The 144179-nt window shown below is 31.1% G+C and overlaps 6 protein-coding genes and 1 long non-coding RNA gene across 16 annotated transcripts; 5 read left to right on the top strand and 2 right to left on the bottom strand.

Annotated features, from left to right (window-relative positions):
- Window positions 1–20116: 20116 nt before the first annotated feature.
- Window positions 20117–22803, top strand: LOC125071121 (zinc finger protein 200-like; the record flags this gene model as incomplete). Its single annotated transcript, XM_047681211.1, has 4 exons — window positions 20117–20782; window positions 21237–21431; window positions 22102–22353; window positions 22624–22803. Coding segments are annotated over 4 exons (1293 nt in total), but the record flags the coding sequence as incomplete, so codon positions are not given.
- A 5339-nt stretch (window positions 22804–28142) lies between these two features.
- On the top strand, window positions 28143–36566 carry LOC125071156 (nose resistant to fluoxetine protein 6-like). The gene is made up of 13 exons (XM_047681256.1): window positions 28143–28473; window positions 28734–28957; window positions 29858–30072; window positions 30515–30600; window positions 31265–31446; window positions 31660–31811; window positions 31972–32140; window positions 32507–32700; window positions 34213–34360; window positions 34822–35005; window positions 35474–35616; window positions 35712–35821; window positions 36134–36566. The coding sequence occupies exons 1-13, from the start codon at window positions 28152–28154 to the stop codon at window positions 36264–36266; spliced, it is 2262 nt and encodes a 753-aa protein (XP_047537212.1). The 5' UTR covers window positions 28143–28151; the 3' UTR covers window positions 36267–36566.
- A 2601-nt stretch (window positions 36567–39167) lies between these two features.
- On the top strand, window positions 39168–106377 carry LOC125071195. Its single transcript, XR_007119906.1, has 4 exons — window positions 39168–39295; window positions 58854–58995; window positions 68477–68507; window positions 103759–106377. It is a non-coding gene; the product is annotated as an uncharacterized LOC125071195 (long non-coding RNA).
- A 5430-nt stretch (window positions 106378–111807) lies between these two features.
- On the bottom strand, window positions 111808–118563 carry LOC125071161. 4 transcript variants are annotated; one of them, XM_047681263.1, is made up of 12 exons: window positions 118523–118563; window positions 117991–118105; window positions 117153–117907; window positions 116507–116728; window positions 116001–116167; window positions 115611–115726; window positions 114784–115024; window positions 114398–114569; window positions 114000–114107; window positions 113020–113109; window positions 112538–112668; window positions 111808–112286 (listed from the first exon to the last, which is right to left on the bottom strand). In XM_047681263.1, exons 2-12 carry the CDS (start codon window positions 118020–118022, stop codon window positions 112233–112235), a joined length of 2088 nt encoding a protein of 695 aa, XP_047537219.1. In that variant the 5' UTR covers window positions 118023–118105; window positions 118523–118563; the 3' UTR covers window positions 111808–112232. The 4 variants fall into 4 exon arrangements, with proteins under 4 accessions (XP_047537219.1, XP_047537217.1, XP_047537218.1 ...); XM_047681261.1 differs by having other exon boundaries at window positions 118405–118551; XM_047681262.1 differs by lacking the exon at window positions 118523–118563 and adding an exon at window positions 118299–118402.
- Window positions 118564–119459: 896 nt separating this feature from the next.
- On the top strand, window positions 119460–130898 carry LOC125071154 (serine/threonine-protein phosphatase 4 regulatory subunit 3). Of its 6 annotated transcripts, none has more exons than XM_047681251.1 (10): window positions 119460–119503; window positions 119903–120317; window positions 120484–121419; window positions 121907–122099; window positions 122287–122429; window positions 122767–122942; window positions 123446–123636; window positions 124190–124390; window positions 124778–124914; window positions 125651–130898. In XM_047681251.1, exons 2-10 carry the CDS (start codon window positions 120021–120023, stop codon window positions 125750–125752), a joined length of 2376 nt encoding a protein of 791 aa, XP_047537207.1. In that variant the 5' UTR covers window positions 119460–119503; window positions 119903–120020; the 3' UTR covers window positions 125753–130898. The 6 variants fall into 6 exon arrangements, with proteins under 6 accessions (XP_047537207.1, XP_047537206.1, XP_047537205.1 ...); XM_047681250.1 differs by having other exon boundaries at window positions 119474–119539; XM_047681249.1 differs by lacking the exon at window positions 119460–119503 and adding an exon at window positions 119629–119812.
- Window positions 130899–131397: 499 nt separating this feature from the next.
- On the bottom strand, window positions 131398–133334 carry LOC125071176 (cilia- and flagella-associated protein 36). Its single transcript, XM_047681281.1, has 7 exons — window positions 133186–133334; window positions 132942–133018; window positions 132469–132672; window positions 132255–132391; window positions 131995–132178; window positions 131720–131852; window positions 131398–131556 (listed from the first exon to the last, which is right to left on the bottom strand). The coding sequence occupies exons 1-7, from the start codon at window positions 133292–133294 to the stop codon at window positions 131399–131401; spliced, it is 1002 nt and encodes a 333-aa protein (XP_047537237.1). The 5' UTR covers window positions 133295–133334; the 3' UTR covers window position 131398.
- A 1169-nt stretch (window positions 133335–134503) lies between these two features.
- Window positions 134504–136891, top strand: LOC125071185 (phosphatidylinositol N-acetylglucosaminyltransferase subunit H-like). Of its 2 annotated transcripts, none has more exons than XM_047681292.1 (4): window positions 134504–134872; window positions 135201–135325; window positions 135912–136001; window positions 136699–136881. In XM_047681292.1, exons 1-4 carry the CDS (start codon window positions 134590–134592, stop codon window positions 136780–136782), a joined length of 582 nt encoding a protein of 193 aa, XP_047537248.1. In that variant the 5' UTR covers window positions 134504–134589; the 3' UTR covers window positions 136783–136881. The 2 variants fall into 2 exon arrangements, with proteins under 2 accessions (XP_047537248.1, XP_047537249.1); XM_047681293.1 differs by lacking the exon at window positions 134504–134872 and adding an exon at window positions 134956–135102 and having other exon boundaries at window positions 136699–136891.
- The last annotated feature ends 7288 nt before the right edge of the window (window positions 136892–144179 follow it).

Below are 144179 nucleotides of genomic sequence, written 5' to 3'. Positions count from 1 at the left end.
TAAAAATAAAACTACTCATTGAAATAATAAGAAGTTTTAGAAATATTGCGGTATAGAACACTTAGATCTATATCAAAGTAGCGAATATTGGCTTTTTAATAGTTATATTTACCTTTTTTGTTTAAAATTTATTTGAACCTCTAAAATTGTCACGGGTGCTTGAAAAAATCACACTTAAAATGTGTAGATTAGACGAAGTTAAATGTATACATTTGCGGGAATATTTATACTAATCGTTCCTTTTAAAATATATATTTATTTAAATATTAATAAGCTTAATTTAAGTTTAAGTCATCTCGAGCTCCGAGGTTAAAATTCTGCTAAATGTTTGGAGGAATAAGCTCTAAACCATCTCCTCTAGAAAAGACTTTTGCCCAATCTTCCCTTAATTGTCACAATGACAAGCGACTACTTTTACTTTCTTAATGAGCATAATTAGGTATCCTTCAAACTTGAAGCCTCTATGTCTTTTTTGTTCTGTGTCTGTTGTCTTTACCGCTCTCTAAAATTAATTCTATTTTGAAAATAGCAATCAAGAATCCCCCTTATTTTTCTGCACATTTTCGACTGGAGCTGTGCAAAATGAGATAATTTTATATATGTGCAGCTATCGTCCCATTATCACTGGGACAAAAATCGGCTTATGCTATTAATATATAAGATTTACCCGCACAACGTCGGAACGGGTAGATATTTTATATTTCAAAATAATAAACGTAATTCATTGTGTTTATTGGATTCAAATAAATTATTGTTTCATTAACGGCAGATGTTCCAAGTTGATGTAAGAGTTAATCACGAGTTAATTCACCGAGTTTTTTGTGGTTAATTTGTAATCGAATTCGATTTTATAGAATACACAGAGATCGAAATGATGTTTGGGTTACCATATGTTTTATTTGTGAACATGCTCGTAATAGTTATAAATACTTTCATTAAAAATAATCTAATTTGTAATAGGTTTTGGATTCAAAGTCATGCTGATTTTTTGTCAAGTTCAGACAATAAAATTGAGTATTATATTGTATTACATTTTTCTTATTTTATATTAGTGACAAATAAAAAGTGAATTTATATGAGTAGTTGTAAAAATATAGAAAAGAAATTATCGAATAAAAGTTGCATAAATTGTAAAGTTATTAATAAAGTTTATGTTATTATATTCATATAAATTAAAATACAGAAATACAGAATTAAATAAATACATAAAATTAAACAACAATATTCACACGAGGACAATTATGAGAAATGTCTCGTATGGAACATGCGAACAGGTAATGTGTGTGGAATGCCAGGCTTATTACCGCACGTGTTCAGTCCGGACCGGCGCGGCGTCCGGGCCCCGAATACCGGCCTTCATTTGCTTTTACTCAATTAAAGATAATTATTGTCACCCCCTACTATGCTTTGTGGTTGTCAAATTAAAATCAAAGCTATCAGCGTAGTATGTTGTAATATAAAGTTCTGTTATCATTCTTATGTTAAAAAATATAAAGTAGAATAACATACGGGATTATACAAGTACTTATGTAGAAATATTTTTGTGACTTTGAAAGGTTAACATAATAAGTTTTTTTATTTTTATTTTGTGTTGATGACATAGGTATGTGTATTTATTATAGCTTTCTAGAGAATTATTCAGAAAACTTAAAGTAATAAGTTAAAAAAAATCTATTACAAAAATCCAAAAGCCTAAAGGTTTGATGTCTCAGATAATTCAAAACATTATGCAACAAGATAAAGTTTGACTTCTTCTTAATAGTTTCTTGTTCAATCTACACAAGTAGGTATATTTGTGTAGATTGAACAATTTTATCAAACATTTTTATCTAATACGTGAAAATTCCAATAAACTTATTGCTAATTCTGAATTAGTATTATTACTGACAGCGGACATAAGGCGGTGTCCACGCGAGCGGTACGGCACGCGCGCGCGCAGATTTATCAGCGTATAATTAAAAAGCGGTACATTAGTCCGCGGCGGGTGTGTGCCGGAGCGTCGATGCAGCTGTCGCCTTACGAGTACTGCGAATGACTGCCCTTGATATTAGTTCTATTAAAATATAAATATATAGTATGAAACATCTACTTAATTAATGTTGTATTATTCATATTTAAATATTAATATGTATTTACATTTTTTTTATTAAATTATAATACCATTGCCCAAACGGAAGTTAAGGCTCTTATAGAAAATAATAACATTACCTACATTTCAAATTAAAGGAAACCCACTTTACACTATTTTAGCTCAATTATGTAATACATTTCCAGCAATAGTTTTATATTTTGAGTGTATTAAAAAAAAAAGTATCAAAATGATTCAGATCGCGTGACGTATCGTGATTGTCTAAGCCCTGACAGATGTGTGGCGGAATGTAATTGTTTGCTAGTAACTTTACATTTTATATCAGTCGGTACGCACCCTAATGTTAAGGATTCATTCACCTCGTCAGATGTTCAATGGGCCGATTTCGGGGGTCGGAAGTAGGTTTCTTTTTTGCAGTGAAAGTACAGCTTTTTCGAATTTGATTTAGAATAGTAACGGTGAAACGATTGTTTCGTCGTGGCTCGAATTTTATGACCTACTTTATTTATAGTGAAAACGAACAATTGAGATTGTGGTTTTTTTTGTGTTCAATATATCCCGACTCGTATATCCTGGTGAGGATACAATCATGCATGGATTTTCTTCTACGGTATCCTACAAAATGTACTTTACTATTGGGAAATATTTAGACTAATAATATAGCAATAGTAACTCTGTCTGTCTGTTGCTCTTTTACGGCCTAACTCACTGAACCCAATAAAATGAAATCAAAGTCAAAGTCAAAAATCTTTATTCAATATAGAAGTGTTTACACTTGCTTATTGTTAGTCAAAAATCTACCATCGGTTCGGAATTTAGATCCTCGGACCTGAGAAGAACCGGCGAAAGAAACTCAGCGAGATATTTTTTTTTGTAGTGTTAATGAAACTTGATCTCCAAGCTAGGACATACAAAATGTTTTATGCCTTACAGCTGACGACCTATCCTTACACTACGAAGGTGCGGCTGACAACTAGTACACATATAAATTGGTTAGGTAATCACTTATTATATAAGAATAACAAAAACTAAAGCTATCAAGTTTCATTATAAACCTTAAGTATTAATTATTCTTGGACGTTTTAATAACAATTAGCGTTCGAAGTTCATTAAGTTCTCGTCCGAGAAGTCCTTCAAAGTTTCTGATCTGTTTCGCTTCTCTCGCCCGCTTTTGTGCCTTCTATTTTTAAATCACTTTTAATAAAAAGGATTTATGCTAAGCATAATTAATATAATAAATGTAATAAAGCGAGCGAAAATAGTCAACAGATATATTTAGATATGTATTATAACACTTAAATTATTTTCAAGACACCCTGTAACTTGAAAATAGCAAATACATGGTATAATAATAATAATAATTTATCAATTAAATTAAAAAAAACTACGTTTCAATTGAACGTGAATATGATCGCAACTTAAACCACTAATACCACATGATAAACGTATAAAAAAAACAGCCAAAAAAATCTATGTATGCCTACTTAGCTATATTCTAAGTAATATCACCAAATGTTATAATTAATTTCCATAAAACGATAAGATCTGATGGTGTAGATAATTGTACAACACTATTAATTAGACCCTTAAAGGGTGACGATTGACAGATGCCGTGTAATTTAGTTAAAAGTAGAAATAAGTCGTATTATTTCAACAAAATCGTATAGAGTTCTAAATATTAAGTGTTAATAATTATTAAATCTAATGAAAATATATAAAAATAGGTATATATCGATACCATTGTATTAATATAACTATAAATGTATTGTCTTATTTAAGTACTTATCATTTTAGTATTATTGTATAGATTATAGCTTACATAGATCGTACTCTAACACAGCCGTCTGGCGCTCCGTAAAAAATATCAAATGTACTACTCAAAGACATTGACATTTAAACATACGCAATCTTAATACTCCTTACTTATCTAAAAATTCCTAACAACGATGTTTAAACATCAACGGCTTTACCAGCAAATGTTGTATAGGAACAGTTAAATAACACTGTCTCCTTCGAATGTCTAATTAAAATTGTTAGAAAGAGAGAAATCAGTGTTTAATTAAGAAATATTTAAAATACGTTTATAGATGAATCATATGATCTTTGTCATCTATGTCACAATTATTATTATCGATGTAAGTAAGAGACTGTAAATACTACTGAACAAATACTTCTGTTCTTAAGCATTCTTTTTTTTATAAAACATGTATGTATTAAAATATCTTTCATTCTAAGTTGGTTATACAATAACTGTTAGAATTTGGTCTTGATTGGTTTTCTTCAGCAGCGGAAAAAATAAAATTAATATTAAAAGACTTACAAACTTATCAAATACCTCTAATGTCTATTAACATAAATACATAATTAAAAATGTAATGTGAGTGAAATATTACCATCAATTAAGTAAACTACATTACCTATTTATATGACAAAAATGTTACATGCCATGAAAAACATTAAACAAGAAAAATAAGCAAAGTATCAAATAATCGTCTGATGAAAACTAGAAACAAACCAATTTATTTCAAACATAAAAACGCGTTTTTCGAACATCCTTAAATGTGACGCGCTTAATAATTGAAATATCTATCAATCATTTAACACGGCATGCGTTTCATTCACTCATTCACCCATTCACAAGTGTAAGACATGTGATATCGCACCCTTAAAGAAACAGGGAAACAGGTCAAGGCGTCACCTGTTGCACCCTCCTTACAACAAACTTAGGGTAAGAAATTAGGATACGTGTATGATTAACTTTACACTTGACTAACTTGTCGATAACAAGTGGAACATGAACATTAAATGATTTATGGTATAATTAATAAAAAATCAATATACATATCTTTACTGAAATATAATTACCTGAAAAAAGTATTATTTTTAATAATAATAATAATAGTGCAAAACCCTTAATAAAATATACATATTTTATAAATAAATATAAAACGTTTTTTTTTAATACTAAGAGTACCCCGAAATATTAGCCAAGCTCTTATGAAAATTATGTAACTTTAAGCTTTGATTTCTAAGTGAGATAAATTTTTGATTGACGTAGATGAAACATTTCAAAATATATTATTAAAAAAAAACAGTATGTAGCGAGAAAATTTGCAAAGCTATTTATAATAAAAATTAACATATGTTTTTATTACCTGTATTTTTCTAGCTCTCAATAAATAACACTTATCTGTATCCCTTTAGACTCATTAGCACTTCAATTAAAAAGGCACGTGAAATAACACAAACGAAAACAAACTTATTTTCAAAACGAATAGAGGTTATAATAGCGTTACACCTAAATTACTTTCCTAGTTGTATTCAGGTAGGAACAATGAGGAAACAAAACAGTCTTTAGGCTATTACTATAGGTATTCCGTGCTGATAAGTGCACTCGTATGTATTCATCAAAGCGAGTGGAATGCGGGTGCTTAGTATTATTCTTTGCCATTCAATTCGTACTTATGTTTAAAACCAAAGAGCTCTTGTAATGAAACTCGTTGCGATGCTATTTTGTAAAACTATGCGATAGGGGAAGCAGCAGACTTCATTGAAATGTACCATATTCAATTTTGTACCACTGTGTATTTTGTCTTATAAGAATTATAAAGAAGCTGATTAACAAATATTTTCAACTACACAGGTTATGATCTTAATACGAAGAATATATATATATATGGAATTAGGAAAAAAGATAAACAAACCTTAGATTTACGTTTTTCATGCGATTTGCTAATAACTTAGCTTGCAGTTTATGATTAATATATATTTATTTATACCTACGTACTTTTTTTTGCAAATTCATAGATTAACCAAGCTCTCACCAACCAACCAATGATATCGCGTCAATTTGCTGTCAAAAGTTGTTTATCTGGCTTTTTTCCTGTTATAGCTTGAATAGAGTATATAAATAAATCTAATTATAGGCCGTTTTTAATACCCTATATTGAAATATACATATATCTGACAAAAATGCATCGACTGAATGTTTGCTGGATCTCTTGTAAACAAGTATACTATTTAGTAACTACTGAGTTTCGTGCCGGTTCTTCTCGAAACGGTAGTAACGCTTGACGATTCAAAATAACGTGTTAAAGTCTGTTTAAATTAATAGAATTTGATTCGTAAATATATTCACGAAATATTTATATTCATGCAGCCTGTAGTTACCATTTAATCCATCCGCAATATAGAGAGGCTTTGACAAGTATTCCGTTGACGAAACATAATACTGCTGTGGTGCATCCCCTTTGCCATTACTCCATCCGATTGTGTTATCAGATTGCAGTATTGACAATCATTATTAAACAAAGCTGTACACAGTGCTGTCCATCATTAATTTTGAAATCAATGCGTTTCGCACGATTTCATTATTAACAACTACTCTAAATACAATGTTAATAATCCATCATTCTATAAATTAATTTGGCTTTTGTAGAACGATGGATTTTTTATGACAATTAATTTTCTACATTTTTTCTCTTTATGTGGCATTACTTATATATTTTTTGTCTTCTAGAGTCTAGCAACAAAGAAACAAGAATTAAAAAATAATAAAACTTACGTCTTATGTGACAGCCGTATCGTCTCTAACAATATTTTTAACCTAATTGGAAGACAATGTAATAATATATAAGTCGAAATGTAAAGCAAAGCAACAAAAAAAAGCCTAAAAATTTCAAAAACATCCCTTAGAGCTTAAGTAAGCATGGCTGGGCACCCACAGCCGTACACGGGCCACACACCTGCCCGTATCACGGCGCGCGCGCAGCTGCCCTGCCGCGCTATCTGCAACCCGTTTATACGGGCATACATGCAGATACGCTTCATTACAAGATAATGCACCCGGGGATTTAAGAATTAAGTACCTATTTGAATATTATAACTTCACAAAAAAATGTAAAAAGATCAGATAGCCTGATAAAACAGGATAAGTCTTGATAAAAAGATTTGTTTTTAATTGTCGAATAAAATAAAATCGAAGAAAATTGCACATAATAAAAGTGTTATGTAATATTAGAACAGAAGATCTCAAATTAATTTAGAACAGATTAAAATTAAATTTTTCATAGCACTAGAAAGTTATTACAGCAAAATATATTTTTTATTTAAATTAAAAGTACGTACAATCTTAACAACTTTAAATATAAGTAATAAATTAATTTTACTCTAAATTTATAAGTATTTCCTAGCGAACCTGCTATCTGAGATACGGATTTAATAATATTATAAATATTATAAAAAATTTATACTAATATTAAAAAAATATAACTATTGTATTGTTTCAAGTGCATTAACGGTTTTTTAAAATAAACCCATGCCATAATAAGCTTTTATTTCTCTGTCTAGAAAAAAATAATATTTATAATATTCGACTTTGGTGGGTTGGGTTTTTTAAATAATGTACCTCTATTTAGGTTTTCCTTTATGACTTCATTAAATAATTACAATGAGTAATTTTAAGAGATGGTTTTTTAAATGTTATGTTATTATATAAAAAAGAAAACATCATTTTTTTTTTTTTATAATCATTATGTCAGTGTACAGCATACACTAGTGAAAATTTTCTATCTTTCCAACCTTAAAGATCTTAAGGAAGCAACCTTTAATATTTATTCTATTTGCTTTAATCGGTTGAAAATCGACGAAGATATCGTGTAACCGATTACTTATATTTTTTATTTTTGATATAATACTCATGTTAATAGATTTTTTGACATAAGATAAAATAAAGACACAAATCTTTTATAACTCAAACTTTCACAGTCAAAGTTCGTTAAGCATTATTTGAGAACAACTACCTTTTTGTATATTTAAATTAAGTAAATTTTTTATAGTAATATGTTACTATTTCATACTTCACTTATCAACTATTTACGTTGAAATGTTAAAGTTCACGCTCGACTTTGAAGTTTCAAAAGGAGATTTACATCAAATCTTTACTATACATATTATATATGTATATAAATCTCAAAATAACGGTCGGTGGATTAGAAGGGCAGGCACACATACATACTCGGTCCCCTTGAAGCGTGCGCCGAAAAACACAATAAAATAATCCAACGCTTTGTACGAATTTTTTAGTATAGTACCGTCAACAACATACTTACTGAAATTAACAATATTTTTTTTTTGTAAATCTTTTCTAAGTTTATCTTATATTGCTGAAATATGTATTATTGTTAATAAATATAATCATTTTCATACGCCTCATATAATATAGGTATTTTAAAAATGTTTTTTAAAAAATATTACATTTACTGCTCTCAAATATAACCTACAAACATATTTATATATACAGTCGAATAATAATCTATGGATTTATCTATTCTTTAGGTAGCGGTAAAGTCAGTCTAAATGCTATAGTATTATCGAGTTATTTATTATTTATGTATATATTGTTTTGTTGACCGTAGCAAGGTGCATAGCGGGAGACGCGTGCGGCGCGTGGCAGGCGCGTGCGCGGCTCACAGTTCTGCACTGTCATGGCCGACGTTTTCAGGTGCTCTTTATTTTTTTATTTAATTTTCTACGATCAATCGACTATGGATTCTCTAAACTGCATCACTATTATGCCTCACCGAGGGGACCTATGAAAGAATTCGTTCATGTTTACATGAAATATTTGTACGGCTTACTTAGGGTCGTTGTTAGATTTTTATTAGAACGGTATTATTAGCTAAGTCAATTATTTACAGCGAAAACTTTCTATACTAGTGTTTAGTATGATATACGATCACTATTATCTAAAATGACTGTTAATAATTATACGCATTTTATCATTAAATACTTGTTGTTGATAAAAATACTTAACGTTGTCTTTTAGGCAAGGGGATGATTAAAGAAACAGTACGAGTTTTCCATAATTAAACCCCATTATATATATATAAAATATCATAATTCCATATTATATAGCATTACATAGTATGTAAGTAAAAAAAAAACAATTCTATTAGCATATAGAAAGATTTGAGGTTTGTGTGTGTTAATTTTTTTTTGTGTTTGTGTTAATATAACCTAGATGGTAATTTTTTTTATTCAAATAATTGACTTATATAAACCATTTTAACTTGACACATAGAATTAGTTTCGAAAATTCGTTAGTTACAATCCAATGGTTGGAAGACGTGAAACTTAATTGATGATTTCGGGTTCAAATCAGGACAAGCATCACTTTTGATGTGCTTATAATTCGTCACGTATGCGGCGCTGTCGAACGAAAATCTGATACACGTTTATCCACCAACCCGCATTGTAGCAGCATGCTGGAATTAGCTCCAAACCTCGAAAGTACAAGAGGCATTAGCCCAGCTGAGGAACATTTACAGGATAACTTTTATTCGTTAATTGGACCACATTGTTGTACCTACTATTAGTACATGCGTTATTTCAATGATGCAATGGGGGTGCGATCCTGTCAGTTGCAATCAGTTGATAAAATCCCAACACACCTGCAGGACGGCGAAGGGTGCGTCGTCACGGCAACACCATTGATAAACAATTTTACCGTAAATTGGATGGCCCTTGTTAATAAGATGTACTCGCTGGATATTAAATATCTTCAATATTTTATAAATAAATAACAGCTGTGCTACTTATTATTTACTATTTTAATTATTTATTTATTTTATTAATTAAATAGTAAGTATTTTATTATTTCCAATACTTTATTGTGGTTTAATTAATTTGGTTTATCATAATGTACTTACTCGTTTTACTTATTCATACGTATAGATCATATATTTTTACAGGCGTTGCATTGTTATTAAATTCTTAACTATGAGTCTGCTATGATTCAAAATTTATGATCATATATTTTATGTAAAATATTAATACAATATGTATTTATGTTCGCCTCGATGCCGTAATACCAACAGCAATAGAATCATCCTATCAAGAGTAAATAAATTATCAAATATATATATAACTATTTATGTATTAGTTTCCATATCTATTAAGCAAATGCAAAAAGAAAAAAAAAAAACAAATAATAATTTTCGGCAACTGCCTTTTTTTCACATCTTCATCAAATTATAAAAGGGACATTGTAGCACAGGAAAAGAGTAACGACCATCGATATTTCACCTTTTTTTACCATCAAACTCACATGTTAGCTCTCACGGGCCACCCTAGCTTTTATCCCGAACAAAGGCGTCGAGTACAATAGTTGCGCACGCGCATCTGTCACATGGGGCCACGGGATTGGTCGCCGGTGTAACGCACCCTCGCCACTGATTTCCACGATACACTCCAATCGATACCGAATTTCGATGTAACGGCGAAATCTATCGTTCAAATAGTGATCTAGGATATTTGTTTTCACTTCTAATGTAAGGTTAAGTATTGTTTATTATACATTCCTCGTTAACACATCAATGGTATTTGTATAGAATCAGGCCGTATGAATTAAAAGTATTTTAAAATCTAAGAAAGTGTTATTAATATGCATCTTTGCTATCATTGGCAAATGTGATGTATAATTTGTGTTATACATACCTTGGACTGCGTAGGCAGATCAAACTACGGGCCTGTAGTTCAAAGTTTGTTCGTCAATTAAGGTTCAAATACAGATTTGTATTTATTTTATGATTTTCTAAATCAATGTTTTCCGAACAAAGATATTCGAGTGGGTTATACACATGAGTAAATGTAGATTGCTGTTGCAAGTCTGGGTACATTGAATTATCAGGTGCCAAAGTTATGTTTAAAATTAATTTCGTTCTCGGCGGCAAATGAAAAAAACACGAGAACTTGCATGTGTTGTATAATAAGTTAGCAAAATATGTATTCACAAAGATTTATGAAAGCAAAGTGACGGAATCCTCTTAGAAAAGAAAACCAGTTGTTGGCCAAACAGTGGATTGTTTAAAGGGCCTTTATTTTTTTTGCAAATCTATATATTGAAGCAGCTATATCGTAATTACGATTCATGTGCACTGGGTCATCTCCACTCTATACAAATAATATATAAACAAATGAAAAGTGTCCATTATGTATGAGAAGTTCACGTAATTAATATTTATAATTAACTTTCATTAATTAATTTATTTTAATTTTATTGTTTTTATCGTTGGTCAAACTAACCTTACTCACTAGATCTTACTAAAAAAGATTAAATTTAGAAGTATTAATTAGTTTGATCGCAATATGAAAATATAATACATAATAAAATCGCTTTCACAAACATCCATGAAGCATCGTACGAAACAGCTACCATCGAACGTTATGTGGCAATTAACTACCCCGCTAACACTTGGACGTGTCAATAGCACACATCCTTCCGACCGGTCGAGTTCCCACGACCGCCGTGCAATGACACGTGGGAGTTCCGTATCTAGTCGTTACCTGTTTATTTGCTGCTATAAACACAGGAGACAATTTAAGATTTATCCGTTAATTATTTTATGCATCGTATAATCAACTGGCTTACGTCTTAGGTGCAATGCACTTTGCAGATTGAGGCTCGTTAAGTAATGTTATCGTTGTAATCGTTGATCGGGTTGAATCTTTGCGCGGTTGTTGATTGCTGTTGGCGTTTTGGTGAAGGTTTCGTTATAGTATTATTAACATACAATGCAAGTTTGATAATTAATTGTTTACAAATTTATAGAAATATTTCATGACACGCGGTGCATTATTTAGTTTGAAATATTGTTTTCATTCAATGTGGACAAAAATTTGATACCACAATGGTGATACTTGAAAATGTTATTTTTTATTTGATTTCGTTACGGAAAATCATTGAAAATTCATATTTAAGTCGCGAATGCACAATATAGATTACAGTTCCGAATTATAATCGTGTGAAGTCGAGACTGGTAGCTAGTAAATAAATAAATCACACGACCAAATTTGATCCAAACATTTTCACTCTAAGATTTTCTATACAAGTGAGTTATATTGCCATACGAAATATCTTTTATATAAGAATTTTTTATCATTGTCATATACACTTTCTAAACAATTAATAATCGCCTTAATATTACAGAAAAGGAGTTTGTAGTTTCTATTCCTTAAATATTAAAATATGATTGTGTGATTATGTTTGAAGTTACTTCCTGTGACGGAAGTAAAATACTTATTCTCTATTTTTGTTATTTTTGATGGTTTTTCCACTTACATCGATCCCTCAGCGTAACGAATCCACCTTTAGTTCCCACGAGTTAAGCGTCCATCAACTATGTACTCATTTGTCGTATTGCGTAATTAATCTCTGGAAGTTGTATTAAAGTGATTACCTATAATATAAAGTCGCAGCGTGGTAAGGTCCGACAGCTGGGCTAAGTCCTCCTTTTGAGATGGGTCATTGAACCACGCTTGTCCAGTGATGGTACGTTGATGTGAATGTCGATGGGATTTTTAAAGTCGCCATGAAAGAGCAACTGACAAACGGACAGACATTCTTACTCTCGCATTTATATTATTAGTATAGATTATTTATCAGTCATTTTTCTTATTTAAAAATAACTTTGATTATAATTAAAAAGATACTCAGAAATGTACTTGTGTACGTAGTCATGTTCAAGTATTCAAGCTTGGATTAGCCGGTAGGTAATGTAACCGATACAAAGCAAGTACTTCAATTACGCGCACTTACCGGTAAGTGACACCGGAGTAGGATGCGCGGGCGCAGAGCTTCCGGCGCGTGCGCGAGTGGGGCTTCCCTGTTCCGTCGGGCATGCGCCGTGGTGATACGATACCGGACTCAAGGAAAGGTGGAAATGGTTTAATTATATTAATTTGAACAGTAGATTGAATATATTATACCTATTTCTTTCATTTCTTATGATATAAATACCTCACGGTATCATTACTTAGTTACTCATAACGGCAAAATGCTTAAAGCACTTAGTCAAATATGTTCGCTATAATAATGTCATAACGATATAACAATTACATACACCGCTAAGTTATAATATATGCAATCTATTCCTTGCGCTCAGGTATCTGATGAGGTTGTTTAACTGTCGAAATGTGTAAGTGTACAATGTATGTACCACACGATGTATCTTTAAATATGGTTTTTTAAAATATTATTAAATTATTTATTAGTCCAGATTTAGATTCAAGTTACCTCAACTATTAAAAGTAAAAGGTAAGGTACAGCCTTTTTAATATCCAGGCCTTAGTAGCATATTTAGACGGATTGGTGAATACACGAGTGGCAACTTTTTTTATTATACAGCGTATACATATTTTCCTTATACAGCGTAATTTATGTACACATATTACGAAAACCAGTGGCGAATTCCGAATTTGAATCCGATATCTTTGGTTAAGATTCACATGTTCTAGCTACTGGGCCATCTCGGCTCCATTGCCGTAATAAATTACTTTAGTGACATACTATGTAATTAAAAGCCCACGATCTCATATTTTGAAGTTTATATTATGTTAATATTCGCAGGCGAATACATTTATGTTCTTTAGGTAGGATTCGTTTGAGTGTTATCGTAGGTAGAGGTAAATATTCAGTGAGGCAGCCGGCGTTAGCGCCGCGCCGTACATCCTAACAATCGCAGCAATTAGTCGAGTCAGATAATTGAATACAGAGATGATTCGATTACATTCAATTATTTTGTCTGTGGGCGGGCGGAGGGCGGAGCGAGGGCTGGGCGGCGCCAGGGCGGAACGATCCGCCCAAGCTATATCTCGGTCTTTTTGTTTTAAATTTCGACGTTCCATACTTGCATTTTATATTTTTCAAGCTCATATTCATTTTTATTGATTTTTTACATCATTCTTAACAGCTAAGTTCATGTTAAAAAGTCCCTATGCTACAAAATTTTATTCAAATATAATTAAGCCTTAGTTATCTTTTATCAATTGTATAATATGTATTTATTCACACAAAATACAAAAAACACTTTGAAATATACCAAGTTCATGGGAATCAACTCATTCACTCGTTCGTCTCACTTGCTCTGATGTATACCTTCAGATAGAGATAGAATATGTCAAGCGATTTGTTAACAAGTAGGTGATGTAAGATGCGGGTGTTATCTTAGGCGAGGTGGTTAAAAAACTTAGTAAACACAATGAATTTATGAGGGTTCACACATTGTTGGCTCGTGCGATACGTTTCGCCTCAGTCGACTCTACAGGATGAAGTGCCCGAGCTCTTCCAAGCCATTCAATATTTTGTGTTATTTTATTAGTTTATTTAATCTATTATTTCTATCTTAAAAATAACGGTAGTACAGAAGGTACTACTTATATTTCGATTAAAACATTTAATTAATAAGTAATTATATATATCGAACTTAATAATGTTAACGTATAAGAAACGAAATTAATATGTTCATCTTTAGTTTAACTCATCTTAAACAAACGTATATTAACACCTCTTTGTTATAATCCAACATTGATAAAAATAAGAAATAAAATATCTCCCCACTATTTATAGCAGCCTGTAGGAGGGTTGAAACAGCGGCCCGTGGCACGCGCCAGGGTACGCACCCCAGCTTTGACAGCCAGTCCTGTTCCGACCGCCCTGCAGAGCGGACCGCGCACCCCTAACCACGACAAACTCTAAAACTATCACATTCTAAATTCAAATAGACGTCAAACAGTTATCTTTTTAATTTTTTTTTAAATATCCAGCCAGTACAGAAGTGAGCCCAGGGGTGTCGCCGGCTGAGTCAGCAGGAGCACAGGTATGACTCATATGTTCTCTCGCCATAGTAACACCCTAAACTTAATTCGCAAAAGTATACAAAGGTGAAACGTCCAGTAATAAAAGGATTTTCGGTGTTCAATTTTATTTTGTATATCGTGATGAGTTTTGTGTTTTGGTTAAATATATTTTATACTTCTTTCAAATATTTCTTTTGTTTTTAAAATATGTATAATCGTTAATTCGCGTTTTGCGTGTTAAATTAAAAATAAAAATTAAAAATTCGAATTATTTATTTTAATTATTATCATTTTATTCGTTATAATGAAATAACGTTAAGGTACTTAATAATGTAATTAAATAATATACCTTTGCTTGAACTACGAGTAAGTTTGATAACAATTCGCGATGCGCTTGTAAATCTCCTTCGCGGATGTGATGAGGTATATAGATTACATTTTTGTGTTATTGCTCATGTTTTAACGTTAAGATAAACGTTATTTTTTTAATATATCATTCTTTTTATAATACTTGTACCGTTAAAATAGTCCTCTGTATATTGTTGTAAAAAGTTAAATATTTTACATTTTGATACCTGGTGATTCAATAAGCCCTCCTATAATTAATATATAAAATAATTAATATTTAATTTAAAAGTTATTAGCAAATAATTAAGAAGTGCCGGGCCGGTAGTAATATTTTGTGTGTAGCAGTATATGTGAATAAGTCTTATTCGAAAGGCGTAAGATACCTAATTAATACGTACGCGAAAAATCATTGAAGGGTAAAATAATAGTCACGATGTAATTTAAAAATAGAATTACATTTCTTTGGAATACGTACTTATTTTAAATATTATCTATCTTCTATTTTTTTCTTTATAAAAATTTATCTGATTTGGGTTACTTTTGCTACAGGTACTGCGTAAATAATATGACACATATTTAAAAAAATTAAAAGAGTATTCTAAATTATTTGTGTATCCAGAATGTGCATATTCCAAGAACATTGTTAAGTTAAAAGTATCGGTTTTCCAGGAGTCATATGGCTCTTTCGTACAATTTACAGGTCGAAGTTAGCAAGAAACCTGTATAGAGCGGAAATAATATATCCCAAAAGTTTCTCAGTTATTAGTTCGACCAAACTCGTGAAACAAAGTTTCTTATGTAGAAATTTAAACATTTATTGTATTACTTTTAATAAATAATTATTTTATTTGGGATTAATATATTATATCTGTGCCGCATTAGATTTTTATGGTAGTATTTTTTTTTAATTTAATATCCTAAACTTTAACAGCTTAAAAAACTGGCCATCTTGCTTTTTAGAATATTTAAACACAATTTCGCCAAATTGTCTAATTAACTGAACCATACTTATTTTGATATGATAGAATAGAAATTTCTACTACAGGTTTTGCTTGTCTTGTACTAGTCTTGTATTGTAATTTGTAATTTAGTACATGACAGAATTATTTTTAATTTGTCATAATAATAATATTGTTAAATTTTTAATATAAATATAAACTAAGCGGCTTACTATTTGGAAGTAAATGTAAAAAAAGGAGTAACAGAAAAAAAACTAAATTTCATTCAATCAAGTTGCATTAAATCGATGATATATTTATTTTTAAATAGACACGAAAATGACGCGTCTACCATTTAAAACCGGGGCTTGACATAAAAATGTTTCTTCAATAAATAGGCTAGTTTCACCCCTTTTATTACATGCTACCGCTGACCATTTAATGAAGGGTTGGCTGATTTTAAAATAAATTTTAACCCTAGGCCAAGTAACGCGACTAGGCAGGAATGTCGCGTGCCTGTTGATTATCGTATCATTAATAAAGATAATGTATTACTACTTAATTTGGTAAACATATAATTATGACGGGTTTAGTCGCGCGGCTTCGTATTTAAGTATAATTCCATGAAATTTAGAATAATATTTTATAATACATACATGTAAATATTACGTTATGATTAGTCCTTTAGGATCCATCTTACCGTTGGCATACTTTCTAAAGCGATCGGTTAATAGTTCTGACTGTAATATTTAACCACTTTGTCATCTGATTAGTTGACATCATTGGGAGAAGGACCATATTAAAAATATACCTACATTTCCTTTCTACGATCTTCAAGAGATATTCGTAGATATAGATAATCTTTTATACATTTCTTAAATTATATTACCTTTAACAATAATATAAATAAATCAGATTTAGATAAAAAAAAAAACAGAATCAGATTTCGTCTTATTGCTATTATTATATTTTTTATAAAACAATTTTTTTATGATAAGCGGTTAACAATTTTTTTAAAGTAAGTATTAGTGTTTATAATTTCGTGTAATTGTCGATTGAAGTCTCAAACAGTATTTGGTATACAGGCGGACAATTTTCCACTATATTCCATGCATAGATAATTAAATTAGGCGTCATAGTTGATTAGTTACCTTCTGTATTGTATGAAGTAGTTTGCATTGAATATTGAATTTCTCTGATAGTTAACGGAAATAGTGAAACTTAAGATTTCACGGGTGCAAGGCGTGAATCCTTACTACTCAGTTGTGGGTTAAATTCCAGTAGCGAAGTTTACCTTTAACAGATGATTAAATAATTATCAACGAGAATAAAGATTCAATTAAACAATATAACACCTTTAGTGTTTTGGAAAATAAGTGTTTATTTATTAAGTAATATGAACTTTTATAAGTTTTTTTCTAATTGATGCATATAGTATTTACTCATGATGAATGCTTCCTCTGCTTTGAGAATTGGAGCTTATTCGACCGTGTTGCTACAATGCGGATTGGTGGATAAACATGTGGCAGAATTTCGTTGAAATTAGATCGGCAGGTATATTCACACCTTAATACGATATCAATTATAAACACAAATTAAGTACATAAAAATACAGTGGTGCTTGGTTACTTGCCTGGGTTTGAATCCTGAATCATCGTCGATGCACGTGTTCTTACCATTGAGCCATCTCTATGAATATTACATTTATAACTAAAATATTAAAACATTTCGACTAAAAATATTTTACCGTATTAACGTTACGTACGTTACAAATGAAATATACCGCTATCATTTATAAATAATTCCACCATGAATTCGTCATTAGCACGAAACGTTTCAATAACTAACTATCTATTAACACCTTATATTACGATAATTATAGTACGGTGTACACGACGCGACGCCTGAATATTACGTTCAAAAATTAAATAATCATTGATATCTTTGGTGTGTTATTAAATATATAACACATCGCATTAGAAGGATTATATTAATAATCAGTGTCTACTTTTCAAATGTTATTAAACACCTCGAACTACTAGCGCGAAGGATCCATGACAACTTTTTAATATTAACTCGTCAAATTTTAATAAAACACGATTTTTGCCCACTATGTCATATATGTACATAAACAGGCATACGAGTTGGTACTTAAAAAAAAACTCTATAATGTTTTAGGATAAAAGATTTTTTTTTAATACATTAGTTATCGTTTGAAACTAAAACTTTTGAAACAGTTTTGTTTTTTAAGTCAAAATTAAGGTACATAAATGTATTTATTAATATTAATAGTTTGAAAAGCAGGATTGTAAAGAGAGAACGATGAAAACGAATGAGAATATTCGTTTTAATCTTCTTGAAGTGTGATTATTTAATATTTCTTAAACATTTGTGTAGAAGGTAACATAAATTATTTTCATGATAAATATGTACAATATACATATATTTATATAAGAACCGATTTATGAGTAGAATAAGAAATGTTAAACTTAACAGGATAAAAAGATCAAGCCCCGCCCACTGACGCTATCCGCCTACTGCTTAAATAGAGCAGAACACGCCCAATCATTTGAAGCTATTTTCCAAAGCGATTTTTACACGATGAGATTAATCAAGAATATTTTTTTAAAATCAAAATTATATTGATTTTGACAGTATCGTAATAAAAGTACCTATCGGTTTATCATTCATGTAGAATTTTAGAAGCACTTTGAAATTTTTATGATTAAATTAAATGTACAGCAGTCATCGACCTATTTAGCAGACGAGTGAGCTAGTGTAGAGGCACAATTGATATAAAATCTTAGTTCCCAAGGTTGAAGACGCTTTGGTGATGTAAGAGATGATTAATATTTCTTGCAGTGTCAATAACTCAGAGACTAATTGTGGTGGTGACCAATTATGATAAGGTGGCGCATAATAATAATCTAATCTTATCTGCCAATATTTTAAATTAAAAAAATGCTAAAAAAGATGTTTCGAGTAAATGTGTTTTAATATATTGTATCCGTTTTCTTAAATATTGATAAGTTTTGTTTAATCAATCAAAACGAGCTATATATTTTGATATAAAATCATGCATATTAGTAGTTATTTTTTAGTTAGTTTCGAGTTACGAAAACGACCTCGTCTTAAAAGTAATTAATGTTATTTAAAAATGGCTTTCATGTTAACTAAACTAAACTTCATGTAGATAAACAAACAATACATAAATCAAAAAATAGGTAGAGTTACGTTAAAGTTGGTTATTGCATTTTTTGTACCAGCAACGCCCCCCAGTACAAATATAATATAAGCAGTATTTGCATTTTAAATAATTGCGCTATCAAACCTAACCATAATACCGCCATTAAGGCATAACTTATTCATGCTATTTGCTTTAAGTCAAAATACACAAAAAGTATTAAGTAAAAAGGGTCCTGTGCTCGTTCGTTCTAGTCCGCTTTGGTCCCAGTAGGGTAGCGCACAATAGGGAGAGCGTGGGAGCCATCTCGACGACAGTAATTAGACAACATGGTTTAAGTAGCCCCATTCCACCCTACTCTATCAATATTCGAAGCTTCCCAAATGTAATCTCCCGAAAATAATTGTTTTTATCGGAAGGAAATTAGTGAGGAAGATTTTTGTTTCAATTATTAATTGTCATTAACAACTACGAGTGTTTAATTAAGGAAACTATGTATTTAAAGAAACAGATAAAATAAAAAAAAATCGTATGTATTTTTACTCGAATATTTTATTTGATCAGTAATGAAAAACCACAACATAAGTCACATAGGTATATTAAGTCATTTATTATCGTCGGGAAAGTTGCGTCCTTTGTGCGAAATATCAATTTGAAGAAAAGTGCAATTTCGTTAGTTGTAGCACGTTGTTACAATCAACAAAATGGACGCTCTTAACACAAACGAGAGGAGGTGTTACTTTTTTTCGTCTACTCAATTTAATGATATTATTTGTCTCCATTTTAGATATTGTGGAGATATCTTTTATTTGAAGTTTTACTATATATTTTTATTTTTGTTACAGGTAAACAAAAGGAATTTCAATGAAAATATAAAATAATGAACATCTTTATTTATGCGGAATTATTTCTGATTTGTGTGTGAAAATGGAAGCAGCATTACCACATTTCCATCGACTTGCAACTTCTCGATTTTATCAGCAGTACGCTGCACCACCCGTTCGCATTTCGAGCAATTACCTTCATGATTTAATACCGCAACAACATCCAACCCTCCTCCAACAATATTTGGCTTACTACAATGAACCTTTAGTGCCGCTTGACTTATCACTCAAGTCTACCACTCCAATCACTCCACCTTGCACTCCACCGCCATCGCAGAAAAGAAAATCACCCGACGTCAATAAAAATGACAAACCAATAAAGATATTCAGACACTTCGAAGAAACTGACATCAATGTTAATGAGGAGTCACAGGAAAAAACACAAAAGAGAAAGACCGACGACGAAATTTCAAACGACAGCGATAGTCCCGAAGCTAAAAAACTTAAATTTACAAAACAATTTTTCGAGGAACTTCGAAGTTGTCTACCCAATAAAGGCGGCGCTGAGAGCGAAAGAAGTTCACCCGATGTCGTTGAAATTAAAGATGTTGAAGAACGACCGAAAAAGTCACCGAAACCACAACAACCACTGAAAAAGAGTAAAGTAGTTAGGCGTTTAATGTTTGACGAGGATAAAACGTCACCAGTGTCTGGAACAATTATACGTGATCTAGCTGAAGATGAAACTCTAGTGGTTCGTAAGGTAAAACCTATTTATATTTTATTATTTGCTAAAACTATCAAATACAAATCGTTGTAAAGGAACAAAACTTCATCATTTATTCGCATTAAAATAAGTGGAAAAGCTGCACTGAACTGTTAATTAAACGTTCTAACCATAGCATTACTATGGGCCGCGGGTGACTTTCCTTATCGCGTCGGCAATTAAACGCTATGAAATCGCTTACTGTGTTGTGTTTTTGTGCTAATAACAGTTTTAAGGGCGAGCCGCGACGTTTAGAAGGGGTGGGTCTTAAGGACATTAGAAATGTAGTAAATCTTATATTAGAATCTTTTATTTCATACTTACCTGCAATTTAGAAAAATAGGTTTTTTTTGTTATAAAATAAATTGATTTAACAATTATTTTGGCATACTTTTGAACACGTTTCATCAATCATCATTCTCACAACATTTATTTATTACTCATCTTTTAGGGTGATATAGATCCAGCTTTCAATGTTGTTGAAGTAACTGAAGAAGCGAAAGCCCTAATTGCAACAATCGATAATAAACTTGGAAGATATATCTGCAGACTATGCCGACGACTTTATAGCGACGCTTTTGCGTTAGCACAACACCGATGTTCCAGGATCGTCCATATTGAATATCGTTGTCCAGAATGCGATAAGGTAAATATAATTTATGATAATATCACACAAATGTTGGAGAATAATTTAAACTGTTGAGATAGATAACATAACTAGTTCGTAAATTGGTAGATATTGTTTTGTAAAAAATTATAGAGTATACCTATATTATTGATTAATTACTATCAGTTTCGACGATATATTTATGACACACTCATTGAAAAGTGTATTCATGTTGTGTGGGAACGAATTAAACGAGGGTGCCGTTTGTAAACACTTGGCACAATTCCATGGGAATCGCATCGCTCTAACGCTAGCGAAATGTTTGTGCACCTTAATTGATACTTCACGTGGTGCGTGACGGTTGATTGTTAGCATTTATCTCGATGATGGAGCAACGATTAATTATATAAACAATAACAAAGACTTCATTGTGTACGCTACAAAATAAAACTATTTAATATGAATAAAATTAACCTCAATACCGATGCAACTGAGAATATACCGTCGTTATGTACCCTTGCTTCATTAAATATTAATTTTTAAATTCATAATTCGCGTTTATTATTTACATGCATTTTTTGGCATATAATAATTATAAAATCCGGTAAAAATTTTCTTACCACGAAATTTTGGAGTATTTCGAGTATCGTTTTTAATATTGATTTTCTAAGAAATGCCTATTCGAATACCCATCTTTTTATTGCTATAGGTATTCAACTGTCCAGCAAATTTGGCATCCCATCGTCGTTGGCATAAACCACGCGTTCCTGGGGGGAGTAAGCGACGGGAGCCTTCTACTTCTGACGCTGGTCGCTTTCCTTGTCAGAAATGTGGCAAACTATTTAGGCGACAAGCTTATTTGAGAAAACATCTTCTTGCGCATGAACAACCCGACACTGAATCTGAGAAAGAACCGTCGGCATTCCGACAAGTCCACGTGGACTATTCCACTTACCAATCTGTAAGTTAATAGCATAATTCCTCTCTTGAGAACAATTTTTACTTTAGCTACAAAATAATTCAGCCGCATTTGCAATAAAAAAGTATTTATTTAAATTTGTTAACCATAAATATTTATATGGTACAAAAAATAAGACTTTACATCTCCGAGGTATTCTTAGTCTGGTGGTCAAGGTGCTAATGCTTAAAAATATTTGAACAAATCAGCAATAGAACCAATAAAAACGCTAAAAAAAGGTTAATATTTTTTTGTCCTTTTGCCCTTTAGCAGGAACCAACACGTGACAGTAACTTCAATACATTTTGGAACAAAATGCCTTTGGTGGAACCTACATGGGAAGAGTCTCGGAATCGTTGCCCTTCAAATTGTTCCTCAGAAGATTCTCGAAGCTTGGATGTCACGGGGTCGGAGGATGAAGGCGGTGGGATTCAGGAAGGTAGGGACGGGTGACGTCATGTTCTGCGGCCGGTGCCGCGGTTCCCTTACAACATTTCGAACACGCTGTATCCGTATTCGTCGTATGGACACGATAGCGCGGTTTACTTCTCGTAGATAAAGTGAATTCGTTTCTTCGTTACATTTCATTGAAAACAAATATTACATTAAATTATTATTTAGTTTTAGATACTTAAAGTAATTGTAAATGTGTGTGTTTGATCTTTAACTATTCGTAGATTGTAAAACTTTAATAGCGTTAAATAGTAGCGTAGATTATGATATTGTACATATGAAAGATCTCCTACAGCAACATTCCAAATTTGTGTCACACACAGATGTCAAACATCTCTCGTGATTTTAGTATAGATTAATTTCCGTTGCTAATATGTGTATATAGATATCGTAGTTTAGTTATAATTTATAATATATCAATCACAGAAAAAATTATACTATAAATATGTAAGCACTATAGTTAAATTCTTTAACTCGGTCTGAATACAATTTCAAATAATTAAAAAAGTTAAAACATTCTATATCTACAATGATCGAATTGCAACATGAAATATTATTAAAATCACATATTTTCCTTTGTCTATAATTTTTTCTTTTGCTTTTCTTTCAAAATATATTACGTAATATTCTCGTGAGCAAATTGTGTGGCATTGGTTTTCTTAGAGGCAATTTTCCTACCATATTGCATTTCGATCGGCGAGTTACGAAGGGTCACCGCCATCGATCGTCGGTTTGAGCATATTTTTAGATGCACCGGCCCGGTATCTCATAATTTTTTCACCGCTTACCGTACATCGGAATTGAGCTAGGTCGCTGCAAGTAGGCTGTTGATACGTCTACAATACGTACATATACTTGATTTTATTTTATTAGAACAAATCTACAGAAATTATTAAAATTAAACTGAGGCAATTATAACAACTGTCATAGCAGCATAGAGACATAATTTCGTTTAATTTGATTTTAGTTAGTTTTCGTTTTCATTTTGACCTTATCTATTGGTAAGTTTACAAATTTAAAAAATATTTTATAATAGATCTCAATAATAAATCTACTTATTTTTATTAAGTCTTTATGCATTTAAGAAAACGAAAAAAAATTTAGCATCTTTTTTGTATTCAAAAAAAATCTAGTCATTTATTTATTAGTTTAACCAAAGTTCTAGTCATATATTTAAATATATGTTCTGTGTTTGTATTAAACATTATATGTACAAAACACGTCAAATAAAAATCGGTCGAATGAGTTTTATATAACTGCTTACGACTCGATTTCATCTAGTCAAATGTATTTATGTCTAGTCAAGATTATATTTCTATAAAAAAAGATTTTATTTTAACTGATGTTAGTAAGATCTCATTAAAGTCTAGTCAAATAAAAGACTATATTCATTTTAAAATAAATTATTCTTATATTATTTTTTAATTTAATTTTAGTCAAAATGACCTGCTAGTCAATAAATCTGGTCAAGTTAAATATCTTAAAATATATCTTAGAAGCGTGTTCTAGTCATTACGTATAGTATATAAAGTCAATTTATGGATCTCAAAGTCATTACGTCTAGTCATACCAAATATTATATAAATCTAGTCATCGGTTAAAGATCTCAGTCATTACGTCTAGTCATACAATTTTTTTTTTACAATTTAGTCATTCGTTGAAGATCTCAGTCATTAAGTCTAGTCACACCAAATTTTATACAAGTCGATCGTTGATCTCAAAGATTTTCTAGTCATGTCAATTGAAAAAAAAGTTGCTTATAAAATTAATTTAAACGGTTTAAGGTCATATGATAACGTTCTCGAAAACTAATTATATTCCGCACGCAGAAACTTACAGCGACCTATGCCTCCATTGTCTTATTACAAAATTACAAACTTGTGTACACTAATTTTACACGTATAATTAATATTACTTTTTAACTAAATAAATCTAACAAAAAAAAACTTTACATTGAGGTAACATTAAATGATTATAGTATAAAACATATCATTTTAAACTAGACTTATAAAAACGATGTATATATAAATGTATTTTATCTTAAAACGTTTAATATATTATTATTATTATAATTAGAACATAAAGATGTAATATTCTTTAAGAAGGTATCGAGTGGAATCTAGTCAGTGTGTTCTTTGCAACGCGTTCCAAAGATATGTAAATAAAAAAAAACGCAATTAATTTATTTAAGAGTTTCTATTATTAATATTAGATACATATTTATTTTTTTATTTTACTTTTCTATTTTCAACAAAACGACAAATCGAATCATTTTATTTTTTATTTATAAAACACATATTCAATCTTATTTTTAAGAATTGCGAATTTATATACAGATAATAATGGTTTTTTTTTAAATGAAAAAGTAATCATTTTTTTTATTCAATTATAATAGTAGAGAAATTATTTATAGGTAAATAGAAAATTAAATTTATGTATAGAATATTTAACATAGATCAAGTGGTTATAATATTTTAATGTTTAATTAAAGTACAATTCCAAGCCAAAATGTATCATCCAACTCTTAAATATATATCTGTAATTTATATTTGTATATGTAAGTTTTGTATGATATGCACTTCAGGCATGAAATCCACATATCTCTCGTCAATATTATGTATGAATACCGTATAAAATAGATATATACCGTATAGAATAGATTAAACCTGAATATATCACTGATATCTTGACATGTATAATTAAATAACAATATATATTAAAATTTACATACTTATAACATTATGTATTATATAACTACGTAATCTCTCATCGTATCATTGAAATTGCTAACACCACCGTAGTTGTAAAATAATCAAATCTTTAAATAACAAATTAAAAATCAACATTAGATTAAAAATTATATTTTATTTAGGTCATTTTAGTTTCTGTTTCTATTTTTAAGCCAGAAATAGTTTCATGTTCATTTCAGTTCTAAAATCTTAATTAAAAATACAAAATTTATTTAATAATGGCAATACTATTATTGTTTTCGTAAGTGCGACATAATTATTTTATTTTAAATAATTATAGTTATTCTTTTTATGGATAAATTTAATATGATTTAATTTCTGTATTTTTTATAGAATTAAGTTTAAAATAGAAACCTTAAGTAATTATTATTAAATGATTCTAATCTTAAGTTAGTATATAACTAATTAATTGTATTAAATGCAATTATAACACGATGTTAAAGCGTTGTGGCGATGTAGAATATAGTGTGCACTTATTTATTAAAAATGTAAGTAGTTCTTAATAATATTTGTGAATGTAGTTTAATGTATATATTTATTAGTAAAAGTATGAATTATTAAAATATTAAAAAATGTCTTTTACTTTCATTTAAACTTAGTTCCTTGAATGATTATGTATCAGAGTTTTATTACAAAAAATAAACAAAATATGAAGCAGTAACTATCGAAAATTTTGTAATTAGTCTTTATGAAACTTTTATGAGTAAAAATTTAAAATTTTCTTTTCTAGGTATATACATTTGTACCATGTCAATACTCTTAATAAGAATAATATACAATATACCGATTTATTTTCCAACTAACACGATCGAAAGAAATTAGCCTCAAGACAGTAAGATCAACAGCATTTAGTGGTCTTGAAAGCACAATTACACGTGTAACACTATCAACTTATTAAATCGAGCTACAAATTTTTAGAATATCTTGCCAGAAATCCGAATAACTACTACCGCCCTCTTCCTGGTTCGAATCTCGGGACTTCGTGATATCAAGTCGTGAAAAAAAGAGAAAGTAATAATTATGTACATACAAATAAGTACGAACTTTCCAAAACAATACTCAACAGCTTGTTTTGGGTATACATATTTGAGCACCATCTATTGTGGAACGATTGTACCTCTAACGAGGGGTGGGCTTTGTTATGGGGGTGAGTTTATCATAGGGGATGCCATGTTGAACAAACTAGGTTTGAAACTTTTCGATAGATGGCTCTATTCAAATAAATAAAAAATGTAATGTTTAAAAAAAGTTAAATTTAATGTCAAAAATCTTTACATATTGAATATTATTATTTAATTATCTTTACTATTAAAGTGTACATTACACTTACCACCGATTCGGAAAGAGACACCTTAGACAAGAGGACGGCCGGTGAAAGTAATTCAGCGGTTTATCTTGAGATGCCCAAAAAAAAATACCTTACCAATATTTATAAAATTTATGAAACAGAAGATTTATCGAAAAACGTTTCCCAATTTATTAATATAGTTGTATAATCCCCTAGATCTGCTATGTGTATATTTAGAAATAGTACGGCTCTAGGCATATCTCGCGAAACGTATTTGAAGGTGTATTGGAAGGTGTTTTTATTGACATTGTGTATGTAAACAAGTTAGTAAACAAGGAGAATATAAGAATATAAACATCTAAAAACAATAAGTTTATTATAACTGAGTCAAACATTACTTAAAATAAGAACAAATAATTTACTATGCAAACAATATTATCAAAAAAACAAGTAAAAATATCCATGATGTTAACGAATAAAGAGTCAACATGTCAAAACCATTCCTTTATTGGGAAAACTAGTAATGTTACTGCAGCAGAAGGACATAAAAGATTTCAAAAATAATTCAAGTAGATATTATATAAAATTATATAAATATCGATAATTAACGTCAGAAATTCTAAGCTATTTAAAATAAAATAAATAAATAACTAGAAAAATATTTTATATGTTATAATTTAACTTTACGATATGTGTTACTATGTATTTAATTTAATAATAACTAGATATATAACCGGTTAAAATGTGTTGTTTTGCGTGAACAACCCGTTAGGAAATTAATATCTATGAGAAGTTGATGGTGTAACTTTAGAAATAGTAAATAAATATCAATAAATAAATAAATAAATATAAATAAATAACTAGAAGTATTTTTAAAAACAGCGAAAAAGTTCAAAAGTTCAATTACAAGTCGTTAAAAATTGCACATTGCGAAAAAAAGTCGCCCAATTTGTCGTCCACCACGGTCCATACAATTCTGTCTAAATATCGACTTATAGAGAAGTACAAAGAAATATGTTAAAAAAAGAAAGAATTTTGACGAAATTAATTCAAAAAATAAATAAAAAGCATTTCGGTATATATTATTTCTTTTCACATACAAATACATTTATTATAATACGTCTGTTTATGAAGATTATAATACAACAAACTAGTCAGGTTGCGATATAATTAAAAATTACAATAGATATGTTAATTAATAATGTTTCTTAAGATTGCCTGACTTGATCATGCAATTTTTTTCCTGTTATAATGAAAGATCTTCTCAGTTAAACTTTAGTTTACTAACAAACCATTCTCGAAAGAACACCATGCGACATATAACCGTAGCTATTATTAGTTCAATCCATATAGTATTAACATGTGGTAATGTAACTTCTTCAACAAAAAATGGTGACATCACAACAAGTATACCCTTGGATAATCATGCACAGAATGTGTCATATATTAAATCCAGTGAAAAGAAAAAGGAATCGGTGAAAACGTTTAATTTGAACGACAGTCCGGTGTATCTCGATGATGTACTATTCGTTTTGAAGCATCAAAATTGGACGGAAGAGGAACAGCCTTGCTTACGTACGACGTTGTTGCTGTTACACAATCTTCAGAATTTTACTCTATGGGCTGTTTGGAGTAAGTTTCATTTTTTTAAAACTGTACTCTAATATCGAAATATTTCCAAGATAACTTTAATCACCGGAACATAGTCATATAGCATATAGAAATAGCTTAGTAATTAGCATATATGTATATGATAGACTTGCAAGAACCTACCTCAATAAATTGTATGATAAATAGTTTTTATATTGACATTATTTTTCATCATGATGAAGTGTATTTAAATATATTATTGAACTTATACGAGTTACCTATTTATTTAACTTTTAATATAGACTGGGATGCGATATCATCAGAACCTCAGGGTCTTCTTTTTGGAAGTAGATTCCATTTGGGAAATTTTGACGAGTGTATGAGCGCACCATGGTACAAAACACAACCAGAGCTTCGGACTCAGTACTGCTTAGCTGATATTGTTCTGGAGAGAACTGATAAACCCGTGAAGAAACGGATATCTGACCCGTACGATCCATATCAGTCTGCTTTAAATCTTCTTGAAGTAAGTACAAGTTCTGACTTTTATTTATTATGCACTAAAAACTCCGAAACGCCCATAATTATCTGGTAGATATTTTAAGTATATTGACTTTCAATTATTTATTTTGAGATAGGTATTACAAGAAAAGGCACCTCATTTATTCGGAGAGCAATATTTACGTCGTATTATATGCATATATACAATATAATATCTGCTCAAATAATAAAGTATAATTTATGATCCTATATTGCAAATATTATACTTAAGAATTGTTTACATAGAGGTCTTAAGTATTTACAAATAAATTAAAAATAGCTAGTATACATGTAATGTTGGCTCTTGCCTTAGTTTGTTTTCTTGTGGTTTTATTAGTAATGGGTTCGCGAGGAAGAACCTACTGCAAAAGATACATATATAATACAATCATACATTATTATACAATCTTTCTATACCTTAATAGATTATTAAAATCGACGTATAAAATATGATGGTGATATCCTGAGCGATTTCATAATTCTCATATTCCGACATACACTACCGGAAAGAGTTTGGATGCCGGATCAACGGCTTTGCGTGCTTGCTAGGCAAGAAAGACAGACACAGATACAAATAATTTTTCGTTAGAAAAACCTATTATTACACAGTGTTTTTTAATGAGAAGAGTAGCAAAGCCCCAAATTAATTAAGAATTTACTAATATTCCTACATTTACCCCCTTCCTTTAAGCTTATCACTTGTGTTAGGAGTGGGTACGACAATAGCCCAAACGGTCAGGATCGATCCTGAGTCCGTAAACCATTGCGCAATTGACGCTGCAAAATATAGATGTTTATAGAGTTAAGAATATGTCAAAGCTCTTATTACTTATATACTAGTAATGGTTTATGGAGGTCAAAATGTCGCCATGATTTTCAATTTTAGCACCGATCTGTGTTCCGTCGACCATTGAACGAGCTAACTTGGGGAGTATGTGTGCCTGCAGTGTGCCAACCTAAATCTGTGGAGCGATTGATGGGGATCCTCCTTGCACACAGTCACCTCGGTACAGCGGGACTGCGAGCGCACATCTCCGTCACCGAACCATGTCAGAAAGTTGATGAACCTCTACCGTTCGACGCGTTGTTTTTTGCTTTTATGTATGTGTTCACAAAGTTTTTAAAATCACACACACACAAACACAACAATATATAATGCAAACAATATTATACGTATAAATACATTTATAAAAAAAATGGCATAATAAAAGATGGCGGAAAAGATTTGCAAAAATTTAAAAAGTAAAGTAATTCTCTGTAAATGTTCCATAGACTAATTCCTTCTCCTCTTAAGTGGAAGGTTTCGAGATCATACTAATCTGCTTTAAAGCGGGTTGGTGGATTTAAATAGACGATTTTTATCCGACGTACGCAAGTTATGTCACGAGATGATTGCGAGGACATGACGAAAATGCTTGTGACTTGAACCCGCAACCTTCATCTACGATTAACATTTTCTAACATCTGAGCCATCTATGCTCGTTAAATTGCAAGCGATTACTGATATTGAAACAATTACTTATATAATATTTTAAAATTCCAGAGGAGTGATGGGGTCTTTAACAATTTTGGCACTCGCTTGTACATTTATAAAGTATAAGAAAAAGGACTTAAATTATAACAAAATTCGTAAGTATATTGTATGTTATGTTTCTCTCTCTTTTTAAATATTGAACATTTATACTCGAAGGAACCTGACGGTGACTCAATTCTTATGCGCATTATATTATACTGAGTCACTGTTAGGTTATTGTAAGATAATATATAATTTAAATTTATGTAATAATATATATTTTTTGTTGTTTGTGTCAATCGTGTTATAAATAGTTTTTTTATTACTACAAGTATTTAATACGGGATATTTACCATGCTTTTTATTTTTATTTGGAGGAGCTCGATGTTTCGACATTATCTACGAATGTCTTGTTCAAGAGACTTTTTTTATTGATTGTAACCATATTTTTTTGTATCATATGTGTAGGTAATGGATTGGCAAATGAGCCACCTGATGATAAGGGGCTACCAATACTCATAGAAATAGGTACTTTGAGAAATATTAATCATTCCTAATAAATACCAATTGCACCATCAATATTGGGAACTAAGTTTTATGTGCCTTGTGCATGTATTTACACTGGCTCTCTCACCATTTACACTCGGCAATACTAAGCATTTCTATTTGGCGGCTGAATATATGATGACTAGCTGGTGACAAACAATCCGGACGGACTTGCTCAAAGCCCCACCACCGCCATATGTATTATAATTATAAAAAAAAATTTCACCTTTTTAGAAGACAGCATTATTATTGCATTCGATATTAATACGAATGCGAAGAATTTGTTAAAAACATCGGGGAAAGGACTTGAAGTGTTATATGGTATCAAGTTTCTTACGATGTGTGTGATCGTCTCCGCTCACCAGTATGGTATATTCAATGGAGGTCCGGTGAGCAATGGCTCCAAATTGGACGAGGTAAAGTAACGTCACATAATATGTTTTGATAATATCCAACGTTTAATAAATGAGTTTCTTGCCAGTTCTTCCCGGTAGAATGCACTTCCAACCAGTTACATTAAATATATTTTTGTTCAAATAATACGATTCCAAAAAGTATGAATTTACTTAAATAAAGATTATTTTTAATGAGATTTTGACAGACTACTTTTTTATGTTTTACGTTTTCAGGATGCTCTAACCATACTAGGTATGATGTTTCTGCACGAAGATGTCGTAGTAGACTCTTTCTTCCTGCTTTCCGGTTTCCTTATGGCCACTTTACTAATTAAAGCGAAGAAACTACCCAATCTATTTTACTTTTTTATAAAGAGATACGTCAGGTATGAAATCAATTTTATACATTTTCTTTCTCTCTACAGATACTACAATTACTGAATGGTCATGACTAAGAGTTTACACAAAAAGAGGGTTCCCTGGTGACAGATTTATATATCAATGAGTTTTCATTATTAAAAGTTGTTTTTCTAATTTCTGCAACAGGTTAGTGGTCGCATATGCCGTAGTTATATTTTACGTCTGCGCGATCTTTCCGTACACTGGTTCCGGTCCTTTGTGGCACAGGGCCATAGCAGCTGACACAGAGCCATGCAGGAAGAACTGGTGGCTCAGTCTCCTCATGCTGAGCAACTATATAGACAGCCAAAACATAGTAAGTAATATTTATGACTGTAATTTTTATATATAAGTATACCATGTTTCAAACGAGTTCTAGAGATTAGCAAAAACTGCTTCGCTTAAGAAATAAATGAGTGCGTTGTAAACGATAGCAATTCTATACTCTGAATTTAAATATTTTTTTTGACATAATAACTTTCTTCAGTTCTTGTTTGTGATATGGATTGAGGGAGCGAAACGTACAAGAGCTTACTAGACTAGAACTTATTAGACCTTTTCTTTCACCATCCAGACATTCGCCTAAGAACTTAATTGATAGCATTTGAATAAGATATATTTTAATTCAATTCTAACTACCCTGTTAAAGACCACGTGGTGTAATTTTCATTTTATTCAACAGTGCCTCGTCGTCAGCTGGTACATTCCTTGCGACTTCCACTTTTGTATATTTACGATGGCATTGTACTGCTTCTACAAGAAATTTCCTGTAGCCGGTAAAATAATAGCAACCGTTGTCACCATAGCTGCAATCCTCGCGCCAGGGATCATCAACTACATTTACGAACTACCGGCGATACAATTGTTTACGTATGAGTAAGTATAATACATCGTTGCGAAACTCAATTCAAGAATACTTGATGTAATATCTCAAGAATACTTCACTGATCAATCGAACCACCTCGTCGGCTTAGTATTATATGTTGAGAAAGAGTAACTACTGAGTTTCTTGCCGGTTCTTCTCGGTAGAATCGACATTCCGAACCAGTGGTAGCTTTACTTAATATAGTTTGTTAAATGACGATTCAATATATATAAATATATATGTATATATTGTTATAATATCAATCATTATGCGCTATGACCTACGCTCGTTTCATTATTTATAAAAATAAAAATATAGTTGCGACAATTACAAACTTAAAGCAATTAATTATTGGAAATGAAAATACTATACCTAAAGATTAAAGATTTATGGGCGTAACAGGAACTCAAGAAATATTTAAATTGATCATGTAAAAACATTAAAAACCTAAATATATATAACAAGAATGCTAAGAGCATTTCCCTATCGAATCAGAATTCCATTGATCCTTCAAAAATCAATTATTAAGTAGGCTCTAAGGCCTTTTACGTTTTTAACCACTTGAGAACCGGCATTTCACAGGATTAAATTAATTGCTTCCTACCCGCGTAATATATTTAATGAAAATATATGCAAAACTAATTCTCATCGCGTATTATCATCGAGTTTTTTATATTGTACTTCTATTTACCTAATATTTATGTAATACATATTTAATGATAGCGTGCGAAAACGTTTTTTTTTTAATGTTAATACAATAATGGAAAATTCTAATCTGCTTAGCGCATTGTTTACGCTTGAATCAATCCAATTATTGCACTACGCCATTACGCATCCCTCATTGCTATACGATTATCTACGATTATTGATAAGTCAGATTATAAAAATTCCACTCTAAAAGGGCTAAGGTTATAATTATAAATCCTCTGCTGTTTTGCATGATTACCATCACTTTGCTTCTTTAATAACTTATTGTCTAATATAATTTATATCTCATTACTAACACGATATTAAATTATCGCTTAGTAAATTATGAAATTGAAATATACACATAGTGTTTCTCAGTCGAATTATTTTATTCAATTTTGTATTGAATGCTAAATGCTGATATACTATATTATTACTGAACGATGCCACGTTATTTTTTTTTAATCTTAATTGCAGATATGTTGTTATCCATTTATGGTAGGGCTTTATACAAGCCCGTACCACCCAGGCATCAGATATTCTACCGCCAAACTCATTATTGTAGTGTTTCAGTTTAAATAATGTGTGAGCCAATGGTCTTGAGCATGTAGTTAACAACTACATGCTCAAGAGACATAACATCTTAGCTCCACCATTCACCATTCCGTGCTATAAAAATTAAAAAGAGATCAAACCATCTCTTTAAAATTAATGGAAACATCTACAGAAAAAGTAATGTTTTACGGGACATTTTTAGATAAACTAACAAAAATCATGTGTATTTTTTGATAGTTGAATTGAATTGTATGTCTAATACTATGTCTCCTTTTGTACAGCTTCATAACAAACCCTCGAGGACCGTTGCAGTTCCATATGACGTACATCAAGAGCCACACGCGATACGCTGCGTATCTCATCGGCTTCCTGAGTGGTATCCTGTACTCCTATTGCGCCGCATCCGACAACTTCAATAAGATATCCAAAGTAAGTAAAACGAAATGTACTTTATTCGTTGAATGGAACATGTAATTATTCTTATAGAAATAGTTATTTCAGGTTACTTTCGCAAGATTCAAATTACAGAGATTGTATGTTTACTTGATAGTAGGCCTTTGTACAAGCCCGCCTGTCACTATTTACTCATCATATATTTTCCACCAAACAGCAATACTTAGGATTGTCATCTTTCAGCTATAAGGATTTAAAGGGTCACTGAACTGGCTCACTACCAATGTAACTTCAGGCACAAGGGACATAACATGATAGTTTGGTTAATGGTTCACAAGGTTAATGGCGTATTGACAATCGATGGATATATAAATAGTACATATCTCATACAATGGCAATTTATATGAGTGGTCAACACTTGCCAGTGGCAATAATGGTGGTCCATTATTCTACATATTTTAAAAGAGCAAAAATAAATTTATTTATTCAATTTTCAGAAATGGGCAATCCTAGGTGCATGTCTAAGTATATTCACTATGGGTGTAGTGATGTTTACTGGTCCCATGTTCCTGTGGCGAAGCTACGACGTGCTTGAAAGCGCTATATACGCGGCCCTTAATCGACCGGTGTGGGCCAGCTGTGTCGCGTTGCTCGTTATATGCTTGTCACTTGGACACGTTCGTGAGTATTAATTGGCAAAATGTACTTATTATGTAATTAAGTTTCTTGGTTAATTATTGGAGCACTATTTCTAGCCCGTGGTAATGTAGATAATCTTTGCTAACTAAAGATACGCAACTATTCAAATGGCACAACGTAAAGACGAAGGTCATAAGCACCTATAGCAAGATTTGAATTTTGCGTCTCCATTCATAAAATGTGTGTGACAAAGTATTATAGTATAATTTAGAGTTCGGTATGTATAATGTGTGAGTGAGAGATGTTGTTTGTAATGTCCTTATTAAGTTAAAATATTTAAATTGTGTGTGCATGTGTCTCTATAGTAAGGCTTTTGAATGTTGCATACCGGCCTGGCCGTATCGACAACACTAATACGGCATATTGTTTGAAATAAACAGCTCATTTATAACAAGATATGTAAACTATTTTCAATAATTATAAACTTTTAAATTAAAATTTTATTTTCAGCTCTCATCAAGGGCTTCCTGAGCTGGTACCCGTGGGTGCCGCTGAGCCGCCTCTCGTATGGCCTCTATCTCATTCACACCGTGTTCATAGCTCGCAATGTATATGTCACTCGAAATCCGCAACATCACGACTACATAAACATAGTAAGTATTTCAATTTACTACATATGTATTCAATGTAATGAGTAGTATTAAAAATATATCAGTAAGTCATAATTATATAAATTATGTCTTTTCAGATGACATACTGTCTCGGTATCATTTTCGAAGGAAGTCTGGCGGCATTGCTAATTTGGCTCATCGCTGAAGCACCTATCAACAACCTTCTTAACGTTATCTTCAAATTCAGGTAACTATTCAAATAAACTTTACAATACAAAACATTGAATTTTAAAAAAAAGATTAATTAAAGTTCACATTCTATTTAAAACAAGTAACTTAATTTAAATATAACAATGATGATTGGTGTAGATGTCGGTTGTATTCCAGCCGACTGCGAAGCCGGAATTTTTTTTCATAATATATTTATTTTAAAAATAAGTTTTAAACTAACAGATTCTAATATCTGCATGATTTTAAAATGGATTTTAAAGTATGTTTTCTCTCGAAAAACTTTTCATCTAAATAGGTAAATAAAAATAACATGTTTTATTTTATTTAGTAACAATGAGAAAAAAGAAACGATTACAGAAGGACAATCATCCACAAATGACGGAAACGATAAAAAAACAAACAGTGGCCACTTACAAGAAAATATGCCTACGTCGGTACAGATTATTTCTTCGAAGATATAAAATGAGATTTAGATATTTTTGTTTGACATATAATTTATGTATCAAGTTTTATACAAAAAAGTCATAATATGTAAAATTCAAACACAAAAACAAGCATTTATTTTATCAATGTTAAACATTAATGTAAGTAAAGGTTTGTGTAATAATTATTAACGACAACAAAACTGTTCACAAATTCAATATAATGATACTGGTGTATAAATCAGATTTGCTAAAGAAATAAGTGTAGATAATAATATCTTGTACCTTCAGTTAAAAGCAGGAGTCAAAATGGGGATAAATATGAATTATTTAAGGTAATCAAAGAACATTTATAAGTAAAATAAAATACATAATTTAAAAAAAAAAATGTCTCTTATTTATCCTGTTACTAGGCGATGCACTTAACGCCTGCAGAATTTTGCCAGGAAATTTAAACTATAAGCTACGATTGCATATATATATAATATATGGTCAACGTTTTTAATAACATCTTTTATCCGTGTCATCCTCAATTCATTTAGTACTTTATGTTTTAGTGAAATCAAGTGTATAGATACTCTACCTCTTCTCTACCTCTTCCAATCGAAAAAGGTAGATAAGATTATTGAAGATAAAAAAATTCCTTGCGTTTTGCTTATAGCTCTAATACATAGGTACCTACTACAGATAGTTTTCGATAAACATATGTATCTTTAGATATAATACAATGCTATTCCACTTCGCTTCTCGTACACTTTACTTTTATTTTTTTATCTGCTAGGTGATTCTGAAACTCATATTTCGATTGCACATGTGGAATTTTTAATGAAAACTATGTTTGGTATTCAGAAACTCGAATTAAATATATACTAGCGCCACTTTGTGAGATTGTAAGTAATACGAACTAATTTTCAACGAGACCTGTATTATATGACATAAATTGGGATTCTCAAACACGATTTCGATTTTTCAGTTCCGATAACAACTTCGCCGTCATTCAAAACGCCATTTATTCACCAATCTATAATTAATTACCATTGTCTAAGTTTATTCAGATCTCGACCAATTGCATCGCGTCAATAAACTCAAACCAAAAAGACTTTATTCAAGTATGTAGTACCTATTACGAACACTTTTGAATTGTGATTTTACAGAATTTTATTAAATCATCAAAAATTTTTAAAAAGCCGAGGATGCCGACAATTCTGTCCAGTATCCTAGTTCAGTATTGAACTTCGCTCGTTCCAACCTGGATAAGCACCGTTGAGTTTTCATGTGTGTTCATAATTCATTTCGTACAAAAGCATTGTGCTAAAATCTGCGCTCAAATATTCTTAAAAAGCCACCCCCACCAACCCATTGCTGAAAAGTTTAAACATTTATAAATCAATTCAATTCTTAGTTTAATGGCTTTTAGTTGTGCCAACAGGACACAGATTATTTCGCCTAAGCATTTATATTTTTTTAAACTATTTTTTTTGAAGATTTCGACTGAAATTCAAGAGAGTTTATAATAGCGCCATCTATATTTGACAAGTAGAATTACTAGGCCCGAATGTTTTAAGAAGACTAGAAGCCTTTGCCTAGCATTTACTTACTAAGCACTAAGCACTAGGTATTTAAACATTGTATATAACATATATATTTTTTTAACTATTTTGTTTGGAATTTAAGAAAGTTAATAATAGCGCCATCTATTTTTCATGAGTAAAATTACTGAGCTCGAATGATTTAAACTTCGAAGACAATCGCTCTTATTGTACCTTGTTTTCATAGATGGCGCTAATAGTCTAATTGAACAACTTCTATTAAAGATTAAATTTAAATAAATTAAAATTGTTTCTCTTGATTTATTTTAGTATAAGATGGTGATATTAAGTTTTATTTTTATTTTTTTGTATATATATTGATACGAACAATCAATGTTGAAATTCATCTATCATACAAAATATTTAGTCTCTTGTTAATAATATTAAATGACCTGAATGAATTACACACATCAGCAAGCAAATGAGTTTGCAAATTAATTTACCTACGTGCATCTTGCAGGTAAATCAACAGGCATTACGTCACTTAAACAAGCCGCGTGATGTTAGAATTATTATTAGAATTCATTAGGTTATGGATAGAATATTACATAGATACAATCTTACTTATGTTCACACTTATTATATGGACCGTTCTCTATATAATATAAAATAATACCTTACAGATAAAAAATAACTTATCTAATATCTATATTTAATTAATAAAATGAGTTAACAAGAAAAAAGCTGTTAGTTCTTATAATAAAAATGATTTTGTACCAAGTTCGTTTTCTATTTGTAAAATGTATTTCTTTAACAATCTCAAAGCTCTCTTAATTCTGTGTTTCTGGTTGTATCCGTTTAAGAAAATTTAAAACATGATCAAGTACTGAAAACATAAAAGATATATTAATACTTATTTTAATAAACATTAAGTATTACAATCGATAATGACAGTATAATTTAGCTGAGATATTTAGGTACCTATAGTTAGGTAGGTCGAGGCCAACAAAAATAATAGTGGCTCAACATCTAGTATAGAGCTTATAGTTAATCCTTTCTCGATAGTGGCAAAGATGATATACATTTAGGTAGAATATCGACTAGGCAACATTATACACCTTGGAACTTGTTTAGTATTTATATAAAAACGCTTGTGTAGTTTTGGATGTCTCATTATTATATTAGAGCGTGGCGTAAGTTGTAAGTGTATAAGTATAATAATATGAGGAGATGGAAGCTAGCAATGTTAAATATGAAACATGCTAGGAATCTGTATCCAGCGTCCAGCGGAGCGCGACTCTGTTTGGCAACATAACAGCAGCAAACATAATGACATAATTGCCGGAGGAGCGACGGGGGGCGACGCGGGGCGCATGCGCCGGTTTGACGGCCAAGGTCGAGGCCGCGCGATTCTGCCGCGCGCCGCCGCGTCGGCAAGTCTCTTGCGTGCCCTCTTTCTCGAAACTATTTCTATGAAGGGGTAATGCGCATTATACGTCGCGAGTGAACCCTCAACGCCACCCTGCTTCTGCTACGCAGGTAAATTTATCCCTAAATGCAATCCCTTCGTCACAAAAATCCATACTTCATAACACAACACTAACATCGATTGGATAATGTTTGTAATCATGAAGTATTCATAGAGAGGTAGGTATGGACGAATGCGCCTTCGCGGCTTAATCATTGATGAACTTCGTTATGTGATTGCGGATATAAATAATGAGACGCCATAGGTTGTTTGGTTTTATACATTTGAGAATAATTTTAGCATAAACGTAGATAATTGGTAAAAATGGACATGTTTTGTATAAAATTGGTCACCTCACCTTGCATAGTTCTTACGTGCCTCACGTCATCGCGGTGAGCGCTAATCGCCTAAACAAACTGCTAGCTATATTTCGGAACAATGTTAGTGCTGAGTTTAACTAGACCTAAGGTTCTGAAACAAAGGTGGGCTGTTACGTAATTTATTTTAAAACGACCCTGACGAACAGCTGCGGATTATTTCGATGTTTGGTATTTTTCTAGTAATGTAATTAAGAATTTAATAGAATAAATATGAAATGGCGGTTCGTGTAAACATTTGTCAATGAAGTTCAATAACAATGGTTGTAGCGTGTTTAATAAATGTGAAATAGCTTATAGGTATGTATGTTAAATAAAATGATTCATGCCAACAGACTTATGAACACTAAATAATGTTTATTATTTATCTGTTGAATGACGAAAATGACGCTTAAATTACGTAAATATCAGAAAATTTATGTTATGCGGTAATCGGTAGATGAATATTTATTGCTATTTCTCGAATCCTTTGATATAGTTTTCGACGATAAATTTAATCCTTTACGAATTATGTACAGATAGATACATTTATGATAAAGGGGATCCAGTTAATAGTGGCACTTTTTGTGATATAGTTTCAGCAAAGACTTAATAAGTTATTTATTGTTAAATATATACCTACATTTCCCCGCTTCGCACGGATAGATTTTCGGTCTTTTGGGTCTACATAAAACTTTCTTCTAAGTTTCATCGTGCTTAGGCTTAAGAATGCAATATTCGGGGGGCAAATATACAAAATTTTATTTATGTATAATAAGCTATGTTTTTCAATATACATAACATATCTAACACTTAATTGAGATCAGATCTTGTACTGTCTTGTAAGCCAAATTATAATTATTATTTGTTTTTGTTATGATGGAACATTAAACGAAGCTATTACTATGATTATAGTAATAAACCTATGACTTCTGTGGCCGTGATTCCTTTGTCGCGGAAACTGACAAAAGGCTCTAATTCTTATGTGTATTTTCTATAATTTATTCTTATTAACTAGTTGTCGCCCGTAGCTTCGCTCGGGTTATAAGTGGTGGTCGTTAGCTGTTAGGTATAAAAAGTTTCATAACAAATATCATCAAATTCGATTCAATGGTTTGATCGTGAGAGAGCAACAGACAGACATACAGAGCTACCTTCACGTTTATAATATTAGTATAGATTGTTTTTTGTTGTTATATAGAAATAAATAAATGAATTCTAAAAATATAAATCAGGTAGACAGAGTTACTTTCGCATTTATGATATAAGATAGATAGATATGAAATAACTTTAAGATTATTATTTTGATCATATACACTATTCTATTATATTTTTTTCTAATTTATAGTCTTTTTTTAATTGATAAAGAAATTATATTTTCAATTAAACATTGGTTTGAAATGTATAACTACAAAAAAACAATTTAAATTTTAATTTATTTTCTCTGGTTAATACGATAAGACACTAAGTAAGTTATTATTTTTATCATCATCATGAACTTCTTAGTTTAGTAAACCTATGTGGTTTGCTTGTTAGTGTTCAAATAAATAAATAATAATATATAAGAACAAACGTAAGTGTTCGATTTATCTAACTTGCGTTGTTGTTATATTATTTACAACTGGCTTCCGCCCTCAACTCTGCCTGCAATTGGTGTCGGTAGTCTATGTGTTAAGAGGGGAGAATCTACATATATTCCAAATAACATCCAAAACCGTACAGCCGTTTTTGCTAAAGAATAGACAAATCAATGGACGGACGGAGCAATTCTTTTAATTCGAAAGATTTAGTAAAGCCAATAGAGAGGGAATAGAGAGAAAAGATTTTCTCTGTATTGGTTTTGACAGCGCCACAGAGTGGGATGGTGAGTACTGAAACTCAACCTAGAAGTTAGGTTCTGTTAACCTCTGAACACATCCTAAAGTTCCATCCTGTTCATCCTCTCGTAGGCTCTCGCCGTGAAACGTCAAGGTCGGGATATTGATGGAGTAACAATTGATTACTTATATCATTGTCTATACTCAGGTGTTTAACCACTTACCATCAAGTTACCGATTTCGTCTGCCTTCCGCAAAACAAACCTTTAAAAAAGCATGATAAAACTTTTTAAAGAATACTTTTTTAAAATACTTAAAAAGATATCAAAGATTTTAAACTGCGAATTAAATTTTGAAATTTTGACACTTGTTACTTAACTCCTCCTCCAGTGGACCTCCTTATATACATTTCACTCAAGGTTTTGTTAAAGCACCTGTTCGTTGAAAGGCGATAAAAGCTTTATAACTAATGAAATTATTTAACTGGGGAGGATTTTTTTTAAATTATTATTAAAGATTTACTAAACTACAGCTGTCTTTTTGCCTTGTTTTTAAATATATAAATGATTACGAAAAAAAGTGATAAATATATACTCTCGCCTACTTCTAAGATATTTAAAATTTCATTCGACCCATTACCATTAGTTTATCTCGCCATGTTCACCTTCTCAGCGGAGCATGAGATATATTATAATCACTAATCAGTGAACCCGTACTGGGTTTCAAATCCAACTGAGTTCGTTTTACGTTAATTTTAGTTCATCTAGACTGATTTTTCTTGTAACGTAAGATGACGATTAAGACTATACTATGATCATGGATTGGAAAAAGTTACAACTACTCTTATTACGGTAGCGTTGTCTTATCTGTGGTGGTGACCACCTATCGGATGGCCCAGTTCGCCGTCGTGTTTTAAATAAATAAAAAATTACAAGCATAGCGAGTAATTACTAGTGTCTTCATTACGCAGACCGGTTTGCCTTCTTAAACGATTACGAGGGGCTTCTGTCAACTAAGTTGTTGCAAATCTTATGGGACAAATTATTATTCAAGGATCAATACAATACGCTATTCAATTTTATTTTTAAATTGAATTACATGACTGAGTAGAATACAATGTAATTTTTCATATAACTATTTATTTTTTTTGTATTTCCCAATGCTGGGCTATGTCTGAGACTGTAACGCTACACTGAGAAAAAGGATTGGATTATTCAGATATACATTCACTGTATGTTGTGTGATGATGTATTTTATATTTAAGCACATGAAATATAAAGTACATGATCTTGTCCGGATTTGAACTGTGCACTCTTCGATATAAGTTCACGTGTTTTATTCACTGAGTCGAAGCTCATTTTTATTATTAACCTCTGGGAGTTATGAAATTAGATTTAAATTTAAATAAGAATAATAAAAAATTATAATACATATAAAGGAAGCCTGACTTTTGACCATGTATCGAGGTCCCTAGAGTTCTGTACATTGTGCGTCGTGTACAGAAACATACAGACTAATATGTGAACGTGTATGTTTCTATCGCGTTTTACTTAACCATAAATGATAATTTACTCTTTTTATAAAATTCAATCCTGCAGTTTTTTTAATAAAACTTCATAATAGGATATAAACATTGAACATTGTCTCTAAGGGCGATATACGGTAAATTAATGTAGACTCGCATTCATTATTTTTAGGATTCCATGTGTACCCAAACATAAAGCCTACGTCGCCTCAAAGTGAAACTCAAATTAATTAGACTTTTATTTAACCTCATAAAAATATTAATTACTAAGCTATTATTCAATAATAAAATTGGAGCGTCTGTTTGTAATATTAAAACAACCGCTTTTAAATAAATGCATATGTATACAAGGTACATTTTTTTTTTCAAATTTTGTCCGTCTGACCAATTTCTGGAACGGCTGGACAAATTTTGACGGGACTTTCACTGGCAGAAAGCTGATGTAATAAGAAGTAACTTAGGCTACAACAATAACTTTTTTGTTAAATTCAAACGCGCACAAAGTCGCGGGCACAGCTAGTTATTAATATAGGAGACTGACTGAAAACAACTTCGATAAAGCAATCAGTTGAATTGACAATTCACAAAACAATCAGTTGAGCTCAGTCCTCGGATTAACCCGCGGATTCAGCTCGTAAATTGTAAATTCTATATTCGCTATAACGGATTATATCATGTTTTAAGTGTTTAAATCAAAAAGAAGTAAGAAATAAATAAATATATATATAAAAGAAGAATTGAATGAGAACTTAGAAAACATATTCAAGCATTTATATAATTACAAGACCCTTAAAAACAGTAAAATTGTGTTGATTCTTGCGTTCTACACATGTCAAGTTGTTATTAAATGACCGTGTGCTAGTTCTTAAACTTTCTAACAATCAAAATGCCATTAAATTCAGCTTAGTCAGTTTTCAGTAAAGAAAATTTCTAAACTTACATTTCCATTATAGAATAATGATATAAAACAAATATAGTATAATTAAGTTCTCGTAGATTGACATTTCAAATCATACGAATATGGTAGTCTTTCCGTCGCTCATTTTTTAATATTTATAAGGAACAGGAGGAGATTTGTCTGTCTGTCAGATGTTTATGGTCAACTCTACCCATAGACATTGATATAGGAGAAATGCACTTTGTAGCCAAGATATAATGTTTTCAGCTTGTTGTGTTTGAATAATTGTTTAAAGGGTGGTTCCTACCCAAACGAGCTTGCAAAAACCCCTGCTCAAGTTCGTTTGTTCACAAGCTCTTCATTCCATTGGGATCTGTTTACATGACTCAATACAACTTCATTGGACGGGATTCAAAATATCAGTTATTCATAAATATGTCATATATAATTCCATATTATAGCAATTATTTAATATAGATAAATAATACGGTAAAATAATAATTTATGAGCATAATAAATCTCATCATTGCTTTTAACAATAAAAAAAGAAGCTAATATTTCCAAAGAGATTATACATAATTTATCTTAATTATAATAAATTTTATTGTCAATTAATAATGTTTAATCTGTGATTATGTTTTATAATGTGCGAGCCGCAACAGATAATAACACATGATATCCGGAAGCGGTTACAGGTACGAGATGAAGGTCGTAATTTAATATCGGTAAAGGCATCGCTAAAGATTCTGTTTCAAGGTTATTCAGCTCTATACTGAAACTAGGTGATTAGGTTAATAGGCTTATCAAAAAATAAAAATAAATGTTATATGTATAATCAATAGAATGGTTCGCAAATATTGTTAATAAATATATGTATAACATAAGTCCACGGAGCCGAGATGGCCCAATGGTTAGAACGCGTGCATCTTAACTGATGATTTCGGGTTCAAACCCAGGCAGGCACCACTGAAATTTCATGTGCTTAATTTGTGTTTATAATTCATCTCGTGCTCGGCGGTGAAGGAAAACAACGTGAGGAAATCTGCATGTCTCTAATTTCAACGAAATTCTGCCACATGTGTATTCCGCCAACCAGCATTGGAGCAGCGTGGTGGAATATGCACCAAACCTTCTCCTCAAAGGGAGAGGAGGCCTTTATCCCAGCAGTGGGACATTTACAGGCTGCTATTGATAATAATATAGTAATTACAAATTCAGTAAAGAGGCAAGTTTGTAAAGGTTATTAAAACAACAACAAATTATATGTAAAATCTATCTTAATCTATATAATCGACTACATAGTTTATTATGATTTCCATTTGTTACATATAATTAGGAAATTACTTATAAAAAGATATATAGGAAATTCTTTATTTAAATTGTTTTTGAATTCAAATAAACTTCTCGATTTGACGATCACTAACGACTATCAATAGCTTTATTTAATAGTGGTCGTGAAGATGTCTGAGCATAGAAAACCAAGACCTCGTCTATCGTGCGATTTTATTCTATAAACCAAACATATAATGTTCAAACATTTTCGTTCAATATCATCTGTGAATGTAAGTATTATAATAGCAGCTGTCGATGTCCCACTGTTGAATAAAGCAGGCGTAGCAGCAGTGCATGCTTGTACGATATGAATCACACAAATCAAGCGCAAGAAAACTCAACGAGACCCGGCCTTGAACTTGCAATCATCGGTTAAGGTTTCCGTGTTCTCGCCTGCTTTTGAAAAACATACTAATTTTTATCAAATTTGATATCGTCCAGTACATTGGAAGAAAATAGCCAATGAATGTGAAATCGCTATGGAGTGATGAACACACAAATAATAGATATAATTTATATTTATTTCAACTGGATCATGAATTATTTATAATAATTAATATTTTGTTTAGGATTAAACAAAGATTATATTTAATAATTTACTAATTCCTATTACGCTACCTACTTGCAAGCAAAGTTCACAGGTCAAGGTTTTTATTTAGTTCCATGATACAATTAGTCAAGATTGACTGATACTGATAGTCTGGGATAGGGAGTACTAAGGTAACAATTACGGCGTTGATAAAGTATAAGGACAAAGGAGAACCGAATGGACAATAGATCATCCTTATACGATTTTATCTAAGCATACGAGTATGAATACAATAGAAGCATAGGTACTTAACAATTATCCGTATTACAAATGAGAACAAAGAAATTATTTTATGTACACATTTATTATTATACTAGCTGAACCTGTGGCTCTAGACGCGCGAAATTTGTAAAACTATTTTATCCCTCAAGTGGTAAATTTAAAAAGTAGAATATATCCTTCCTGGGGACTCAAACTATTTCTATACCAAATTTCATCTAAATCGGCTTAGGTTAAGCGTGAAAAGGTGAAAAAAACCAGAGAATGTTTATAAAGTTTTAATAAGTACAGTAGAACCTCTATAAGTCGAACATCAAGGGAGACGCCAAAAAATTCGACTTATAGAGTTTTCGACTTATAGAGAATTTCGCCTTAGGCAAATTTTGATTCGACATAAAGAGGGTCATTCTTATAAATTATGAGTTAGAGAGGTAAAATAAATAAAAATTTAAGTTGCAGAGGTGACACATATTATTATGTATTATTGGTTTGAAATATCTATTTGCGTATGACTAAGGCAGGCTCGTATGCCGTGACGACAAACGACGACGGCATGTCGCTCTATGCCGTCAGGCCCCCTCCGCCACCCCTCTCCACCCCCTTGGGAGTCTGTGGCGCGTACTACATACTCATTTACTATTATATACTTATATGAAAATTAATATTTATTTTATTAACTATATGTTTTTTATATATTAACTGCATAATTATAATATTTCAATAAACATCAATAATACTTATCGATGTTACACATCTGCCGGACAACCCGTGACGACCACATTTTTATTAACACAAATATTAATAAATGGTTTATATACGTTGAATAAATTAAACGATTTTTAGGTCAAACAGCAATAGGTTATTAAATTTAATATTGTAAACATAATGTTAATTATAATAATAATTTCCGTTTTGAATGAAGCAGTATTCGACAAAATAATAAAAAAAAAACCTGACATACTTTTATATATATGTATATACATTTTATATTTCATATCGCTCTCAATTCGTTTATCTCGTTAGTAGTTAGTGCTCTGTACGTACATCACTATCCGAGTACGTATAACTATTCCCCGATAACACATGTACCTCCAGCGTTCTCGGATTAACCTCTAACCCGAGTTATAATTCATCGTTTGTTTCATAATCTGTATTTCTCTGTGTGCGTAATACGCGTGCGTACTCCCAACCCTATGTAGGTCAGGGGAAGCTGGGTAAGGGGGTGGAGGGTGCGAGGCGTTAGTCGCCTCTATCGACCGTCCCCAACTTCCCCAAATCCGCCCACAGATAAAAAAATTGTTTATTGACGCTTCACGCTAAATGCGAATTGAAAATGTATACGGGCGGACGAGCAGCCATCTTGTTTTTAGTGTTAACAGATACTTCCAGGTAGCCGTGAAACATAAGTCGCGGTCTTTAATTTTTGAGGAATATTTGTATACCAAATTGAGTTTAATTCTTGTAATTAACGTTATCCCGTATATATTTACAAATTAATGTATATAATCAATTACTGATTTTTATTGTTACTGTAGCTTATATACATAAATACTAGAAAATAATATAATATATATTTAATTATAGATGATTATGACTTCATTCAAACGAATTTGGACATGGAATAATTATAGTCAAGCTGTTTTATTTATTAAGATAAAAAATCCTTTATAAAATACATTAACATTGATGTTGAACTTCTGTACTAAGGTTTCTCTCCTTTTGAATGTATAGTTAGTATAGTTCGGAGTATATTCTATGAGGCCAAATGTGGATGGATGGAAACACATATAGCCGATTTTCCAGACGAAACATGAGGAAACCCTCACGAAGATTACCTTCGCAACCGTTTGAGAACATGAAAGGTCAGTTGTGCTAGTCCGGGGTTGAACCTACAGTCTTTAGTTTAGATTATCGTGTTCTAACAACTGGGCACTTTGGTTCGGCTGTTTATTTTGGGTTTTGTCAATGTTTACCCGTAACACCTCCCACTTGCCAGTTATTCTATCGCCAAACAACAATACTTAGTGTAATTAGTCTTATCTGTACTAAAGGTGAAACTTTGTATGAATGGATATTTGTTACTTTTTAACGCAAAAACTACTGAACGGATTTTAATGAAACTGCATAATAATATAGCTTATACATAATATTACCTGACAACCGTGCCTTAAAACGCGAGCGAAGCCGCGGTCGCTAGTTTTCGACCGTAGAACATAATATCTTAGGTATCATTCATGCGGTTACCGCATTGACGGCGTGAGTGTTTTATGTTATTTTTAAATTATATTTTTGTTACTATTTAATATGACAACCAAACGCTAATAATAATTCGAAATTATATTGTGAATCAAAATGAAAGTAAGTGTAATCATAGAGTCCAGTTATATTTGGATATAACTCACTTCGTATTTCACTTAAAAACCTGACTAAGTTGATGTGATCTTTTGATGCTTGTTTTCTTCAAAAGTTATATTTATTTGAGTTAGTATCGCGAATCAATTTCGGTCGATTTCTGAGATGAATTTCGACTTTATTTCTTTTTTTCGTATGAACAGTACAGAGTAGTTCCACAAATGTGGTAATGTGTGAATATGGAGCATCGTGACTCGCAGCTAGAAGTTGAACGGTAATGTATATTACTTTAAAACATGAATCAGTTTGTTGACAATGAGCGCATTTCTTCAGTTTGCCGTTTAACATTACTTCTTAGAATTCTTATCGGCCGACACTATCAGCTATATTACATATATTTATTTTCATAGTCTACGGCTTCAATACGTGAAGATATATCATGATATATGTTTCAGACAATTTTAACTTTGCCGTTTCATAAATTCAAACCATTTGTAAAAAATACATTGGTAAAGAAGGCATATTATTCGACACAAGATTATATATATGATAAAAAAGCGTGGAGTTAATGCTTGTTGACTTCCAGGCAGGAATAATGAAAATTAGCTCCTCCGCGACTCTTTAGAATATTTTTTGAATAATTTATAGTTTCGTTTTCACCACTAATGCACTCTTGAAATATTTCCGATTAAGTAACTTACCTATCCAAAAAATCGAGGTATCGTGAGACACCGAAGTTGATGTCGCTATATATTGTGTGTTGAATGAAATAAAAAAACAACGTTGAATAATTAAATGATATTGACAATATTGATAACTTTAATAATAAGATCCCGTATGAATTAAACAAATAATAAAAAATATGTTTAAATAATGCTAAGTATAATAGACACAGCAGGAGAGGGAAATGTCGTCTGGAGGCATAACGCACAACTTGTCACTAAAGAAGTAACCTTTAGTGAAAATTTGTGCCAGTTCTTTCTACCAGAACTCTAAAGTAAGTCGCGTTAAAGAACTTCGTTTCAAAATTGTTTTTCCTATTGAATGTATACTAGTTTAAGTTATAAATATTTTTAAAAATTATTAAACTTTTTCTGACAGTCCAGTTACAATTGAATCGATTGAAAATTGTTCATAGAAAATAGAATGTTACTTGAATACCTCGGTGAATATTTGTTTTGGGAATTTGACCCCGTTCTATGAAAACGAAAACTGTGTTAATCTTTAAATATTTCTCGTGTTGATTGATTGACTACAGCTATTTTTATTATAAGAAACAATTGAATACTTCACCATCTATACGAGTCATGGAAATATTTAAAAAAAACCTTTTTCGATCTAATTGTTAGTGCTGCTAATACTCGTAGCCGTTCATGATAACGTTCAGTATCATTATTTTTATTTGTATATACTTTTTTTAAGTCTTTAAAGTAAATAATAATTATTTATATTAATTAATAATCATGCTACGATATTCATTTTAAATAAATTAATTGTTATTTAAGAGTCATTATAACCGGTGTTTAAAGGAAAGTTTAAAAAAAATATATTAAATTTAAATTATGTTAATGAAATTACAGTAGTTTATTTTGTAGAAAAGATTAAGGCTGTAGCGATAGATCTGTTTATAGTAAAGGCTTACAAGGCGAGGAAAAAACCAATAAAGCGCATTGCAGTGGCTAAAAATAGCTTTGCTTATAAAAGAAATAATCTATCTTCATTCCGACAATATATAAAAAATACAGTGACTATTACTGTCAATGTACTCACTTATTGAATTAAATTTAAAAATAAGTTTTTGTAGAATAAAAATACATCATAATATATATTATGTAATTCTTTGTATTTATTTTACTAAGCAGTTTTTGGGGTCGGTAGTAAAATTACCCACTGGAACTATAAAGTTTTATTTTTTATTTATGTATGGATAATAGAAAAAGTTCGGTACGAAATATAGCCTCCTGATTATTTCTTTATTTTATTGAATCATCCATCAATCCTCCTGCCCTTATGCCAATTTATTTGGGGTCGGCCCAGCATGTCTTCTTCTTCCATACTTCTTTGTTGGGCGTCATCTCACACGTAACATTTTTTCTAACCATATCGTCTGTCACACGAATTATTATTATTATTTATTTTCATCTTTATTTTATTAAATATTGTAGAAAATTATAAATTTAGACAAATATGACTGAATATCATAATATAAGTGGGATGTTTCGTTATTTAATTTATTTATCAAATCTTTCATATTATAATTAATCTTTTTTATCTCACAAATATTATTGTACCTGTATGTATCAAGTTTCATTATTAATTATATTATTTAAATGATAAAATATCTGTATTTCGATCAATATTGAATGCATTCTACATGAAATATTAAACACAAACTAATTCCGAGACCGATTATAATAATAAAGGACTAGTAATGTATGTATGTATGTATGTATATTACAAATGTAAGTATGAAAGTATGTCCATATTATATGTTCACCGATTACTCGAACACGACTAGATCAATTTCAATGATTATTATTATTTTGTTAACTCAGATAGTCCCATATATCTCTTTTTATACTCAATATACGTACCGTATTTTAGAAAATCGCGAAAACTGTTCATTAATCTGTTTTACATTGATGACAAATTTAGTTGTTTTACTTGATATAGAGCTTTGTTAAAGCCCGACTGGGTAGGAGCCTCAATTCTCCTTCCAACCAACGCTACTTAGTATTGGTATGTTCCGGTTTGAAGGGTGATTGAGCATGTGTGATTACAGTCACAAGTGACATAATTTCATGGTGGGGAGGTGGCGCATAGTGGATGTAAGGAAGGTCAAGGTTACAGCGCCAATGTATAAGATTGGGAGTGATCTTTTACCATTTGATGGCATGTTTGCCAGCTCGTCTTACTATTGTAAATAAATAAATAGTATTATTTTTATTTCTCAATAACGTGAAAACGGATTTTTGTCAATCAACGTATTTTTCAAAATCAGTTCAATATTCGTTTCTCAATGATCAATGATATATTGCTTATATTAATGGAAATATGCCAAACGTTAAGTGATTTTATTTTTTGACGCAGAAGCTAATCCTTATAAAAATTACACTTTACTTTCAGATATATTATACTTACGATGTTTAAAAAAACATTTAAGAACAAAGAATATGGTACCGGAATATGGACCGATCGATTGTATGTTTGATGCTGACATATATTAGTATTATATATAGATCGCTAGATATTTTAATAAACATATTAGAAGTTTACCAAGATTATTTTATTATGATTATTATATCACGGATGACACTGCTAACTTACCTCAACGAAAGACTCGCTTTTATGCTACAGTAAAAATGAAATAATTATAACTTCAAGTAGATATTTATTTATTTAAATAAGCATTTTTTTCATTAAGGCCTTAAGCAGATACAAAAAACTCATTAACATAAATAAAAAATACACCAAAAAAGGTAAATTGCATATTGAACAACCAGCATAATTAATAATAAAAATATTCAGACACTTTGAACTCCATTAGTGTACTTTAGTGTCCATTAGTGTAGTGTACTAGATGAACTTTAAATACCCACTTGTCACCCGGCCGGCCGGGACTGCTCTATATAATGAGTCTGCTCTATATAAAATTGAGGGATGGGATCCTCAATGCAATTTTGACTGCCTCTTTGCTCTTGTAGGTAGAGTAAAGGGTTCTCGGGCCAAAAAATAAATTCGGTTTTTGTGTCCAAAAATCTGAAGAACCAGCTTCGTGTTTGATAATTGAGTGTTTACATTCATTTACTGAACTATCAGGCAATTAATGTGCACATGTGTAATAGAAAGTGCACTTGTGTTGCACACACACACACACTTGTACGCTATAATTAGTCCTGTGTAGTTGGATAGTTTCCCTTGAAAAGGACCGCGCCCGGAATCGATTAGTAAGACATAAATTTCTGAATTTGTGTTTATAATTCATGTGCTCGTTGATGAAGGAAAACTATGTGGGTTGGATGAAAATCTTCCACGTATGGATTTACCAATACGTATTGAAGCAGCGTGATGGACCCCCAAACTTCTACTCAAAAAGATCAGGGAGAGCCTAGAAGTGGCCAGAGATTTACTTATTACATTACCTTTGAATTCACAAATAGCACAATAATAAAAATCATAAAACAAAACGGACGGGATAGTCTGTTTAGATACAAATAACACTACGAAAAAAAAAACGTACAAGTGTTGTTAATATTTCAACGAATAATTTAATTTTTTAAATCGCATAACTACGCTTAAGTTCTAAACTAGTAGAGTGTCACTTGAAACAGTCCGCATAACAACCGAGCATTGATTCATTGTACAAATAACTCAGTGTCCTCCAAATTCTGAATTCATGCTTTGTCCGCATGTGTCCGTTTTTTGCTATTGCTTCTCGTTACCGACTAGAACATCGAGGTTTTATGTTAGAACAAAAATTTTTATGGAAAATCCACACGTGGCAACATTCAAATCAAATCATTTGAGTCTACGTTATTATACCATATATATAACCATATTATTATACTTGCGTATAATAATATGGATTAAAAATATATATATGATATTAATAATCTTCAAATGAAATATTATCTTACGTTGATATAATCGTAAAAACAAATGCATTCATCTTTGGAATTGGCATTGTATTGCAATTTTGAAAGTATATTTTTTATATAGTTTATGGTTTAGGTAGAAGACACTTCTGTGATAGTTCTATGTTCTAAGGTATCTATGTTTCATATGTAGTTAGAGGAACCAATGTTACGTAAGGAGCAACTATTATACACTTGCTTCGCTCGGCGTCTATAATCTCATAAACAACGTCACATTAAAGAGATTTAAAATGTAATACTGGGTTTAATGAAAATGTGTATAATTAGAGAAGAGAATAAAAAAAGGACACGCGACAATTTAACATCGTTGCGAAATTGCCATTTTTAATTATTTAATAATTATGTCCTTAAGGACACCGATATAATTATTAAATTTAATTATTTAACTATTTGATCGCATTGTTATTCAATTCTATTAGGTTGTTCTTAAAATAATATGATTATATAATTTGCTTAATTATTATAGCATACTTTTTACGTACACAAATCGAAGGATGTATGTTTGCATAGAATCGTAAATAGACTATTACCGATTAAAAAATAAAATGTCACGGTGTGAAAGGAAAATGCAGCACGTGGTGTTCAGAACACGTCAGACACTATTTCTCATTTTCATTCTCATACCAATTCAAAGTAACGATGTGTTTGATATAACATGGCTCTGCAAATCTGAAAGAAGTTTTATTTAAAAAGAAAAAAAAAAACTTTTCAGTAGATTATGTTGTTATATTTAAAATGAATTAAATTCTTTCACTGTGTCAGTATTTATATTCGCTCTAATCTCAAAAACTATTATGAAGATTTTATGCTGTTTTTACTTTCGCAATTGATCGTACTGATAGGTTAAAGTTAGTATATTCAATTAAATTACTTATTATAATAATATTTTATGCAATTTATCTAAGGTTAAGAAATAAGTCTGGGTCTCGACAGTTTCCTTGAAGAACGCTGTGAAATCCATAATGAACATGTATGCAGGAATGATTCCTTTCAATCAGTTCTAAAGAAGACTCCGCGACACTATGCGTATGTCTATTCGTATCTAGGTACTTATTGTTAATGCTACCCGTTCGAGGCCGGACGATTCGCTTGTTAGCATTATAAATCTTTGTTTTGAACTATAACATGGGTTTTTCTATGAGACTTCTTTGCTTAATGTTCATGACTTGGCAAACTGACGTCACATTGAGGTAACATAAACTTGTTTTCAAATTGAAATATCAATGATTATAACAACATTTAAATATAGAGGTACATGTTTAAAGCATTTTCTTGTAAAGTTTATTAAATCGGATTACAAGAATCTTTACTAAGATTAAGTAATGAAATAAAGTCAAATTTGATTTGTTCCGTTTCCGTTCGATAAATGAAACAAGTGCATTTTAACCTTAAAGTTTAATAGTTTATTTTGTCCCAATGATTTCGGTTACGACGTTAAATTTTTTTACAACTATGGACCTCCTGATCTACAACCTAATAAACCATGTGTACAGCCTGTAAATTTCCCACTGCAGGGCTAAGGCCTCCACTCCATTTGAGGAGCACCACGTTGCTCTAATGCGGGTTGGTGGATACTAATAAGCGAGGACCAGATTAAAGAAGCAGAGAAGTTTTAAAGACATTAAAATTAAGATCTATTAGATAGTAATATAGAAGTTAAAAGTCGATGAATTCTAATGTTTTTGTTCATATAACTTAAGTGATGTTGATGTCGTCCAGGCGATATCATTCACGGCAGCTAATGGGATACGACCACCTACGCAGGACCTATTAGAATGCACAAGTGTATGCAAACACAGGTGTATTCTCTAGTCCATCCTAAGCAAGTCGGACTGCCTCGTTGGTCTAGTGGTATACGTGGTTATAAGACGGTTGATCGTAGAATATGCAAGTATGATTAATACTAGTTCATACTAGTTTATAAGTGCTTTTTATATTAGAAGTTAGTTTTATAAATAAATCTCCTTTTCCCCAGACGAATTATCCGTGCCTTCGGTGTATCTTATCTATAATTTAGATTTACGATATTTTAATGTTCCTATATGGGTTACAAATGCTCGTAAAAGCCAACTTATATTATGGAATTTTGTATTAAGAATATATTTAAAGAGTATAAATTATATTTTCGGTTTAAAAGGCAAATTTAATTTATTTTTGGAAAGTCGACGCGGTTTTATTGTAATATTACTACATCTTAATGTATTGTAGTAGAAGTAGTATTTAATTGTAAATTAGACAACGATAAGGAATACGACGATCAACACTTTAAATTGAATATCTCAATTCAAATTTTCATTCATTCATTCATTATAGTGATTTTTAAACCGATAATTTATTATGGCTAGATAAGTAATAAATTTAAACTTCACCCAACTTGGTTTTCCGTCGAGTAATTAGGAAATCATAAGTACTGCTTCAATGGGGATCGATTGATCCACATAGTAAATATTATACAACCGTGCTGATTTCTTTGCGCTATCCAAGTTAAGCATATGAAAATTCAATGGAGTCTACCAGCAGTCAGTGGGTTATTTATTACGTTTCAAGTTATTCTTTTTTGGTGGAACTTCATTTATAACTACTAAACATGCGAATATTTTACTGTCCCAGTATTTATATATTTTAATAATATTCTTTGAGAAAATTGAATAATCTCAATGACCTAGTCTTCTTAAAATAGCGATAGCTAGCTAACTTAGTATATGCTTGAAGTCTGACAAAATATTTTTCTTGAATGAGAGCCAAATAAGCTGTCTGAAATCGCTGTCATAAAGTTAACCTGGTTTTCGGTGTTTAAGTTATTAGTTGTACATGTTTAGAATATATTTAAGTTTGAAAAAAATATTTCTTACGGCGCCAATGTTTTTTAGGCTGTGGTACCTACTTAACATCAGGTGGCCCATATACCAGCCCAGCTATCTATGAATAAAATAAAAAAAAAAAAGCACAAATCATATCATTACTAAGGGTTTGACTTTAACTTTATGATTGATGAGATGAAGTTAAGAAACATAAAGACCATTTAAATGTGGAACGATGATAAACGGAACACAAAGAAATTTAAATTTTACGCTTACATTAACACTAATAAAAAGAGAAAAAAAAATGTCTGCCGTGTATGTTATAATGATTCTCATATTTTAATATAAATTATTCCTGTTGAGTATTAAATACATCGTATCATCATATTTGTTTACATTTCAAAGTCTATATGACTGTCTATATAGAATTGTTGAAGTAGTGTTAATCAGGTATGCTGATCAAATTTACATTGGATTGCAAATAAAATAAATGAGGGTCGATTCGACCTTAGTGTCATATAATTCGTGACGTGACGAGGGAATATAATCGTACGTGAAGTGGGCTGATGGAATGCGCTCTTTTTATAGATTTCCACATTATCTGCTCATAGACGAAATATTCTTAATGCACGAAAAATATATCTAGTCATCGCTTTATTTACGTCTCACTGCAAAATGGAAGCCTGCTCCAATAATTGATGGGATGCAGACATTATGCTTCAATGCGGTGTTGAAAATTACACACACAAGTAGGTAACAAGGGCAGAACATTATTATTTAGTAGACACAGAGTAGTACTTACTACTAGTATTCATTAGCAAATTGTAAAAGTTCTTTGACAATAATGAGAAATCATATACATAATATTGAACCCATTCTCCCTCTTCAAATAGTACTTCAACTATTGCATTAATCTCTATAAGCAATAATAAAAAGAAGTCATAATTATTAATTCGCTCTATAACGATAGAAAAAAAAGAAGAAATATTAATACAAAGGCGTGATAAAAATCTGACGTAACGTTTGTCCCAAAAATGTATTAACCTAATTGTTTCCCAGTGTAAAGTTCACACAAAAGCTATGGGACTGTTCTCTCGCACGTAACAATGTAAATAAACAGGATTATAAATTAAGATTTGTATAACGGAACGACATATACGATTATAGATTCTAATGCAATGATAGTAAGTTATATATTCAAATAAAATTGTGCAAGTTTTGGTGCTTAGAATGTATGGCAGGGCTCAGCTGGTATAGGGCGCGCGCCTATCGATTCCTGCAAGGACAAGGCCACCCACACGTCTGCGAAATTGTGACACGCTTTGAGTACAGGATTTTTGACTTTGTGTATGGAACTTAGACTACGAGTTATTTACATGGTTTTTTTTGTCATTTCGAACTTACAAAGAAGTTTATTTTCATTATATAAAATTAATTAGAACTCGGATTGGAGTAGCTTGCTGGAATAAACATCTCTTTCTTTTAAACAGGCATAGAAGCGCAGCAATGGATTATTTACTTTATATATACCTTCTATATTATATTTGTACCTTCAATTGAACAAAATATAACTATTATCAATTTTCTAAAGGTAATTCACATTGCAATAGAGTATCTTTCCATTGAATAACTTTTCTAAAGTACATACTATTCAAAGCATTTTATAATTTATGGTGATCTGCAAACTAGCTTATCTTTGATGATAACCGATTATAATTTATCTAAACGATAACGTTATTGATTCACAAGTCTTGTCTGGAAGACTATGATTGCCATTATGACATACATGTGTTTTAACTAAATTATACACCCTCTGAGCATATCACGATCAAACGTCAAATGGTCTACTTGAAGAGCGCGACTTCGTTTCTCTTATTTTGTAGTACATTCTTGTAATACTTCATCTTTTTTTAATGCCAATATTAATACTAATGTGCAATTTATATTCGATTTATTTTACGATCCGATCAAAACAAATAAAGTATATATGTATTTTAATGTATCGTAAGTATTAATTAAATGGAAGGTGAGTCATACGTTTTACCTATTCATTTACAATGGAAATGAAAACGGACACTACATATAATGTAGCGATGAAGTTGTGACGGGCTCGATAGTTCCCAAGCCCAGGAAGGCTGTAGCGGATTCGCGCATGCGCGTTCCGCATCGATCTCATTTAACCACCTCCACCCGTCGTGTAGGAAGACGCCATCAGGCATCACCCGAGTAACTCATTTTGTAACTCAATGGAGATATCCGATATTGTTATACAAGAATTCATCCAGAAATGTTCGAATTATTCGTATATGAAATCCCTTTCGTTTAGGTACTCTCGCTTCGAATAATATAAACGTAATCTGGAATACGTAATCGGAAATTACGGGTTTAGCAGCAATGAATGAATCGATGGATTTAAATTGTTTAATTTAAATGATTTTTTTATTTATATATTACGTTTCGTTCACATTTTACATACAAAGTTCACATAGTATTTTAGACTGATTAATTTCTAATAAAATTACCCGCTTAACAAGGCCATTAAAGTAATCTTCTATTTTTGAATTACCTATAATGACTACTTATTCCGAAATAATACAATTATGCTATTATATGAAATATTTTATACTACGAATGAATATTATTACTGTTTATTTTTAATTAAATCTCCACTTACGTCCTGGTTAGCTTTCATTAATAATTCCGAAACAGGCTCAAACCGTAGCACTAAATTTAAAATGGGAGAAGGGTTGGTCGAAGTGATCTCGGCAAGGCGGAAGGATGGCGGCGGGAGGGGCGGTGCAGCTGCCGGTGCATCACCAGCCCCGCGGGCGGGGCCCCGCACCCACGCGCCCCTCGGCCCGCGCCGGCCCATTGCCAAGTTCAATGCCAAGGTCATGCGCGAGCGAGTGCGACTGCGCGCCGCAATGCAGGAGCGGCCGGCGACGCGGCCGGCCCGCCGTCAGTACCTCGACAACGACGCTGCACATCGCATCGCGAAACTCCTTACGATATCCAACCATTAACCGCCAAATTAATACAACCAGCCGAAAATGTAAGGCTCTCAAACGCCCTCTGGTCCTTCCAGGTGACGCGAAAGAGCAGTGTGCAAAGTTGCGATCGTACCGCGACGTGTCGGAATTCTGCCGGTGAACACCATGTGCATTTCTCTGGCGCACGAGACCCGTCACCCGGTTCCAGTTATGCAATACCTGACGCGAAAATTACTGGTAAGCAGTAAGTTATACATTCGTACTTATATTTCGATCGTTTATCTGGTTCGGAGTCCACGCTATTTTTTTTAAATCGTGAAGATGTAGGTAAGCAGAGAATCTACTTATTGCTTGCGTGATTTATACCATTCGAAATGTTTAAGTATGTTTTTTTAAACTGTAGTTCCAAAATTAAAGTATTGTAACAAAAATCAATGTACATATTGCGTTTTTACGGGGAAGCGTTTGAAGGCGTCATGTTACCTGCCGTAGTGGCCATATTTGTTTTAGACACTAGACATACCTAACTAAGTCTTAAATAGACAACAGCTTGCATTCGTGGCGGTCAGTTTATGAATTACTTTGAACGTCTTTATCTGCTTCACATTGTTTTGCAAATAGGTGAGATATGACATAAATGAATGAAATATTATTGTCACGTTTTGAAAACACTGCGCTAGGTGAAGATGTTTATGTAAAAGGCACATCACCGTTGCGCTTAGCAACAAAAAAGGACGATTTGTTCTTAATGTCTATATATGTTTATTTTAAAAAAGAACAAAAATGCTTTCAAAAATGCAAGAATGCCAAGAAAACTATTTCAAGTTTCGCTTTCAAAATGGCTGCCAAAAATTTCTAAGGCCAATCAAGGGCATCAAGAATAAGGGCCAAGAGACTGATACACCGCGTCGTATCCTGTTGTGGAGTCGGCAAAAAATGTCGAACACACAAGTTCAAGGCAATCGGGTGATCCCAGCCGACGCTAGCTTTGGCAGGCTACTTTATTTGAACACTACTAGTGTTCGACCACAATTATTCATTTTGTTCACATTGTTCCGACAAATACACGTAATTGGACTTATATATTTTTGCTTTCTGCTTTACATATTTTTTTTAATTGTTTTTTATTTGTTTTATAAAAAAAGTTTAAATGACGCAACGATATAACAATGGCGAAGTCGGCAGTGTATAATAAATGTTACTATTGGCTTACTGTTACACAATTTTGTACGTAGAAATTATGGTTTCCTTTTTTTCATGTACAGATTGTGAAATAATCTCTAATAATTTCCGTTTAAAATTATATACATATAATTTTGTAACACTACTTGATTTTGCTTTTTATGGTTTTTTTTGAGAGGCACTACTATTACGTTTCAATTATAAAAAACTTATACATTGAAATATACGAATTAATACCATCTAACCTTTAGTTAACGAAAAGTGTTTAAAATACTACAAAAATTTACTAAATGATATAAGCGTTTCCTATTGAAAAAAGTTATCTTAAAAGCAATGGGACATTTTAACGTACAAAATATTTATAGCTTCAAAACTTACGAATATGTAAAATTATTGTATCGAGGTATAGTATGTAACTGATGTATTAAAAGATTTGGCCCGGGGCCTCCCACACGACTAAATTACCTTGAACCCGTACCCGCGAAGCCTGAATATCAATCACCAAACTAATAATTATAATCAGCAAATCGTATTTTGTTTCAATTTGTATTTAATACGGTTTAAATGATAATGTAATATATACAATAAAAATATTTCAAAATCTGTAATAAATGACTAACAAAGTTTTGTAGCAAATATTCAGGAATTTGCTCACATTTGAGCATGCAATTCAATAACAAAGCTGTATACAAAACCATTGTTCATTATTCGATCTAAAACTGGATCAAACGTATGTAAATTGGAACAGTTATTGGCTCTCGTTCACGTAGTATTTTGGTTCGACATTCGTTTATACTTATCATATAGAACCTTCACGGAAAATAATAAAACAAGTTCGCATGAGCGTGGCTCTATGAGCTTGTGCAATAGCGCTATCAACAATATCAGCTGACGGTCACGTCACATTGACGTATCGTCACAAACATGGCGGCCAATATGGCTGATCGTTTATGTTTATTTACATTATACAACAACATTAGTCACAACTATAAGAGTCATGTTAATATTTGCGGTCTGCTTTATGTAAAAATATATTTTATACAAGTTTAATTAATTTACTTTTGTTTACAAAATAGGTTATTATAATTATACTTTTTAATTTAACTTGTTTAAATATCAATGCTATAAATTGCCATAAGTTGATCATTTTGTGACGTCTCGGCACGTGTAGACAGAAACAATCGCCGGTGGATTGTTCCATCATGAGTCGAGACCGTGATATACCTAATTAAACTTTAGTTTGTAGGCAGTGCGCTGCGGTTTTTTTTTAATAGTTTAGGCTTTGTTTTATTTCACATTATATTATATTAAAAAGGTTATATATTCTAATGAATTAACTGACTTTAATAACAGTGTTTTAATTCTATTTGAATCGCAGACCCTATTGAAATATTTACAATTTTTTTACAATACTCGAGGAGCGATTGTACATAATGTAATTTAATAGTTGCGTACTATTTAATCAACAACCCCACAAATCTCCCCATTGCGTGTGCAGTAGGGTGAGAAAGAGAGGGTAGTTTGTAAATAAGTAAGTAGGTGACTAGGTAAACAAGGTCGTTTCAATCGCGCTTGACATTTCAAAGGTTACTTTCTTCACCCTGGGGGGAGTTAGACTATGCATTAGCTATGTAACGAAGTTAGTGGATTTTTTCGTTGAATGAAGTATTAAAATATCTCGTTTTTATTTAATTTCTAAATGTATTTATTTAAAATTAAAATAAAATAAATAATATAAACGTTTATCCATAAACATTTGTCGAAATCTCAGAAAAAAACTTAAAATTATTCTATTAATAAACTAATTTAACAAACATATTTATTTGGAAATTAAGTAACGGATATTCCGTTTATTACCCAAATAATATAAGGAAAGCTTTAAAATAAAACAGTGACAGAATAATTTTGTTGGTTAATTTTTAAATTTTCACATTTTATTATAAATTATTTAGTATTTATTCAGATAAAATATTTATTTTTATAAATTCTACGAACATACACGACTTCTGTATTAAATGCTATAATAATAGAAGAGACGTTAACTGCTTAAAAGCTTAACCTTATTATGTTATCGGTATCTTTTACTTTCAAAACTTAACTATAGATGTGCTATTTGTTTCCAATCTTATTAATTTTGATATAAATTTAATTTTAAGTTATACCGGAAGGAAAGCTTTGAGTAGACCCGTCTATGTGGATATCGACTATCGCCCACTCATCCGTTTTCTGCCGCCCAACATGAATTTCCTATATATTGTTGCGTCCGGGTTGAAGGGTAAGTTTAATTACAGTCACAGGGAGGCACGCCGCATTGGTGGTCTAAGGATTTTTTTTTTTCGTTGTGCAGTATCATTTTTTATGTGTGTACGTGAATATTTACCATCATGGAGCAAATTTCATTAGAAAATTAATTTTCCTTCGAATAATCAATGAATAAAGTCCTTTTTCGTGTTAAATGTTATGATAACTTATGTGATCGTTTTCAGGAATCGTTATATTAAATACTCTTACAATAAATCGTAATACTTTTTGTTTTTCGTTGAACACTGAGCAGTATTAAAATTAGCCTTACGAATTCCTCAAGTAGTTATCTAGAATAAAAGCACTTGTAAAATGTGTTTATTTTTTCCACTACGTGAATAAATTGACTTGCATATCTATCCCATAGCATTGATTTGCTTAAATGAATTTCATCCATACACTTCGCATAGCAGTGATAAGAGAAGTCATTCAAATATTGTAAATTTTACACGTGCCGTGGAAAGAAAACTTTTTTTTTTAAATAATTGGCAAAGGTTGATTTTAGTGACATATTAAGTATTTACTCATTGTTATACTTGTTTGAATGAAAATTACTTTTTTAAATACATTGTAAAGAGCTACTTAATAATAATTAAGATTAATTTTATTGGCTCCAGAATTACGATTGGCTATAATTAAAATACTTATAATAGCTATATAATATATTATAAATATTTACATAATAAATCTGACTTACAGGTTTTGATTCTTATTTTCCAGAGTCTGATTTTCTGATGAATAGAATTGAGTGGTTAAGTAAGAATGATTTTATCAGATTATGGAAAACGAATGCAATTAGAGCTGTTTTTTTCAGGTAATATTTTTATTTAACGCTATTAAATATTTAAAAAAAATTAAAACCTACTTGAGTATTTTTCAGTCTACTCAAATTATATGAAATTTTAATGTTTTGCTTTTATAGGTATATGCTTGATATTAATAAAAATAAATACGCTTTATAAAATTCTACAGATTTTTAGGTTCCCATGGTTATAGAGTTCCTTGTACTTTTTAGAAGGCTGACTTTCGGGAAGAGTATCTGTTTGTTCGCTAATCTTTTTTTCGCCTAATATATTTTGATGATATAAGCTTATAATTTAATTTAACAAAGTTTTTGCATAACGTTAGTTTTATTACATTTGATTCATATATTTTTTTATAACATGACAAAAGCTGATCGTTGACAGCCCAAACATACCGAAATAGTAACAAAAATAATCACATTTTACATGCCCGTACACATATTATTACAAGAATTCAAACAAAAGCGCCTTAAAAACATTAAATATTTTCAAGGACAACGTGTTAAATATTAAAAATCTTTTTAAAAGCAGGCATGTGTGATAAGCCCGAGTAAATATCACTCCATATCGAGTGGCTGAACATAGAATACTTATTTATCATAGAAACTATCTATTATTAACGCTGTTTGAAATTTTAAAGCGATTCCGTACAAAACCAAGAATATCTCATGTTATTAATCAGCTATCGCACACATACGCGAACCCTTTAAGTTTGCACGTGTTTGTATTCTACGTAGGTTGTGTGACATAGCGCGAGAGCTGGCAACCATTCGCCGATACAATGTTGGTATAGAACGTGTAACACACGTTTTCTATTATCGTCAACGTCATCTATAATTGAAAAATAAATATTGTAGACAGGAATATTACGTCTGAATAAAATATGTATAATGAATCGTAAGTGCAGGTAATTGATCTTAAATTTATGTTAAATAGAACTAATGAAATTTTTGTTTGGTCGAATATGTTTTAAAATATTCATAATACATTAAAACAAAACAATGACTGTCATGTGTTATGTTAATTGTGATTATTGGCATTTTTTTAAATACATTCCTGTTAAAAATGGAATTTTTGTATTTCATACACCAACATGTAAACCGATTAATTGTAATGCAAAAATAAAAAACCAATACCTATGTAATAATGGTTTTGTATGCAATCAGATAAATTATACGACGATTTGTGCGAGCATTTCGATAGCTAGCTCTTAAGCTAGCACATGGATATGTGTGCGATCCTACGTGTGTGCGTCTGGCGAGTGCAGCTTGCACATGCGCGCTGATGGGGAGGGGCAGGAGACCTTGAACGCGCCTAGCAACAGCGCTGCCAGCGCTTGCTTATTTATTTCTGTTTTACTCGTCTGCACGTTTGCTGGCAATTTTTAAACAGAACGTTTTATGGAGTCGTAATGGCAGGCGGGAATTTGACCTTTTGTGTGCATTTGTCAGATGCCCGTCCCTTTGTTAAGATGGATCGCGTGTCGCAGTTTTATCGAAACTAAATGTCGCTTCACGATCCCTTTTATTGTTTTATGAATTACCATCTTGTTAGAAGTTGGTTTTCCGCCGCACTGTTAGCTTATGTTTAATGTGTATATATAGCGGCGGCATTTATGTAAAAACCAGTATTTTTATGTAGATAGTATTCATTATACAATGATTTGAAAACGTAAATCTTATAGGAAATACAATTTTAAATACAACTGAATTACTTGGATAAAAAATATTATTTCTATCTTTCATGGAACTAAAGCTTACGAATAATTATTTTTCAAGAGCTCAAGAACTAAAACTAAAGCCTCATTCAAACGTCCAATAAATATAAACAGTATTCATTGGACGTTTGCTTATTTAAACTAAAAAAAAGTTTTTTAAAGAAAAACTTACAAAACTTAACTGTTAAACAAGTTTTTATTGATTTAAAAATACAAATTATTCTTGCGATGTTTTAAAAATATAATATTAATCGTTTTAATGGCGTCTTGGTAACTTATTAACAATCATCTGCTTCATCGTAATATTATGAAAAAATATCTTCTACCTCATTAGAAATGTTTAAACGACATTAAAAAATGCGTCTGACTTTAATTTAAAGTCATATAAAGTAAAAAAATCCTTCAATTAATATATAAATAACAAAACGGCAGTAAAATAAAAACCACTTAACCACAGAGACACAATGACTACCCTCTGACAATGAATAGATTTCAATATGAGCATGCTAATTGTATAACAATAAAACAACAATTGTACGGACGTTCTTATAATACCACTAAAAACAACATTAAAGGCGGTTTAAATTGCAAAATATATTACGTAAACATATACAATTATCGCGTATAAATTATATATACTTAGATATAAAGCTGGTCAGTTGTCTGAAACGACGATGTTATAAAAAATAAATTTGCTAAAGGTAAAATATCTAGTCATTCCGGTCACAATCGATTTCAAAATTCAATGTACAAGTTGGTAAATCAATCTAGTCCGCGTCGGTTCCTAGGATCCAGCTCGCCCGGGTCTGCCCTTTGACATTACGTAGGCGGTAAGGAAGCGCATGCGCTTACATCCTGCCTCCCCTCTACCCCCTCCACACCCCTGGCGTGGGTAGATGACGCAAAAGCCCTAGAAGTCTATTTATAGGATTTCCTGAAAATTCAAAACAAAATATGGTAACTACTGGTAATTTGTCAGAGCTGGTAACGCGTCACGTCTTTCATTAGTTACGTTACTTAATTAATCAAGCCTTCGTTATTGAGATTTATTTTATTAATATAATTAACTTATCTTAAAAAGAGGCTATACTGTATGCACGTGCCTTCATTAATTACGAGCTTTGATTTAAAGCATCAAGAAATTAACATTACTACATTTTTCGACTCTCCTTTATACCTCATGTATGAATTATTTATTTTAATTGGAATACTTATACTGATAAAAATGTAAAAAAATTAAAATATATTGGTAGATGATTAATATTTGTTTGATAAACGAGTAAAATAAGTACCTACTACCTATATGTTCGATTGGCAACGTGTGATAATAATGATTTAATGTTATACGTGTGATTTACCTAACGTTTGGATGCAGAAGTTTACAATTTTAAACTTCATGTTTAGTACCAACGTTTTTCTTATTACATTGGCATACTCCCCCATAAAAGGAGTGTTCTACTTTTAAAAATAGAGAGTATTAGAAAATTGGAGGATTTCCACCCAAACGGTCTTCCAAGAAATTTTACGAACGAGTTTTATCCTGATAGGGAAAAGCGTTTACCATTAGATGGTGATGTGCGTTGCATTACTTGATGGATTAAATTCCTAATTTAAAACGTAACAGTCTGTAATTAGTGCAAATTCAACAGCATTACATAATAATTATTATTATGTAATGCTGTTAAATGTCCCAGACTCAGATACTCGTATTTATTGAGTAATAATTAAGGCTGTGTGCACAATTTGTACATATGTATAAATATTTAAATTTATCTTAAGCACTATTGTGTATGAAGTAGCAACACTGTTACACAGTTGCTTTTCTTAACCCACTGCATGATATCTAAGGCAATATAACGATAATTTTTAACATTTACAAATCAACAAAATTATCGTTTATTTTTCATTGTGACCAACGAAGATGTTCTAACGTATCAATTTCTTGTCTTGAAATGCTTATAGTCGTTTTTATCTGAGACTAAAATCTTCTCCCTTTCTTTATTATAATTACATATTTATTATTATTATTTATTACAATTTATTTTCATTTCTTCTCGGTAGGATCTACATTTCGAACCGGTATACAACATAATATAGTTCTGCAAAATGGCGATTCAAAAGTGCCTGTAAAAGCCTAATTGAATAAAGCATATTTAGTTTATTTACAAGAAAAAGAGTTTCGAGCCTAATACTTCTTAGTCCCTACGAATCAGAACGCTACGTGTATGAAGACCTCGATACTAGTTGAGAGTTCGATGAATAATTCGGTGGCTTTGGTGATAAAAGGACCAAAGTACATTTTTAAAGAAAATATAACTCACATTTTGACAATTAAAAAATCATTTAAAAGATATGTGCATATATATATTATTGCATACGCTTATTACGTTCGTCATACATAACTATTATAATACGCTGCACAAATTCCCTGATATCTAGAAATATAGATAGAAATATACTTCTATTATAAATGCGACAGTAACTCTGGCTGTTACGCTTTAGCTAAAAAACATGGAATTTAATGAAATTTGGTATATGGCAAATTTGAATCCCAAAGATGAACAGGTTTTTTATAACTAAAACCGACGACGCGCGAGCGAAACCGCGATCTAAACCAAGTATTATATTTATATAATCTGTTGTTTTAACAACCAACAATTATTCCATACTCAAAACGGTTTTCTTGAATCTATATAAATTATATATAATAGATTCGATTGACTTCAAATTTAGCATCTTACTTCTTTCACGCCGTAGACGTTCATAATGTAATAATGACAAAAAATAAATACTACGTCACAAATTATATAAAAAAAATTAACAGTGAATTGCAGCTAAAAATTTTCCAGACGATACGACTGTTAATTATCCTTATAAATATTTTAAAGTATGTACATTTTTTAAAATAAACATCAACAAGATGCACAGAGATATGAACATATTTATGTTGCTAGTGTACGCTGGAATGCATTTAAAGCTCTGTAAAGCAAAACGTAGGATCTGTTTATGTGAAATCATGTGCATATTTAGCAGATAATTATACTAATTCCTGTTTTCATCACGGATCACTTGAAGGTAGACGAGCTCTGCGATCTGATGGTGAGTGGTCAATGCCAAAACATTATATTTTTTACATAATAATTGTATTTTTTAAATTATAGTCTGTCTTGAAAAATTTTATGACTTTTTGTGTCTGAGTCAACGAATAAATTGAACCAAGAGGAAAGAGATTAGGTCCTTCAGAAAGTATAAAAATAACTGATGATTATCTGACTTAGTGGTCTATTCAACTGGTCGCAGTGCTCATGACTGTATGTTCAATCTTCAGACAAATATTTATAACCATAGGGGTCTCCAATATTTATATTTTATCATAATATTGTACCTTATATAATTTTTACGTTTTATGCCGGGTTACAATATTTAAAAAACGTTTTTTTTTTTTTTGCTTAAAGTAGAATTGTATAATTCACATTAATTATTTTTTACTTATCCTCTAGTATTCGACATATTTAAATACGTAGCCTTCTGGTCCATAAGTAGCAAACCAATGGTATCTTCTGAATTACCCATCGTAACCTTACACGTCCTACTTGCAAAACAAATCTTGAACACAGTAACCCAACATTCGTTTTTATATCAGGCCAATTTTGATTTTCTACCTCTGCTTATATTATTGCTTATCTTATTCATAAATATCTTTTATGTTTTGCAGGAACTTCTGCCCTGAATTATTGCTGTATCAAGTAAGTTTAATTTAAAAACATTTAATTTTAAGTAAATAAAAAAGAATAAAATAGTAAAACAAACTTTATTGCGTAAAAAAACACGCTAAGTAAGTAAAATGCACCAAAGCTTAGAAAGAAAAGACGAGGGTCATTCTTTTAAGCACGGGATGTCATTAAGTCTCATTAGTCCATAAATAGCACAGTCATCCTATTATATTGTGCTATTGTATGATTCTTAAGGCCATTTTGTTTTTACCGGATAAAACCAGTTTTGACTGAAATTCAAAGCTTATGAGCTGACGTTGTTAGAGAAACCTTAAAGATTACTGCCTTCACTTAGAAGTTTTTGATATCGTTTTCACGAAATAAATGTATTTTAATGAAAACCTTATAAGAAATAAAAATCCAAGTAAGTCTCAAGTCTGGAAACTTTCCAAGGATTCATCGGCAGTCAAGAATTCATAGCTATATTAGTATACTTAAATAAAATGTATATGTTGACGTCTATTAAACCTCCTCAGATTCGAAAAGACACATTTGTTCTGAAATATTAGAATGAATATTTATCTTGCAAGGAATCATATAGTACCATAAAATTTTAACATTTTTGACCTTATGATACTATGAAACATTTCAAATGTGGGCAACACCAAGTGAAGCTTTAATACTTATTATATTTACATATATAATTTATTATAAGCTGACGTCATCAGGTTAACTTAAGTTCAACGCAATTTTATCGTTACAAAGAAAATAAAGAACGATTTTAAAGGATATGGTAATATAACCAGATTTTACCATCGGTCAACCTCCTTTAACCATCGGATGTGGACGACAGTTTTTTATCGTACGTGGCGAACATAAGCGCAGTGTTATCGAGGATCGTCTCTAGCGAAATGTGTAGGGCACATTATTGAGGCTATTCAGCACTCCAACACTCGGTTATACCACCGCACGCCCTTAACGCCCTCACTGATTCCAATGATTATTGAACCAAACATTAAATAAATATTGTCTCCAATCACTTGAAAGAGTTGATACTCGGAACAATTAATATTATAAAATTAAATTATAGTATAATTTATGTAACATTTATAAACGATACTTCAAAACATTGAAATACTCTGATAAATAATAGTTCTAAGCGGCTAGTTGAAGATGCGCGCAAGTCATTCATCAAGATATTATTATTTCGATAGATTCGTATCATTGACTACGTAAATGAGCAAGCAATAGACACCGCTGTCGTGTTTCATAGATAACGTGCTGATAAACACAAAGTTATTACACCGATGAATATTAAAACCACTTACAATTATTTTAATTACCTAGGAAATATTCCTGATGTATTTCGATTGTTTCTACTCTCGGGGAGAGGACTGATTATCCTTAACATAGCTGAAATTAACCTAACTCATTAAATTAACCTTAATCAGTACCTGAACTAGATTTCGTCTGATGACTGTGTTATTAATGTTATTTTACATCGAGACCGTTTTAATTGTCGATTAAAATTATTGTTATATAAATTATATAAATTATATGATATATTTCTTATTAAAAATCAATTCCTTTAGCACTACAAATATCAAAGTTGAAAAAAAATACGGTTGTTTCTGCAGTTACAGTCATTTAAACTTATGAACTAAACAAAGATAAGTTAACAAATGACGAGACGTTAAGATAACCCAATCAAACGAGCACTGCATCAAATTAAGTGGTGAGCTGCATTTAGGGACGAGCGTACACAAGCTATTCAAGGTCAAGGCTCGCACGTGGCGAGAAGGCCCTCCCCTCATCCCGCCGAAAGCGTACCTCCTTCAGAGACATCTTGGGTAGGGCCGTCAATCAAATAAGTACAATAAGAAATTATTTTTCCTTTTACAAATTATATCTTTAAATGATGCACGTTATTAAATGTTGTCAATTTGACTGTAGCGATGTAATTTTTTAATTATAATTAATATATATAGCAAATGGTGATAATTAGGAAAACATGCGTTTCAACCATATTTCGGATAAAAAATTTAGACATAGTACTTATTATAAGTAAATTAGATATTTATTTTGATATATATTTTATATACATAGGATATAATAATTACATAATTATTACATATAATTAACAGTTTAGTGTGTCTGTCAAAGTTACTGTATGTGACTAAATAGTCATAGCATAATATATTTTATGAAAAGACTCGCTTATAACACGGAGCACTCGTTTTGTTTTTCCACATTTACCCGTAAATCTTAAAATGAATACGTCTGCCTGTATCTGTTTCATTACGAGCGATTCAATGTCGTAAACTTATTTGTGATGAGGTTATAAACAGAAAGAATAAGTAACTTTTGCATTTTTTATACCAAGTGATTTATTTTGCACTGTAGAATAATATAATATGCAATTTTATAAGCACACGTTTAACTTGATAAGTATTTAATATAAGTTAAAAATAGCCATTGTGCGAATTATCCCAGCTCGTAATGGCGCAAGTATGGCTGCTATTCCCTCGATGAATCTCAATTCCTATTACTGATTCTCTAGGCGAAAAAATGTATATCAATAGATATACGCACTAATTTAAACATAATTTAAGTACAGGCTGATTGAATAATAAATAGTCGTTTATGATGTAATTATTATACATATTTATGTTATTATAATTTTTTTCATATGCATTATATTTTAATAATGTATTGTGAAAAATAGACTGCAACTATTTCTTAGATTTTTTTTAGGAAACTACTCAACTAAAAATCCATATAACCGAAAAAAAATATCTATATATAATTTAGCATTTTCAACTATATAGAATTCGTAATGGAGCTAGGTACTTAAATATACCCGTAAAATGTATATTTTTTTAATTATAAACATATAATTATTAAATCGATAGTAAAATGAAGCATAAAAATGTTGCAATGTGTCAAATTTCATTAATGTGTCTAGGGCTGTACAAAATAAAAAAAAATATATTATTAGGTATAAAGTGACATCTATTGATTATAACTCAAAACTCGTAGGCTGTTATAATTAAATGTAGTGCATGTACGAAGAGACAGGTGGCTCTTAACGACTCACAAGAAGCCTGTATAGTTATCGTTATCTCCGATAGATGACGTTGATTACCCGTTTCGTTAAAAAACGAAATGCTTATTAATAACCTTTTTTTTACTACAATATTATGAAGTGTTTAATTTATGTGTCTCGTGTGATGCTAAATTATTTATGGAAAGTAATAACATAAATTATCTTCATTAATTTTTTTTTGTCTTAGTATGACAGAATGCAGCAAGTTTTTTAAATTTAAAAAAAAAGTTGTTATTTTTATTTAACGATTAAATATTGATTAAAAATCAGGGTTTTCTAACGTCCTGTAGTGCACACAACGAAAAGTAGTAGTGCTCTATTATCTATAGATACATTTTTTTTTTTTGGCTTTTATTTGTGCCTATAGATACTTTTTGTATTTTTTTACGTCCGATTCTTTAATATGGCAATAATTAGTAGATGTATCTGACAAGAAGCAGAATATAATGTTAATTTTAAGATGCAAAGGAAAACTTACTGCTTACAAAATTGTTCCTACTTTGCAACTATAGTTAAATCGAGTAGTCTTTACTTTTAAACGAAAACACTCAGCCGAATTACCTCCACTTTTTTGAAGTCGGTTAATAAACACAGTAACATGAACTAAATATTATAAAAATATACACAATAATGATAATTGATTTATGATTGACTTATGTAATGAAACTTTTTTGTGCGCCATGTCAGTTATTTTAGAGTGCAACGTGTCTATACGTAATGATACTGACGCAAAAAAGTTTCAATGCAATTGTATCTTTAATCATGTGTACCGACTGGGATGAACGATTTAATTTTTTGATGTACAAAATTAATATATTATATAGTTATAATAGCTTAATTCTGTTTTAAGGCGATAAATAATTTTGTTTATAATTATATTTTTGTATCTATTGATATATATATCAAGTTTGAAACCAGCAGAATTCACAAGAATCAGCTTTACATTCAAGTTAAAGAATATTTCTAGTGAAGCAAGAAGACAGGCTATCGAACGACCGGGTGCCACGCTGTGCTCTCTCGGGTTTACTGGTGAGTGAACACAGCTGGTGGTATCTCAGTTGTTCCTTAGTTCTCCCACGGAAGATTGATTGAAGATTCTAGAAGAGAAGAAATCGTTGCAAAACAGAAGTACTTTTAAAACCTTTCACAATCGCAATGCTTAATTATATATTAATATAAAATTTTAATGACGATAATGTTATAAATCTCATTTGCATAGTTTGGAATAATTATTTTCATTAAGGTTGAATACGATGAATAATTTATTTTTATAATGTATTTAGTAAATATTTTGTGAGTAAAGTTAAAAGAAATTAAAGTTTAGAAGTATCATTATCGTCTCTATAAATCAGCATTTCTTAGCTAATTATAGGTGTTATATTATGCCATTTGATTTTATATTTACAGTTAAAAACTTCTACTTATTAATTTTTATTCTTCCCGCCAATTTATCATGTACCGACTTTTTTTTTAATTATTCGTTCCACGTCCGAACATGACAGTATTTCTCGTATTTTAACCGAGAGAAAGTATCTGTTCTCAGGTACCTCTGCCGCTTTAATATTCTTGATGCTGATTAAATCAGGTTTCATAAAAAACCCTTTTAAGTTGATGTTATTATGTCATGTTTGATTGATATTTTCAGTCGTTTTTTGCTATTATAAAAATATATTTGGCTTTAATTATTTTTATAAATATGTATTAAATTATTACAAATAACATCTCCGCTTTGAACTCATCCTTGTAACCTATTAAGTTTCTTTTGATATTTCTTTCATACCTGAATAAATGTAATCGATAATCGTTCTTATGTACAATGTTTAATGACAATTTAAGGAAGAACATATTTTAATTCATTTATGTAACTAAAAACCGACTTCAAAAATATTTTATTTATTTGTAAATCTAAGATTCAATAACGCTGTAAACTTGTTGTTAAAGAAATGTTACTTTTATTTTGTAGTGCACAACTGCCTCAATTAACATGTATAAATAAAAGAGGAGACTTACTGTTTGGATAACCTAAATAAAAAAACCTAATAGAACTATATACATAAAACTTACAATTAGATGCAGCGCCCGCCGACTGTTTTGCTTGTATTTGCCTGATAGCGACTTCAAATCCTTATATATTTTTTAATTTTTATACCCTTTGTTTTTACTGCACTATACTGTTTATAAAGACTGAATTCAAAAGTCGGTGTATAACGTTTTTTTTTTTTAAATATAATAAAAGCGAAGCAAACATAGAATGATCCTAATGCTGGGCTAAGACCTTCTCTTCTTCTGAGGTTTAGAGCTTACTCTACTACGCCAATGAAGTTTGGTAGATAGATACACACCTGGAAGATAGACATTGACCCAGCAATCCTCGGTTAAAATATACGTGTTTTACTGAGTCAACTCGGTTCCTTTAGCATAAGCATTTACGAATGCACTTGGTGTAAGGTTCATTTCACAAAAAATATTATCAAACCGTATTTGCATCCAATCTAGATAAATACGTGCGTTCTGTCAGTTTCGTTACGTGATATCCGAATGGAAACTTTCTCTTAAATGTACTTTTACACTCGGATACCGAATACTTAATTTGAGTATTTATTTGGCGATTAAAGAAGGTAAAAAAATACTGTTTATATAATTATACCACAAAAGAGACTTTCTTAAGGAAAAATCATAATTACCTTATCAAATTAAAAAACTTAATTAATTTCAAAAATAATTGGCAGTGACGCTACATATTTCAGTATAATCAATAAAATAATACAACTAATTAAAGCGTATGTATTCACTATGGTTAGACGACTGGTAGCGCAACCAGAGCACCTAAGTGCGATAGAGCACAAAAAAGTCGGTAGTGAGAAAATATTACGATGTTACATGTTTGGTACTTTACATCGTAAAGATAATTTAAATCTCGCTTTTAGACACTTCGGCTACATTATTTTGTACAAAAATCAAGTGAGAGTTTTTGAATTTAACTTTATGTACTTACAAGATAATTAGCGCTTCGTTACGAAATTATTTATTAAATTAGCATTGTAGGAGTAGCCTGGTAAGTGTATATAGTGATAAGTTGTAAGAATAAATGATTTAAAAGTAATTTAGAAAAATTATATGACGTAAAGACAGCAATGTACTTAAGTAAAATGAAAAAATAAGATTCCTCTTATAATACAAAATAACATTTTATAATTTATTATTTACTAAGGTATTTTTTACATAATATGTAACTTGTAGCCTCGTGAACATAATATTATTCCAGGCGACCTTTATAAAATGTAAATTACAATAAAAATAAAAATACAGTTATAAATAACAGGTGCAAGATAAAATAATATATTAAAAAAATGTCAATAAGTGCCAAAATAATTAATTAATTTAACGGGATATATATTATATATTCATGTTATCGTGCAGGGTCTGGGTCAGGGTGATGAGCCGAGATGGCCCAGTGGTTAGAACGCGTGCATCTTGACCGATGATTTCAGTGGTGCCTGCCTGGGTTTGATGGGTTCAAACCCAGGCAGGCACCACTGAAATTTCATGTGCTTAATTTGTGTTTATAATTCATCTCGTGCTCGGCGGTGAAGGAAAACATCGTGAGGAAACCTGCATGTGTCTAATTTCAACGAAATTCTGCCACATGTGTATTCCGCCAACCCGCATTGGAGCAGCGTGGTGGAATATGCTCCAAACCTTCTCCTCAAAGGGAGAGGAGGCCTTTATCCCAGCAGTGGGACATTTACGGGCTGCTAATGCATTGACTTTTAGCATTAATTTTTTTTCATATATTTGTTATTCATTAAATGAGATGTTATAACTAAAACAAAATACGCCCCACAATTAAATTCTATGTTTTATTTGTATATAAGTAAAAGTTTCTTTAATTTTTCATATTATATCAAAACCTAAATCAATATTTCCTTGCTATTCAACAGTTATTGTATTTAATATTAACAAGCATAAGTATAAATGATTCATTTCCATACAAACCTTCACCCCTATTTAACTCCCTCAGGAGACACATAATCCTTCCATAGTGCTCACCTACTTTCCAGAAGAAATAACCTGTGCGTAATTAATCTTGTAATCCATCAGCTTAGACTGTGCGCTCTGTCCGGCAATCATTTTAATATTTCATTAAATAGACGAAGATGACATTATAAAAACGGGTTTCTGTGTTAAGTTTCTAAAGTCTAACAACAAACGTTGTCTGCTAAAGCGAAACAGTTATCTGACACGCAGTGAAAATTCTAAACGAAAGAATTTAACGTGAAAATAGGAAAACTATTAAACTCAGTTTTACACGAGTGTATATATATTTGTGTTAATTTTATTCACTTAATATCGATACTATTATATATCTATATTTATCATTTCTAACCTAAAAAAAAAATACAATAAGTAGATTGTTAAAGAATAATGCTTAAAATTCGTATAATCTAGATATTTCGATATTAAATCCACAAAATTCAATGACCACACGTTTCAACGGACGGCCATGTTTGACGTTTACGTGTGGTGTTATAGATGTTTGTTAATCAACGTTTATGAATAGGTTATATGTTATATGATATGAAAAGTAAATAATAAACCGTATTTGTTTAGTTCTATTTAGTTTTAAGATATATTTCTGTGCTTACAATTAATTATTTTAAGCCATGAAAATACAAGGGATGTGGGTATTGCACGGCAGGCTAAGGATTCGTATACGTTTCAAAACCAGGTCTCCCGTCCACCTGTATCTGTTCTCTATTGAAGGTCATCGTCCCATCGTCTGGAGGGTACTCTCACGTTCCGCTTTCTTGTAAGCACACTCAACTTCTCAACTATTCCGAATAAGATAACTTTCATCTATTGAGTTAAAAAATCAGAAAACTATGTGTTATGGAAATCATATTGATAATATAAAGAGGGAAACTTCGTTTATTTGCTTTTCCTGCATATAGTATGTTAATATGTTGTATATATTTTGAGATATATTCCAATATGTCGGCGTTTTCGGAGACATAACGTCGATCAGGGCGAGTAAAATCTCTATGTAAGTTTTAAATAATTATAAAAATAACTTTTAAAGATAATGTAATCATTTCTCTTTAAATCGCTTAATTTAATTGTGACATAGTATTAATCTTTAATAATACTATGTGACAATTAATATATTATCCTTATCAAGAGAAATATCGTACAAATTATAAACATTTTATGTCGTTTAATTCGCCTCCTTTACACATTTCAATTCGACCCAGCTTAGGAACGACACGTATAAATATATGTTTGAAAAAATACGCTGTATGTCTTAACCTTGTGTTAAGACATACATTAAAACTATACGGATAGATTGCATGGCGAACGTTTCTATATATCCATAAATCTTAGCCTATGAGCCCTTGGAGTTTAAGCTTACTTCATACCAAATTTTTAATGCTTAAAAAAAATCTTAGAATTCATCCTTATTTTCTCACAAGAAACAGGGCCGGATTAAAATACTATACAAAAAAAATTTAATATTTTTTTAAAAAAAATTAAGGCAAATATATAATTAATTTAGTTTATGTTGTCGTTAATTACATCCCACAGCTGGGCAAAGGCATAATCTGTTTAAGATACTGCAAGTTGGTACCCATATTTCTGACCATCGAGTACAAGATATAAAAACAAAAAAAAATAAATAATATGTTTCTTTTTTCTAAATTAATAGTAGGTAACCAGATTTGTATCTATAAACTTCGGTAATGGTCCACGTCCGCTGTTCATTGGGACATTTCCGATCATAGCGTCTTAGCTTTCTCTGTCTGTTATAATATAATAAATATTAAATGTAAGCACTATCTATCATTTTCCCCCCTTTATAAGTAATTTATAATGGTATACTAGTTTTCGTCCTCGGCTTTGCTCGGAGTCCTTTGAGGTAGGTTTGCTTTGCTACGTACCAAACTCCATCAAATTCAGTTTAGTGGTTTCGCCGTGAAAGCGTAACACGCAGAGTTACTTTAGCATTTATAATATGAATGAAAAATTAAAGAATGTGTGGTTATTTTAAATGTAAGCTTTTACCGTGTGTGCTTGTTTCCTGTTTCCTACTTAGGTCATTCTCGTAAATGTCGGTACGCAGACGGACATAGGATACCTTTCATTCCGATCAATGATTCAGTTCCTTATAGAAGATTACATCCTAACTCTTCGTGGAAGTTGTAAACGGCAGTTAGTCAATTCGTTATTTTGTATTCGTCGTCATAAACTCCGATAAAAACATATTTGATTTTATTGTATACAAACATAGACTTATATGTATGTGTGTTTATTTTGTTAAGTGTTTTAAATATATATTGTAAGTAATATATCATAAATTAGGTATTTGAAAATAAGAACAACAAGATTTATTGGAACATAGTCTATGTCCATTCTTATAGTTTGAACTCAAATATATGTTTTCTTTAAATCGGCTTTGCGTAAAACTGCATTACTCCTTTAATATTAGGAATATTATGAAGGGTTAAAATTATTTAATAATAAACTATAATATAATTTACTGATGTAATAGAAATTAAATAAAGATAAACTTGAACATGATCCGCTGGAAATACTTCTTGTTGACTTGTTAAAGGATGTATAGTTTACTATTTATATTTTATTAAATACAGTTGAAAAAAAAATGAACTATACTCCTTAGAAGATTACTAAGTATAATAAGCTACGTATAAATCGATAACCCATACCAAAATAGGAATTATTTTTTAAACATTTAAATCACTCGAAATAAAATACTTACGTATATACATTTTTATAAAATATTATTATTGAAAATAAAAAAAATAAACTCAAAATTAAATCAAAATTATCAACAAAAGCTGCAGAAAAATTCTAAAATTGTATTTTCCTCATACTAAGAGATTTTGTTAACATAATATACGTGCATTATAAGTATTGTATACATGATATCTTTAATCTTCGACTTTGTTCATTTATGTAAACATATCTTTGAAAAATACATACTTATTAGTTATAGTATATTCCATGTATTTGTATTATTTGTCCTACATTTTAAATAAATTTCTAACGATTTATAAAGCACTTATTTTGGATTGTCTATTTACAATCCTCGGTTTGCCTTCTACTTCCTTACTTAATATTTTAATGAATTTACCTCTATGAGTAACCAGGATTAACGAATATCTTAATAATTATATTACTAATTATTCATAGAGAATTATTGCTGCCATTATAATTATATTTTAATATTATTTATAAAAGTAAAATTACAGGGTTTAAATGTTTCACTACCGGGTACAGATTCTCTTCAAGAGAAGAGATGACTCTCTTAAGGAGAAAGTTGTGTTGGAATCAGTAGTAACTGTCAATTTAACATATCCAAGAGTTATACGTATGCTTTCGTTCCCCGCCGAACGCGAGATGAATTATATACATTAATTAAGCACACGAAAGTAAAGAGTTACTCGGATTTCAACTCACACTCATCAGTCAAGATTCACACGTTCTAACCACTAGGCCACCACGGACATTATTTTTACTTTTAATATTTACTATAGTTAATAAACTACTGATGTGCGTTGTTATATTACATAAGATATATATTTATCGAAGCATTTTTGTCAGACGAGTGTGCTTAATGCATTGTAACGAGATGTTTCATCGTCCTTGCAATTAATTTCCATAGCTATGCGGCCATATTAATGACGTTATGGGCATGCGTCGGTATTATATCTATTGTTAGTATTTTACTTTACAATAAAACTCGATAAATGACTGGTTTTACGATCACGTTAAACAGCTCTATCTGAAGTAATAAGTCACCTGGTGTTTAATTACGTTTATTCTATGTTGCATATAAAACACAATTCTGATTAATGAAATAGTATCAACAAAATATTATTACATAATTAAAATTTTGTAAGATCATATTTCCCCGGTCCCATACTTTATTTATTACGCTAAAGTCCAGGGCTAATGGCATACGAAGGTCATTTTAATTGGTTTCAATAACACTCGTTTAGTTAGTCCTATCCTAATCTTCTTTTGTTTATATTAAATCGTTTAAAGTGAAACGTTGTGAAATAAAATGAAAAAAAAAATGAAATCGTTAAAGTTGACTGTAAATTTTCCACTGCTGAACTCCTCCTCTTCTGGCTGGCGCTTTAAAGCAGGTTAGGGATACACGTCGTATTTCTATTCGACTTATGCTAGTTTACAATGCTTTCCTTCACCGTCGCGCTCGAGATGAGAAACAACATCAAGCACGTGAAAATTGAGCTGGGCTTGAACTCACAACACTCGGTTAATAAAGATACTTTAACCACTGCGCCAGGATCAGCCAAAGTATTCTTATTAAACACAGTCCTGTACATCATCGCATTCCTAAAATACTGTTTTTAAAATCAATCTATAGCGTATTGACTCCAATTTATGACATCATTGGTAATAAAATATATTCAAAACAGAATAATGAATCTTACGTTAAGCTTGCTAATAACTAAATATATGTACAGCAACAGATCTCCAAATAACATTGTTGTTTGCCAGCGGCGTATTCAAACCAATTAGGCCACGCATTTCGTTTTTGCCAAAAAAAAAACTCTGTGAAAACAACAATGATTGACAACAGAATCAAAATGGTTTTTTTTTTAGCTTTATCTAGGCGAAGCTGTTCGTGTATTTAATAACAGTAGATATTTGCAGTTATCACATTCAATTTATCACTAGATCAGAGATATTCATAGAAGCAGTATTCTAATGTTTTATGTTACCGATCACATTAATGCTTTCGTATAAATTGATATCTTTAAACTATGTAAAATATTTAAAGTATTATCTCAACAGGATAGTCGTTCATTGGTCGCCTTCGTCCATATACTGGTATAACAAAATATAAATTATTTTATTTATTACATTTTAATCAATCAGTTTATTTGCTGATGGTTACAATTCGTACAGAAGTGTTAAGTAATGGTCACTTTATCACGTCTCTTTGACATGCATTTGTGTCATTCTATTCATGATCAATAATAAATTAATGCTAAATCCTCCAATATACATATACGATGTTATATTCACTGTACCTTTTCTTACACGCCTTTCGAATTGAAATACATCAAAAATAGATAGGTTAGATTTGGCGATTGAATAAATGCTAGTGGTACCCCAAGGCGACTTGTAGAGATCATACCACTGATATCACTGTTTGCGTAGAAGAGATTTTTATTCGATTAAGAGTTTTTTTGAAAGAGTTGTAGAAAGATACATATACATCATAGAGGTTAAGTAATAAAACCAGTAAAAAGATTTTATTGTTATAAGAAAATGTGGAAAAACGTAAAATAACCAATTCTAATTTCAGACAGTCGTGGATGAAACTCTCTTTATTTCATCCTGTCGTCTAAACTTAAATTATGAAACAAATAAAATACATTATAAAAGTAACTTGTTATAACTTAACTTATCTTGTAATACTAGCGATAATGTGTTAAATAAATAAGCTATTGCACATATGACATCATATGCATTATAATCGATTCAAACACATTCATTGCATACAGCATACATATTATGCACCCATACCATAGTTTGTGTTAGTTAGCAGTCGTGTGACGTTCCGACCAATTACTTACAAAGATCCAGCGTAATATTAATGTGACAAGGTTCTTAAGTGTACGTCGTTATAATTAGTATTGGCTGTATGTATGTAGGCCTTAGCAGCTCCGCTTCATCCGATTACATCATTAACATACTTTTTGCTTTAAGTTACTTTAAAATAACACATTTTAATGAGTTTTAAATATTTAATGATCGACGTAAAAAAAAAAAAAAATTTGCAAAGAGGTCGATTGGGTCGTGGAATTGGATACTATTATAATTTTATTCAGCTCAGTCTAATAAATAAATATTAAGCAGGTATATATATATTTAAGTCCAAAGATCGATAAATCTGTATTTATTTTTAATCTGTACGACAATTACGATATTTCCACTATTAAAAATGCATATTATAATCAAGTTTGAAAAGACACAGTTTTGGCGCCTTAGAGTCTAAATAACTTTGGCCGGGGGCTCGCAGATGCATAGCCAAGACTTATCTGCCAACTGTCTCTGGCACATCCCTTGCATCAACAAATATATAACTACAAGGGCAGCTCGATAATTAGAAATAGTGCATATATCTATTCAGAAGAAATTATTTGCAAAAACCTATTCTTATAATGATTATATTATTTTTTAATTCATACTTATTTATGTCATATAGAAAGGAACAGCTATTTTACATAAATATAATGAAAAATGCTTACTTTGCAAATATACATTAAATTATTTAGTTATAATATAAAATGTTCTCTCGTAGAAAGCTTTGTAATATGACAATGTGTATGATTATTACACTATATCGTATAAACGAAGTCCAACTTTATCATCATCACGAAAATGTAAATACTTTATATACATATATATTCATTTATATATCCGCAACACAAAATGTTCTATTGAAAGTAAATTAATTTTAAAGACACTCTTTCATATAGTAAATTTCGTGTTAATGCCGTCGGCCATTGAGGAGTTCCTTCGTCTGGAGTTAATAAAGTCATGTCATAAAAATGCATTGCCATCAGAACTGATCCTACATGCAAAATTTGAACTCTGCGTAAGAGGAACTGGTTCTTATTCTGCTTGCTAGATTTGACCTAAACAAAGAAACATCGTAAGTTAAATAAAAGTTTAATAATTTTCCTAAAATAATACAGTCTTCTTCTTGTAAATCAATTTAAACGACATCTATAATTATAAATAAATATATCAATAAAATAAAAAGTCATTTGGTTAATTTAAATTTTTGTACTTATTGTAATAAATATTTTTCCATTTAATGTAACGGATTGCTAACAGCTGATTTTCCTATTCAGTTTTTTTCTGTATCATTTTATTTCAAATCAAAAATGCAGGCGAAGCGTATTGCCAACTTAATATTATTGATAATATATTTCAACAATTATAATTTACCGTAGGCAGTATTCTAAACTACTATTATCAAAATAAATATATTTAAAATATACTTTATTCAATGACGCTTCATTAATTATTTTCATTGAATTCAATACAATTATTTGTATTATAATAATTTAGATACCATACTTGAAAAAGAAAATAACTATACTTATTTTTAATAGAATAATATGCCTCATTTACTAAAGTTGTAGATTTTCCATTGTTTATTTCTTTATAAAGAAAACTATATGTCGTTAAACAATATTTTACAATCAAATGTTAAGCTTCAACTTCTCATCACTATAGTATACAATTATAATAATATATTAAATTAGTTGAAATAGATTTAGCGAAAAATTAAGAAAAAGTTCTTATATTTTCTAGGTTTTTTTTGTTATACATATAAGAAGCGGACTGGCAAAATGACTACCCGCTGTTTAGTGGTCACCTCCTTCGTGTTATATCACTTGTGCCTGTACTTACATTACAACAATACTTGTAAGTATATACTACATATATACTATGAGTATTGCTGATTGGTGTGAGTGGGATGCGTTCCCTTCTTATATCTTCAGTGAGAGAGTTAGTTGAATCGTTGCCGTCTTATTGAAAAGAAAATGTTGTAGTTAATGTTGACACTTCTAAAAATGGTAATTTATTTGAAAATCATAATAATGTAATTAAACTTGAATGTTACAAGTGAATAATCTGAATTTATATTTGATAGTTGCATACGAATAACTGTAACTGCATATACTTTTGAGATTTTTTTAAGTACCTATTAACATATATTAATTGCTTTTAATTTTTTAAGCTACTATTATCGACTCTAAGGGTAAGGTAAAAACTAAGATTTTATTTTAATTTAGATTATTAATTTAATACGCTAAATGTAGTTGTTTAAATAGTGGCAAAAGTTATCAATGTCAAAGTTATTAATTTGCTAAAATTTGATTCTATTAAATTTTTCAAAAAAAAAAACCTCTTTTTGTTTATTTTAAAGCTTGGGTAACAGTCTAAAAGAAATGACCAAAATAAAATATTACGAATCCTATATAATGTACCTTACTATGGGAGAGACGGGGAATTTAATAAAATATTTGACAAATAAATACATCAATTAATTTATTACACATTTATATTACAAATTTGGTGTTTCGGTTAATGCAATGGCAACACTCATGGAATCATGTTTAGCGTAATATAAATTTTCAAATAATTTTCTCATATTTGTTTAAGGATAAATCACTTCTATTAAAGCTATCCAAATCGACTGTATACGAATAAACAGTTAATTTGTAAACGCGTTCTCAAATACAAGTAATTAAAAAATATTTTCATGAGACCTATTACAGAATAATAACAAGAATTTATTCAAATAGGAGGTATTACGAACTATACACAATGATTGTAATTCAAATTTAAATGTTGCTTAATATTATTGTGATTTGTCTGTTACTTCTACAAGCTGTTACTTCTAAGCTACAAAAAAAAAACATACAAACATACACAATTATAAATTATGTTGGGTAATAAAAAATAGAACTGTTGTTAGTAGAATATCATCGGTGTAATCAATTCAAGTATGGAAGTTTTTCGAAAAAAACAATATTGTTTCATTTGTAAGATTCCCACTAAACTTTTTATTTTTTCTTACAATTCTGATTATAAAGTGTTATCATTACGATTATTTACAGTTTACACATATTAAATTGTAAGTAAGATGGTAAAGTGAAGTGAAGCAAACAAACAACAAAGAAGACAGTTAAATAAAATCGGAAGCTGACAACGAAAGGTCTGAAGTTCAAGGACAACTGGGACCTCGAAGCAACAGCTGGATCGATAGAGGCTCAATTCCATCGCCATGACGACCTGCAGCCGTGACCTGGAGGGAGGGGGGAGGGGTGTTGCATCGAGCGGCCGGGCTGCAATGAGCAGTTATTTCGGTGCAGCTCACAGTCGCTTGCCGCGCCTCCGACAGTGCGCGCGTTTTACGCCGTGCAATGCAACGTTAACGCCCCCGTGCACTCTGCCTTTACTCATTACTCCGTTTTCGAACGTGCTTCCATATTTAATTGTTACGTTTTTTTATTAAATACAAACAAGCAGTGTGGTACAAATTGGCGCGATCGCACCTGTTGCGCGAGGTGAAACCGTGTGGAAAACTCTTTTTCTCAGTAGCGGACGAGGCTACTTTCACCGTTCACATTCCTCGGTTACGGTGCTGTTGCATTAAACCAGTCGTAATATATGTTACCCATGGGTACCGGAGCGTTTTCACGTGTTCGCTAGGTTCTAAAGTCAGTGACGTATATGTCATCCTTTGTCCGTTTACTCGTTGTGTGAGAAGGTACTGTATGTAGGTTTGTTTAGGGAAAATCTGCGGAGTAATATTTCCTTAACGACAATGGAAGGGCGGAGATCTAGATCTGTATCTGCGGTAAACAGCAGCCTCGACCCGCCCCGCCCCGCACTCCCCCGACCCCTTTGATAACAACCTTTCAACATTATCTGATTAATTTTAATAGCTCTACAGTATTTTATAGAGTACTAGTAATAGTTATTTTCTGAACATTTTTCAAAATGAAATCGTATTGTTAATAATTATGTAATATTATGTTACATGTCTCACTTGAATACTTTGAAGTGAGTGCAATAGTTTGTTGGTATAATTTAAGATGTTATGAAATGTATAAAGAGGTATGCTGCATCTGGCATTTGGCCAGGGATGCAACTCCGAAGGTCGTCGGTGGGTGTGAGTGGGGAGGTAGGAGCAGAGCGGGTGGGTGCGGGGTGCGGGGTGCGGGGAAATGCAATGAATAACGAGCGATCGCGCAGGTGCACCCGGACCTCCAGGTCCCGGGCTTGTTCCATATCGGCCCACACGAATCATTTCTCCGCCCACCTAACCCCAACCAGTATTCATTAGTACTCCATTTCAATTATTTTCGAATCGTCCGTCGTATTGATTGACATTTAACACATTGCCCATCGCGTGTTACTGATAAATCGGAACTTTTTGTATATCTAATAGTCTGTACAGTACGAGTATATTAATTTTATCGCAAAATAGCATGATTAGGTAAGTCTATTTACGTTCATAAATCAAACGTACACAACCCACTTATATTATTGTATGTTGTCATCAATGACTACTGTATAAACTTATAATATTTATATCTTTTATTAATTTATATACAGTAGTTCTCAAAATTTATACGTTATAAAAGTTCATTTAAAAAAAAAAAAACTGTGTTAATGTTTCAAAATTTTCCGTCCCAAAGGTCACGAGTCACGATACCATGGATGGTGATCACTATCACTTTCATCTCACTCGCAACTCATATGAGCGTGCATCTCATTGCGAAACTCGGCACGCATTTAAAGCGAGCTACACACCATACGAAACTTTCGCTGCGGGACCATTGACCGTGGCTCGACTTTCTAAATCATTTCGTAACGTCGGTGATCGCCCTGGCCATTGTAATTCACGATACGCCTCGACGAGACACGCGATGTCATTACCTGTTTTTTGTAACATTTTCGCAAATCCGTAGAAAGTCTGACTGCAGCGTTGCAACGTTTAATAATTAAAATTGCACATTGCATTTCAATTTTATAGTGAATCGTGTCGTAAGATGTCTAACATCTTTGCCAACCCACCTGTGGAATGTAATGAATGGCGAGAGGCCTCCACTCTAAGGCCTCAACTCAGCAATTGGGCTAGCCCGGTTGCTCCGTTCCTTTCTTATCTTAGCGCTAATGTCAAACTATATTCACAACGAACTAAATTGTTCAGATTGTAAACCTTAACTTCTATAATTTTTTTTTAATACAAAAAAATAAACTAAAATATATAAATTTAAAATCAAATTAAGATCGTGAAAATACTAGCTTAGTCAGAATTGTCCTTGACCGCGAGTCCTAGGTCGCCTAGATGCGTCCTTGGGCGGTTTGCCAGCTCCCCCTCCCCTCGGCCCCGCCTCGCTGTCCGGGATGCAGGAAGTCAGCGATATTGGCAATAGAGTGCATCAATAGGCATTCAATAATGGAATAGCGTCCCACTTATTGCCAACTCACCAGTTATTTGAGTTCGGACTTAATTTTTAGTTGGGTATACAGTGGAGCGAAATTCAACGTTGAGAATATTTTTTACTAAATAATAAAACATATAAAAAATAAATTAATAAATCACTAAGTATTCCATTTATAAAATTTATGACCTTTCGAATTTATGTATTAACAAATATTTTTAATGAATTAATAAAAAAACAATTAAAAAGTCTGAAACAACATTGTAAACATAAATTACTCATTAAATAAATAAATTTAAAATAAATTAAATGGAAATTTCTCTTCATTTACAATAATTACAGCAATATTACTATTACTGTTATATATAAATACAAAACATATTTATAAATTTACGTTTAAATTAAATACGATAATTTAAAGACGATTATCTAAAATAAATTCCATTACGAATACTGTCCCAGGAATCCTAAAATATAACTTTATTCGTCCTCAGTGTGGCAAGATTAAAAAACCAATCCCATTATTTACTGTCATAATTTATTATATATAATGTAACTATTTTTTAATTACAAATTTATTATTAAAACATATATAAATACAATTACCTCTTTAAATAAAAATAAACTATGTTGGTTTGTCTTTTCAATACAGGTAAATAATTACTTTAACAACATTTTGTATGAAGTAAAAAAACAAAATTCAAACTAAAATCAACTAGCAGTCATCGTTTAAAAACATTATTAGAAAGTATTATTTTTAGTTATCACTTCAATTTACAATGTTAGTATACTTTCTTTTAGCGATATACGTATACTTACTCTTTCTCTATAGAACATAAACTGGACACCAGTTTCTTATTTAAAATCAAACTACAGAACTCGTTTTGTTGATGCATATATAAATAATAAATTGGCGCGTTGACATAATACAAATTTATGAATTTTAAATAATGTAATCAAATAATATTAAAACAATAATTTGTATTTCATTCATAAATTTATAAAAAAATTACGTTGAACGTTTTCCGTTCTTTCTTAAATTGAATTTACATAATTATTTAGAGAAGATTGAATACACATTGAATATTTAATAATTAATACACTTGTTTGGGTCTGAATCAATCTGGTTGAATAAAAAAGTTATAATATATTGTATTTTTCTTGAGCTTCTTATTACTATTTGCTTGGCTACTGCAACATTTGTGAACGAATACCAAAAAAAAAATGGTTTTAATTATCTTTTGCAAGGTTAAATGTAAACTTATAAAAACTAGAATCGTTTTTATATTAGTTAAAATAGATACACAAAGTGCAATAAGCTGCGAGTGCACATGCGTGCAGCATGATCTATGACTCGCTGCGCGGGCGCAGGAGAGACGCGTGAGTCAGGCGGCCTTGACGCATAGTACATTGTAAACCCGCCAGCCGACCACTAAAATATTGTTTTATCGGTTCAGCCAACAAGCGAGCCAGTAACGCGAGGTTACTTTACTCTCATATGAACGATATTAGGGTTACGTGTGACACGAACCTTCTATACTCATCATAGCAAACAGAAATAGACGCGTTGCTAAATAACTGTCCCAGCACTGGTCGAGTCTATTCGTAAATAAATTGATTGGATCAGTTTAATTTGAACTAAATCGCCTTCGAAATAGTTCGCTTGTAAAGTTCAATATAAACGAGTGTTTCTCAAATTCAAAATAATAATTTATTTACTGTGAGTAAAGTAGTTAAATCCTAAATATAAAATAGAAATGTTTCTGCAGTGTTTTCGCTTATCGCAGTAGGTTGGACGTCGAAATGGAGCATCTATTTGTGGCGCTCGAGGCCCGCGGCGACATTATTGTAACCGAGAACATTGAGCTTATTACATGGTTAACGAGTAAGGCCTAGTACTCTGTTTTACTACCTATTTAAACATAATGCAATAAAACATCCCGTAAACGTAGCATATAACCCAACGTAATTCGACTTCTGTAATCATACAATCGAGCAGGCAGAGTGTACGGTGACCTAGTTAAAGATGCATCTGGTAACGCGCGCGCTTATCTTTCACCCGCGTGGCCCACGACAGTACCTCAAAATATATTCTCTTTGCACATATAATTGTACGCTCTCTACGTAAATTCACATGATTGCGTGGATGCGTTGAGGATGAAAGCGAGCTCGCACGCAGGCGAAAGTGATATGCGTGAAATCAGACGAAGAAATGGTGGGGTGACAACCGCAACAGGTGAGCCACGAGGCATGGATGGCGCGGCGGGCGACTGCGTGCAACGGCGGGCGTCGGTGACGGAGGCTGGTAGTCGGCGGTTTCGTCAAGCGCGCAAGTCGGCCGGCTGTCGGCGTCGAAGCGGTGCGGCGTATTTCAAGCCGGGCCGCTCGCTGCACCGACCGCTTTGCGAAACCGGCGGTTATGCAAGGCGTGCCGCTGCCAACTCGCGACCGCTCGCACGCCGCTGCGCGCCGGAAGGAAAAGTGGAACGCGTCGCAGTGGTACGGCCGCGCGCGCCGCCTCTGCACGTTCCGTGGACTCCAGTGAAGTGTCCCCCAGTGTCGTGTCAGTGTCGCTTCTAGAACGTTGGAATTGAGTGTTGCGCAAGTCTCCGCCTACAGCGGGATTATTTTAAACTAGATAATTAGACGACCTCGTCGCGAGACTGACTCGCGACTCGCAACCCCTACCTGTATATGAGTACTTAGACAAGCACGTGCAATGTTGCATTATGATCGTCACGTGTTCTATTTGATTTTTTTTTTCTTTTGAAGCTTAATGCATGCTAACTTTACATATTATTTAATTATGTGTTCTTCTATCGAGGCTTTGCTTGGCTTGGTATTTGCATAAAATATGATAAAGTGTAGGTCGCACTCGGAATGCAAACTACACTGACACTGTGACATTTAGCATAAAGTACTTGCCATGATAATATAACGCGCCCAGCGCGCTCGCGTAAGCCACCACTGTCTCAAGACTGCAGTACTTACGACTAAAGTATTTATTCTGTATCAGAACAAGACATCACTAATAAAAATCCTGTCCTATGTACTAATCCTAATTTAGTATCCTTCTCACAAAAAGATTTTCCCACACACAGGAAGTGTTGCAAATAGAGTGACAGATCTTAAAAGGCATGTCGAAACTTGGGGATGTGACGTTAAGAGGGAAAGTGTTCGTTAGACCGTGCCGCTTCCGACCGCTCGCTAACCGCTCGTGTGCAATCGACCAGTAAATGTAACATCGCTTTATAATTCATAACCGCTAACTATGACATTCTAACCGGTAACCGTTCATTCTAATGCGGCCCATGTATTCAAGGACGTTTCAATAGTGTAGAATGGCAATCAAGGAGAATGCCAATTTATCATGTACGAGTCCCATACTCAATTGCACAATGCAACTTATCTAGCTCAGGGGAGCCAATTATTTGTCCTACTTTCTTGATGTTTAATACGATTACGCTGCACTTTCGAAGTATCGTACGAGTGTGACGTAACTCTAGACGGATAGGGACATTTTTTGAAAGTATATGTACGTGAAAATGTCATTAATGTTAATTCTATTTATTGTATATCTAACCTTTATTTTCTTTCCCATTTTAATCAATCCATAAACATTACATTGCCGAATAATATAAAGGCACTTGTAATTTAGTTTATCAAAGGATATACATTTCAAACATTCAGCTTTGATATCCCGGCTGCAATTATGGCTAACGTGCGATGCAAGCCAACTTACATACGATGTGTTACGTCAGAATGCACCGTGAGCAACGCGTGGGCGATCGGCAGTAATGCTGTAATGCAATCGGCTAGGGTACGTTAGAACCGTTCTTAGTGTAATATAAAAAAAAAATGCTTTACATAGAACTCAAGAGCGAAGACAATTATAATTAAAATTTCAGTAGATATTTAAGTAATTAAGGTAGAATTTTTATTTGCTAAAAGAAATAATAATATCTAATGATTCAAAGAACGTTGCATCTCGGGGAATAACCAACATGATGTCATACGACATGCTACACGTGCATTTAAATTACTTCGTTTTATTTTTTTTTATAAAATAACATTCAATTAAGAGGTATCCCCACCTAAATGCGATTAATGAGGTTTTATTCGGTTTTTTCATTGCGACTACAAAGCTCTATCGTATGTTAACTGAACTTTGTAATGATATTCCCACAACTAAAATACATGTTTCACGATATAAATATTAATTTCGAACACATCATTGAAATAAAAATAATCCCTTGCTGTAATGTATATTACAATTTTTGGAGTCTGTTATTCAAACTTTTTTGTAATAATATATGATTTCGATTTATCCCATTGCCTAACTCGGTGGATAGAGGGCTATGTCAGTCTGAGGCAAGGCCGGTCTGGCCTACTTGCGCTAGCGCTCACCTTTGTCTAAACATGCCAAGCGAAACTCGCCTCTAATAACACGCAATAATTACAAACAATTGACTTTAATGCTCCATAGTTGTCTACACAATGCCGTCGCTTTTTCACACGATCAAGCGACATTTATTCACATCGTTCGAAAGAAAACTAAAGTAAATAATCCGATGTTCATTTCAATATGTTTCTACATTCATATAATATTATAAATAAATACGTAACTTTGTCATATCGTATCTTCAACTAATATAAAAGATATATTCTACACGTGTCAAGTGATAATGTTTGTATCCTTTGTATGATCACGTCACGACATTATGACGTTTAATGAAAATGAATCATCATTTGCTTTAAAAATGTATATCCTTGATACAACATATTTTTTATTAAAATATAAAATATGTTGCAATAACTTAAAATCATTCAGAAGAAATAAATTCATTACAGTTTCAAAGTTAAATCAATTGCAATGGAAACGAGCAATTATTTTCTATTTACTACCTTGATCTATGCCGAGTGACGACATCTCATGACCGATGACCAAACAACCTAATGAATACACAATTATAAATTGCTTTTCCTCCATTGTGTTACACGTTCACATGGAAAATTAACATATGTGTTATAGCTAAATGAAAAGAAAAAACAAGTCTCTTTATCATCGCTGGTTTTCTAGAACAGAGACATACATTACATATCGTGAAGCAGTAGTGAATATCCTACATCGTCATATCACCAATACCTCAATTTTTATTTATCTTATTCTTTTGACAACACTTTCCCTCGCTTTCTAATTCGATTTTATTATACGTCAAACGAAAGCCACGGATGATGACTCAATGTTTCTTAATCAATTTCAAACAAAGCTATCGTTTTATTTTGACCTTAATACTTATGCATAAACATTTGACACGTTAATTATCCATACTAATCTAATGTTGCTCTATGAATAATGAACGAACGGTGTCGATCAGCTAATGTGACAGTCATTGCGCCTATAAAATATTAATTAGTTTACACGCTTGGTAATGGTTACGTGATATTTAGACCTAAATATCATACCCTGTAACTAACTTCTCAATTCATTCCCTAACTGACGCTTATTCATAACATCCCTACGATATAATTTGAAAGTGAATATAGGGGACATTAGTGTTGTGCATAGACGATTTAGTGACTTAACGCGTGAACAATCGATATCGAAGTTTTGAGTACGTCTCGGGGTTCGTGCCAGGAGTGCGTTTGCAAAGCAAGCGACAATTTGCATTATGGCAAAGTTGACACTGTAAATGCACTATCTGGTACGACACCCCGTGATGTGTTGCGACGCATCTTACCTGCCACTCGGAATATGCCATCGCCAGTTCTATGAACTGATACAAACTGAAAAGTGCTTTTTAATTTTATCAGTTTATTTTTGAACTTTCTATATTTTAATTAGTGTTTTTTTACTATTATTATTTTTATTTAGTTGTATATGTTTCGCTTAATATGAGATAACAAAATTAAATGTAATTGACAATTCATAAATGATATGAATACTATTAATTTAATAATATTTTCAAATCAAAGTTTCTCATATTTCGCTTATTACTATTATTTTAATTTAATAAGTATTTATGCACTTTAATTATATTTTATTGTATATTAGTTATCAATTATCTGTATTACTTTAAAAATCTATAAAACCTGTTTTGTATTATTAAAAATGTTTTTTTTTTTCTGAATTTATTATGTTTGTTTCATATAAGTAGTTATTATTTTGCATATGTAGATTTTTTCTTTCTTCTTTGCTAATTCTGAGTTAAAGAAGTGGCAGGACATAGAGTAGATTGGCAATACCTTGCTATCAAATGATAAAAAGTAAACTATATAGAAGTAGTAGCTGATCACTTACAATTTGTTTCAACGACAAATTTACCTGTTAGCTTGACGCTTTCTGTAAATTCAAAGTATTAAATCAGCGTTTAGCTCGGTTAAGGTATTCAGAAATTATAATAAGTAAAGTATATATTAACAGCTACAAATCAGCTGATATTAAATATGTCTGCCTAACACATTTCTAAAGACGCGACTGTTCATTTTCAGCCCTGTCTTATTTCATTGGAAATAACCACTGGCCTAGATTTATGAAAAACGAAGAATTTGACAGCTGACATATGTTACATTGTATGATAGCGAAGCGTTATAATTAGCGGTACGTTATAGAAGCAATAAACATGGTAGCTCCCTCCTGTTCACACTTCTGTACTATTCTTGTAAGACCTTGAATTTGTTACAAAGTTACGCGTTCGAGTCACTGAGGTTTCTACGAAAGGATGCAATGATTAGGTATATAGTCTGTTAAACAACGACGTAATAATAGAATTTGTTCGTCCGTGACTCCTAACAATAGTGACCTCATCAAAACATCTGATCGTTTTAAATTAAACAAGAAATATCGATATGGTGACGTTAGAACGTCACAACCCTATTTCACGTTTAATATTTTTTTTCTATTAGGTACCATTGAAATTATAAAAAAATTTGAAACGCATATAAATCGAATTCAATCTTTTATTTAGTAAATCAGTTTCCCACAAAAAAAAACTATTAATAATTCAGTAGACAAGTCGTGGGAAACCCTGATCTGGAAATAACTGAGCTAAATAATTATAGTTATCCATAGCTGTTCGATATTACTTCTTTACGAACAAAATATACCCCAAGATTGCCTATTATCGAATTTATATGACGCTAATCTTATTACAACGGGTATGTTATTTCTATTGTACGTTTAGATTGGTCTATTTAACATTGATCACAATCGCCGTCCTACTTAACAATGGGAAACACAATACGTATAAATACATACATACGTATGTTAGAAGATAAATGTTTTAAATGTTGTAAATTAGGTTTGTTACTTTTTTTTTATAAATTAATATATAACGTTCAAGAATTGTCAGTGGAACTTAATAGAATAAGTAAGTAGCACACGATTAGGTCAAGTATAGTTAGGTCCACAAGTGCGGGGGAAGCCTTATACGGCCTTGCATTGTAATCTCATTTCATACTACGTGTAGGTACCTACTACTGGAAATATTGAACAAGAATTTAACATTTAACGTAACTATGCAACTTTTACTTTATATGTATGAGAGTTATTTATTTCTCCTTACAATTATTCTCATAGGTATATTAAAAATTAACAAATATTTTTAATATCCTTAAATTAATATTAAATTAGTATCTTTAACAAAAAATATACATATCTACAAAATATCGTAAGCGCCGTACTTAACTAATTTAAATTAATTTTATCTACTAAAAGTTGTATTTAATGCAACATTTTTTACCTAACATAGGTAGTATGTAATTTTAAGATAAATATTGTTATTTTTTTCATATAATTTGATGTGTTTTTTGTTTTAATTTTATTTTATATGTTCTGATCACTCGCTATTAATATATTTTATCTATGTTTTTTATGCGTCTCAATAAATTATTTTTGTTTCTGGTTTTATGTTTTATTTCCATCCTTGTTTAAACTTTTTCTTGACATTTATAGTACATATTTACGGACGCATGATACTGGGATACATACTTACTATTTAACTTTTTAAATTTGAATTTCATAAGCTGTCAACGAATTAATATTCCATCTTCATCATAAAAAAAAATATCGTTTAAATTCTAATTTGGAATTATTTAATTCCATATTATTAATATAATTTAATAGGCAATCCATTAATTCATATTTAATAGACAAGAGGTTATCAATGCAATACGATTTCCAATGCCTGTGTGCCTGTTAATAAATAATTGATAGACTAAGAAATGATATTTCCAGAAGGCCGACACAAATCGGAAAACAAATTGAACGATTTAGTTACATGAGAGGAAATACAAGTCTAAATTAAGCACGAAACCGAATCAAGTGTTACAAAGAATTTTATTACAAAATTAAATTACATGAATTTATAGTTTCCGACATTTTAATATATTTCCGTCGATTAAAATAAAAACTTAGAGAAAATTGACTGATTGTTCGATTTTGAAGATATTTGTTTATTGGGTATAGTTTTGTGATAAATCGAACTTGTTCTATGAAACTTAATGAATATTATAGCAGAAATATTAAATATGGTATTGATTCAATTTAATATTAAATTTATATAGATTAAAAATTGTGATAGAACATCATGACCGCTACCCACTCCATGGAGTAAAACTTCTAGGTTTTCTTATTTTCTGGACAAATATTTAATAGGGCTACTACACGAGGGGATGTTGCCAATAATGGATAAGTTGAAGCAAAAAAATCTCTTATACTAAAGCTTTCATAGAAACATTGTTCTGTTCCTGCGTAATTTTAAAGACATTTAACAAAATCAATAGATGTCTTAAACATTTGAATGTTTACGTTTGCGAATAAATTATTGGTTTGTTTTTTATAACAGTAATTTCAACTCAAAGAAAAAAAATCCTTATCTACGGTCTATAAGGTCTACGTATCGCAACACTTAAAATGCATAACAAATGGTGCAAATATATAAAAAAAGGTAATAATATTTAAGGTAACATTTAGTTCGATTAGTTCTATAAATCTATACAAAAATGCGAAAGTGACTCTGTCTATCTGATACCCTTTCACAGCTAAACCACTGAATTTGATAAAACTTGGTATGAAGCAAGCTTGAATTCCATGGAAGGACTATATCTATGCTAATTTTTTATACCTAAAACCTGACGACCTAAAACGCGAGCAAAGCCGCGGCCGACAATTAGTACTAAATATACAAATCATAGAGCCGGATAGTGCTCATATTAGTTTTGTTTAACGCATTATGAGACGTTTGTAGTTTATTTTATCAACAGCTAACCTCAAGTGGAGGTGAAGAACTAGGAATAGATAAAGCAATCGTTTTTACATATCGTCTGAAACGTAAACTTCATGCAGTTATTGATATATTTCTCAATGTGCATAGCAATTGTTCTTTTCTATGACGACAGAAGAAATTAATCTTAACTAATATTATAATTTTTTTTTTAGCATTAGCAGCCTGTAAATTTTCCCACTGCTGGGCTAAAGGCCTCCTCTCCCTTTGAGGAGAAGGTTTGGAGCATATTCCACCACGCAGCTCCAATTCGGGTTAGCGGAATACACATGTGGCAGAATTTCGTTGAAATTAGACACATGCAGGTTTCCTCACGATGTTTTCCTTCACCGCCGAGCACGAGATGAATAATAAACAAAAATTAAGCACATGAAAATTCAGTGGTGCCTGGCTGTGTTTGAACCCGAAATCATCGGTTAAGATGCACGTGTTCTAACCACTGGGCCATTTCGGCTCTTATAAATGTGAAAGTAAATCTATCTGTCTGTTTGTCATGCTCTCACGGGCGAACTTAACAGAATTTGATGAAATTGCTATGAAGCAAGTTTGAACTCAGAGGAAGGATATAGGCTACTTTTTTATACCTTACCTATTTAATATATTAAGATATATCCCAAGGTTAATTTAAATTATACGTATTATTCGTGTATTAAAGATAATGAGTACGTTCTTGTACAGTACAGTACAGTTTGCCAGATCGTTTTGTATTAATGATCACAACGCCTCTCTTTAAAAATATATAGTCTTACTTTTCTTAATTTATTTTTAGCTAATATTAGAGTGTTCTGACAAACAAACAAATAAATAAGCTCTTCAATGTTTATAATATTATATACTGTTTTTAATAAATATGGTATCTAACGTTAATGAAAGGAAACGAAATTTCAAGCATTTCGTGATGATTCAAGAAGGTCATCACGACATTAAAGAACTTTTTTCGTATAACTTTATTCGTGAATACAGATGTCATTGTATCGACTATGTTTTTTGCCTGTACACTAATTGAAGTGATGAGTCATGTTAACTCGTAATACTTATCCTGAACTTCCTGGTTTCGAAACGATATTCCGTAGTATATGCATTTCCTACATCTGTCTGTTACTTCCTCGTTTAGGTCATAGATTTTCTGGATTCAAAACCCGAGTTGGACCAAAAAAAAGGTATAGAGTTTTTCTATCAAGTAATTCTCAATAACATCCCGAATTTAGGAAGCTACGTAGACAGCCTCGGAATGCACGTAAATACGATGGTGCGTCGCCTGATCCATCGTAATGGGTTACCATACCAACGCAATATGGGAATCAGAAAAAGAGTGCATATGTACTTGCGTAAACATTCGTGCATAACAATAAATACTGTGCAGCTAGTCTCTGCAAGAATTGCTGTCATAGCCGATATCTGTCAAGAGAAAGTCATCACCCCTATACCCCAAGCATCGAGCTCTATACGTTTTTACGCTTTATGTCTCTTAAACATGTAGCAAGTACTAAGCGTAAGTTATGACGTCATTCAAAATTTAATATAATGTAATAAAAATCTAATTACAAGACAGGTTAGTGGCATCTAGTTTTATAGCTCTTTAGTGTCTATTTTAAAAGAACTTCTGAATAATTAGTTATGAGGTAAAGACAAATCTGAAATCAGAACGGAAATAACTTCTTTTTTTTAAATAGTTAGGCAAATGTACTACCTGATGATAAGTCGAAATCACTTATAGACATTGACGCCCTGTGAGATATTAACCATTCCTTAAAACACCAATACCAAAACCTTGGGAACTAAGATATTATATCCCTTGTAACTGTATACTCTATTCCAACCATAAGAGGAAATAAGCCAAATAAACAACGAAAATAAAAAATAAATAAATAACAATATAAAATATACAACAAATAAACATCAAATTGACGCAATATAATTGGTCGAAAGCTCGATTAATCTATGATATTCACTATGGATTTGCGTTAAAATGGCGTTTTGAACGTCGACGAAACTGTTATCGGAATTTTGGAAGTTAAATTAAAGTGGAAATAAGTAGTTAAGTGCAATTTTGTTGTATTATAAATAAAGATATAATATATCATAAACGCTTAGTAGTGCACAACATAGCTGAGTTATTAGCAAATCGCATGAAACACTTAAATCTTAGATTTGTTTATATTATTTCCTACTTCCATTATAATAGGCTATAGCTACACTAGCTCACTCACCCTTAAAACACATATACAAAAAAACTAAGAATTGCTGTTGTAGGTATCTCCTATGACGGACTTGCACGAAACCCTAACGCAAAAAAGAATATTCTCCTTCTACCGTGAAACGATGAAATATTTTATATTCCTGAAAATACTCTTGGATGTCGTTAAAATTAAATTCATTAATATAATTAGATACCTCGCCAGTTACAAGCCATTTTAAACTTTCTACTTTTTACTGTCCGAATATGGTATAACAAATGAGAATTCAAATGATACCGTACACATGTGCATGTGTTGATACTGGTTCTATGTGTGTATCTTACATACTAAATACTTCAATTTCAGATAAATAACGTCGAATTTAAAAAATATATACAATTTGCCCCATTTATATTTATTACTAATATCAACAAAGACAATATAGATTCTAATTATATAAGTTACTTGCTTATGACAATTGATAGTTCTCAGTAGTGCGTTATTTTTGTCCGTTGTTTTGTACGATATAAATTATTTATTATTGAACAGTTTTATTACAAAACGACGGTTTTATTTATAACTTCCCACTTCGAACATTTCGATTTTTAAAATATGTTCAAATTATGAAAGATCTTCGTTTCAAGATTTATTGAGACAGATGGGTGTATGTGTGTGTGATTAAGTATATTTATATGTACCTACGTATATTAATCATTCCTCAACGTCTGTTTTTTGCTTCGAACAAAATCTTATTATATGGACATCAAAACGAATTCCCATATAATTATGTTTATTACTAAATTCAATTAAGCTGTTTTTTAAAACAAAAAATATGCATTTTATAGACCAAAGTGTTAGACAGCCAAATTTTTATAAATAGGCAAACAGTTTTGCCTAACGATTGAGTATCGTTAGCAGACTGACTTGACATTAGATAAGACATTGTCCTACTTGCACTCGATATTAAAATAATACATCGCTTTGAGCTCGTGGCTTCAACAATGTCATTAATTTAACATAGGAATATATAAAATAAATATATATTCGAAATCGTATCCGTAAATAACATATCGAAGTCCTGTGACTTTTCTAAAGTATAAAAAAGGTTAATCTAATCGATTTTTTTAAGCATATTTTTAAATTCTTTTCAAATATTAATATAACCTGCTTTGATATGATATCACAATATAAATAAAAACAAACTAAACAATTCATTTCATGTGCGGTAAAAAATAGATTTAAGAATTTTTAAGGTGGCTGGTACGGGCAAGACTGATTGCATAGCGTGATCCATCTGTATTTAATATTTCTATCACTAAGAAAAGGCCAACTTTATCTAGTCTTACAATGTCTTAGAATATCTATATATCTTGATAGAGTGTCGTATTACAAAATAATAAAAGAAAAACGGGCCAACTTTAACATCTTGGTGTGCGTGACACTCCGCAAACATCATTCTACTTTACTAGTGTGCGTTTACTTAGTGACCACTATTTTTTCGACGTGTTCCCAACTTTAACAGAACCCACTTTAACATAACCCAACTAAACATACAATAAAGCAATACTAGCATACTTTCTTCACCAAAACAACTTAGCATTTTACCAAATACGTGTAATAATCATGCTTAATAATTTTCAAAAGCAGAGTTTTAAAATGTATTACTCTTTTTACTATACGGAATACATAGTCTAACCGTTATCAATTACAAGCTAATATTTAGGATAGAGCACAGCATCTTTCAGCGGTAAAATAGTTTCTATCTCGTAAAAAAAAACTTCCTGAAACAACACATGAACTATATATAATATAAGCTATAAAATAGTGTATTATCTACCTTTACAATAATTTTGAATCTTGTAGTCATTTTAATTTTTTAGGTGATTTTATGCGAATTATCCGTTACATCAAGTTAAAATATCCGAGTAATATTAAACACTATAATTATTGCCATGATAAAAAACGCGGACAGGTTTTACAACTAATAATCTGTACAAGAAGTACAAGATTTGTAGAAATTCAAGCAGCGTCTTGTAATGCCTTTTAACCACCTCAAAAGACCTTCGTTACTTAACCTACGCTTTGTTTGGACTGACTAGAGAAATATAAAACAAACTATGCCAAATATAAGAAAATAGGATATTCATTTGTTTTTTTTTTATAATGTTAACCTGTTTTCCAGATGTCTTTACTCATAAATACGAAAATACAAGTAAATTAATTAATTACGCATTAAACACATTTCATTATGTCTAGATATTTCATATTTCCTTTCATATACTCATAGCTATATAGCAGTCTTAAATTCTTAATATCCTTCTTGGAGAAAAGTTAACATTTGAAATAAAAATATTATTACAAAAAAATAGTAAATAAAAAAAAAACGCTTATCATTCACGAGATTCTCTAGTTGATCGTTAATAATCGTTATTAATAGTTGATTTTCAAGCAGAATGTTAATATATATCAGTGGTTTAACTACTAAAAACAAATATCTACTAAAATTTTATCGCTTTTCCCTCAATAACCATATCACAGTTTGAACTGGCAGTAGCTACAGCGTTTCCAAAGTACTTGTAGTCTACATGATTAAAGTATATTTTGATTTGACGTCCAGAGTCGTCTAGTGGCTAGCTATAATTCGGAAGAACCTGAGCTCCTGAGTTAAAATCTTGGATCAGGCGAAAAGTCATATGGTTTTTCATTAGCAGCCAGATTTAGGAAGTTGGTAGTGCATATACTCCCCTACAGTTAGATTCTGGGAGTAACGGAGACTATAATATTTCCTACGCATAATTAATCTCTTGAGATGGATCAGTGTTGCCAAAATTCGATCACTTTGGTTTTATAAGATTTCAAAGAATATACGACCTGACCATATAGAGAACTAAACGTCGAATAAGAATGAACTATTCATTTTAAATTTAAAAGTACAAACAGAAATGTACAATATATGTTTAAAAGTGAAAGATTGTATGAAAGTAAAAATTATAATCTCGCTTTCGTATAAAAACAGTAGAAAGGTAACGTTTACTAGACTACAAAAAAAAAAAAAAAACACCACGAAATTAAGAAGCATTTTACGCTTTACATGTTTTCGTTAGACAAGTATCACTTTTACAAATGAAGTATCATTTTAATTTCAACCTCTAAATAATTTACCAATTAAATATAAAGTGCTTTTTATTTTTATTTATATAACGTGAACTGAGGTGAGGTGAGAGGTAAAATAAGATTCACAAACTCCGGACAGCTTTACCGAATATTAACGGTAAAAAATAGTACACGAAATATTATTTGGAATATCTGATAACGAATTTTATACCTACTTGTAATATATATAATAAAATTACAAATGACAAAATAATAATTTAAAAAAGAAAACATTTCGAATGCATTAATTTACTTTTTTTGCCATATAAAAGACTAGCGCTGTTTGAATCCTTGGTAAATGGGTATTTAGCATAAATATTTTTAAAATGCGTGATGATTTATAATAATATAACAATTATAATGTTTGAATAGTAGTAGGATGATCTTCCATTCTAATCTAGTCACATTTTTTAAACTGTATTCGAATAAATTAAAAGCAACTAGTCTCGGTTAGTAATAAATGGCGGCAATTTTAATTATACGACCTTAATTACTATGGCGCAATGCTCAGAACATACAGTAGCGTCTATGTCCAACCATCCACTAGACAGCCACGCAACGCAACATCGCTTAGATATTTTAACTCGCTCAGTGTGGCGCAACCATTCTACACAGATGCAATAAAACGATTAAAAAATTAAGATTATAATTTATCTTCTCATTAATAACTTCGTATGATAGCTTTAAATATTAGTTAAACTTTTAACACATAATATTCCTATATAATAGTAAACATATATTTTTCTTTTCTTAGTCCATTATATTTTGGTAACAATCTTAAAAAAAAAAATTAAAATGTTAAGCTGAAAAACAAAATTAACTTACTGAAACTACTGCAATTAATTAAATATCTAGTGTAAACGTAGAATGCTCTGCGAATTCCATCTATTTTTTTAACTAATAATTATTTATGAATATTCAAGTAGAATTGTAGAATTGAATATGTCAAATGTATATCAAGGAAACAAAATCGTCATCAACGCACACGCACTATGCGTGACTGAAATGGAAAACGCTGGTCTGTCCGCAGAAGCTATTTTAATAAAGCGCGTAGTTTATTAGCAAGCAGTTGATGCAGGAGGAAGCGATTTCATCGTAATGCAATAATCAGAAACACTTTCAAATGCCTACGTGAATTATTAAGTGTACCAGACACAGGCAACGTTTTAAGCAAATGTGTAGACGATTTTAATGAACAACCACATCGACTTTCTCTTTCGCATAATTTAAAAATACATCAAGCATTTTTGTTTCTTGTATATACATACATAAAATACGAAACATGCGTTGTTTGTTTTCTTTTACATTTTTTTTTTGTATATATTTTTTTTGTTTTTCTTGTTTCACAAATTAAGTAGTCTAGGAACCGTTTTAAAAATCCAAGTATATAAAACAATTTAAAGAATATTTTTATATTTTTAGAAATATATTCCGAAAATAGTTAAGAACAGTTTTTTACTTGAACAGTTAAATGAAAAATATATTGAAACTTATGTAAAGATTCAATGGCATAACGATTACCCTAGCGATGTGAAAGTCGCATTATCAATGCTTCTCCCCTATCCGCAGCCACTGCTAAGTGTAACCCTTATTTTCTCTGACCACTCTTTACGATCTTACAATAACAATAGAAAAAAAACAGCAACAGTACATTCTTACAATACCTTCTATATCGAAATATGCGTTTATGTATTTATATTTATAAAAAGGAGACGTTTCATCTGTATTCCTTAACTGAGATACTACTAAGCCAATATTCATAAAACTTATACCAGAAAATGAAGCGCGTTTCGAAGAACCTTTTAATAAATAAAACATGGCCGATGGTTTTTCTTGTTATTATTAAAAGGCAAAATTTATTATTTTATGGTAACCACTCAAATATACATAAAAACAACGTTATTGGTCCAACCGTTTAGAAATAGTCGAATTACAAAAACACGTATAGAAGATAAGCGAAATAACACTGATTCGTCAGTCAGACGAGAAATCTGAGAAATCTCATAAAATTATTGATTTGAAATTTAGCATATTAACTTAACTTTGTATGAATTATACCCGGACGAAGTCGGGACAGACAGCTAGTACATTATGTTAAGTACAATAAAATAAAACATTCATAGCTTAGCTTCTCATTGTCAACGTCAAAACATGTGTCAAACCTAAAATAATCATAGAAAACTTATACATACGCTTTGTAACAGAAGATTTCCGAAACTTTAGTGAAATTTTGTCCATACCTTACCAAAAATAATTATTTATCTGTTATCCAATGAAATCGAAAACAATGCATCTTACACTTCTATCATATCAAGTCATTATTTTCAGCAATGAATTACGGTCGAATTTCAACCAATGGGCGACCGCTAGTGACAATAAAATTGTAATATAAAAACAAATAATATAAGAATGTTAGTCGTTAATTTTCAGGGTACAAATAGATTAATCAAACTAATGACTAAAATTTTCACTTAGTTAATGAATAATGAAATAAATAAACACGCAATGTTTAATTTATATCGTTTTCTTTTTCAGGTTGGACAAGAAAATAGAGGCAGCGAAGATATGAACACAAATTATAGCCGCGACTGAGGAAAATGCGTTTGATGCGTAATTTTTTCATATAAAAAAAAATGAACGATCGTAATTACCAATAAATAGCATCTTAGGCTTCTACTAAAAACTTATCTACACTAGTATTGTAAATGCGAAAGTAACTCTGTCTGTCTGTTTGGCGCTCATAACAAAAACCATTGAACCGAATTTTATGAAATTTGGTGAAACTACTTTTTACCTATAAAACCTGACGACCAATACACTAAGACGCAAACGAAGCCGCGGGCGAAAGCTAGTGGATGATAAATTAAATAAGCTTTAAATATATCTAACTTTATTGATGAATTTAACTCTCATAACTATTGTTATTAATAATGTTGTTTCCAACGAATGAGGGAATATGATAAATTCTACGACACTACCCATTTCAAAGACATCGACTATTGACTTTTGAATATATCTTTATTTGAGTTAAGTATTAACTACAAAACTTTGCCGGTACAAATAGTAATATAATTCTGTTGTATTGCTGAATTCCGGATTTAAGACTTAGTAAGCAACCCTTATAACGGGCAAAAAGAACATTTCATTTTAAATGTTTTGTATTGCATATATTATTCTTGAAATTTGACTGGCCCCTAGCATATAAGGCTTCTGATACCGATGTCCTGGGATCACAAACCGTTTTGGACCAGTTAAAAGATATTCTGTCGAGAAATTTTCACTGGCAATCTGGAGTCTGAAAATTGCCAGCGTTTACATTCCCGTGTCGAGGAATGTACATGAAAGCTGTTGAGTCTGAACTCCTTAACTTCTGAACTGTATTCGGTCGTGTCGGTTTGGTTTTTGGAAATTTAAATTTAGATTATCCTGTTATGTGGTCTTCTTAATTCGCCTTTTTGATTATCTGTCTATATGAGTACAAGTGCATATCTTGGGCATATATTGAGAACACGCCAGTTTCATAAGACACTTATGCGTTTGATAAAACTATTTTATGTTGTTATTATTAATACCTCGAACAATGATGTCAACTTAATTAGATACGTGTTATATAATAAGTGCTGGTACATGTTGTCTCAGACAGTAAATTAGTAGGTAGATTTTTTATTTAAAATTTAAGTTTTACTTGCCAGGTTTTAGAGACGTTAGATGTGGAAAACCCGCTTTACCAAGTTACGTCCAATTAAATACCATGGAAATACACATAAATAATGCGTTTTGCATATTACGCTATTTAAGTAATTAAATTAAACACCTATATTAAAATGTGACCACGTGTCAATATTATTAATGTGTGCAAAGATTATAATATTGTTAATACAGATTGATTTTTGCAGAACACAATATATTACTTCGTTCAAATAAGAACGGATGGACAGTTTTTTTTTTTGTTTAAATAAAACATAGCTTCCTCATACCAAATAGTCCGAATTAATTGATTTGAGCCTCCGACTTTGAATTGAACTCCAGTTCATAGATTGATCGAATTGATTTATCGAAATTTCAAGACACGACTTCCGTTGTAATATGAAATGTGTTTGTATAGCCTATTCCAATTGAAGATGAAGTAAAGATAAACACACCTAACTGTTACTTACATATTTCAGGCGATTTCTTAATAACTTTGCTATATTACGCACTAAAACAGTTCGTCTATAATATATCTTTATCTAAAGTAATCCACTTAACTTCCATACACTATACCATATACTTCAATTCAATGTTAAAGTTTTTTATTTGTCTTTTCTCCTCCTGTGGTTGGAATAGGTACAGTTAGTGTTTACAGGTGCGGACGATTGTCAAGCATAAGAGAAACCTCCAGATTGAGGTCCACATTAAGGTCGTCGTCTTGGGGCTTCCAGAACTTCCAGGATCCAGATTCTTTGCAAAGGAATTAAGAAACGAAGTCGTTTTTCAAATTCCAAATATATATTTTTAGTACTCAAGTTTTAAAAAATAATGTGTATATTTGTTTTGGTCAGTTCAAACATGTCTATAAAATATATATAAAAGTTGAGTCTATTTAACAGACGAAATTAATTTTATTGAATATTTAACTTTAAAAATAACATCAATAATTTTAACGAAGAACCTTGTCCGAACCACTTAACGAACGAAATAATCTGACGAAATGGACTTCCGTTTGCATCATCCTGTCAAATCTATAATTGAATTAGAATTTCGTTAGCTTCATTTTGGTACATATAGTAAGTAAGTTATTAAAATATACGGAACAGAAAAACCTAACTTTTCAAGATAATTGTGAGAAGACTAAGAATTTATCTAAATATGATAAGTAAATAAAATTATTTCGCTCATATTAATTTATCCGAATCAGTAGAGCCATCTCTTTGAACAAAAACGAAACTCACCGCAGAATACTTTTGTAAAATAACAAAAAGTGTAATATTTTGTTAAATTGTAATGTCAAAAGACCGGTATCGCCGGTAGGTAGTTTTCAATATTTAACAAATGAGGTACGGTTCTCAGAGAATAGTATTGTGGTTATGTATTTTAAGAATAAAGTCACAGAGTGCAGGTATCAAGCAGTATTTGTTTTAAGGTTTTGATTTATATTTAGCATCGGAAATATTTGCTATGGAACTTGCCGGATTATATTTATGAAATATTCAAAATTTACATTGATTATGAAAACTTATTAATAATTCTGTTCAATATTGATTAAACGAAGATTGAAGTTAGAAGAAAATAAGATCGAAGCTGGAAGAAATGTTGACAGGCCGCATTGGCAGTGTGGTTAGCTGGTTGTTTAGATCACGACAACAGCCAGTAACGCCACTGCCTCTGTGTTCTTTCTATAACCAACTGGATTCGAAGAAATTGAAGACTGAATAAACGAAATCTCTTCTGTAATATATCACTCTCAACTGGACTTGTCAATTTTATACGATATTTATACGTTAATTTAAAACACTTGTGACGAGTGGACGAATTTTATCAACTCAAGCGTTTTAAATTAGAAAGTTGGCAGGTCTGTGGGTTTTAATTTATTTGTATTTCAAACATGGAAATGCCCGTTGCTTCATAGCTAAGAATCATTGCAAACCAAACGATTTACATCAAATTAAAATCCATCTAATTTGTAAATGTTAAAATATTATTTTATTAAATAATCTGTATAGATTTTTATTTATAATTCAATTAAAGCATTTTTGTCATATTGCAACATTCAAAGTCAAAATTCCAGTTCTTCGATATACATTATGTATTTATGGAACAATTATTATTATCCCAGTGCTTTAAATTACAAAGTATATAAGCGGTGTGACCTACAAATAGAAAATCATAAATAGCATCATATTCGCACGTAACTCGTGTCACCAATGAACTGAAATAAATGCAGTAGCCTTCAGGTGCATTTATGGGACGGACGCCAAAGCGTGTTGCGGGACACGTGGACCGCCATATTAATTATACACATCCTTATTTGTCCCGCATATCTTGTGCTATAATTTGTACTTTGTATTATGTAAAGACTTATTCTTGTCTTTTGCTTTTCTTATTTGACCTATTATCAATTCGAGTTTGTCTTGTTAACTATTTATTAATAAAGTGCTTATTTTTTGTGTTTGCCCTTAATTATTATTTTGAATATTGTATTTTTTTTTTTATAAACACGTCTTTTTTTGTGTATTCAAATGGAGCAGGATATTGACTAGAAAAATTTAGTAAAACTTTCAGATGTATACCTTTTTGAATATAATTGTAATTGTAAAATATAATAATAAAATAAACAAATATACAGTAAAATGTTTATTTATTCCACTACACATAAATTACAAGTTAAGAAAATGATATCCCATATTCAAATTACATATTGTACAAGAGTTACAACTAAAAATGCGATTTAATTATTATTAAAAAAATAGGCAATCTAGGTTACTTCGAAATACCAAACTCCTCTTATATTACGGAAGTAGAAACGTCCAGAGACAACAATGTTTTATTTTACACAAAACAAACAATATTTTCTCATATTGATGAATATAATTAAACTTTATATTTTACAGTGAATTTAATCATAATAACATTACTTAATGAGAAAATATTTTAAAAATAATTTTAGTCAGGTTAAGCAAAGGTATTGAAATATAAGTCTTAAAATGCCGTGTAGAATCAAACGATTGTGGATTCGATTAAACTGTTGCAACTGAACGAATTAAATGTTGTATACCTCGGAACTTGCGTATTATTTCACAAACCCTTTAATAAATAAAATATATCTAAATATATACCTGTGTTTTATTTTCAATTAAATGTTACATTTTTAATGACGGATGAAATAAACCACCGATCCGAAACTAAATTTTTACAAGCATTAAACAAAATGTGAAAATAATAAGAAAAATGAATATTTCGTATATTTTATAATTAATATTATATAAAAAAGTCTTCATTACATAGCATGTATATAACTACGTGTATCTGATTTGCATGAAAATAATGACGGGGAATTGAATCTACATATTTAACAAGTTTTCCTTGAAATGTCAGTAATATTTATTAAAAAAAAAGTTCGTTTTTTAAATATGTTAAGTAGTGTAACACTTCATAAGTTTATAATTACAGTACTGAGTATGTTTTACAGTTAGAACAAAATATGTGCTCATATTTTACTTTAGATTAAAATTACATATTGATTAACTAGTAAATTCGTTTCGCCGGCTTCCTAAATATCGGTTTCCATGAACGTAAAATTACTTTAAATTTATATTTTTTTCAAAATTGTTTTATGAAAAAAGTCTTTAAAATTTTGTAATTTTCACATAAAAAATAATAATAGGGTTTCAACGGACACAATGAAATGTAAATAAGATAATATGAATCTTATTTTACGTTTATTTCAAATTTCAACATCACGTTACACGCATCGGACAACAGACCGTCAATAAATATCAGGCATTCATAGAGGTAGCAGTTTTTTTTTTTATTTATATCCACATATCATTATTGCAGAACCACACGGTTACTTTTCAATATTCATCTTGTAAATACCTTAATTAAAAAAAATGTCTTTACTTATCAATAATCTACAATATATTTGATTTTGTATATAAGCGAGGCTGAATATATATCTCAGAGTTTACGGGACAAATATTGAAACGTGATATCCGTTTGATCAAACATTTAGCACAATTAACATTCCTAAAACACCGACACACACTCGTCTATATCATTTCTACAAAAACGTTGCAATTTCAGTTGGAAGCCACTTCACAATTTCAATCTACCGTAAACAATAAAAATCATAGTGAACGCGAGAGTAACGTTTAACGTCTCAATATGTAACGTTAGGGTTAGAGTTCTCACGCGAAAAGGTTTCACTGTACCGTTGCACTCGTTTTAAGATACATGTATAGCTTGTTATAGTGTGACTTAGTTTAATCGAAATTTACTCGTCGTTATCAGAATATTACGTCGACTATGGTTGATGTCTTTTTTTTAAAGCTGTTCATTAACTGGCGATTAATTAAGAAGTTTAACCAACATACACCCCCTCCTTATATTTCGCGGTCGTGTACAACTTAAACAATATTCACTAGTATGACGATTCCCGCTAACCATAGACAATTATAGAAAAAAGTTTCACACTCGACACGTCAAATTTTTACAATAATTATCCCTACTACCAAATAATAGGGGGTTATTCGAAACGTCACAATATTATTCATGAGATATGAGCAAACCAGTTTACGATATTTTGTCGTCATACCACATTAATTGCAGCTTAAAATAAACAATTCGGGCATTATTTCACGTTGTTAGAATTTGTAACTCGCAAGCATTTATTTAAACTTATTTTACTTTCAAACGATTCACCATTTAATACAATACCATAAACAATTTCACTATCTTTTTCAATCTGTGTATGAAACATTCAAAGAGTAGTTAAAAGTTACATTATTCAACATTACTAGTAATAATTTTAGTTATTGCTTTCTTGACGTTTGCAAAACGGTCATTGTCATTCCTTCATCTTAAAAAAAAAAAGTTAAAATAAAAAAGATACAAAAATAAACCGAAAATTTGAAATTCGATCGCATCTGTTTTACATAACCTGACCAATACCTACATAACCTTAAACTAAAGGTGCAATAATGTTCACTTATACTAATTTTAATGTTAATCTCCCAAAACGCAGTCAGTTCGAATTGATCTAAAGTAGTACAAACAAATAAATAACTAGCAAGTAAAAAATACATACTAACATACAAATGTCTATTACCTATTGTTACTTGTATATTGTTATAAAACGAATACAGGTACTGCAATGGAGATTTAAGTGTCTCCGATAAGACTATGCGACGATTACTGAGGCGGATGGGGCGGTCGTGCGTCACTCTACATCGTACAGATTCCAATACAATTTATACGTCATTATTGTCTATGAACGGTTATTCTTTAATAGAAAATTATGTATTCAAACATAGAATACAAATACTTCTTATTATGAAGAATGTTTTATTCCTTTATTGAAAGATAAACAAATATTATTGTCTATGATTTTTAACCATAGATAATATTAGATATTGTTATGCTTACCCACTGACTTTTCTTTTTTATTAATAAAAGAAAAAAATGAATACGATTCAGTGCAGCGAAAATTTTAAAGTACACCGACTATGACCATCACAAAAATTCGTATCCCACAGTATAGATATACTTTGTATATTGTATTGTCATCTGCACTAATCATTAACTGTTATACTTAAAACCTATATCATATCGACGTCACGGTATTGATACTCTTTTACAGACTTGGATTGATTTATAACAATAAATTAAAATAAAACATCAAACTTTAAGACAGCAGTATCTTGGGTTTCCAGATTATAAAATTGGCTAAAATGTGTCTTCGATATAAAAATATTTATAATTAACCCCACATTTTTCTATAGATATAATTCTGGCACTTAAACCTCCCGTCTCGTTTTAATTATGTACGAATAATATTTAAATGTGTGTATACCGGGTCGTGTGTAAACTAGAATGAAGAATATGTACTTCCTATATCCCTTATACAAAATTATAATATACCAATGAAAATTTTAATACTACCAAAACATAGCGGACTCACTTCGGTCACAACGAATCACAAGTTATCATATTATAGGAACATAAACATTTTTACAAAAATATGTTTTTTTTTTTCTTCATTTGGTTCTGTTTAAATTCTATTTCTATTTATAGTATTTGCAATATGTCTACGAAATATTATACAATATGAAAGAGTGGTTCATAAATAATAATGGATTTAACTAAATTGAGATTTTAACAAAATATAAATCTCATACTAAACGTTTTGCCACAGCCTCAAAGATGCTCAATTAAAAAAAAATTAATCGAATAAAGTAGAACACAGACTGAAAAAAAAAAACATAAAAAGTATTATTTTTTTTTTTTTAGTAACGGTTACAACTTTATCTGTAGTTAAATCAAAACATCATTAAATTAACTATTCAAGGCTGGAGCAAATTACCACATACACTAATACAATATTCGCTTCATAACCTCACGTAATACCAAAACTGCATTCATACTAGTAAATGAAATTACAAAAATATAAATAATATTTGACAGCGTAAATGTTATGGGGCGCATCTATATCTAGTTATTTCTTTGATACCTGGAATAATTAATGCCATACTCTGGATTCCATTCAATACATTTAACCGATTGAACTCTTCGACTTTCCAATATATACCGATCACAGAAAAACGATACGACGACACTCTACCGATTCAAACTTCTAAGGTATTACTTTTCTAGTTCTATCTCACTCCCACAAGAAGAATTAGAAAGAGAACGCACGATGGGCTCCCGTGTTCAATACACAATTCAACCTACTTCCTATTTTTTCTATTCTACCCACAATAAGTGAGGACCGACAAATACAAATAAAGTTTTCTTTTTTTTAATTCTCCCTATATTTTATTTATCAATAATTTTAGATCGTTCGGTTAGCATTTTAAGTTAATCTAAATTTAAATAAAAACCGTTAGCTTTCAATAGTACAATAAATATCTTTAAGTACAATGGATTTGCCTTTTTTTTAACTAACTAATATTATTCATAAAAATTTAAAATATTAATACTGATAAATTCACCCTAATTAGGTTAATTTCTTAAATGCCAATTCGAAATTTTGTGATTAAAACGATCACTATGCTAATTAAAAAGGAAAAGCCACCGAATAATATAAAAATAATTTACAAATTGCTATAAAGATTTATCGGAACTCCCTTATCGTTACAATCAAATCGTTTTTCCGACTTTTCAATACCTACAGTACAACTTCACTAGACATGCACGCACACAAACTTAAAGCATGAAGAAAACTTCTTGAGACTACGGATAACGAATTTGTTCCTAAATACATAGTACATAAGAATTATTTTAGCTTAGCATAATACGTGTATACTAATATGTTATGAAGGCGCATTCGATGACATTTCCATGCCGACTGCTGTTGGTACCTGCATCTGTAATATGAGGTTAAAATTAATTTAAGTGAAGTATAACAATACATTTACCGGAATTTTGTTGACCGTTACTATACTGTACGTACGTACGTACGTATTGTCTATTATTTTGAGAGCCTTTATGGAGTATACCCAAAAATAATACAAATGAATTGTATCTACTAAACCAAAAACCACTGGTAACTTCCATTGGGCAGCAACCGATCCGGTCAGAAGGACCAGTAGCTATACGCCGCATGTTGGGGGCCGACCTTGTGCTTGTGCTGCACGTCGAACACGTCGGCGATGTCGAGCGCGCGCTCGTCCAGGCCGCGCTCGTCGAGCACGGCCTCCAGCGCCGCCGCCAGCTCCGAGCTCTCGCCGAATGGAGCACCGCTTTCCGCTGAAATTAGTTAAACAAATTATACATATTTTCTTATCATATACTTGATTACGTGATGTGAGCTTTTCCAGTTGAATAAATAAAAGTTTCTTAAGGCCTGAAGCGATAAATAATAGTTCGTTACACTGGCTAACTTTTAAGTGCAGCGCACTAATGATCCACACGAGAAGGGAAGTACGTCATATGACAAAATCATACCATGGACAATTATTAATGTTTCAATATATACATTATCCTAAATACACTACGGAGCCTTTGCTTATTTCATTTGAGCGAGTTTACTAATTCATAATTACCTCTTTAAAGTGAATATAGAAAATTTAAAAAATTATATTAATTTAAAATACAAACTTTGATTAAAAAATTCCGTAAATGCTTCGTCCGGTATCTGACTTAGTACCGATGGATCTAAAATGTCGTCCGGTGGCACGTGTCCCACTTCTGTAAAACACGAAGAAAAATCAATTAAATTGAAATAAAAGTAATAAACAAATGGAAGGTTTAATGGGATATTTTCATCACAGATTGTAAAACACATTTTTCAATGAAACAATATTCAAGTAGTTTCTTACAAGCAATTGTGAACAATTGAATCGTCATCTTATAAAATGAAATAAAGTAATATGTATGTATAACTGATACAGAAAGAGTCGGCTAAAGACTTACTAATGACCCTTTTTCACTTGACAAATTACATTTACACAGTTTTATAGATTTTGTATGAGTAAAAGTCTTGCTTTTTAATAATAATGTTTTACATCACTTTTAAATTTATTACTAGGTAGAATGCGGATTTTATTATAGAATAAAATATCTAGTATTTATATTGAGAAAAAATAGTGTTCTAATTGTTAATATTTCTATCGAAATGTATATTATTGAGAACATACACAATATTATTAAAAATAGATTCTAATAATTATTATTTTTACGTCTTATCTTTAGAGTTATAAAGTATTATCAGTAACCTGTCTTTATTTTAATATAAAGATGAGGGTCATTTATACATACCAAAAATAGAAAAGGCCCTAAAATTGATTCTTGTGGAACACCATTTTAGTACAAATAGAGAAGGCCTTAATTTGAAATAAACTATTAAAATTAATATGGATTAACTACAAGGCCTTTTCCTTCGAATACTATGCATGCTTTTGGCGTACAATAAAACTTTGTATACGAAATATAAGTTAGACAGGAACTAATTTAAAGTGACGTAGTAATTTCTATAAATACTTACCATCTGATGCCGTATTGGCGTGCCAATCCTATCTTTGTATGTATTCGATCAACATTCTATATTAAATATAAAAATAAATGTTAACTCGTCATACCCAGATCATGAGAATTACTCGCAGTCATATATTCGTTCTCACTTAAACCTCCAATCGCTGTATCCTCAGAACTGTCGTAGGCGGAAGAGTTGGAGCATACGTTGATTTCTGTAAGATTACATAATTTAATTTAATTAATTATTTTTCAATGTGTCAAATGAGTTAAATCTGTTAAAAAATACTGAATGATGAGGATATATGTTTGAAATTATGCCACAATATACACATTACAAGCCTTACAGGTTGAGGAGCTGCCTATTGCCCTACAGTGATATATATATGAGCTGTCACATAGATTATATAACTGCTATCGAATCTGCTTATTTTAGACTAACGAATAATTTGTCATGTCAATGTATGTATTATAACTTAGAAGAGTAGGGTTTGCAGGTAAATACCGGATAAGGAGTGCGTCTGCGTCGGTCTCTTGGGCACGAGCCGGCGACGTCGCTTGGGGCGGCGCGGGGGGCGGGGCGCGCGCGGCGGGCGCGGCGAGCGCGGCGGGACCCACGGCCGCTTGCGGGGCGCTTTGGCCGGCTTGCTCTCGCGGCTGAGTAGCTCGTAATTATCCTGGCGAAAATAATTACGTGTAGTAAGACTCATGCTTCACCTCAGATGTGGGGATACTTCGCAAATGATCTTTGATTTAAGAGAATTAGTAAATACATGCATAATATTCCTGTGTGAGATAAACATTTTGTAAGTTTGTACTAAACCTTGTCAAAGATTTAATTAAAAGGATTCTAATTCAATTTACTTTATCAGTGCAAATTTCAATTCTTACCCGCTTCCACGCATGCTCGGTACAAAGTGGCGTCTGTTCCTGTAGCGGAAGCAGCGGTTGCTTGCAGCGCTCCCCGCCCGCGAATACTGCAGCACACGCCGCGTACAGCCGCTGCTCGGGCGCTAGAGTCACGTGAGATAGACAATAGCGTCCGCAAGGCAGTGGAGACTGCACGCATTTGTCATCTGTACATATGTTCGCTTCTGAGCGACAACTCTCGCCACCAGACCACCCACCCTCTCTGAAACATAGATTAAGTATGATTATCTATTTATAAGATACTGATAAGATGATGCTGTAACATATTTCCATTATATTTTTTAGTAATTATTTTGAAGATGCATTGAAGTATAATATATTCCAATAGCAAGAGGAGTAAAGGTAAACAAACCCTAAATTTACAAATACCTTACGATTTACTAAAAGCCCTATTATGCTACAAACAGTTAACAAAGTATCTTTATTTATAATACACCACTTTACCAAGTTAATTTGAATACGTAATTATTTAATTGTTTTACGTAATAGATGGACGGTCTCACAAATGGATCACCAGATGGTCACTATTACAAATATTTTACAAAAATTACACTACCTCATTCGAACTTCAAATAAGAACTCAACGATACTAAGTATTGCTCTTTGGCGGAAGGTCCAACAAATATTCGTAGACATTAAATACGCAATGAATTGATAGTCAATACCACAGATTCACATCTCGACTAATGTCACGTCAAGGGCAAGGTCAAAATTATTTATTTGTTTTAACTCCACTTGTGCGGGAATTGGCTATAGGTAAAAAAAAAAACACATATTTTTTATTATACCTGAGTTGTTTACGATCTTGTAACGTCAAGACAGAAGTCATGCCGCGCATCGCGAGCAAATGATTGACAGTTTGTGGTGGAAGACGACATGACGAATTTTTACCATTTATTTGTTTCTAAAAAAAAAATATATAATACAACATTAGTTAAAAAATAAGTTAAATCAACTAACTAATCTATTAACATTACTGTATCTGATACATAAGTATAATTATTATTAATGAAATTACCTGTAATTTTATTTATGATTACATAAGATAATATTTAATATAATACAAATCTTTTTTAATAGCAGATACAGATCCACTTGATTGCATTGAATTGAGGTTTATTAATAGTTTCTCTACTTAAAATTATCATGTTTTATAAAATAATTATATGTACATATACCTTGATTATTGAAGCTAAAGCTTTATGTTCCTTGTGGCCTTTGTTCAACTGTAGTGTAGTAGCAGCCCTAGCTACGTGTCTTCTCATGGCAGCGCGACGCAGTGCTAGTCGCGCCCCGCGAGTCTCCGCCGCACTTTCTTCAACACACACCGGCCCAGAACCTGATTCTAAAATTGATAGAATATAATGAGCACCAAAGATGACAGAACAATGAAGATGATACACAAAAATGAATACTCAAAGCTAACACAATATTGCAGTGTTGCTTTAAAGATAAAATATACAATATTTAGAATATTTTAAAATGTAATTTCTTGACTATAGTAACTTCAATGAAACATGAAAACATAATAATACAATAAATAATATTCCATTTTCATCAATAAATACATTATCGAAGCCTTTACGATTCAATCACACACATGAAAGAAAAGTAATTTATATACCATTTTCTTACCTCAGTTATATTTAAAACTACTGTCAAAAATTGTAAATCCTTTATTTACCAAATTCTGGCATGTTATCATCATCGCTACTGCTACTCTCTAGTTGTCTGAAGGCATTCGGTTTTTTGTCATCTAGAGGACCACATTGAAACATCTCTTCTCCTGGAGCATGCCATGTTGAGTTAGGTAGAGCCAAAACTCGACGTTGTTGTGGTATCCGTTGTAAAGCTTCATGAACAGTTGGACCTCGACCTTTTCGAGGTTTGGATTGAGAAGATTTAACTACAACAATGATAAAAATAAATAAATATTTCTATTGTGGTAATTTTCAAGGGAGATCTGTGAGTGATATATTATACAAGTGTGTGGATAAACACAAATCCACCCCTAAAAACCAATGACATGGCAAATCTAACATGACAAAAAAAATTTTGGCATAGAATCAGCGCTTTTCCAGGACAAAGGAGTGGAAACACTACCAACTTATAAGCTAGCCACTAAACCAACAAGGCAGTCAAAATAAGTACTTTAAAATAATAAATAAAGAATGTTATTCCTTTTAATTCTGTGGAAAAGGACTTTTAGATATAGATAGATACCTATGTAAAGTTATACTCAGCTGTGTAATATAATACGAAAATAACAAGTCATTGAAAACCTGTTTTGTTTTATAAGTAATAGTATATGTAAACCTGACCACAATTACCTGTTGGGGGTTTTTTAGGTGTAGGAGCTGGGGTTTTCATATGTGTTGTAGTTGGTTCAGTTTTAATGGTCATTAAGTTCTCTGTAAGCCCTTGTTCTCTCTTAAAAACATCTAAGAATGTTTCAGCGTTTGATTTTGATGCTGATGAAAGTTTTTCATTAATGTTGCTTGTATTGTTACTGACTTTTGGACAATTAGGTGCTGAACCAGAACTATGTTGACCTTTAGGGCTAGGAATGCTTGGTCGCCGAATCTCTGCTACCTTAGGCAGAGTGTTAACTTGAGTCTTTGCTTTTTGAACTTTGGCATGTATAGCTTTTGAGTCTGTATGATTAATCGAGGCATTGTTAAAAACTGGTGAGTAATGACCATTAGAAACTACATTTTTTTTTTCTGATTTTATATCACCATTGCTTATGGAGTTTAATACATCTATTTCCTTATTTAAGTTTTCAGATATCTTTACTTTAGTATCAGTGCTGTCAGGAAATATTAAATTGTCATCCGTATGGCTTACTGTTATTTCTCCGGCAATAACATCAGAGTCATGAAATGTGTATAATTCATTAGGATCTATTTTAAATTTGGTATGAAAGAAGCTTTCACTTAGGTGCGGTATATATTGTTCATCCCCTGAACTATCATGTATAAACATGTTTACTTCACCACCGCAGCCCCCTGACACACTCTCAACTGCCATTTTATACTGTGTAGCACAACTCGCATCTGATATATTTTGGGTAATACCACTGAAACTAATACAACCAGTTAAGACAATTTAAGACTGCATACAGTCGCATAACTTACAAGTAATTTCCCGCGTAAGATGATATCTTACCCCACATTTTCTGAAGCACTCAAATAAGACATAGTGTGTTCATTTTACAACCTAATGATACAAACAAATTGCACTGGGAAATACGATACTATTCGATTGGTCCCTCTGCTTCATACTGAAAAGTACATTTTTTTTTAATATTTTTTATCACCTTACATGTTATTATACAATACAAAATACGTATTATTTTGCTTTTCAAGATAAGACTACCAAGCAATGACAATCACAATGACATCTGTCATTACTAAAAATTATTCATTAATTTCTAAGTAAAACGGTTGTAAGTCTTATTAAAGAACTTAATTAACCTTAAAAATGAAATATTCAGTTATTTGACAACTATTTTGATATGAGTAAACACTGACAAACACGAAAAAAAAATAACTTTTTTAGAACATTAGGAATAACTCTCACATTAATATATAGGAGAATTACAGTACATTTTGTGTTTCTAGTTTTCAATAATATTTTATAAAGTATTTCAAATACAATAAAATTAACTAAATTATTAAAATTTGTTCAAAAATGAGACCTTTGTAACTCAAACTTTTATTCAATAACATCAAATCAAAAGATTGACAGATTAAGGCAAATGGTAGCCAAAATACAGTTGCGTTCAGTAATATAAAAAAGATGGATGTAAGAAAGAAGTAAAATTATCAACAAGTCTCGTAATTTTACTCTGATTCCATTCGGTTATATATTGAGAATTAAAAATGTGCTTTACTTAAAAAAAATATTAATATTACTTTATTGCTCAACGTTGTCACCATGTTTTTATAAAAGCATATAATGTTATAATTTTTTTTTGTATGTAACTTAGAAATATTTTGTTTTCACGATTAATTTTCGGTAACATGATTAATTTAATCAACAAATAAAAAGCAATCAATACCTGCAATCAATATTTATTGGAATCTGATAAAATCTTTTTTACTAAATTCCACACAAATTACGTAATATCAAAAATATATACTAGTTATTTTTTCTGAAATAAAAATTTTGTAAGTTGTAAAGATAGAACGTATTTGAACATGCCTCAGTGAATAAATAAATTTGAGTTGATTGAAACTCAAAAAATGTTGAAGAAGTTGTTATGTGCAACTCTGGCATAAAGTTTTACATGTTACTGAATTAAACACTTTAAATTTATCTTTAGAGATTTTTATTAATATAACCTTAATATCTGTCTTAATATCTTAATACTGTCTTATATTTATTTTTCATTAATTAACGTCGTGATGCTTGTCAATAATACAATGAATCAAAACAAACCAAAATATTTTAATTGAAGACATGGTCGTAAAAATTAACCTTTATTCTTATACAAACATGGCTTAATTATTATTTAATGGAGACCATCATAACATTAAAAATGATTTCATATGATTCGTGAAAATATTTGATGATATTTAAAATTTCGCGCCATTTCATTTTTGATTTGAGAACCCCTATATTCGAAGCGTTGTTGTGAATCCAATATGGCGTTATCTGATGTTTTAATATTTTGAAGGTACGTCAATTTGACGATTCTATAATGTGTAATCCGGTAAATATCTTGTTTTTAGAAAGTTTAATCCACGAGGACGTTAATTAAGTTTTAGTTTATATAATTAAATGCATTTGTTAAGTGTAGTGAAAGGCTTACAGATTGTATTGTTTTGTTTGTGATTTCCGATAATTTTGCGATCCATTGTCATACAAAAAATATTTTTAATTATAAAATATACTTTACGTCCATGTTACAAGTGAATAAGATATCATTACGGTGAATATTTATGCTACTTTTGAGCTTAACGAAGACCAACGACATTCAAGGATTGTAATTACAGTAATTATATAGCCTATAAAGATTATTTTTGTGATTTATTATGATTTTTATTAATATCAAATAATATTTGTGTTGTTCCAGAAGTGCATAAGTTTTAATACAAATGGGAGCTAAATAAAAAAATTAACCGGTGCACAGGATTAGCGCCATAATAATTGATTCATTATTTGAGTATATAGTAATAGTTGCGTTGACTATCATGACAGACACTAGACGAAGAGTCAAGCTTTACGCTCTGAACGCTGACCGACAGTGGGACGATAGAGGAACGGGGCATGTTTCCTCATGTTATGTGGAACGATTGAAAGGAACCTCTTTACTGGTAAGGGCAGAGTCAGATGGCACACTTCTGCTAGAGAGCAAAATACAGCCAGACACAGCTTATCAGAAACAGCAAGATACTTTGATAGTATGGTCAGAAGGAGATAATTTTGACTTAGCATTAAGTTTTCAAGAAAAAGCTGGCTGCGATGAAATATGGGAGAAAATATGTCAGGTAAATTCAATCCATCCATAATATAATCCATTTTTATAACATGAATATTGTTTTTAAAAATATTGTCTTTGCAAAATATTCTTGTTGGAAATTTAATTGAATATATGTATATTATTTAATTGCATTTCAACTTACAATAATCTATAACTTTCACATATTGTTGTAGGTACAAGGTAAAGATCCCTCAGTTGAAATAACACAAGACATAGTAGAAGAGTCAGAAGATGAACGTTTTGATGAAATGTCAGATAGTGTACAGCCAGTAGAGCTACCAGCATGTGAAATGGGTCGACTGGAAGACATAAGTGAATTAGTGAACAGTTGTCTAGTGTCACCTGCAAGAAAAGATAAATTAGCTGCAGCTTTGGAAACACAGCACTACATTAAGAAACTTCTAAACCTCTTTCATATGTGTGAAGATATTGAAAACATTGAGGGATTGCATCATCTCTATGAGATATTCAAAAGTATATTTCTTCTTAATAAAAACACACTTTTTGACACAATGTTTGCAGACGACACTATATTTGATGTAGTTGGCTGTTTAGAATATGATCCCAGTTTACCCCAACCTAAGAAACACAGGGAATACCTTAGAGAGCTAGCTAAATTCCGAGAGGCCATTCCTATTAAGAATAAGGATTTGTTGGCAAAAATACATCAAACTTACAGAGTACAGTACATTCAAGATATAGTTTTGCCCACACCAACCGTCTTTGAAGACAATCTGCTAAGCACATTGTCCAGTTTTATATTTTTTAATAAGGTAGAAATAGTAAAACTTATAGAGGATGATGATAAATTTCTAACAGACTTATTTAAATTGTTGATGGATGATAAGACACCTGATGTCAAAAGACGAGACTTAGTTCTATTTTTAAAAGAGTTTTGTAATTTTTCACAAAACTTGCAACCTCAAGATAAAGATGCTTTTTATAAGACATTAGTTTCATTGGGAATCCTGCCAGCTTTAGAAATTACTCTAAGCATAGATGATCAGAAGACCAAGACTGCATCCATAGATATTTTAACTTATATTGTTGAATTTTCACCCTCAGTTGTGAGGGATTATACGTTACAGCAGGCTAACAACACTGAAGAGGTATGTACATATTTTCAAATATTTTAGATGGAAGTTGTACTTAAAATGGATTTCCATTTTTGTACAGATAATGTTAGCTATAAGTAGATTAAAATAAATCATAATTTACACAATAATCATATAATTAGCAAATAGATTTACTGATGATAACTGTTCTTCCCCCAAAAAAGTAAAAGTAACAAGCCTGTAAATTTTCCACTTCTGCACTAAGACATCTTTCTTTGAGGAGATGGTTTGGAGCTTATTCTACCATGCCGCTCTACTGTATGTTGAAGTTGATGATTTTTTTGCAAAGAATTCAGCAAAATGGATGCATGCAGGTTTGCTCACAAAGGTTTCTTCACCACTGAGCATGAGATCAATAAACAATGTTGTTTCCTGGGTTTGAATCTGCTATCATCATTTAATATGCATGCATTATAACCACATCTACCATCTCCAATATTTAATCTACAATTATCAATATTACATTATCTCATGTTTACAGGAACAAATGTTGTTAAACATTGTGATAGAACAGATGCTTAGGGATCAAGATCCTGAACTTGGCGGTGCAGTACAGTTAATGGGTGTCCTACGTATCCTACTTGATCCAGAGAGTATGCTGGCTTCCGTCAACAAGAGTGAAAAGGCAGACTTCCTAAATTTCTTTTATAAACATAGTATACAAACACTCATAGGTATGTATTTAAATGCTGCATATGTACAATGTGAATAAAAATTTTCTACAAAGTATGATTATTGCAATAAGATTAGCTTTAGTTTGCTCAATTCTCATAATGCAAATTTCAATTCTCAAATTTCATAATGCAATTCTTTTTTTGAATGGCATGGAAGTATATCATCTTGCATTTTCTTAAATTTCAGCTCCGTTACTTGAAAACACAACTGGAGAGAAGCCTTTAAAAGAGGATTATCACACAGTGCAACTATTGGGTTTGGTACTTGAACTACTTTCTTTCTGCTGTGAACATCACACATACCATATCAAAACATGCATATTAAATAAGGTAATCTTAAAAATATATATTCATTAAAAGCTACCAAAATATTTGTTTGTACATAAATATTTCAAAGTTCTTTAATGTTTGATTTATTTTTTATATTTATTTATATCTAGTGTATTTTGTTTTACATTTTTTGAACGGAATTATGTAATGAATGTTAATGCTCTATATTGTACAAGGTGACTATATACAGAAATAAAAATACAAGTAATGCAAATATAATAGATTCATGAAGTATTTTAATTAAACATGATGAAGCAGGTCAAGTAAATCTAGTGACATTCTTTAAATACCTAAGTTTAATTTATTTGATTTTTATTCATCTAAACTTTTTCTTCAGGACCTCCTCCGTCGCATATTGGTGCTTATGAGATCAACACACACATTCTTAGTGCTTGGTGCACTAAGGTTTATGAGGAAAATCATCGCTTTAAAAGATGAATACTACAATCGGTACATAATTAAAGGGAATCTCATTGCACCAGTTATAGATGCTTTCCTTAGGAATAATGGCAGGTTGGTGGTCTTTTTTAATATATTAAAAAGATATTAAATGATATAGTCTATAAATTTTTATTTAAAATTACAACTAGTTTTTCTGTAGCCAAAGTATTTTTGTGAAAATATAAATAGCAATCCTGTTTAGAAATTAATGTGTAGCCAATTAAAGTTAAGACATACTTAAAATTAACATAAAACTGTATATAAGTTGAAATATTATAATAAAATATTATTGCATTCGCTTGACCTTGACAACTGTAATGTTGTGCACTTTTAACTTTCTAACGGTTGCATTGGCAGTATCACAAAGAAATATGGGTATTGGGGTGATACACATATGGCAGATTTGTATCTGACATGCAGGTTTCCTCACAATATTTCACCGTTGATCATGAGATGAGAGATGTCTATATGTTGAGATGAATTATGAACACAAATTCAGCTCATGAATATTTAATGGTGCTAAAGATTGCTGATTTTTATTGTAATGTACTTTAAAATAAATAATAAAATTTCAGATACAACTTATTAGATTCTGCTATATTAGAGTTGTTTGAGTTCATCAAATTGGAAGATATAAAATCACTCTGTTCGCATGTTGTTGAAAACTATGGAAAGATCTTAGAGGATGTTGAATATGTACAAACATTTAAAGCTTTAAAAACACGGTATGATCAGCACCAGGATAAATTAAAGGAAAGGGATAGAGGTATAGTATTTTTTTCTTATATATAATATAAATCTTCCCCTTTATTTCATTTGTTTTAGGTTGGCATGTTTTTTCCTGTTAATCCCTATCTTTACTTGTTAACTTTGTTAATTCTTTACACACTATTTCTTTTATATTAGAGATTTTTCCTGCCTTCTTTATATTGCCATGCAGATTCATACCCTACAACTCTAATATTTGAGTATTGTATATCTTCTTTTTCTACTAAACTTTAATTATTATTTCTTACTGTGCACTAAGCGAGTGATCAGTCATTTTGAATTTTATTTTGTATCATCTATTTTATCTATGACACATACATATTTTTTTACCAAATTTATACTAAAATTATATGCGAAAGTAGTCTGTCTGTCTGTCGCTTTTTCACGGCCAAACCACTGAACACTATTTGATGAAATTTGTATTTCATCAAATAGTGAATCTTTTTATGAAACGCAAGTTAAGTCGCGGGCGACAACTAATATTCAATAAAATGACTAAACCTTATTGGTTATGATAAGATATAGTAAAGTTATTCATTGATCAATTCTAGTAAGCGGTAGCGTGGCGGTAGCGGAGGCGGTGGTGCCGTCGCTGCTACGCTCGCGGTACCGTCGCGAGGCGCGCCAGCCCGACGACGAGGAGGAGATGTGGTTCAACGACGACGACGAGCTGGAGGACGACGCGCCGCTCGACAGCGCGCAGACGCACCCGCACCCGCACGCGCACGCGCACCACGCGCTCGATGCCATCGGTTTGTGTTATTATTATGTTTAACGTTACGTCTGCCTTAACCTAGGTATACGATAGTTATGACGTGTCGCTTATATACAATAATCCACTCGAAAAATATTGCCTACATATATTTGTGTTGACATTTAATGTTATTGTTTTGAGTTAACGGTAATAACCTGATTTTATATAGTCGTACACCCTATTTAACATCTAAAATAAAGGGAGATTTTAAATCATAATAGTGTTCCCATAAAATTATTTCATTCAAACATTTTATATCTCTAGCTTTAATATTTTATTAGTTTCGATCTAATTGTTATTGTGTTCATGAAATAGAGCATAATTAAATGTTATATTTAACATTTACATGCCAAGGCGAGCGTTGACAATTGTCTACTACTTTCAGGTAAAATTGTCGAAAAGAAAGTATGTTCGAGTACTGAAAGTGCGAATGGTCCAAGCAGAGTGCTGTTGAGCACAACAACCACCAGCAAGCCGGCACACACCGACGTTCAGGTATCCACGCCCAGATTACTCAATAAGGTAACTTTTAGTTCACTCACATCTCTACTTGCTTCAATGGAATAATGAGCATGCTTCATAAAGCTATCTCATGTTTTTTTATAAATTTGTTAATATATTGCAATTAATTTGTTGCTTGTCCTAAAAAAAAAATCGATCAAGCTATTATTACATTAGTTATATTTTCGATATAAAATGCACAAATATGGCATTCAGTTATATTGAAATATATGCATGAGGATAATTTGCATTGGTGGTGGTATTTACTCACCGAATTATTTATGTTTCCGTATTAATGATATTTATACTCGAGTATATAAATTTCTTTGAAAATATTTCTTACGTAATCATATGAGTAAATAGGTCATTTGATGGAAGATAGCATATTGTCATAAAATGTATGCTATTTTGATTCATAGCCACTATTACCTTATGTAAATGCAATTGCTGTGCTATCTTATCCATGTATGATATATCTTTGAAATAATCCCTAAGAGACAAAGTTACCTAAAACTGTGCAACAATAGGGATCACACACACCATTAAAGGCGATGTGACCTCTAACCAACAATATCACATACAATCTCAGAATTAGTGTGTCGTGTTTAAAATAAAATAATGTTCATGAACGAAAAAAGTAAATGATATTATCATCAAGGCCAAGTTCACGTTGGCGTGAGTATGGAGTGGCGTAGTGTGTAGTAGTGTGTAGTAGTGTGTAGTAGTGTGCAGTAGTGCTAACGCGTGGGTGGCGCAGGGCCTGGTGGACTACGACGGCGACTCGGACGAGGAGGAGGAGGGCGGCAGCAGCAGCGCGGCGGCGGACGAGCGCGACGCCAAGCGGCCGCGCCTGGCGTAGTGTCCGCTGCGCCCCGGCCTCCTGTTTCAAGGAATATAACTCCCGTCTCGCTCAGCTGTGCAAGGAACGCTGTAAGAATACGTTCACTATCTAGGAGCAGATGCGACTTGTAACTCTACGATTAGTCGAAACCGCTAGGCGGAAGTACTTCTAGCTGTGTTATGTCCACTTCATGTAAATACGAGTGACGCTCCAGTTTCACTTCACTAGTTAGAGTATGAAGTTTTTCATACGGCGTAGTGTAATCGTAATTCCTTCGGACGGTATTGAAAATTTAGAACAAATATCGGTTATAAAATGTATAATTATATATGTGAAATAATTTTAACGGCTAGGTTACGTTTCTGATGGATTGTTAATTAACAAAAGTACAAAGGATATATTAGGAGTGGGATTTAAATTTTTATAAAGAAAGTACTAAAGTCGATCACCGAAATTGGTATGTGTATATGTATTTTGTAGAGACCTACTTAGTTTGTCACAATGACCATGAGACCAATGTTTTTAAGGAGTCTGTAATAATAAATGTGGAATTGCTACACAGTAGTGGTTTCTTTAATTTAATGATTATTATTTATCTATCAAACAATCTATAATTGTCTAGCCATTGTTAATTTTGCACAATAATTTAATTGCATTCCTTTGTCTTTCATTGAGTTTCCCAGAGATTTATATTTTACTTGACATTGAGTTGTGAATAATTTTTTTAACTAAACATAAAATAGACTTACAAAACGAACTCGACACAATTTAACCGATTGAAAACCACACAATATGTGATATTTTTTTTGTTAATTTATTAGTGAACTATTAAGTTACATAATTTTTTAATTGTGAAGTAATTTTACATTAATTTAAATTCATAATTTAATTTATTTTTTAATTTATAAATATTCTCATTGCATGCCATAAAATAATAATACTAAAATGATTTTGATTTCCGATGTCATTAGTTTATTATTTTGTTGTGTACAATGTTATTATTTAATTTATATAATAATATTTATCTCTTGGAAACTCGTCTGTGTTAAAATAACCTTAATTCATCAGTTGCACGGTTATTTGGATCTCTAGAAATTAGTTATTAAATGAGACAATGTAATAATAAAATAAATTGAAAATGAAATTATATTTATAGAAAATATATCACACACGTTAATATTAAATAAAAATATACGCGAGTTAAACCTTTAAAGCCTAATTTTATTTCAATTTATTTATTTATTATATTGTATTTAATTTATGATTTAACATCCTTACAGTCTAACTGATAATCTTTAAAAACTAGCGGATGGACAGTCTTCAAAGAATAAGACAAACCTTTGTATAACAATACAATCTTTATCAATAAGAAGGTTGTTTATATATTAGACAAATATACTTTCTACATTCATAAAAAATATAATGACATAATTAGCTGCTTTAAGGCAAAGATAAACGAATATTATTTATATTCGTATATTATTAAAAGCAATCTATATTCCTCGGTCTGTTTTGTGTTACATAAACAGTATTATATTTCGGTTCCGCGTACTTGTCGAGGTGAAATCGCACTTATTGATCTACTTTTCTTGTTATTTATAGAAAACATGTTATATAAACATAACTCATGTGAGTTTAAAATATATAATTATTTTAAATTAACACGAAGTATTAGGGTAAAATAACTCGCATACAGGTATAATAATTCGTAGGTAATACTGTATATGACTGAATATTATAATACAGAAGTTTTTCTAAATTTTATTTTATTTTAATTCAATATCTTGTGATCCAAATAATCATGCAACATTCGAATGTTTTGTCAAGAGTATCAACCATCTCAATCCATACGTACAAATTATAAACGAAAACGAAACAATTTTAACTAAAGCGTTTTAAAACACAGAAATTTATAAGATAATCTATAAAATTTTCGTTAATTTTCTTCCAAAGATTAATGTTAAATTGTCATCAATTTGTTTACATTTTGTATTCTGTGGCGTGGTGCTAAAAGGGTTTAAGTACATTTTGGAATCCTTTAAACAAAAAAGAAGTTGTGTCGTGGTTAGACCCCTTTGGAACGAAGTTGCTTTTGCTATACATATATTCTTTATTAAACAACAGACACAAGGAAATAAATTGAATGCGGAGAATAATCGAATGAGAAGAAGTAAATTTATTAAAAATAAGTTTTAGTAATCTTATATAAAACCGTGAACAATAAAAAAGAGAATGAGATGGACAGTTCTGAAGTTCTGAAGGGAAGGAAAGGGTAATGATGCTTCCTTACCTGCCAGCTCACTCTAGGGTAAGCCGCAGAAGAACTTCGTTCCAAAAATATAAATTTATCCGTGCTAAAACAGCATTATCAGATTATCAACACTATTACGCAAAAAGGCATATGTTATATAAAACAATCAACATCTGTCCATTGTTTCTATTCTGATAACCAATAGTAAGGGTTCTTTATTTACCTTTTTAGCATCAGGCCACGGTATTATTTGATTTGAATGGTGTATGAAATATTGTTTCGATTGAAAATGTGTGGTGATCGACATCGACACTGCGGAATAATGTCAAACATTATTTCTGTTTAGATACTTAAATGATGTTGATACAACTTTATGCCTTGTTAAATGTACATTGTTATATTTTTACATTAAAGACATGATTTTTACGAAAATCTCGTAGTTTTCGATGTCGATACACACATATTTCTTTGTTAATAGTTCTTCCAATACTATCAGTAAAAGTTCTCCGTCTTTCTTTAAAACGATTCTACGCGTTTTCTTTTTTTTATATTTTTAAATAATTTGTATGTGATAAAAGATATCTGATTAAGAACAGTTTTATTTTATTACAATTAAAATATAGTTTAATCATTACTATGTAAATAATACTAGATTTTATATTGTATTCGTATCGGCGGTCGTTTACATCGTTTTGCTATTGTGTTATCTTAATACTAAACCCGCGTTGTTGTAAATGTAGTGTCAAAAATGTTACACCCGATTCATATACGTGAAACATTTTTGCACATGGTAACATTTTCAACCTATCGTAAATCACTGTTTAAAAAGTCGTTACTGGATTTGTCATGAAAATGTTGTGAAACAATCACTATCTTTCGTATTCTTTTCATTACTTGCATCTTGGCACATTTTTTTCAATAGAATTTCATTTTTAATGTAAACAAAAAAAAATTTAGCCTCAGTTAGAGATATTTTAGTACTATTACTGCGATGAGAACATAATTTCAAGATAAAATTCTAGTGTGACATTTTCCAAACGCAACACAACTGTCGCGTACACTAAATTCTATTGAAATAAAATATGTCAATGGTTGCTGGTTCGGTTCGTTAAATATAAATTTGTAGATGTATTAAACAAACACCTTAATTTAAATACTTTTTGTTTTTTCGCTTTTTTAGATTGCCTATTTCATTTCTACAGTTCATTGAATTCTTGAATCATATACTAATGGAAATAAGGTGAATATTTGTAATAGGGCTGTATAGGTGGCTAGAGAAATACGAAGTCTAGGAGACTGATCATATTTAAAGTACTAAGCAGTGTTTGAATAATCGTGCAGTGAGAAAAAAAAGTTTTATCTATAAATGATTATTAATATGGGCAGACTCCTAAGAATGACTCCTAAGAATGGTTTCTGTAGCACACTAGCTTATGTTCTTACAGCCTTGTCTCAAATTGTCACCGTCTTCGTTATCTTTCCTCTCTTATATATCTGACATTATAGCATTGTATGAATAATAATGGTCGTCACCTTTATTAATATATTAAACTGATCCCAAAATCGAAATTCGTCTCAATACATAATCGCATGTAACGTTACTAAAAATATACCAATTGGTAACTAAAATCTCATGTGTAAATATCGCAATGGTCGCAATTCCACCATTTTTTCATTGAGTTTTTCGTTCATATATTTTTTGTCATAGTGCGCTGAATAATTTATAAGTTTAATTTTCCTCCATTTGTAAAAGATACTCAGGAAGTTTAGGTCACTTTATGATTTATATAGATTTCAATGGGCAAATACTTTTACATTATAGGTAGATATTTTTAGCAACGTTTTATGCGAAATGTTTGACAATTTATTGATTATCTCACATGGTGACATTGATGTTGAATTCGCGTTGCGGAGTCGTAGGGCACAATAATGTTATTTTATGCAATTTGCAAATATCTTATGTGTCGTTGCATGATTGTAAAAATATATTTGATTAAAATTAACGAATGCATGTTTAGAAATCATAATTTATTTGGTGTGTAATTTTTTTTGTATTATACGTGATATTTTGTGTGATTATTTATCGGCTATTCTACGACAGATCTAACTAATAAAATCTGTAATATAAATTTTTTTAGGATGCATGTGTGTCTGCCCTAGAAATACATATCAATTTTATATATTTGACGAAGTAATATTGATCTCTGTATTCATTCGTAATCGTTTAACCAATCTATACCAGCAAATGGGATGATGGTCATACTTAGTGTTCGAACAGATATCATTCATTAAATTTTATACAAGCTATAATTCGAAACATGTTGTAATTTGGACTTTTATACGCTTACAATAAGATCGTTAATTGTTAAAATCAATGAATCATAATAAACCGTTTATACGCAAACAAGTCTGGCATCTGTTCGAATATTTAAGTCAAAGATTATTTTTGTTTATTTAAAAGTTTTTTTTTTTAACTTTTATTTCAATATGTAAAGGCGTTCATGTTTATGCACAGTTATGCGAGACTAAAATTTATTACATGCGTGGAATGGGTGTGTCAGAAAAAAAATTGTAAATAGATGTTTTATGTAATACTTTATTTTGATAATCTGTCAAACATCCACGTGTCTAATAGCATCTAGCTGTCAATTAGATTTATACGATTCTTATATTCCTTGAAATAAACTTCCCGTATAATGAGAAAATATAAGATTTCTAGATGAAAGTAGTCTGTAACAACTATTTTTTATCTGTCTAGGTGGATGACCATCATAAACTAATTTATACACAGAATAAAATTAAATAGATTTACCTATTGGCAAGTTGTGTAAAATAAATAAGCTTATTATAATGCTATTATTATGATGTCACTAGTTACGTAAGCAATATAAATATAAGGAAATACGATGCGAAGAGTGTTCATTTTATTTATTATTTTCACTTCCTTTATATAAGTAATACATATATTATAAAAGCTGTTTGTAGTGTTTTTAATAATTAATTGCTACCATGCCTATTGTAAATATGCAACTGTTTGCACCAAAAAAGCTATTTTGTTTCATTACATTACAAAAACATTGAAGTCATTTCAATAGTCTAGTTTTAAAGTAGGTAAAACTACGAAGTGCAACTACCGTAACGTATCTATATATGCATAATAGTATTATATACTAAAATTCTTCTCCAATATACGCTGTATCTTCCGATATAAGTTTTATATAATGTACTGGCTTTGTAATTTAGTACGCCTCCTAATTAATGTAGAGGTTTTAATTGAGACGATTAAACTACGATTAGCGTTTTCTTCTGTTTAATATTAGTAATCTGTGCTTATGTCATGATGAAATTCCAAAATGAAAAAAGTTTAATATAGATAATATTTATTTAGGTCAAGTTAAAGGAGAGAATTAAAATTAATGCTTAATGTCGACAACTTCATTTTTCAATTTAGAGGCAAGAGCTCTTCTTAGTTGCATTGCGTCTGGCGGTGGCGAAGGTGTGGCGCCTGCGAGTGCCGCTTGTGCGACGCGAGCGGACCGTGGCCTAGCAAAGGTTTTGGAGCCTTCGCCAACTTTATATAAAAAAGGATATATATACATAATGATTTTCTATTATTTCAAAAAGTACTTTTCAAACGGGCGTAACAAAATTGGATGGCAGTAAATCGGTCTATTTGAGATTGTATTCAAGAGAAAGCACGCGATGATGACGAAAATGTGTGACAGAAACCTTACCGTTACTTTCTGAGTCGCCTTCATTCTTCGCGACGTCGAGTCTCTTTTCGCGTACTTGTTTTTTCATTGCAAGAAGTTTATCTCGCTGCTGCTTTAAATATTCTTGTCGTGCTCGAATTTCTTCTTCACTTACCTATAAAATATCTTTTCTAACGTCTATACAATAGTATTTGAGCCCAGGAGGAGCGCAAATACAACATATAATATATTGTCTAACCCATGCTTGCCACTCATAAGAAACACTGATTAGTTTTAGATTACAAAATATGTAGTACCTCCACTTTTTTCGGCATTACAGGTTCTTCTTTAAAAGTTACTTTTTCAGCCTTTTTCTCAACATTTTTTTCTTTTTTTTCAATTTGGTGTAATTTGCTTAACAAAGTTTGTTTCTCGGCTACCATTTCTTCAGGCGGTACCGATAATATTTCGTTTTTTATTTCAGTGTCTTCCAGTTGCAATCTATTAAAAATATGTGTAATATTTCAAAATCGAATACATAACGGAATACATTTAGAAACATAATAAAAAAACGGACTTTTTGATTTCTGTCATGACGTCATCATTGTCCGGCCAATCGGAACGTACATCGATGTGTGAAGATTGTAAATCTTCTGGTTCCGTAGAAAACAAATTGGGCATAGTCCCAAATCGTTTTTCTATTAGTTCTAAAGCCTATATAAAAATATTTCGATTTATTGTAATAAATCATTAACAACAAAATTTCATTCGTAAAAATTATTTTATGTTACTTGTAACTGTAGTTCAACATTTTTGTGGGTCATCATTTTGACAAACATCTCATAGTCATTTGCTGCCCATATTTGCTCAAAGAGACGCTTGTGAAAATAAGCGGGTAGTCCAGCTAGATCGTGTGCTGATAGACGGCAAGCTGCTTCGAACTGATCGGCGGATATGCCAATATCGTCCATGAAGGAACCCAGCATAACATCCACCTTGGTAATAAATATTTTGCTTTAAGTAACTACACAATAAATTAAAACAATGATCACTGTTCTAGAATATCAAAAGAAAAAATAATTACGAAACGAAAGAAAATGTTTCCACTGCTTTTTCAAAACAAGTAAACTTCCTAGACCATAAAAGAAGGACAAACTAGAAGTAATGGAAGTAATTAAATATATTCGGTATTATAAAAACACCTTAATCGAAATTAGTTTATAATTTTCTTTTTATCAATGATTTTCAATTACAAGTGATTTACCAGATTCCGATATTCACTGTGAATCTTTTTGTATTCCGGTCTGTCTAGTACTTCGCCATCATCAGTAGGTTCGAAAGCTAAAAAAATAATAAATTTAAAACTTGCAACATGTTGGGGATCGTACAATGTTTTAACATGTAAACAACACAGTACTGCAATGCTACTTTTCGTAACAAATTATGAAAATCAATACTGAAACGCATTATGGCTTTTTAATTTTATCTTCGTTTTAATGAGTACTCACGCAAAGATTTTTCCTCTATAAATGATTGTAATGGTATATTCCACACTGGCCCGTGTAGAAAGCCGACCAAGGAATCAAAAACCCAAGCATTATTCTCCAGGTTCTCCATTGTATAAATATATAGGAGGGGTCAGTCTTACCGATACTGCAATAACAACTGAACTAATAACTAAATTATATTGGACTTTACTAACACAATTACCTTGACATTTAATTTGTATTTGTACTCTAGTTACCATGGCTACCTAGGTTTTTGTTTAATAGTACTCACTTTCAGGCATCAGAAAAATTGTATTTGCAAGGTGTATATTATTTTTCAATAAATGATAGACACTTTGAAACACTTTTGATTTGAATAAATACGCATTATCTTAATTTACAGTAGATTGGGATCTTTAAAATGTAATTTTGAAAAGCGTAATATGTTGTCTAAAACGATTGTTAGTATAAAGAGGAAATTATATTTATACACTGTAGTCCTGATTGTTGTTGTATATATAATAGGTCAAATATTAAAGCCAAAAACATAATTAATTAGTGTCCCTTATTAGTATTGAGACGCTAATAACAGGGCCGGATCTACCATATAGCTTTTTGGGCTTCAGCCCAGGGCCCCGTGGATTCAAGGGGGCTCCAGTGAAATCAAGTCAAAGCCAAATATAATGCAAAAGAATCCATAACTTTATTAAATTACACAGATCATATGGTTTGCAGCCCTGCGTGGAATCATTACAACCAAATACATATGAAAAACTTTTTTACAGTTAGGTATATTTTAAGAACGAATAAACGATATGGGACTATGCAAGTATACAATTACTAACACAATAAAGTAAAGCCTTATTTTTAACGTCTAACAATTTTATATGATTATCGGGTATTAGGCTTCTGCTCTATGAGTAAAAGGCATAATTTTAATATTATTTTAATTATAATAATTGAAGGTTCAAACCCAATGAACCCCAAACCCCCCAATATCTGACTACGTTCTGGCTACGGAATAATATTTACAGATGAATCTGCGATTCATGATAGTACTTTTTTTCAGGTCCGACTACCTACTTTATTTCTTATACTCAAGAACATTTAGCTTAAAAATTTATTGAAATTGGAGTTCAAATAAATTAATAAATGATAACAGCTTAAGTAAATATTACAAATCGTTATTGCTCAAGAATGTCCCATCATTATATTTTGTTTTATTAAATGAAGATTTCTTATTTTGAAAAGGTAATAGTTGGAAGATTTAAGGGTAAAATATTTAAGTTTCTTGCAACACTTTCAGAAACATCACATCTATTAAAATAAATAAATCAAAACAAAGATTCCGATATCATAACAATAAATGATGTTTTAAATGAATATAAGTATTATAGGACAATTTAAATTTAAAATCAGTTAAAAATGTCAAATACTTCTAAAATTATAAATCATGAAAATGTAAACGGTGTAAATTTATCCTTACAAGTGGATAGTCGTTCTAATACACCAAACTCCCAACGATTTACAATATCTTACAAGAATAAGGAAAAAAAATCTAAATGGCCCTTAAAATCATTAATTTTAGCCATCATATTTAATGTTATAGCTTTGTTTTATGTACGTATAAGTGTACAGGCGATGTTAATTATAATAATTGTACTATCATTCTTGGTGTTCTTCTGGATAACACATAGTGTTCAATCAGGTTAAATATGCTTGTTACAATTTTAATAGCCCTAATCTTTTAACGACGTTCATTATTCTATCTAATCAATCTAAATTTTAATAATTATTATCAACTTATCAGACATGAAGTAAAAAGTACATTAAGGAAATAAATTATTCATTGACACAATAAAATGGCTTACATAAATAATATTGGTACTCCCGACTACACCAAAACATCCTGTATTCTGGAGAACAGTTTGAATATAAGTAATAAACATTGTCGCAACCTATTTTCTCATACTAAATAAAGATTTTAAACACTCATAATGACACAAAGTTAATAAAAGTTTTTGTATTATTTTCAGAAAGTGTTCTAGTTATTCCAACAGTTGGTGTTCAAAGTTCTGTAAAGTATGTCTTTGGTAGAGAAGATTATTTTGTGCCATGGGCATGTATTGATGACGTTATTATAAACGAAGTTATAAAACTGGTAAGCGCATGAACTATACTTAATATATATTACTTGTAAAAAAAGTAACAGCATATTTTAGACGTGCCTAATATTGCCAACTGAAGGCGAGTTTTTTTATATTATTAAAGCTTGATAAAATATTTATAATGTAATGTTTACTGTTTAAGAGGAAATATATTTACATCATTGTATTAAAATTGAGTTACTATTTCAATTTTGGTACTAAGAAATGCTAATGCTTTTCTTTTTAGAAAATATAAGTATATTAGTAAGATATATCTGGACATAATTTTATATATTATGAGTATAATTATAGCTGTGTTGGGTAGTTGTTGTTATGTTAGTTTATTTAAAGTACCCAACTCACTCATACAGAAAGACTATAATCTAAATAATATTAAGTATTGCTGTATGTGGTACCTAACTATAAATTCACCAAGCACTAAATATAAAAATATATATATTTTTAATATTCACGCTTTAATAACAATAATAATATTAGAAACAAATTAATAAATAATCAATTTTGCAAATTGAATAATGCCAAATACTACAAATTCTCTGTTTCCAAAAAAAATAAATCAAACTCTGTATATTTTTTCAGAATCGTGTTTTATATTTCCTTACACTTATTGTCAAAACTGGAAGTACAGGACAAGACACGGAGCCAATAAAACTAATACCGTTGTTCAAGGTATTGTATTATTTTGCTTAAATAATTTCTCTATGCAATAATTACAGAAATTGATAGGAAATTATTAAAAAACAATGTCACATAGTGAATAGTAGCTACTAACTCTTGAATTTATAATTGATACATAAATTTAAAAATACAATTAAATTTATTGCCTACTCGTTTTCTACAGTGTGTATAATAAATTGAAATACAAATGAGTTTTGTCTAATATGATATGACCAAACCAAAAAAATTTTGTATATAGGAACTTATTTATACCTTACAATTTTTTTTGGACTGAGTAAGGTCATAGAATTCATTTGCCATAGAATGACCCGGTGCCAGGCACAAGACACAACATTTAAAAACCAAACGTTAAGCAAAATCTTTCTTGACTTTATATTCTATTTTTCGGTCAATTATTTACATTTCCAGTCTGTTTGTCACAAGGTTATTAACGAGGAGAATGTCCTGAAATGTGTTTCCAGTTAAAAAATATACTGGAATGGTAAGGCAAAATGTTTGGCATAATTTGGTACATAATTCAGCATGTATTTTAGAGTATAGCAACACTGATAAGTTAGAAACTGTAATAAAATCAAATCATTATTTTTTTATTATATTTAAATATCAAGTAACTTATTGGTCCAGTACTTTAATTTTAATGTATTCTTTGTTGTGCAAACCTAATATATTTTTTTGTAATTTTTTTTAGTACACAAAACCACGGCTTCTTATGTTGGAGACCATTTATTCAGAACTGCAAGAGCTATTGACAGCATCCAGTAAATTAGAATAGACGAATGTGATTCTTTATTTAATATATTTTAATTTAATAACATAAGCTTGTCTAATTAATCCACCAAATAGTTTTAAATTATATCATAAGTGGTTAAATAAAGATATTTGTTATGTATTAGTAAAAATGAGATTTGAAATAAAGTTTTTTTTTAATCATCGAATTTATTAATTTATTTTATTAGAGTATGTAATTGTTTTGTTATTAATATAATCCATAAGCCTATTTGAGGTAATAAATGACCCTTTGTTACTTGAATAACCCAACAAATTTAATTAAAATACACTGCAATGATAAACTCTTTCATTAAAAATTTTAGTCGTGTGTCTACGAAACTAGTAAAGTTAATGTTATTGAAAAATAATTTTACGTTAATATTGTAATTCATCTCGTGTTTGGCGGTAAAGGTAAACATTGTGAGGGAACCTGTATGTATTGGAAGTAATTTTGGTATATTTAAATCTACCATCCATCTTTTGAGTAGAGAGCTGGAAATTCCAAACTTTCTTTTCAACAGGCCTACATTTACATTTACCTTAACCTTCACGAGTTTTTAACGAAGTTATAATGTAATCTGCGGATACATCAGAGTTTTAATTTAGAGTTTTAATTTCCCGTAAACAACTATTGAGTTGTTATAAGTCAAAATATTTTTAGTACTGTTGAATTTAGATACCCAAGTCGTTTAGTTAAAATCTTGGTTTACTACACTTTGTTGTCGTGCTAAGTAATAATCCATGTTTTCTATACATTTTTTAAATTATATAATAGAATATCGGTAAGTCGTAATAGTATCATAAATCCTTCATATATCATCATCTCGGAAATTATGTTGCGATGATCATAAGCCCGCAGCGGTATTTAAATGGAACACTAAATTTAAACCATTCTGTTGACGTAACGAAAGGGTACGGACAACGCATCACGAAATGATTGAACGTCGATATGGCCCTATATTTATAGTTCAGCCCGAGTTTACTTCAGCAAATTGTCGTCGCTAACAAAACAGACGGTATTTGGAGTACGTTTTCCAATTTGTTCTCGCCTTGTATCTCGATTCTGTACATTGCCAAAAACAGGAGTGACATGCTAAACCGCTCCATTGGTTTTCCGTAACAAGCGTTGCTTGTGCGTCGCAGAGCGCAAATTGATACACCGCTTGTTCACAACTGCCGTGTAATTACGCGATCCGATACCTTAATTAAAATGTCAAATTCGTACATTCATTAAACGATAAGGATGCGTTTGATATATGCATTTATTATGATTGAATAACTAGTATTTTACCTAGTTTAGGTTTAAGGAGATGATTGTGGAAGCAATGGTACAAAAATACTGATTTATTGTAATTGAAGAGTTTTACTCAATTAAGAATGACAATGGCTCATTTATTCAATTCTCAAGACTTATATTTAATAGCACGGTGTTGTTCTAATGTTTCGGAGATGCGTTTCTATTGTAGGTTTATATTATCGATACGGTAATTGACAAATTGCTTTAACAGTACTACTATTTTAAGTACTATTTTAGTAATCTGTATTAAATAAAAAAGGACTTAACAAATAAACAATTAAGACGAACTCTTGCCACTTCTTTGAAGATACTTAAATATACTGTAACGGATTGTGTCAGTAGTGTATTTTTAGACAACTGATAAATCATTTTATGTTATCTTCATGGCCAGGCCATATAATGCCGAGTCATTGGGCACACAGAGCTTGTCGCGTCAGCAAGCAAGTCATATTTGATTTAATATTATATGTAGGTAGTATAAATGCCGCATCCAAATGTTGGGATCTACAGTATTACGATAAATTACGCCAATTTTATATTAATTATCATCTTATTTGTAGCAACCCTGATATCGCTCAAATGACGCTTAGCAGTTAGCGCAAAATGGCGTCGCATATTCCAGCGAGCGAATGTGCACTAATTGACGACGTGACGCTTCCCGGAATACACCGTCGAATGATTTCAATTACCTAATTAGATTCGGGTGGGTCTGGCTGTAGGTAGCTGATCTTCGTGGATTGCACAAATCACTCGCATTTTCGTTATGTTAGATTCATTAAACGGGTAAATTATTTCACACGCAAATATAGTCAATGATATTGATATGACTATTTGTATAGGTAAGTTTATGTGACCTGAGTAATAATAACCAAATAAAAAACACGTTAATTACGATCGATAAGATTTTATAATTATTTAATCTATAAAATAACATTCCGCAAATGTTATACAGTTGGGTAGGGACTTTTTCATGATGTGGCTTCGATACACGTGTAGGTTTACCTTTACTGTACGAGTAGAATAATTATAAACTAAGCACATGAGTAAATTGGGAAGCGTGATCTGCGATTATAAGTTGGGTAAAATTTATATTATATTAAAATTGTTTTTTTTGTGGTTGTCATGTATCATCATCTGCCAGTTATATTTACTTAAAAGTAATATTTAATCTCACTATTTCGAACATCACTGATATTTTTTTATCTTGTCTATCATCGTTTGAAGAAGAGTTTTATCTTTGAACGCCTGCTCTTAACGGCGCGGGCGTTAGTAACGAACGTCGGTATATGCTTTCGTTATATAAGAATAAGTAGGTATCTATACAATACTTACTGTTATATAATGTAGGTATAGATAGTCATTGGTTTATTATTTGTATACGTAAGAAAAACTACGGATGAGGCAAGTGCGGTCCGAGACGGGGTGTCATGACTTATTTGCCAAAAATTTAAAACCTTCCAAAAAGAGGCAATATACGAAAATTAAAAAAAAAAGTGTTTATTATTTTTATCTATTTGTTATGTCGCCAAAAATCATGGTTGAGATGACACATGTCTCTGATAAAATTAACTGGCCAAAGAATAAGAATAGAAGGCTTTCATTTGACCCTCCCCCTCCGTATTTAATAAATATGACCCCCCAAAACTTTAGCTTCGATCGCTTCTGAGAAAATGGATAGTAGGAAGATGACCCATACTGAACTTCTAATACTTACTTAATAACGTCCATTGTAAAATACCCTAATTATAATTTCAGGTATCGTTTGTTGTCTTAAATTATAATTTAAATCTGTATTACTAATAAACATTCATTGAAATATACGATGAATATTATATATTGTCAATTTTTTTTAAAGTAGATATTATTTTTTTATTTTCTTAACTTGGTGGTAGGGTTCTGTGAAAGCTCGTCTGGATAGTTACCACTCACTTATTCATATTATTTGATATTTTGATGTCTCGGTTTAAAGTGTGAGTGACAGACGCAAGGATAAAGTAAGCCTAAAAGTAAGCTAAGGCCTCCTCTCCTTTTGAGAAGGTGTGGAGCTTATTCCACCACGCCGCTCCAAAGCGGATTGGTGGATAAACATGTGGCAGACTAACTTTGAAATTAGACACGTGCAGTTCCTCTCAATGATTTCCTTCACCGCCGAGCACCGATAAATTATAAAAAAAAATTAAGCACCTGGAAATTCAGTGATGCTTGCCTGGGTTTGAACAATATTCGTTTGAGATGTACGTGTCCTAACTACTGGACCATCTCGGCTCATTAGATACAAGGGTAGAACATCTTAGTTACTAAGGTTGATTGGGCATTGGCGATGTAAGGAATATTTCTAGCAGCTCCAATTTTTGTTGGCGGTAGTGACCACTACTTCACTAACTTAAATGAAAAGAAAAACTAGATACCTATTATATTTACACAGAAACGTTACCTACGTTTAGGTAAAATAATAATAATAAAATCTTACATTAACATTATTGCTTAAGTCGGTATGAATCATTATAGAAAGATTGTTTACGATTGCAAGTCATACTTAAATTTAGTATTCAATCTCACTATTTCAAGGATATCAGATAGTTTTTTATCTTATTGGCTTGTCTATCTGCATTTGAGGAAGCATTTTATCTTTGAACGATTGTTCTTAACGGCGTTAGTAACGACCGTTGGTATACTAAAGTTGTATAATAGTGTTGCATATCGATAGTCCACTATCAATAGACAATCGATAGTCTATTGATAGTAAAGGTGTTAGTGATAGTATCGATAGTCTATCGATTGTTAAGGTGTTAGCGATAGTATCGATAGTTCCCCATGAGCAATACTATTATTATATATTGCAAATATCATTACTGTTAACCCAAATTATCGATAGTATCCCTGTTACCACTAGATTTTCTTAGAGAGAGCTGGCGATACTATCGATAGTATCGCCGTTATCAAGCAATATAATAATTGCTGTATTATCAATTAATATATTGCTTAAGAAGAGCTATCGATACTATCGATAGTAATCGATAGTACTATCGATATCCTGAATAATTTTCGAGGTCAACTATCGATAGTCAAACTATCGATAGTTCTGCAACACAGTTGTTTAACTACTTATAAATATTATCTTATCACGATATGAGAGTGTCGATGTAAAACTATCAAAATATATTATTTATTTGGAACATTTTGTTTATGTAATTAAACAGTTCAAAAGAATGTTTTATTAACAAAATTAAAATATTATCCAAGGAGTAAGCACTTTTAAATAATTTTACAAGATTTAATAAAATTTAAAATTGAAAGTGTTCATTCCGGAAGAACTGACCAGATATTCAGCGGTTACTTTTTCCTGTGTATTTTAAAATAAGTAGATAAAAAAGTTATTTACCCTAAGTTATGAAATACCTAATAAATAAAAAGGCAAAAATATATAAATTTCGGCTACATGAACTGAAACGAAATGAATAAAAATTACATTAAATAAATTCGATTCGAAAGGTAAATATCAAGCGATATACAATTTTCCAGACTAGCAACATTTGCAGATTAATTTGTTTACAAACAAGAAAATTAGTTTCTGGCCAAGATTATTGGGTTTCGTTGCATGCGAGTAGCGTCCGACCCTATATTAAATTTCAAGTACGCTACGTTGGGAGCTATTACAGAAAATTTCGTATACCCTGCATCAGGTTAATATAGCTTGGTGAACTTCATATTGGTGTGGACTTTAGAATTTTAAATTATGTTGGAGTTCAACTTCTCCAGCCTTGCTTGTTAGGTATGGCCAACTGGATATTACTTTGAAAAGCCTTAATATATACAGGGGAGAAGATAAGATTTGTTTATGACGTTTAATGTTATCTTATTTTTGAAGCAACATTTTTTATATATATTATTCACAAAACTGCACGTCTAAGCTGTGCTATACTCATTTAAAATGATATATATATATTTAAATTGATACTTTATATAGATATAGTAGATAATTATTTATTAATTAAGTAAAAAACATGTTTAAAAATTAAATTTTAATATTGTAATAATCTATCTTGTATTAAATATATTTTATAATAATTTATGTATAAGTTGTATAGTATGTAGTTGAGTTTTTGTAATTATTTCATCCATATTTAAAAGGTTCTGCTGTATTAGTTGGTGCTTTAATGTAAAAGGATTTTTGTTTCCTTATTTTTGTCCACGTCTCCGCAGAGTATATTCTAAAATTTAAAGCAGTCTTTAGGGCTACGCTGCTCAATATAAATGCTAATTAATCTGCATCGATATAGCGTCGTTGTTTAAGTTTCTTTGTGAACATTTTTAAAGTAACATGTTTTTAATAAAATTATATAATTTATTTATACTTCGATTTATGATTTATAAATAATTCTATTGTAAAATTTAAGATACTTGGCAACACAAACATTAAAAAAATACATATTGAAAAATAGAAATACTTTATAAGAATAAGTCGCGTTCAATATAAACTAATACAGAGTAAATATTAGTAAAGTACAAATGAAACAAAAAAAAATTATTATTACAGTACATATCATAGCGAATATTCGGATATCCATTATAATGAGAATCAATAAATATTGTAAGGTGTAGTAAATCGAATATGTAATCTTCAAGGAGAAACAGGTTATATAGGTAGCATGTTAATGCGTACGGTTGATTGATCGCGTTGTCTTCACGCACACAATCTATATGCTAATAACACGAGGATCTTTTTTAAGGCCTGCCTCCTTATTATGTAAAGTAGGCGAGCCTAATCCCGATTGGACTTTCCTTATGTTATTTTTTCAAATTACTACATAAGGTACTAACATTATTGTTTTTTTTTTTTAAGTTTTAATACAAAGAGACATAATTTACCCAATGATTTATGTACAAATTTTATTCAAATCTTCCAATTTTCGAAGTGTTTAAATTGGGTTAAACAATAGTTAGTTATTTGTGACATTTATTATTTACATAAAACACTTTACCTTTTTCTTCAAATGTTCCGTAAATGGCAACAGAAAGATAGAAATCCGTATTTAACAAAACATCCGCTGAACAACATTTTTAAGTAAGGCCGTTAACAATTGGGTTATATTTTTATAATTTAGAATGAATATCTAATAATTTTAATTTCATTATTTTTTTTTTAATTCACAATAAATCTTGATGTCGAACGTAAATCAAATCAATAAAAATTAAAATGGACAATTTCTAACTAAACAACTACATTGATATATTTAAGATTTAATCTAAATTTATATAACCTAAAAATAATTGTGAGAAATCATTACGTAGAAAGTTCTCAAAATCAGAAATAAAGACACGTTAAGGAACTTTACCGCCATTCCTAACTTTTTTCCCCGAGGCTACTTGTTTGACAGTTCGCTTTAACTTAGGACCTTATAAATAGTGTTCCCTACGGAAGAAATTTCAGAATTACTGAGCGTTTTTCATGATTGTTAAAAGTCTCGAAGGTATCAACTAAAACAAGAAGCAAAGTTACTAATATATATTGCCAAAACACTAAAGAACACACGTTTAGTTGTTTTTTGTATTGTTAAAGTTGTTTTTGATTAGGCTGAAAGCAAAAAGGACATTTATACATATTTTTGTTCAGTTTCATTTTACTGTGAATAATTTTAACATAAAAACGTTTAAACGTTTCTTATGCAGAAAAACAAATGTTATCAACTACAGTCGCTTGAATAAAGTCAATTGTTTTTAAATATTAAATGTTGTATAAGTTATTTCTTGAAGAGCTCCGCTTTAAAATACAACACACAGAGTAAGAGAATCTCCTCCATTTTGGTGTGCAGGCCATTTATATGGCTTAGCTAAAGCACAGAATATATTTTAGCTCGCGACTCGGTTTAAGTTCAGAAATTAATAATATTTTTTTTTAAAAAGCCAGCAAGATAAGAGCTATGTTCCGCGCTGCAGTGCGGCGGACCCGGGGGAAATCACTAGCTACAGTAATTATACGTTTTGTCCCTCCGCCACTTTTTCTGATGCGACATGAAGATAAACAATAAAATGTTCTAGTTGTGACTAAATATTCTTCATTCGTTAATACTATTCAATATTTTCATTACTGTTCTAATTACATG

Source organism: Vanessa atalanta, chromosome 18 (genome assembly GCF_905147765.1).
Source record: "Vanessa atalanta chromosome 18, ilVanAtal1.2, whole genome shotgun sequence".
NCBI lineage: Eukaryota > Metazoa > Arthropoda > Insecta > Lepidoptera > Nymphalidae > Vanessa > Vanessa atalanta.
This window is presented reverse-complemented; position numbering and strand designations above follow the sequence as displayed.

Coding starts and splice junctions, on each gene's coding strand:
- LOC125071161 (XM_047681263.1), bottom strand. CDS start 118,022: ATGTCTTATTTGAGTGCTTCAGAAAATGTGGG. Junction 115,727..116,000: donor CTTTAGCTTCAATAATCAAG/GTATATGTACAT, acceptor TTTTTTTTTTAG/AAACAAATAAATGGTAAAAA. Junction 115,025..115,610: donor CAAGATCGTAAACAACTCAG/GTATAATAAAAA, acceptor TCTATGTTTCAG/AGAGGGTGGGTGGTCTGGTG.
- LOC125071156 (XM_047681256.1), top strand. CDS start 28,152: ATGCGACATATAACCGTAGCTATTATTAGTTCAATCCATATAGTATTA. Junction 28,958..29,857: donor CTGCTTTAAATCTTCTTGAA/GTAAGTACAAGT, acceptor TTTCAATTTTAG/CACCGATCTGTGTTCCGTCG. Junction 35,617..35,711: donor ATCACGACTACATAAACATA/GTAAGTATTTCA, acceptor ATGTCTTTTCAG/ATGACATACTGTCTCGGTAT.
- LOC125071154 (XM_047681251.1), top strand. CDS start 120,021: ATGACAGACACTAGACGAAGAGTCAAGCTTTACGCTCTGAACGCTGAC. Junction 120,318..120,483: donor TATGGGAGAAAATATGTCAG/GTAAATTCAATC, acceptor ATATTGTTGTAG/GTACAAGGTAAAGATCCCTC. Junction 121,420..121,906: donor AGGCTAACAACACTGAAGAG/GTATGTACATAT, acceptor TCATGTTTACAG/GAACAAATGTTGTTAAACAT.
- LOC125071176 (XM_047681281.1), bottom strand. CDS start 133,294: ATGGAGAACCTGGAGAATAATGCTTGGGTTTTTGATTCCTTGGTCGGC. Junction 133,019..133,185: donor TATAGAGGAAAAATCTTTGC/GTGAGTACTCAT, acceptor TTATTTTTTTAG/CTTTCGAACCTACTGATGAT. Junction 132,673..132,941: donor ACAGTGAATATCGGAATCTG/GTAAATCACTTG, acceptor TTTATTACCAAG/GTGGATGTTATGCTGGGTTC.
- LOC125071185 (XM_047681292.1), top strand. CDS start 134,590: ATGTCAAATACTTCTAAAATTATAAATCATGAAAATGTAAACGGTGTA. Junction 135,326..135,911: donor TAAACGAAGTTATAAAACTG/GTAAGCGCATGA, acceptor ATATTTTTTCAG/AATCGTGTTTTATATTTCCT. Junction 136,002..136,698: donor AACTAATACCGTTGTTCAAG/GTATTGTATTAT, acceptor AATTTTTTTTAG/TACACAAAACCACGGCTTCT.